Below are 143,780 nucleotides of genomic sequence, written 5' to 3'. Positions count from 1 at the left end.
GGGGCTGCACAGGTGTTCCTTCAGATAGATGTTCCCCTTAGATGTTCCTGGTGCATGTTGTCTCTCTCCTCCTTTATAGTCCTCTTCCGCCAATCCCAACTCTGCTACCCACACGCCAAGTACGCTGCTCTCCTCCAATCAGGAGCAGGTCCTGCTGCTTATTGGTTGAACTGGAGGCAGCTGCGTAGAAGCTCTTTACTCCTCTCCCAGCGCCATATTGTGGGAGAGCAGATGCATAGAATAAGTCTTAATTCCAGTAACTTAGTCTAGTCCGAGTTGCTCCCCACAGATCCCCCTTTCTTTTTATTTTTTGGCGTTGATACGCGCCTGTCTTCGGTGCCCCGCGGCACACACTCTGCTCTGCTTGCTAGAGTTGCCCACAGGTGCTTACAAGCCCTATCAATCAGGCAAACTGAATCCGGGTCCTCTCTTCGCCATGTTGTGAGGAGGTTTTTAGGTGCTGATGCGTGCCTGTGTTCGGTGCCCTGCAGCGCATGCTCTACTCTGCTAGAACTGCCTGCAGGTGCTTACAAGCCCTAGCAATCAGGCAAACCGAATCCAAGCCCTCTCATTGCCGTCTTGTGGGGAGACTTATTAGTGTTGGTTCGTGCCTATCTTCGGTGACCTGCAGCTCATACTCTGGTCGAGCTGCCTGCTGGTGCTTACCGCCTTACTAATCAGGCAGACCGAATCCAAGCCTTCTCATTGTGGTATTGTGGGGAGACTTATTGATGTTAATTCGTGCCTGTCTTCGGTGACCTGCGGCGCATAAGCTGCTAGCCGCCCGCAGGTGCTCACCACCTCCCTAATCAGGCAGACCGAATCCAAGCTCTCTCATTGCCGTGCGTGTTGTGGGGAGGCCTTGTTTTTCTCTATTTCTCTATCTCCGGGCATTCCTATTTCTCCTATTTTACTTCTATCTACCAGCATTCCTATTTCTCTCATTTTACTTCTAAACTTCTGTTTCTCTTATCCCTGCGGCTTCCGGGCGCCCGCCCCGAGGCTGCTTCTCGGCGGCTTCCCGGCTCTGAGCCGCTTCAGCCCACGCTTCTCTCATCTGCGCGGCTTCCCGGCGCCCGCCCTGCAGCGGGCTCCCGGCTCTGCGCGGCTCGGCTTCGTGCGCACACTCCGCGGTCTCCACGCCCTTCGCACCCGCACCACGGCCTCGCGCCAGCCCTGCGTTCCCTATCTATTCACGCCCCGTGCTCTCTCTGCACGCGGCGGCTTCCGCGAATCACACAGCGTAGCTCACGTTTCCGCCACCACCGGCATTCAGTCCAAGTTCCCGGGACTAACCTGGCGAATTCCAACCTGGCAGCCCACGTCTCTGCCTCTGGTTCCAGATCTTCGCCTTTTGCTCCCTGGGCTGACTTGAAGAATTCCAAGCTGGCTTACGTCTCCGCCTCGGCCTGCACTCGCAACTTCATCCTCCCTAACATTTTTCTCTACCCGGTATGTTTCCCTAAGTTTTCTTCCAACAATATTCCTCCCTCATTTCTCCTGGCCTCTCCCCACAGTCCATATCCAAGTCTAAGTTTCTTATAGGTTTCACTTTCACTTTCAACCTGCAGTCCGTATCTGAGTCTAAGTTTCTTCTTGCTTTCACTTTAAATCCTAACTTCTTTCCCACAGTCCGTATCCGAGTCTATGCCTAGGCTTTCAATAGCTTCTTCCGGCACCTTTTCTGTCCGGCTTTTCCCTAGGCTCTTTGCTAGTCTCTCTCTCCGGTATTTTCCACTTCTTCCCGTTTCTTCCCTCCTAAGTTTCCTATCTGAGTCACGGCACCATAATGTCGCTCCCCGTCTTTGTGGAGGAACGACACAGGACCCTGCGCTGTTCTTTTGTCTGCTTGGCCCTTCCCGGGTTTGCTGCTGGTTCTTCCCGGGTTGGCTGCCGTCCCTTCTACCTCCGTGGAAGGGCGGTTCCCCCTGGCCACTTTCCCCACTTCCGCAGGGGAGCGGCACACCGCCGGCCGGCTCTCTCGGGGGCTGCACAGGTGTTCCTTCAGATAGATGTTCCCTTAAATGTTCCTGGTGCATGTTGTCTCTCTCCTCCTTTATAGTCCTCTTCCGCCAATCCCAACTCTGCTACCCACACGCCGAGTACGCTGCTCTCCTCCAATCAGGAGCAGGTCCTGCAGCTTGTCAAGTTGGTGAGAGGCAGCTGGGTAGAAGCTGTTGCCTCCTCTCCCAGCAGCATATTGTGGGAGAGCAGATGCATAGAATAAGTCTTAATTCCAGTAACTTAGTCTAGTCCGAGTTGCTCCCCACAAGCGTGGAGAAACAGCAGGGCACAGGACGGACAGGACCCGGGGGCCGACGGGACGTGCAGAGAACAAGGGCATTCGAGGACACTCAAGAAGCCTTTGGTGGTGTGTTTGTTTTTTGTTTTTTATTTGACAGAGTTACAGACAGTGAGAGGGAGAGACAGAGAGAGAGGTCTTCCATCTGCTGGCTCACTCTCTAAATGGCCGGAGCTTCACCAATCCGAAGCCAGGAGCCAGGAGCTTCTTCCAGGTCTCCCATGCAGGTGCAGGGATCCAAGCACTTGGGCCATCTTCCACTGCTTTCCCAGGCCATAGCAGAGAGCTGGATCAGAAGTGGAGCAGCTGGGACTCGAACCAGCGCCCATATGGGATGCAGGCGGAGGATTAATCCACTGCACCACAGCACTGGTCCCAACTTTGGTGTTTTTAACATGAAATACGAACGCACACGAGCCTACATCCCCCTAGTTCTCAGCTCCCGGAGGCTTCCGACGGCTCCAGACAATGTTAATAATGATGTATTTTATAGTATATGAATTTTGCCATCTGGGGTGCAGCCATCAGGAAGTCAATATGAGTAAATTGACAGGCTTGTCAATGAGTGAAATTAATTTTCCTTTTCTGCTACATCACTACGTATAATTTTCAGAAAGCCGCGGTGATGGGCGCTGTCCATTACCACGGCCGAGTTAAATATGGATGGGAGCACTCGGGACCGGCAGCTGACGCCGGGGCACACCGTGCCTGCTGGAAGAGGCATTTGTTCCTGTGGGGCCGCAGCCCCCGGGAGCTTCTCAGAACGCGCCGGATTTGCAGCGAGACACCTCTGCCCTTTGAACGTGAGAAAGTGGATTTCAACACGCCGCCCTGTTTCAACCCACACCCGAGTGCTGTCTAACGGAACAGATGGTCAGGCCCAGACGAAGCCTTCGGGGCCAGAAAGTCCTGCCTCTCTGGGGACCACCAAGCGGAGCCAAGATTCGCACCTGAGTCTGGGATGCAGCCCTTGCAGTGCAGAGGTGAGGGGAGAGCGGCCCGTGGCACGCGCAGCCTCTGCGGCATGGAAAGAACCCTGGGGTGCTGGACGCATCCGGAGGGGTGGGCCGTGGGCAAGGTGTGGGGTATGCGTCCTCCCTCAGCCGCAGATCAGAGGGGTGGACGCCCTGGCTCAAGCCTTGGGGACGCAGCGGAGAAGCAAGCCACGGAGTCCTGCCCCCACAAAGCGTACCCGGTGGGGGACGGACCAAGAGTGCGTGCGGCACGAAGAAACCTACAGGAAGGGCGCAGAGCAGGATGGGTGCCCTGGTGAGAGGCAGCCGCGGGGCTCTCCCAGGGCGTGGGGCTCGGGAGAGCCGGGTGTAGCCGCTGTGTCTGTGGATTAGGGGCGAGTTCAGAGCGCACGGGAGCCCAGCGACCAGCATCTGGCCAGCCCCGTGCTTCGCACAGCAGCTGAGGCTCCGAGAAAGAACACAGCAGCGCAAGGCCAGAGGCCACCAAGGAGGTGGCTCCCGGACCCCCACCTGTCAGCCTGGCCTACAGCCTCGTCCTTGACCCCACCTCACAGGCAATCTCTTTTTTTATTTTTATTTTTTGCTTTAAAAATAGTTATTAATTTTTGAAAAAGAGAGACTTCCATCCACTGGTTCACTCCTCACATGTCCATTACGGCAGGGGCTGGGCCAGGCCAAAGCCAGGAAGGAGGAGCCTAGTCCAGGTCTCACACCGGTGGCAGAGGCCACGTGCTCCGGCCATCACCAGCAGGAAGCTGGATCAGGGTGGAGCCAGGACTCAAGCCCAGGCCTTCCAATATGGGCTGTGGGCTCCCCAAGCTGCGTCTGAACTGCTGAACCCGACACCCACCCCCTCACAGGCCACTGTGCGGCTGAGAGCCACAGCTCCTGGTTGGGTTCCTCTCTCCTCTCAGTGTGCGCACGCATGTGCATGTGTGTGTGTGACGCACCTGCCGTGTGCCCAGTGCTTTGGAGCAGCCACGTCTTATTCTCGCATGGGCACGAGGGGATGCAGAACGGCTCACTGATCTGCCTGCCCGGAAGTCAGCGCTCGGCACTGAACCCTCCGGAAGTGGACGCCGGAGCTTTGCCGCCGTGGGGAGAAACGTCTTCATCCTTGGCCGAGGAAGAGCCCTGTTGCCACCACGGTGCCGTGTGGAACCCACAGACGTCACACTTTGTTCCCAAGCTGGAATCCCACAGCCTCCCACGCCCGCTCGCGGAGTCACCCAGGCCTGGCCACACCCACCTCCCTTCCTTCCTTGAAGCAGAGGGGTTGCTTGGAGGGGATTTTTGTCCTCCGATTGACCACGTGGGTGACCAAGATGGCCTCTGAGCAAACGCTGGTGCTGCCTGTGAGCCGTGTGCGCAGGGGCAGCAGCAGCCGGGGAGGGGCCCCGGGGGAGGGGAGCCGAGGGCCCTGTTTCCCTGCACCTTGCTCCTCCTAGGCCACACCGCTAATTGGAACTCACTGTCCCCTTAATGAGTTTTCTCTCCAGAGAGTCACGTGACCATTTCCACTCTGGAGCAAGACAGCCACACGGCTTTGTCTGCACCACACACCGGTCCCCAATTAACCCCGGGCTTAAAACACAGAGGCCAGGAGACGCTCCGGCGAGCCCCTGCTGAGGGCCCGTGCTGCTATGATGTCACTTCCCTCCCTCGCTGGAAAAGGCCAGCGTGGCCACCAGCTGAGCAGGGGACGCCCGGCTCCTCCGTGGCCAAGAATCAATTTCCACCCTCAGGACACTGTGGCTCCATTCCCAGCCGTTCGGAGCCTGAGCTGGACCCCGGCGGCTGAGGCTCTCGGGGCCGGAGTGTGCAGTCAGATGGGGTCAGCAGAAAGGTGGGACCCCAGGGGTGCTCAAAGGGAGACACAGGCCAGCCAGCCCCTCCCAGCTGGAGCAAGGTGTGGGTGCTTTGTCCAGAACCTACTGGTCTCACCTCGAGTACGGCCTGCACCGACCATTACACCTCCCAGTCCGGCTGGAACGTGAATCTGGCCCTGGCTCTTCCTTGCTGACAACCCTTCAGTGGCTCCCAGTGACCAGTGAGTCAAATCAACTTCCTCAGGTCCAACATAGGCTTCGGCCTGCATCCCCAGCCCCACCACACTTGTGCCTAAAATCTCAGGCTCCTCAAGGGGTCCAGGGACCCCTGCCACCTGGCCCCCTTCTGAGACACTCTTCTGCCCACTCCCTTCCACACTGCACTGTCACAGCAGTCACCCCCTTGAAGAAAACCCCGCTGAGCCCCCCAAACCCTCAGGTTCAAGTCCCCCACCCCATTCCCACCAGAGCCTCTACTGACCATGAACTGCATACGTACTAACCGCAGAGACCAGGAGTCACCTGTCGGGACCAGGGCTTCCCAAGCTCAGCCCCGCTGACGCTTTTGGGGCCTCGGAGTTTTTTGTTGGCTGAGAGGAGACTTCACGTCCATCATGACAACCAAAAATGTCCTCAGGTGCTCCCAGATGTCCCCCAGGATGACCACTAGCTCAGATGGGACACTCGGGGGGGGGCACACAGAGCAAGAGCACGCAGGGCAGCGTCGTCTGGGTAAGCGCTGAGTAGGTCCACGTGCACGCTCCTCTCCTTCGCCTCATCTGTCAAATGGGGCTCAGGGGCGTGGCCAGCCCGTGGGGCTGCTGGGCTTACCTGCGCGGGTTAGTGCTGACGGTCGGTACCTGTTGCTCTACTGCGTGACTGCACGCTGTGCTTTAACTGCGGTCTCAGTGTCAGAGTTCCCGTCACTGACTCTGCCAGCACCCGGCTGCTCCACGCGTGCCACCCCATGTAGCTGTCACCACCGTGACTGTCAGCGTCGCCCAGAGGAGACGGAGGCCCCGGCTCGGCCAGCAGTCACCTGGGGAGCTCAGGCTGGGGCCCCTTTCCGCTCCAGACCACAGCAGTGTCTGCTCTGCTGTCCACTTGCAACCCGCCCTGTCTGGGGAGCCCTGTCCACGCGCAGGCCTCAGCCCCACACTGATCCAGCCCCCAGCACCGATGCGTCTCATCACCACCCTAGCCCCCCACATCCTTACCAAGCCCCAGCTCCAGCAGGGCTGAGAGAGAGAAACTGAGCACCCAACACTCGGTCGGCACTGGGCGCACTTCACCGCTCACTACGTGCTGAAAGCCAGTCCGAGGGCTGAACAAAGCAGGACGGAGCTCAGCCAGGTCCATGGCAGCAGCGGGCCGGCGAGAGGCCTGAGCTCTCGAAGGGAAGCCAGGCAGGTGTCTCCAGCGTCTTCCAGAGACTCCACCCAGACGGAGCCGACCCTTTGGGGAGCACGTCGGAGCCTGTGTTTGCTCACAAGTGTGGCCCGTGCCCATCAATGTAGACTCAGACGGAAGCGAGGCCTCCCCCCAGCCACCCTGTGGTCAGCTCCACCAGCAAAGCCTCCCCCCAGCGCACGGGATGAGTTCTGCCCAACGCCTCGTCCCTCCAGCTCCTTGGGCTCCTTCAGGCCCGCTGGGTTCTCTCAGCACCAAGCCTCGTCCCCTCCTGTCCCAGCTTCCCCCAAAGGCCAGGCCCTGACTGCTGCTTTGAAATCACCCATGCTTGGTGCCTCTGCCCAGATGGGACTCCCCGGAAAAGCCATCCTCCTCCGGCCCTGCGTGGCTCCCCGCAAACCCCCAAGCCCCGGCATTTGTCTCCTTCGCCCGCCCGCCTGCACTGCAATTCGTGACCCCGACCCCATTCGACTCTCAGCTCATTCGCTGCAGCACCCCGTGCCTGGCACAGAGCAGGCGCTCAGGGAGGGCGAGGCGGGGGCACGAGCACCTGCTGCAGGGGAGCTCACAGCGGGGCCACGCTGCTGGCTGCCTATGGACGCTAGATTCCCCGCTGCTGGCTGCCTATGGACGTTAGATTCCCCACAGCCACCAGGCACCCTCGGACGGCGACTCTGTCTCCTGCAGAGACCTCCCCAGGGGGAGAACACGGCCGCCCAGGAATTCTGATCAACGCAGCTGCCAACAAACACAAACCGAGGACGAGGACAAGGACGCCTCCCTGCAGGGCGCTGTGTGCCGAGCTGGCCAGGGACCACTCCCCCGGGGACAACCGAAAGCACCCCCCTTCTTCTCTTCTCATCCCTAAGGAAGCCAAGAGGGCCAGAGACCAGAGCGAATCCACGTGCGGCTGACATCTCAGTCCCATCTCTGCAAAAGGAGACCAGTGTTCACAGGAAAATATCATACAAAAGAATCTTTTCACAGAAGTAATAAAAAAGTAGTCATCGTCTTTTCAATAAATATATATTTTTCCTTAAAAACACACCAGACCCTGTTCAAATGCATTTTACTACAACTTACACCTCTTACAGAATGCTACATAAACAATCCCATTTTCGTGGAAGAGGCTGGAATCTTTCTCAGCGCAGCCAGTGAAAACTCACTCCTCAGTGGTTTATGAAACTTGAGTACGCAGATTCGACAGCACGCAATTAATGTCAGGCCGTATGGATTTCAATCTGGCTTGAAATATATTTAAACAAATGAAGTAGATACAAATGTGGGCTCTTTGGCCAGCCAGAGCTAAAAATCCATTTTCCATCCCATTCATAATAAGAACTAATTTGAATGCAATTTATCTAAAGCACAATGTTTCCGAATTTTTCCACACGGCCATTACTTATGGTTTAAGTAATAGTTATATCCATGGATCTTACTGCACTTAATTGAAAATGCATGTTATTAAAATGCAAGACTTAATCCTTCAGAAATAAAAGCATTATCCTAAAGAATAATTGAATATTCAGACTCAGAACAAGAGACAACGGGAAAAAGGGGGGCGGGAGGGCTTTTAAAAAAACCCTCCCGTTCAATCCAGCACTTCTCTCTCTTTACGTGGTATCAGAATTATGTCAGAGTGAAATTAGCCACTCTCAACCCGTTCCTTCAATTCAGATTACCACCGCCTCTCATCCGAGTGTCAGACCTGGCACCAGAGTCAAATCCGTCTGCCGAGGAGTGACATGTCAAGGGTGACAGTGACAAATTGTCACTAAGTGAGGAATAACACATGACAGGGCATGTGTCCTTAATGAGGCACACGCGTGCCAGCCCGCCTCGGGTCGCGCCAGGCTGAGGGCGCAGTGCTGGAAGCGCTCCTGGTGCTGCGGGCCCTCATTAGGGCTGCGCCTCCTCGGATGGGGTCTCCGCATGCAAATAAATAAGTAATACATGCGCGCCAAGTGAACGCCACACGTGCAGCGCCCCGTGTGGGGGTGGGGGGGTGGGTGTCTGTGTGTGTGGGGGTGTGGGAAGGTGTGGGGTGTGTGTGTGTGTGTGGGTGTGTGGGAGGGTGTGTGGAGGGTGTGTGGGTGTGGGGTGTGGGTGTGGGTGTGGGGTGTGGGTGTGTGTGGGTGTGTGGGTGTGGGCATGGGGTGTGTGTATGGGTGTGTGGGGGTGCATGGGTGTGCGTATGTGTGTGTGTGGGGGTGTGTGTGGATTTGTGTGGGGGGGTGTGGGGTGTGTATGTGTGTGTGTGCATGTGTGTGTGAGGGGTGTGTGTGTGTGTGTGGAAGGGTGAATGTGGATGTGGGTGTGGATATATGTGTGTGTGGGGTATGGGTGTGTGTGAAGGGGGAGGGTGTGTGTGTATGTGTTGGTGTGTGGTGTGTGGGGGGGGTGTGTGGATGTGGGTGTGGATATATGTGTGTGTAGTGTGTGTGTGTGTGGGTATGGGTGTGTGTGTGCGTGCGTGGGTATGTGTGTGTATATGGGGGTATGGGTATATGTGGAGGGGGTATGGGTGTGAGTGTATATGGATGTGTGTGGGGTGTGGGGGGTATGGGTATAGGTGTGGGGGGTGGGAGGGTGTGTGTGGATGTGGGTGTGGATATGTGTGTGCGGGGTATGGGTGTGTGTGTGAGTGTGGGAGAGTATGTATGTGTGGGGGTATGGGTATAAGTGTGTGTGTGTGTGGTGTGTGTGTGGTGTGTGGTGTGTGTGTGTGGGAGGGTGTGTGTGGACGTGGGCGTGGATATGTACGTGCGTGTGTGTGTGTGTGAGAAATCTGAATACTTGAGGATTTTTTCAGGGCTTTTCTTTGTAACATTTTCTTCCACCTTCACGATTTATTTCCTCATTTCCTCCTTTCACTTCCCCAAGAGCCAGGAAAGGCAAACAGCAGAACAGGAGGCTTCGTCCTCCTTGTGTCTGTGCGGATTTTCCAGGAGCACTTGGAGAGAGAGAGTCCGATTTGCGGAACCGGGGGCCAGCCTACAGACACTTCACAAAGACACCCAAAGAGCAGGTTTCTTACTGGGCTCCGATGCAAATCACCGCACTTTTACCCCGGAGCAAGACAAGCGCTGGAGGTGGGGTGGGGAGCAGACAGGTAGGAGATGTCATTATGAGAAATTAACTTGAGGCCACGAAAGTGCGAAGCGTTAGGAGCGGGAGCTGGAACCCCATTGTTTTTGTTTGTTTCGTCTCGTTCTGCTGTCTTTGATTTCCCATATGGGATCTCTGGAACTGCTGATTGTCCCAACGAGCAGTGGCTTTTTTTTTTTTTTAATACCCAAGACACACGGAGACATAAAGAAATGCTATTGGGCTTTATCAGGTGAATGGAGAAACGGATGGGGTAGGGAGGGAGGAGGGGACAGATGGGTGGATGGGTGGGTGGGCACCGAGGCAGGTCAGGCAGGACCGGGGCAGTCCTGCGGGGATCGGCCATCATACGAGGAGTGTAGACCAGGGCCACGGCAGAGGGTGCGACGTCAGGAGCGGCGTGGCCAGGTCTGCGTGGTCAGCAGAGGGGCCTCAGGGTGTACATGGGTCAGGGCAGATGCGAACAGTGTGGCAACCTGCTGCTAACTGCCGCACAGAAACAAGGCCCGAGAGAAAGTGCTGGAAGAGTCGGGGCAGACGGGAGGGGTGTGCGAGAGGTCCTGGGCGTCCCCGGATTTCCGGCAGCCTGCTGTGCCTCCTGGCTGAGACGGCACAGAGGGAGCGGCAGACCGACCCGAGGAAAACGTTGAGCTCTCCGGAGCCCTGGGCACGGGGGCGGCTACAGGGGAACTCTGTAATCAAAGACTGTTTCAGCAAAACTGGACTCGCGGGCCACACTCGCGCACCGCTCCGATTGGTGCGCATTTCCCCACGCACACCTCTGGTTCTGTGAGTGGGATCTAAGCACTTGCTTGCAACCTGCATTTCTGTGCCGAATAAAAATATCACGGCCATTCTTTCATCCTTCTTCTTTGATATCGTAAGGCTGTTTTGCTGTATGAATATGTTATAACTCATGGAATCTACCCTCTAATGTTGGACATTTTGACTGCTGTTAATAGCGCTTTCACTATTGCGTACCCCTTCCTGTGATTTTGTTTTTTAAGATTTATTTGAAAGGCGGAGATACAGAGAGAGAAGAAGAGAGGTCTTCCATCGGCTGGTTCACTCTCCAAATGGCTGCAACAGCCAAGGCTGGGCCAGGCCAAAGCCAGGAGCCAGGAGCTTCTTCCAGGTCTCCCACGTGGGTGCAGGGGCCCAAGCACTTGGGCCATCTTCCCAGGCACATTAGCAGGGAGCTGGATCAGAAGTGGAGCAGCCAGGACTTGAACCGGCGCCCAAACAGAATGCAGGTGCATCCTACAGCCCAGCGCCGGCCCCTCCCGTGAGTCTTACTCTAAGGCATCTGATTGGCTCTGCAAGGGCTCCCCGAGCTCCTGGGAAATCAGAGGAGGATGAGAAGCGGCCAGATGCACGGAGCCTGCCCTTGGCGGGGCCAGTGCTCCGGAGACAGCAGGGCTGGTGGTGCTAACACACGGGCCCCGCACCACCTGGCCGGAGAAGGCGGAGACACCCAGGCTGCCTCTCCTAAGAATTCCTGTCTGCACCTGCAGCTCCACAACTTTCATGGAGCCTGTCCAGGAAATTTCTTACTAAATAATTCACTGAAAAGCCCGCGACCGGAGCAGGCCCGCGTTCCACTCAGCAGCGCCCAGTCTGCCGCCGGCTCCGGCTCCTGCGGGTCCTGGGGAGCAGTGGTGACGGCCCGGCTGCCTGGAGCCTCCCACCTGGGGGGGGCCCAGACTGAGCGCCTGGCGCCTGGCTCGCATCTGAGGCCTGAACCAGCCGATGGAAAATCACCCTCCTCTCTCTCTCTCTCTCTCTCTCTCCCTCTCTCTCTCTCTGCCCTTCAGGCAGATGAAAATCAACAGAAGCGAACACTGATTCAGCCTCCCACACGCCCGCACGTTGACTGCACATCCGACAGCGGAAGGAGGCAGCCGAGGCGCCCCGCGGCTTCGAGCACTGGCGGCCGCACGTGCAGCCGGGCCACCTTCCTGTGACTTCCGGAACATTCCACCTCGCCAGCCGCCGCGGTGGAGAGGGGCAGAGCAAGAGGGGCGGGGAACTCCGGGCTTTCCCCTGCCCCCACCCGGAAGTCTCGGACGTGACTGTCCCTGCCCCCACCCGGAAGCCTCGGACGTGACTGTCCCTGCCCCCACCCGGAAGCCTCGGACGTGACTGTCCCTGCCCCCACCCGGAAGTCTCGGACGTGACTGTCCCTGCCCCCACCCGGAAGTCTCGGACGTGACTGTCCCTGCCCCCACCCGGAAGTCTCGGACGTGACTGTCCCTGCCCCCACCCGGAAGTCTCGGATGTGACTGTCCCTGCCCCTACCCGGAAGTCTCGGACGTGACTGTCCCTGCCCCCACCCGGAAGTCTCGGATGTGACTGTCCCTGCCCCCACCCGGAAGTCTCGGACGTGACTGTCCCTGCCCCCACCCGGAAGTCTCGGACGTGACTGTCCACCGTGCAGGGCCACAACGAGGCCAGGGCCCCGTCCAACCGCAAGGGGTGGGAGGTCCCCCATGCACCCCCAGCCGAGGCCCGGCTCTGGGCTCTCTCAGTCCGTCGGGCAGGCCTCCAGCACAACGAAGCAAATCCAACATCTGCTTCCGCCAGGGAACCCCGGAGCCCTGCTCCCACGCCACGGCCCCCACAGCCCTCCCAGCCTGGGGCCCAGGGCGCCACAGACAGGAAGTGGGGTGAGGAAAGCCCGCCTCCCAGGCCGCACTTCCTGTCCCGGTAGGATGACTGACAGCGGCGACAGCCAGTCTCAGCAGGGCCAGGCCTGGCCGTGGGACCGCGTTCCGCAGGTGTGCACGCGCGCGGCCTCCCCTGGACCCTGGGACCGAGGGTGCGCCAGGCTCAGGCCCGGCGAGGGGGAGGTTCCTGCCGAGGGAGGCTCTCCTTGGCGCCGGTCCGCCTAATTAATTTCAAGTGTTTGGGGAAATCAGAGAAAGCCTGCCACAGACGGATCCCACCCTGCAGTTGGACAGCTGCTCGTCCCGTCACTTCCCCCTGATGTCCAGTTGTCCCGCAGATGTGTCCCCAGCCGGCGCGGCCGAGGCCCATCTCGGGGGCACCAGGCGAAGATCAGCCATGTCCAGCCCCTGTCCTGGGAGCAGCGGAGGGAGCCGACCGGGCAGGAATGCCCATGACCGCGGGGTCACACCAGGGGCCCATCAGAGGCCGTGGGCACAGCCTGGGCTCCCTGGACAAGGTGTCGAGGGCACAGGGCGAGGAGAAGGAGGAGGCGGGCTGGGGGAGCCGGTGCCGGCGCCCAGGCAGGGCGGGGACTCAAGGGCAGCCGCACAGCCTGCTTCCGATCGCCGCAAAGTCAGACACAGCCTGGGTGGGAGAGCGCGCGAGAGGGAGAGTCAGGGCGTACAGGAAACATCTCCAAATCCATGAGAAAGAGCGAAAAACACCGACCCCAAGACTCGGAGCAGGCCCCTCGCAGAACCACCAGGTGCCCGCGCGCACGTCTGCTTCCAGACGCCCGGGAGACGCAGGTGTGTCCGTGGGCCCAGCAGGTGCACAGGGCCCGTAGGAAGCCTTGCAGTTCCTGGAGAATACAGCGAGAGTATTTACTCTGATTATCTGTGTGCTGCCTCTCAAATGGCTGCACAGTTACCAGGACCCGAGTATGTATGTAGCAGGGATTCTTGGGAGCTGACACCAACAGAACTGCGGGCGTTTCTCGGGGGGGGGGGGGGGGCGTGGGAAGCTCCCCGAGGTGCTAAGGGTTGCCAGACTGGAGGCAGTGTGGGGACCTGTGGGTTACAGGAGACGGGGCAGGCCTGGCACAGCCCGGAAGCTGCCCCCTGAGCCGCGCGTGCTGAGAAGGCAGAGCAGGGAAGATCGGGGACCCCGAAGCATCCTCTGAGTGGTTACGGCCGAGTCCCCAGACTCCCGCCGCCAGGGGCGAGGCTCAGTGTGGCTGGAGGGCCGGCGGGCCCAGGGGAGTGCAGCAAGAATGAAGTGGGCGGGCTGAACGTGTGCCCGGAGTAGCGCCACGGCCTGATCCCTGACACCCGCAAACAGGAGCTGATCGAGAACCGGGGAGCTTTGAGACTGAACTGGGAGTCCTGGTATGTGACCGCCTGACCGTCGAGGATTTGGGCCAGGCCCTGCAACCAGGGCAGTGTTCTTCTCCGAGAAAGGCAGAGGAGCTGGGGTGCAGGGTCACAGAGAGGAGACCACGTGTGCAGACAAGGGGGAGGCTGGAGCGCCGCAGACCCCCTCCTGTGGCCTCCGGAGGGAGGGAGCCGGCCCCACCCACGCCCTGGTTCTGGACTTTGGCCCCCAGCGGTGTGACAGGAGAAGTGGTCAGTTTGTGGTCAAAGCATTGTGGCGACCCCAGGAATTAGGCTACAGTGCCAGCCGGCAGGCCGATACACCTGCCGCCAGGACGCAGGGCCTGGGCCTCGCTCAACGTTCAGGATGGAGCAGTCACCGCAGGGCACAGAAACCCAGCAGCCGAGTCCGGCCGTGTCTCGGGCCTTGGCCTGGTACGCTCCTGACACCAGCTGTCTCACTGTCTCCACGGTCAACGGCTTACTTGGTTGGAGGCCAGGAGAGGCAGTGGGGAAGCCCTGTGCTGGGTTCTGGTCCTCGTGCCCCTGTTCTGCACTGTGTGGTGGTGGGCCTGTCATTCTCCCTCTCTGGGCAGCCGAGGGCCCCTGTGCAATGCCACATGCTCCCCACACTCTAGTCTGCGGGGCGGCCGGGACGTCTGGGAGGCCGCCCAGCTCCGGGCCAGGTGTCTGAAACCAGGGCGTGGGCCGGGGCAGGGCCTCCTCTGGCCCTGGGAGGCCTCGGCCTGCTGCCCTCCTGTCTCCAGTTTCCGGCAGCCTCTGCTGGTCCCCACCTGTTTCCACCCGCCCTCCCTGCGCGAGCCATGAGCAGGTGCCCACTTGCCTTGAGGCACGCGCTGCGCCCTGCAGGGCCCACCCTGCTGTATCAGATAAGTGGTGTTCCGAGGCATGGAGGACCTCAGCATAACTTGGAGGGGACCCAGTTCTGCCCTGGGGCGCCGTGGGGCCCCCGCTCCCCTCCCTGGGCGTACACTGCTTGGGGAGGTGGAGTGAGGGGAGACACGAGGGCCACACGTGCTGAGACCTCACGGCAAAGCCTCAAGTTCATGGTCACACTCCTGGGTCTGAATCCCCACCTCATTCTTGGCTACTGTGACCCCGCCGCCTGTCCACCTCTGTTCCTCCTCCTGTGTCAGGACACGTGATGTCTGTCCCAAGGGCACATGGCATCACGAGGTACATGACACCATGGGCATGAACGAACGGTGCCCATCCAACAGGGGACGGCGAGAGTGCAGCAGGAGGCTGCGTGGGGAAGCTGGCACAGTGCCGGGTACAGAGTACTCCCTCCATACACGGCAGCCATGGCCACAGCCCGTGCGCCCCCAGTTTCTGGCCCATCGTGGGTGTTTTAATTCACGTGCGGTGAGAAAGTGGGAAATGAGAAAGGACAGAAATACCAGGCCACGGGTGGTGGAGTCTCGCAACGAGCACTCGCCGTGCCCTTGGAGGACCGGCATCCCTGGATGAGCTGGAAGAGCGGCCGGTGCCGTGGGGGCTCCCACCAGCCAGCCCTCCGCGGGAGAAGGCAGGTTCCCGGGTGCCCCCACTGTCAACAGGCAAATGTTTTATACTTGCTTACAAGGCAGAGCAATTATGTCTAATTATTCTATGATGCAAACACATTATGAATACTTAGAGCACCGTTCTTCCCCCTCCTCCCAAGGAACCTGAACTCCGTGGTGAAGACGGTTTGTGTAACTGGAATTGGGAGCAGGTGTAGGAAGGAGACCAGCGCCTTCCTGAGGCCCAGGAACCCACAGGGAGCTGTCTTGGTAAAACAGGAAGCTATTCCAGGAAGAACCGAGAGGGGCGCTGTTGTGCCAGAGCCCACCTAACGTGTGACACACAGCGGCACTGACCAATCAGGAGCCCCGAGGAGGAGGTCGTCTCTGGCCCCGCCCCTGGAACATGCCACTCTGTCCTGCCTACATGGTTCTTTCGACTCTTTTTTTTTTAAGATTTATTTATTTATTTGAAAGAGTCACAGAGAGGGAGAGAGAGAGGGAGAGAGACAGAGGTCTTCCATCCGCTGGTTCACTCCCCAACTGGCCACAACGGCTGGAGCTGAACGGATCCAAAGCCAAGAGCCAGGAGCTTCTTCTGGGTCTCCCACGTGGGTGCAGGGGCCCAAGGACTTGGGCTATCCTCCACTGCTTTCCCAGGCCACAGCAGAGAGCTGGATGAGAAGTGGAGCAGCCGGACTCGAACCAGCGCCCATATGGGATGCCGGCACTGCAGGCAATGTCTTTACCCACTACACCACAGTGCCGGCCCCTCTTCCTGCTCCTGAAATGGCCTTTATTTGTCCCGTCCCGCGGGACAGCAACTGGGGCCGAGCACCTAGAAGGAGAAATGAAAGGGACAGGAGACACAAGGATGGCAGCAAGACAGGTGCCGATCAAGCTGCGACTTTATTTTTCAACCACACACTTATATATCATCGAGGCAGGGTATCGGGAGGGGGAAGGAGGGGGGGCTTATCTTGTAGCTGCAATGCTAATGCAAGTAGGGGAAAGGTTACAAGGCCTTAAGGCACAAGGTCACACAAGATTGTGTTATCAGTACTATCAGGTCTGGCCTGTCCAGCCCTGTCTCTCAACTAAGAGGTCACATGCTGCGTGGTCCCCGACATTTATTCATTCAGGGTTCGAGACTTGCCTCCCCCCACTTCAAGGGGACAACAGTGAGTTCAGGTCACCAGGGTGTCCTTGTCCCCACGGCACCCAGGAGTGTTGAACATACAACAGGCACTCGTAAACACCTGTTGGACAATCGAGTAAACAGGTGCACCGGTCACCCCTGCGGGAAGGTAGGGAAGGAAGCAGCATTAAATGAGCAGTATCTGTGCAGGTCCCATGATCCTGCAGTCCCCAGGGCCACTCCTGGCGTTTACCCCCGATGCGTGAGGCTCAGGAAGGTGACCCGACTGACCCAGCATCACACAGGTGCTCGGGCCCTGGCCTCCCCTGCCTTGTCTTCTGTCGCAGACATTGACTGTGCTGGTACCGGAGCCTTCGCGGGGCCACCGTGGGAAAGGACTGGCCAGGTGACAAAAGCTGTTGTCCGAGAGGAATGAGGATCCGGGCGGCCGGGGAGCCATTCATCCAGGGAGCTCATCTTCCTGACCGCTGAGTGGAAACTCGAGCTGTAGCCCCCCGAGCTGAACTCCCACTTGGCCTAATTCCCTATCGAGTGACAGCAGCTTGCCATCTGTCCTGGGTCTGGCTGTCCGAGGACCTCGGGGGCAGATCCAATCTCCCAGTGCCGCCTGGCCACGCTCGCCCTCTCTCTCCTTAGCTCAGTAAGACAGTAGCCGCCTTTCTCCCAGCGCCTGGCCCTGCCCGCTGCTGCGCCTGAGACGGCTGGGGCGGGGGCCGGTGGCGAGAGTGTGCACCTTGGGCTGTGACAGGTGAAACGCCCTCACCCTGGCCCTCCAGGGGTCAGACTGTAGGCTGGCTCACACACTAGCTGTGTGACCTTGGGCAAGGCGCTCTCCTCCTCTGCTCAGATGTCTTAGCTGCAAAAATATCTCCTTCCCCGTGGGTTTATGGCAAAGATTTAATTTAACGGGATAATGTCTGCAAATCACCTGAGGTCTGACATTGAGAAGGAGCTCCTTACGCAGTAGGTGCATCGTGATTAGATTAGGAAGCCCGTCAGCAACTGTCTCGGAAGCCCACCTGTCTCCAGGAAATCAGCTGCAAGTCTGTGCTGAGCTAGGCTCTTCCCAGAACTCGTCCGGAAGGCCCGTGCGACGCGGAGCTGCGAGAGACCTCAGCAGTCAGCTGACCTGCCCATATGACAGAGGGGGACCACTGAGACCCAGACAGGGGAGAAGAGTAGGACAGGCCCGCCCTGTGAGGCAGTGGCAGAGCCCGGGGTGAGCCCCAGATCCCTGAGTGTTTCCTCTTGGCGTCCCTTGCTCCATGCACCCTGCGGCAGTCACCAATGCACACAACCAACATTCCCAGCATGCAACGCATGAGAACAGTACAGTCATCTTGGGAACTGTGCCCGTCTGCCGGGGTAGCCACAGCAACAGGACCCAAGCTGCCGGCGTGTCTGTGCTCACCGTGCTGGAGGCCGCACACCCAGGGTGGCGGTGGCGGTGGCCGCAGCGACAGGGCTGGCTTGGCGGGAGGCCTCTCTCCCTCTGGCCGGGTCCTCACGGGCCTGTCCGCCCTGGGCTTCCACCCTGGGGACTCTGCCTCTTGCAGTAAGGACGCCACTCCCGGTGGTTCAGGCCCACTCCTGTGGCCTCACTTCATCTGAAAGTCCCAGCTCCAAAAAGAGTCTCGCTCCAGGCCCCTGGGGCCAAGAATGTGCATTTGTTGGTTGTGGGGGGACACATGGCCGCCCAGTACGCATCTCGGGGCTTCCGTGGCTCGGGGGCGCCAGGAGGCTCAGCTGCGTGGGCCAGGCGACAGGGTTCTCACACCATCGACGATGGGGAGTGGCAGGGGCTGCAGCACCCGGGGAGTGGCCTGGGGCTGCTCCCTGCCGAAGCCGTGCCCTTGCTGTGGCAGTCCCTCTGGGCCGCTGTCACCAAATGCCACCTGCCGGGGGCTCGTGAACAGGGCTCCCTGCTCACCGCTGCAGGAGCTGAGATGAACACGCCCACAGATTCGCATCTGCTGGGGGAGGAGGTCAGTTCCTGGTCTGGTCCCGGGCTTCTCACCTTAGCCTCCCACGGCAGGCGGGGGCCAACGGGGTCTCTCCAGCCAGGACACCGACCCTCCGGGCGAGAGCTCGCGACCCAAGCCCTTCTCCCACCCCCCGCCAGCAGCCCAGCAAACGCACACTCACACGAGGCTTACTTCTCACCACAGCAAGCCCAGGGCAGCGTCCACACTGGCAGGTGTCGCCTCTCCAAGGGCCGAGCCCGGGACCCAGACTCCGTCCACCTCCAACACGAGGCTTCACTGTGTCACCTTTGCAGACAGCAGAGCTGTCTGGGGAGGGGGCAGGAAGGGCACGGCAAGGACTGGGGGCCCCCGCCTCCCCAGCACAGCCTGGAGCCCAGCCACGTGCCTGCACCTCACCACCCAGGGCGGCTGGGAAGCGTGCGCAGGAGCAAGGGAAGGGGCCTGGGGCGGAGCCGGCCCGAGTGGCCTTCAGCAGGGCAGGGCTGCGACTGCCCGGCGGCACCAGGCTCTCCCCGTTCTCTCCTCTGCCCACCGGAGCCACCTCCACCCTGCAAGCTGACGTCCCACAGTGCGAGCTCAGCGGGCAGCATCCGCTGACCTTAGCCATCCTCCCAACCCCCACCCGCGGCCCGGGCTAAGTGCCCATCATCACGAGGCCGTCACCGCTCCCCCCTCCAACCCCGGGTGCCCCAGCAGCCCCAGTGAGCCTTTCGAACAGAAGTCGGAGATCTGTTCTGCTCCAGAACATTCCCGGGCTCCACGTCGTGCCCAGAGCCACCCAGAGGCTGGCTGTGGCCTGGGAGGGCAGCGGAGGATGGCCAAAGTCCTTGGGCCCCTGCATCCACATGGGAGACCTGGAGGAAGCTCCTGGCTCCTGCCTTCGGATCAATGCAGCTCCAGCCATTGCAGCCATCTGGGGAGTGAACCATCGGATGGAAGACCTCTCTCTCTCTCTGTATGTCTCTCTGTAACTCTTTCAAATAAATAAAAAATAAATCTTTACCAAAAAAATTTTAAAAGCTATCCACCCCAGCAAAGCCACCCGCTGATTCGATGTTCTCCTTGGTCCCATCACCATCCAGCAAGCTACAGTCTTGCCTAGTTCCTGTCTGCCTTACAAAAAGTCAGCCCCACGTGGGGACAGAGCTGTGTCTGCTTCACTCTCTAGTCTGTCACCACCAATGGCATGAACAGTGCCTGAAGCCTTGCAGACCCTCAGTCAGTCTTGGCTGGATGAATGAATAAGCTTATCCCTCCTGGTTGCAGGATGGCTGCAAGAGCCCCCAGCATCACACCACCCTGGTACATCTGCAGCCAGAAGCAAGAAATGAGACTCCAGCAGAAGGAGCCGCCCCTGTCCAAGTCTTCCTTCCTGTCTGACAGGAAAAGAGTTCCCAGAAGGTGCATCTCATGGTCACAGACTAGAAGCCCCAGCCGCAAGGGAGCCTGGCGAAGGCAGTAGCAGGCTCTGAGTCCCCGGCGCTGAAGGTGGGTGAGGCTGTGTCTGCAGCAGGTGCAGTGAGGTCCGCCCGCGGCCGCCTCCCTCAATGCTTCCGGGACTGCAGGGCACCACAGAACCTGCTTGGGGCACGTGTCCAGGCCAGCATGGTCACCACGTGCCCAAGTTCCACCCATGAAGCAGGCCCGAGACACAACCCACACTGCCGTCACCCACAGCCCAGCCCCACCCATCCAGCTCTGTGAAGTCCCAGTGCCGTGGAAGCAGGAGAGTTCTGGAAACAGCCCAGGTGCCCAGGGCCGACCCCAGCCTTGGCCCTGACACGGCACCCAGCTGCCAGGGCCGCACGTCCTCCAGCCGTTTGCTCTGTGCCTCCACGGATCCCTGCATGACCTCCCCGCAGGGAGCCACGTACTCATTCCACTGGGGCTGCCATTGCTCCAGCCTCCTCTGCGCCCTTCCTCTGGGAACTGCCGCTGGAGCCCATTTGTAAGCTGCGTAATGATTTGTTTTCGTAGCAATGCGATGTTTTTGAGCCCAAGTGCTACAGTCTTTAGTGCAACTATCCACTTTGTTGCTACATTTGGCTCCAAAGAATCTGGATTGATTTCCAAAAGTTCAACCTCCCCGTCAAAGGGTGGCGACGGCTGCTGCCCCGAGCCTGCCCAAAGAGATGGGCTCTGTGGGCCAGGACAGGGGTCAGAGTGCCACCTTCTCATCCCCACGCAGGGCAAGAGCCTCCACGTGCCTGTGCAGGCGCCTGGACCGTCCACAGGTGCCATTTGCCCTCCGCCCGGGAGGACTAAGCTGGCCCTGTCTCCACCGCACACGGGGGGCTCAGCCAAGCTGTCCACTCTCAGGGCAATTCGCTGGTCTCCAATCCGATTCTTACGGCACGAGGACAGAGAGGGCTGAGACCCCACTTCTGGACGCGGGGTAAGGGTGTAGAAGGAGACTCTGCCATGACAGACAGCATACCGCCTTGAGAAAGTCTGCTCACTTGATGAAAAGCCACACCCTGCGTGCACAGCCGGAGTCTGGGAGGGTGACAAGGTGGCTCCAGACCCCTTCTCAAGAAAGGAGGTGTTTCTGAAGGCAGAGGGCTGGCAGGGACAAGGAGCCCACTCCTAGGCCAGCTGACCGTCGCAGGGCTCCCCTCTGCCCATACGCCGGGCCCCTCGGACGCCTCCCTCAATCCCACCCACCCCTGCACATCAGCCCCCAGAACCATCAGCTCAAGGAGGAGACGGGGTTGCCCAGCCCCCTCCCTCGGCTCCCAGAATTACACGCTGTGAACTACCAGAAACAAAACCCCAGAACTGCACTGGGCTGGCCCCAGGAGGACTGGCATTTCGGGGCTGCAAAAGGCAGATGGAGGCACCCGGGGGCAGGTCCGCGGGTCCCGCTCCCAAGGGCGACCAGGGCGGCCGGCTGCCCCGCTTTCCACGGGAGCTAGCGAGCGGTGTGACACTGTCACTCAGCAAGAAAAGTCACTTCCCAAAATACCACGGCTTCAGGTGAACGGCAGAAAGGTCAGAGTGATGTAGGTGTGCGTGCTATAAACCGTCTCGTACATAAAGATTGCCTAATTACGGGGAGATGTGCAGGAGCCCGGGCTGCTCCTGCCTGCGCCGACCCCCCGGGGGTGGGCCGCAGGGGACGTGGCTGGGGCGGCTCCAACCCAAGAGACCTCCGGCTCGCCCCAGCTGAACAGGAAATGCCAGCGCGCCCCAGGCCCCCACCCCCGCACAAACCCCTGGAAAGACAGCATGAGAGCGTCTTGTGTGTTACAATCTTTGTCTTCCGTTCATACTACGATCACTGCTTTTGACCCCTTGGCCTTGAATCTCCACAACGCAGACTCCAAAGCTGTCAGTGTCCCCGTCAGGTTCCGGAGCACACACGGGATATTACTGGAATGGACTCGATTTTGTTGACTTCTGTCTGTTAACACCACATCCCCCATCCAATGTTTCTGTTGTGCTTGGCATCTAATCTCGGGGACCCTGTCTTTGCCCATCGGCGTTCGCTGTCACCCACAGACCAAAGCCTTGGCAAGGGCTACAGTTCTTCTTTGGAAATCGTAACTCGTCGATGGGATTCCCTGGACAAGCCACCCGTTGCCCAGACCAGTGATGGCATCCGCGTGGCCCAGGAAGAAGCTGCTGACACAGGGACTGCAGAGCGCAGACGGATGCTGGGCCTGCGATCCCGCGGGCGAGTCTCCGACCGCCGCTGAGGCAACGCCTTTGACCTTATGAGGTCCTGCGGAGATGTGGCTGCTTCACGGCCCCTGGCCGCACGCTGTGCAAGTATCACCGGCACTTTCCATTCGCTGCAATGCCTTCAGCTTGCAGCAACTCTGTTTTCTTAACTTCAGTATTCCTATTCCCCACCCCCAAAGACAAGGGAAATACAACTGGAGCTCTTCCAAAACACATTACCCCAGAAGAGCTCCGTATCAGACGCTCAGCTTAAACAGGTGCACTCGCTCCCCAGCCAGCCGAGGAGAGAAGGCTACCTGTCCCATAATTCCGGAAGACATGGAGACCAGGGCCCAGGTGGGGAGACGAGATTTCACACAAACAACGACAGCACGGAACCAAACCAAGAGCCTGACACGTGCGCTCAGGGCCGACACCACGGCATGGCGGGCAAACCCCCACTTGCAATGCCAAGCCGGCATCTCACATTGGAGCGCTGGTTCGAGTCCCGGCTGTTCCGCTTCTGATCCCGCTCCCTGCTAATGCACCTGGGAAGGCAGCAGAAGGTGGCCCACGTGTGGGAGACCTGGATGGAGTTCCAGGCTCCCGGCCCAGCCCTAGTTGTTGTGGCCATTTGGGAAATGAAGTGGCAAATGGAAGATTGTCGAAAGCCAGTTGTCTTCACTGTGTGGAGAGGGGGCTCCAATGTAGGAAGCCCCACAGGAACCCAAGCACATGCGGCGACCTCCGCTTCACGTCTCGGGGAGTGACAAACCAGCCCCCCGCCCCGACCTCTCCCCTGAATTCCCACCACGGCGGCCCTGGCTCTGTCTTCTCCAGGGACCACTGAGAGGCTGGCTGGCCTTGTCCTCTCCTGGCCTCCCCACAGCCACCCCTGTCCTCCTCTGGACCGGAGGGGTCCCAGCTTCCGCTTCCTGGGGTAATGGCGCCTGAACCACGGCCTGCAGTTCTCACGGGAGAACACCTCCCTTTCTCCAGGTCCACGCAAAGGGGGCCGCGTCGTGGTGCTGTGGCTGCCGAGCGCGGCCTCCCCGCCCGACCCTGGAGGGGGCCCCGCCAAGCTGCTCTTCTCACGGGGAGCCTGCTCTCGGGGAGTTGGTTCCGCTGGATTACAAATGCTTGGTGGGTTCATTTCTTCATCTTGCATGCAAACGCATTCCCCACACCAGCCCTGCACCAGACACCACATCGGGCCCGCACACCGGAGATCAGGGCAGCGAGAGGATCACGGGCTGCTGGGGGAGGCTGGGATAGGGCGTGGTGCAGGCGCTGGGACTCCTCTCTGCACGGACACACGGCTGAGACGTGGGAAGAAAAACTGAGCACCACGGCAGGGTGGCAGCGCCTCCTGGGGCGAGGAGGACCAACAGCCGCCCGGGCACTGGGCGCCTCCTCCACTCTTGAGACCCCTTTGCCTCCTGAGTTCCAGCAGAGTAAAGGCAGGCGGGGCAGGGAGGGGAGAAGGGAGCGGAGCAGGAACTCCGTGGAAGTGCAGAATCAGACTGAGCTGGCCGCTATCTACTGAGATGAGGAGGGGGGGTGGGCCTGTGTGTGCGCGCTCCATGCTTCCGGCACATTCTGCGTGCTTGGACCCCTGGATGGGTCTGAAGCATCTGCCTCTTCCTCTCCTGAGCTTCGAGCACCCGTAGGCGAGTGTTGGTGAGCCAACAGGTCGACCGGCGACTATCCATTTGCTCTGCCGGCAGCAGCCCAGTGCCGGGCAGAGTGGGGACGCAGCTGAGTGTTAGTAAGTGAGGCTGGTGGGAGTGAGGCTGGTGGGAGCGACGGACGCGCAGGGCCCTGCAGGGCCCCTGTGGCCACACGTGCCCAGGCTTCCTTGGTGAGCTGCGGAGAGGCAGCAGGGCTGACAGCAGCGGGGAGGGGCCCCTCTGCACCCAGGGTTCCTCCACCGCTCAACATGACCTAACAGCCCCAAACCTCTTAGCAATCTGTGAGAAATGTTGGAGAATACAGTGAGAGAAACCTCCCCAAAATCAGAAAGGGGAAAAAAATAGAGAAAACGGGAGAGGCACCCAACAAACAGCTGAGGAGAGAGCCAGGGGCATGAAGCCAAGAAAGCAGAGAGGAAATAAGCAAGCAACGCGGTAACACGTCCAGAACCAAAAGGCACCAGTCTGTGGTCTGAAGCTGGGTCAAGGCCACGCCACCTGCTCCCTGCCCACCCCTGGAAAGAGAAAAGCAGAGCCAATCCCGCCTCTGGGCATCGCCTCCAGAGAACAGAGTCCAAAAGAAAATGGTTTTCCATGCTGGCTTCTATACCCAGCCAAACTACCAATCAGATGTGAAAGTAGACCACAGATACGCTATTTGCAAACAGGTACAAACTTACAAAACCATAACCTGGTGCCGGTGTTGTGGCATGGTGGTTTAAGCCACTGCCTGCAACACCAGCATCCCATATGGGTGCTGGTTCATGTCCTGGCTGCTCTGCTTCTGATCCAGCTCCCTGCTAATGGCCTGGAAAAGCAGAAGATGGCCCAAATCCTTGGGCCCCTGCACCCACGTGGGAGACCTGGATGGAGTTCCAGGCTCCCGGCTTCGGCGTGGTCCAGCCCCAGCCATTGAGGCCATCTGGGGAGTGAACCAGATGAAAGACTGAAAAATCTCTCTCTTCCTCTCTCTCTCTCCATCTCTCTGTAACTCTGCCTTTCAAATAAATTTTTAAAATCTTTTTAACAAGATGAGTGAGGCAATTTTCAATTCCAAAGGGGAAAATATTTTATTAGCAATCAAAAAAAAAAAAAAAAAAAAAGAAAATGATATCACAGTATGTGGGGAAAACAAGCCATCACAGAAGATGGCACCAGCAGCCACATGCGACGTGTGACCCAGCGACCAGGAAATGGCGGCAGGGAGGAGCCACAGAAGTATTCTGCCCAGCAACCAGCACCTATAGGCTGACTAAAGAAACGCCCTGAGCTGATTAGCTAGAACCCCTATATAAGCTGCTGCACTGACTGAAATAAACGAGTTTGCGAGCTGCTGGCCACTAGCTTGCTTCTGCCCAACTCCTGGTGTCTGTGTCGTGACTCCTTGCCATCTTACCCCCAAGCCACCCAAACAAGAACCCAAACAAGAACCCAAATGAGGTAACAGTACACTGAAATAAGCAGTATCTACCTGGTCAAAATAATGTAAACACTGCTACCAACTTATCAAAAATACATGGGAGGACTTTAAAAAGTTCATGGAAAATGAAATTTTAAAAGTTTATTTTGGTGAAAAAAAATTTAAAACCCATGCACTTACGAGGTCTTCAGAAAGCTTGTGGAAAATGCATAATATGAAAAAAACATGCATGGATCTCAACACTTTTACACAAAAATAAACCCTTTTAATTCCATTTTTCCATTAACTTTTTGAAGTATTCTCACTGAAAGAATGGGGAAAGAAAAAGAGTGCAAGAAAACTAAGATCTTATTCCCCATGGTGTACTTGAGTTTGAAAACTGACAAATAGTGAATTCAGCAGTGTCACGATGCAAACTCAATTGCATTTCTTTATGCTAACAATGAAACTTTGGCAACTGAAATTTAAAAATACAATACTATTTACAATTGTTTCAGAGAAAATGAAATACTCAGGTGTTCACAGAAAATAACTACAGGACTGATGTACTGAGATTTACAAAATATTCATGGGAAAAAAAAAAAAAAAACCCAAGACCTAAACAAATGGACATAGCATGCTTGTTTAGATTGGAAAACTCGACATGATAAAGTTGTCAATTCTCCCCAAAACTGACCTGTAATTTTAATGCCATTTCTAACAAAACCCCAGCCAGGTTTTTGTAGACATGAACACATTTATTCTAAATGTACACAGAAGGGCAGAGGTTCTAGAATAACAGGACAAGCCCTGCTCTGTAGCTACAGAGATGACCAGTGTGACACCAGCGGAGGATGGGCAGGTCACTCAACAGAACAGAAACCCCAGGAACAGCCCCACCGACCCGTCGGAGTCCCTTCAGCAGAGGGGCAGAATCAGGTCGGCAAACAGCCTCGTCAGAAGGCGGTCCTGGAGCAAGGAAGGCCCACAGGCAAGGTGCTGGACGTCAGCTTGGCCAAGGATGGGACATCTTCCCCAGGGCAACTGACCCAAGCGAGGGGAGACCCCAAAGTAGATGCAGGGAGCGAGCGAGCAAGTAGTGTTTTGTGCGCTGTCTCCAGTCCGCTCTCATCTCAGCCTGAGTGGCCATGACCGCAGCCTCCTGCCAGCTCCCTGGGTGCAGCCTGGTGGCCTCTCACCCTTCCCTCTCTGGCTGCCTGCTGGGAACATGGGGCTTGGCTCACACCCAGCTCAGGAATGTGGGCAGCCGGCATCCACAGACAGGACGTGACAGCCGCTTGCTCTGGACTGTGGCTGGCTGGACCACGCACGCTGGTCGGTGCCCCCTTCTCCCCTCCCCACCCCCACTTCTCCCAGGAGCCCATCACAGGCTCAGCTCTCTGAAGACCCCAGGCTGAGGGCTGCCGTTCTGGAAATGGCCCACGAGAGAAGCGCAAACAGGACGAAGCCCCCGTCACCGTCTGAGCAGCTCCCTCTCATCTGGGAACAGGCAGCAGACCCCCGAGGAAGCCCACCTAACGTGAGACAAGTGCATCCCGGAGGAGTCAGGATGCCCAGGGTGCAGGGACACGGAGTCAAACGCCAGCACTGGAACCCTTGGACACAGACCCAGTACTCAGAACCAAGGGCCAGGGTGGGAAAAATTTAAAAAGAGGGGAACATTAAGAGAACAAAGAGCCACCGGAAATTAAAAGCATGATGGTAGCAGAAACTTCTGCTCGAATCACAAGAGCCATTGGGGAAATCGCACAGGGAGCTGGGCAAACAGGACGAAAAAGTAAAGCACCTGGAACAGACGTTCCAGAAAGAGGGGGCAGAGGGGGCCGGCGCTGCGGCGTAGTGGGTAATGTCACCGCCTGAAGCCCCCGCGTCCCACACACGCCCGGGTTCGTGTCCCGGCTGCTCCACTTCCAATCCAGCTCCCTACTAATGCACCTGGGAAAGCAGTGGAAGATGATCCCAGTGTTGGGGTCCCTGTACCCACACTGTGGCCACCTGGGGAGTGAACCAAGGATGACAACGTGCTCTCACTCTCTCTAACTCTGCCTTTCAAAATAAATCTTTTTTTAAAAAAAAAAAGAGCAAAGGGAAAAAGTCAACAAATCAATCCAAGAATCCCCAGGACGTGTTTCGTGACTTCTTATGTGTTTTGTGACTTAAAGGATGTACAAGAACACACGGCCACATCAGCCCTGTGAAATGTAGGACTTTAGGGACAGGAAAGTCCCCTCCGCAGGCAGGGGCAAAGGGCCACATTCAGAGGGAGCCGCAGTCAGGACGGGGACCGCGAGGTGCCCAGGGACGCCTTCCGCACCCTGCAGGAACACTATCCCCAGGTCTACCGCTGCCTGAGTCAGGAGTCGGGAGGAAAAGCAGAACAAAGGGGACTTCCGCAGGCAGCTACCGAGCTTCCCAGGCCGGATGGGTGCGCCGAGAGCGAGGCAGGCACCCGGGCAGCCCACAGCTGAGCCAGCGCAGGAGGGAGGCAGAACCGCGCCAAGGGCGAGGGAGAGAGGGGGTCCCGAGGCCCCCGTGCAGGCGTGTGCAGGGAGGGGGCTTGGAAAACCTGCGCCAATGACTGCTTTGAGTGCAAACAACACAGGTGAAACTAAAGTCTCTGCTGTTAACAGAAAGAGCTGAGATCTTCGGGATGACGAAACACAGACTGGGTGGTGAGATCGACTTATCACTCAACACCACGGACACTCAAACCCCCACGCTCGGCTCGGCTCGGCTCGGCTCGGCTTCCACGCCGACGCCGCACCAGAGGAACGGCAGCTTCCTCTCGCTCGCTCTCAGTGAACACGCACATGGTGCAGGTCCCAGAAGCCTCTGCGGCTGTCACTTCTGCTGGGGAGAAACGGGGCTGGAGGAGAGGAAAGGAAAGGTTTTTTTTGTTTTTGTTTTTGTTTTTTGTTTTTTTTTGAGAGGCAGTGGGGCACAGGGGGCAGAGAAACTCGTATCTGCTGGTTCACTCCCTAGATGGTAGTGAAGGCTGGGCCAGGCAAAGCCAGGAGCCAGGAACTGTCTCCCTCATGGGTGGCAGGGACTTCATGATTTGAGCCATCCACCACTGCTTTGCAGGAAGCTGAAGTCAGGCACCAGGAATTAAACCCAGGCCCTTAACTGCTAGGTCAAACGCCACCTCCTCCTTCAGTTATTAATGCAACAAATAAAACAGATTGTTCTCTATTCCGACTCCCCAACATACGAGACTTTCCACTCTTGTATTTCTTTGCATTTTTATGGCATGTATTATGTACACCTATTACCTAAAAAGAGTATTTCCTAAGTCAGTTTAAAATGGAGGTGTGGGTGAGGTCTCGCGCGGCTGCATTTGCTCCAAGCCCACAAGAGCCATCACTCAGCAAGTGCAGGGTTGCCACGGCGGGAACGAGGCTGGCTCGGCTCCGGGGCACGCAGACATTCCAGCAGACACTGGGGTGTTTAGGGGCTCATGGGGTGGGAGGGTGGGCCCCGGGCCTCGACTCCTGCACCAGGGCTGGTGAGAAAAGGCGGCGGTGGAGCCCGGCCGCACTCCCAGCCTCCTGGCTCAGCACACGCCGCCTTCCAAGACCACACAACCAGTGGGGCCCACAGGGAACATCCCTGCCTCAGCAGGGCCAGCGATGGGCGTCTGGTGACAAAGCCGGCCAGCCCAGGAGCGCGAGGGGAGCTTCAGAGCCAGGTCTGTGTTCACCGAAGGCCCGCTGGCCACGTGCGCTAACTCCACTGCCTACAGCCCAAGCTGGCACACATAGCCACCAGCAGAGACACACACACAGCCAGGACCCCCGGCCCCTCTCACGGAGCTCACACGTCCAGGGACGGCACCTCGGCCACCCGGGACCCCCGGCCCCTCTCACGGAGCACACACGTCCAGGGACGGCGCCTCGGCCACCCGGGACCCCCGGCCCCTCTCACGGAGCTCACACATCCAGGGACGTCGCCTCGGCCACCCGGGACCCCCGGCCCCTCTCACGGAGCTCACACGTCCAGGGACGGCGCCTCGGCCACCCGGGACCCCCGGCCCCTCTCACGGAGCTCACACATCCAGGGACGGCGCCTGGGCCACCCGGGACCCCCGGCCCCTCTCACGGAGCTCACGCGTCCAGCCGCAGGCAGCAGAGCCCATCTGTTTGAGCACCGTGAGTCCCAGGGCGATCGCCTCCTCCCAGCTCTGCTCCGCGGGGGCTATGCACGGCAGGGAGGGTGGCGCCATGACAGTGGTCCTGGGGGAGTCAGGGGAAGTGACCCCCTGAGAATGGCCACGTAACGGGGAGCCAAGAAGCATTCCTGTTGCTTTAAGAGATTGAGGTACAATTCCTGACACCTTCTGAACGAGGCACCAGCTTCTAGATGTCTGTGCATTTCTGAAGCAGGAACGCCGTTCATTTTAAACCAGGACCTGGAACCAAGACGGCGTGGTGGGGACCGACACGGGGCCAGGCCCAGGCTGCTCCCAGCTCCTCTCCACAGCCACAACCCCAGCGTTCCCACGACTCAGAGACAAGAAGGGAACTGAACGCACCCCGTCCCTGGCTGCTGCCTTTCGATGGCCTGCACCACAAACTATACACGTTAGAAGATGGGAAAGCCTCCCCATGCCTCGGCTTGCAGGAGGGGACCGGGCCAGCATCGGAGATCTGGGCTGATCAGCAGCATCCCCGCTCCCCGGGAAAACAAAGGGGACCACCCGTCCATCAGGCACCGAGAGCCTCTGTGCTGGCTCGGCTACAGTTTTTTTTTTTTTAAATGTCTGGCAGAATGTTTTACAAACTAAACCCAGCAAGACTACAATTCGACCAGAAGGTGCCTCAGATGGTTTTGCTAATAATTTTGATCAGCTGAAATAGAGAAAAACATCATTTCAATTATTCACTTTTCAAAAGCCGTCAATTTTAATTTGGAATATTAAACGCCTTCTCTCTTCCTCCCTCCATCACCACCGGCCCAGCAAAAACCAAACCTGGCAAGAACTCTCCCAACTAGGGCGAGCGGGGGTCTGGTGTGTCAGGCCACCTGCCGTGTCACCGGGAAGCCACGCGCGTCCGCCTCACGTGTCCCCCTGCTCCAGGGGACCGAGTTCCTCTAGAAAACTCGGGGAGCCTGGCGCTGCGGCTGCTGCAACCATCTAAAGTGCGAACCACCATATATTGGCTTTTGCGGTAATAGCCTTTTAACCAACTTTGTTAATGGACTGAATGCAATTTAGATATGGAACTTGGCTAAAACGTAGCTTCAATTGGCTATTAAAATTTAAGAGCCAACTAAGATAGCTAATTACAAAAAAAAAAAAAAAGCTCCAGTGATAATGCTAAGCAGAATTAGTAATAGCAAATGACAGTCTGTCTAGTCTTATTCCCACAGGGAGAGAGACTCTTAACTGAGAAGTCAACCGACAACGTGCAGCAAACCTAATTGCATTACTGGTATTATGGCGTACAAATCTGGCAGCTCACTGGGACAAAACAGGGAGCGAAGTCTGTCAGGCTCACGTCAGAAAGCAAGTGACCCTGTTTCGCACGGCAGAGCCGCGGGTTCCAGATTTTACTTTCATTGAGAGTCGTTGGGAAGAGGCGCCCTTCCCGGGGAGGCCGCCCGCGCCGCCCGAGCAGGGGCTGGCCGGGCGGGTGGGAGGAGACTCTCCCTGCAGATCTGTAGGTCTAAACAAGGCAACAATCAATATCTGACTGCTAAAAAGTTGGCCGCGGAGGGGGAGACCTCATCACAGACACCCTCATTAGGGCCTCAGCCGAAGTGCAGACTCGCTCTCCTATGAAGATTTATCTTGTGCGCTGGCCACTTTGAATCCCAGGGACTGGGGTCTTGAACATTCCCTCGTCAAGTGGCCCCCCGCCGGGCCTGAAAATGTCAGTGCGGTTTTTTCACGGCTGTGCGCACAGATTAGAAACAGCAGGGGAGCTGGGAGTGTGACTGCAGCGCCGGTGAGGACACTCGTCTGTGTGGCACTGCTCAAGTGGCTCCCGGAACGCAGGGCCCTGCTGTTTTCCAATATTTACACACAACTGGAGTCAGCAAGAGCAGTAAATGCAGGCTCGAGGCAGCTTCTTTTGTGTTCGGGACGTCACATGCAAATGGGGATATCAACAATAACACCGAAAAAAATGAAAACCCTCCATCGGTACCAGTTCCGCGTTTCCTCTGCATTCTGCCACTGGGCGATCAGGCATTCGCACCGCTGCTCCTCCCACCCACCTTCTGTGTGTGCGGCACAGTTCACCGGGAACAGCAGGTGTCTGGATTCTTGACCGCCAATTGTGCGTTTGCAGGCGGCTTCTCTGACCTCCGCGGGGGCAGACAAGGCCCTGGAAACCATTTCTGATGTAATTTCAGCCACCTCTGCTACCTGAACACTTGCATGACACAGCAGACTCATTTGGGGACTGTACCACCTGGAATACGGTTTCTTTCAAAAGCCTGCTTGGGAACATTAAAAATGCAAGGAAGAAACCACTGCAACCATATGCACGTCCTAAGAAAGGTCTAAAGGACCTTTGTTAACCATACACGGTGGGGTAAATTAACATATTTTTAAAATATCTGCCAAGGATTTTTGGGCCAGAAGACTGAGATGGGAGGGGACGCACTCTGGGCCCAGGTCACGTTCCTTTGCAAGGACAGTTTTCAGCGGACTGGGATATGCACCAACCGTGTTCTCCAACAGCTAACGAAGACAAGAAAACAAGGTTTGGGCACCGGCCGAGGAGCCCCTGAACGGATGACTCTGCCCTCTTCCCCGCTCAGGTGACTTCCCACCCGGGACTGCAGCCCCTCCAGTCGCTCTCCCCCCACACGGGAGTTCTCCCACAAGCTGGTCTTACGGTGGGAGGAGTTGGAGAGCCTGCACGGGCCACGCTAGGACCACGATGCATTTCGTACTCTGGATTTCTGCATCAGGGTCGGAGCGTATTAGCCATGGCAAGGTGCTGTGTGTAAGCAGTCGGCCAGGTGCTGTGAGGTGCTCACTTGACACAGCGCATCCTCCAGAAAGGAGGGACTGTCAGACTGTGGCGCCGCCCCATTCCCCGGTCATTCCTGCAGCCCCAGCCTCCGCACCCAGACCGCCACAGGCCACCCCCCACACTTCTGACGCTTCCCCAGCTTCAAACAGGAAAGGCTTTTTGAAGCTCTTTTGCAGCGGTTCATAAATAAAACCCGAGTTTGTTCACCAAATGACTTTTATAGGCCACTTCAAGACAAACCAAAGGACTGAAACTCGGGAATGCTGTTCTTGCAAAACACTACTACCACCTCAAAAGCAAACTCTGTATAAACATATCCTTTATAGCGGAAGCTATAGCTATATAAAGAGTTGTCTAGGGTCAAGGGTCAAGGGCATGCCCTACAGAATGAGTGACAGAGTGTACGGGGCTAGACTTCCATAGGAAAACCTTCTCTCTGTGGAGTGTCTTGCATTTCTGTATCAGCAGAGCTTAATAAATGAGAGGCTGAAGGAATAATTCATGGAACTTGAAAAATACTATAAACTTTTATCCATGCAGCTGTCAGAACTATGAAGAATTACGTACACATGAAAGCAAGACTCAAAATAACACAGCCAAAGGACAGGAGTTTCGTTTTTGTAGTGGTGATATCACAAGTGAATTTTTTCTTTCATTTTGATTTGTTAGTGTGGATTGGGCAACAAGGAACTAATAACTAAAATGGCATGAATTTAATCAGTATGGTGCTACCAAAGAACACACTGATGGCATCAAATGACAGTGCAGAGACCACAGTCTAAGAACATGTGGAATAAAGGAGGGTGGGAGAGGTGTTTTATGTAACAAATGGTATTGGAGCCACTGAGTAGCTGTCTGGGGAAATGCCCTGTGATCCTTACCTCGTGGGAGAGTGCAGACAGACACCAAAGCCAATTCCACATGGATTGCAAATTTAGAACCATTAAAACAAAAGGCCAGGGCTGGCACTGTGACGCAGTGGGTTAAAGCCCTGGCCTGAAGCACCGGCATCCCATGTGGGCGCCAGTTCGAGTCCCGGCTGCTCCTCTTCCGATCCAGCTCTCTGCTGTGGCCTGGGAAAGCAGAAGATGGCCCAAGTCCTTGGGCCCCTGCACCCACGTGGGAGACCTGGAGGAAGCTCCCAGCTCCTGGCTTTGGATCAGCTCAGCTCCGGCCATTGCGGCCATTTGGGGAGTGAACCAGTGGATGGAAGATCACTCTGTCTACCTTTCTCTGTAACTCTTTCAAATAAATAAAAAAAGGCCCTGATAAAGTCATCAATATTTGATTTCTGTATAGACAGTATTTTAAACCAGCAGAAAAAAGTGAAAAACATCAGTAGATTGAAACCATAAAAACTAAATTTTATAAAAATTAAAAAATAGATCTCCATTAAAAAATCAAGTCAGAAACAAACATAACAAAGGAGGGGGCAGGCCTAACTATACAAACAGCACAGAGATCCACCATGGGAATGGCTGATGCAGAAGTCACTCAGGGTCCCACCACACAAACAGCACAGATGCACCCAGGGAACGGCCTATTAGAACTCATCATCCAGGCCCACCGGCAGTGGAAACACCGCCCCCTGCAGCAGGGTGATGATGCTGGTGAGAACACCCGTGTCCCGTGTCAGAGTTCCTGGGCTGATCTGAAGCCAGGAGCCTCCTCCAGGTCTCCCATGCGGGTGCAGGGGCCCAAGCACTTGGGCCATCCTCCACTGCTTTCCCAGGCCACAGCAGAGAGCTGGATCGGAAGTGGAGCAGCCGGGACTCGAACTGGCGCCCACATGGGATGCCGGTGCTTCAGGCCAGGGCTTTAACCCGCTGCACCACAGAGTTCCATTCCCAGCTCTGGCTCCGGCTTCCTGCTAACGTGGATCCTGGGAGGCAGCGGCGACAGCTCAAGTAATCAGGTCCCTGACGGCCACGTGGGCACCTGCAGTGAGTTCCCAGATCCTGGCTCCCCCCCCCACCCCCTTCAATGATGATTTACCCCTCCAAAGTATAAAGACATCACTTAACGTCTCATTTCAGGCTGCAGTAACAGGCGGGCGGCTTCACCAGGTTCTTTCCCACAGCTCTGGAGGCTGGAAACCCAAGATCAAGCCCTGGCAGATGCTCCAGGTGTGCAGGGCTAATCCCCTTCACCTGGGCTCCGCCCCATGCCCTAACTAGCTCCCAGAGGCCCCGCCTCCAAACGCCACCCCCCTGGACTTTGCAGGGACACATCCAGCCCACGGCCTGCAGGATGAGAATGTGGAAGACAGGCACCCCGGCGTATGCACTGGGCACGGCGTCAACTAACGGATTTCCGCAAAGTAACCTGACCTTCTGCACTACTGACTTCCCATCTCAGTCTCTGGCCCAACAGAGGCTCCCTCAGACTCCAGGGAAATGCTCCTCCCATCTCGCTCGCAGCGCCGTGACATCCCTGTGCCGGACACAGCGATATCAGAGAAGTGATCGCAAAAGGATCACAGAGGCCCAGAGCTGTGGCGTAGCGGGGAAAGCTACCGCCTGTGGTGCTGGCTTCCCATACGGCGTTGGTTCACGTCCTGGCTGCTCTTCTTCAGATCCACTCGCTGCCAATATGCCTGGGAACACAGTGGAAGACGGCCCAAGCCCTTGGGCCCCGGCACCCGTGTGGGAGACCCAGAAGAAGCTCCTGGCTTCACTGCCCCAGCTCCAGCCATTACAGTCATTTGCAGAGTGAACCAGCAGATAGAAGACCTTTCTCTCTGTCTCTCCCCCTCTCTCTGTAACTCTACCTCTCAAATAAATAAAATCTTAAAAAAATAAGTATCATAGAGCCATTAGAAAAAACATTAAAAACATAAAAATTATATTAGTGAAGGATCTGTAATTAACATGTTAAGTATTTAATGCTAGCTTTTAAATGCAAAATATAAAGCTTCATATAAAATTCAACAATGTAAAGATCAAAATACACACAAAACAGAGGAAGACAAAGGGTGGAGACCATATTCCTGCGGCTGCCAGTATTATGGCTGGTTTGTCTTCTGATGCGTCTCTGTAGGATCTAAATTTGCTACAATTATCAAGCATTACTATTATACCTTGATAATCCAAAGAAGAAAGCCCACTAAAAATGGGATTTTATTAAAAAATTTATTTAATCGAAAGAGTTAGAGAGAGAGAGAGAATCTTCCATCTGATAGTTCACTTCCCAGATGGTCACAACAGCTTGGGCTAGGCCAGGCCAAAGCCAGAGCTTATTCCTGGTCTCTCGTGTGGGTGTCAAGGGCCCAAGCACTTGGGCCATCTTCTACTGCTTTTCCTAGGCCATAGCAGGAAGCTGGATCGGAGTGGAGCAGCCGGGACATATGGGATGCTGGCATTACAAGTGGTAGCTTTACCTGCTATGCCACAGCACCAGTGCCTAAAAATGAGATTTTAAAGAGTCGGTATAGGAGCCGCTGCCTACAGTGCTGGCATCCATGAGTGCCAGTTCAAGTCCTGGCTGCTCCACTTCTGATCCAGCTCTCTTACGGCCTGGGAAAGCAATGGAAGATGGCCCAAGTCCTGCACCCACATGGGAGATCCGGAAGAAGCCCCAGGCTCCTGGCTTCAGATAGGCCCAGCCCTGGCCATTGCAGCCATTTGGGGAGTAAATCAGCAGATGGAAGACCCCTATCTTTCTCTCTCTACCACTCTAATAAATAAATAAATCTTTAAAAAAAAAAAAAAAAGAGTAGGCATAGAATGATTAATTATGTATGTGCAGTTACACACAAGCACACATAAATTATTCTATTTCCATCACTCATTTACTGCTTTGCAATGGGCTCTTTATACAACCTGATGATTTACTAATTAAAAAAAATCTGGCTTTATAACTGACTGTGTATTGTTTGTAGAGGCCACCGTCAACACCAGAAGTTACCATTTTTACTTCAGGGCTTAGTTAGCTCCCAAAGATTTCTCGCTTGCTTTCTAGACAACGCAGAGCCTGCGTAAGCCTGGCTGTGTTAAGGACACGAGCCTGCACGGGTGCGGATGCTCAACCAACTGCTCCTCCGCTCCCAGGAGACCGACGTGAACAGCGGGGGGCAGGAGGAAAGGGAACCCAAGCCGGGCTGTGAGGCCTACACGACGCATGGAACACCCAACCCACTCAGGGGCTGGAAGGAAAATAAAAGCCACACAGAACCGAAAAGGGCAAGGGGAAAAAAGCATAACCGGATGACAAGGCAGCGGCTCTCCCTGGACTTCAAGAACCCAGGTGCGAGCTGAGACTACAAGCAGAGCAGAAGAGGGACACAGCTGAGACCCACTGGCTACCGCGGCCAGTAGTTCTCATTAATTCCTGCAGCCCTGCCAATGCAGTAACATTCAAGAAAATGCCAGCACTTGTTTCAAACAATATGTGAGGGAATATTTGTTTTCTTAATATTTAACCAACAGGTTTTGCTATGTTTTTGTGTTTTGAAAAATAAAAAAGGCTAAGGCATATACACAAAGATACAGCACACACATTTTGTCCTATTTTAAGCATCACTGTGTTTAAAACAGAACTTGTGAGTTGACTGAGGTGTTACAAATAAACTTGGGACCACAGCACTGAGGAGCACTGAAACCCAACACTCCATGGGAAGCCAGCATCTCTGTCCAAAACCTCACTCGCTGTCCACGGAGACACGAGCCCTGGCACCCGAGGCGGCGGAAGCCCAACCTTCAGAGCCAAGTGTGCAGGTCTGCGTTGTATCTCTTAGTATCTGCCCAACACAGTGGTGAGAGCGCTGCGTGACAGCTACATATCTGCATCAGAGCCCCCGCCCCTCTCAGCACAGCCTCGTCAATTCTGGCTATGTCCACATTCTACCTGTGCATTTTATGAAAATACTTAATATTTTCTTTAAGTCAACTTTTGCTTTTTAATAACCCATTTAGGCTAAGCAGTAATAGTTTAGTCCTAAGCAGTAGTTACATCATTAGTTCAAGGTGCTCACTATATTTTAAACACTTAACTGAAATGGTGTCCATATCCCACATAAAAACATGGTGCGTATTGCAAATAGTACAGGGTATCACCCATTAGGAAACACAGCCCAATCTCTCTAACAAAGTTTTGAGGAACATTACCTTGAAACTCGATGAATATACTAAAATTCCAAGTTTTTGTTCCTAAGTCAACTAAAAAGAATTCCACAATTTAAAATTTCTCATTTCTAAGACTTTAGAAGTGCTGCTTTCCTGTACAAACACTGCACACCAGAGGTGCTTAATAAATGCTAAAATCAGTACAAACCACACTTTGAGGTCACAATAAATTGTCTATCTGTATCAACCAAGAGACCTTTATTTTAAGTCTTGCACTTCCTTAAGGCTGAAGATTCTTTCAAGCATTTTATGCACTCTGGGAAGTGCACAATGACCAGAAAAGCACAGATCACAGTAATCTCTCCCCATGTACTCCCAGCTCCCAAACACGCAAGCATGGGACCGCCGAGAGCAGACCTGAGGATCTTCAGACTGCACAAATTAGCCTTTAATAAATTTCACATTCATTTTAATAAAAAAGTTTATGTTTTTCAAAGACAATACCATGTAACTATCACTCTCACAAGACTCACATGAAAACAAAACACTTAAAACAGAAGAGGAGAAACAAGCACAGGGAAAGGAAGCAACGCTGGTTCACGCGTCTGAGTTACTGCTGCACTCGCCTCCTCCTTGAACCTTGAAGAGAAAGCAGAGAAATGTAAACCGTTAGTCACTAACTTATAAAGGCAAAAGAGTAGAAGCAAACGTCTCTAGATACAGTTATCAACATCTAAAAGTCAAATGGACTCTGACATATTTGCAGAGATGGAGTTTACTCACAGAAGTACAACTATTAGTTCCCAGCAAAATCTTAGGAAACTGTGTCAATTTTTAAATATATCAGCAAATATGTTAGAGCCTACCTCCCAGTCTAAGCCCATGTAAGAACTCTTCATTGGTAAGAACATACCCAGCTCACACTGGTACTGAACTATTTCTCTCCAAAATGTCTACTGTAAAATGTAATGCATGACACCCCCACCCCCCACCCCGTGTAAGTGACAGCAAATAGACAACAGAGAAGGCTGCACTCAGTGGAGGAAGCTATGAAATTCTACATGCATACGAAAGCTACGTGCTTCTACACACTGAAGGCCAGGAGGTGCCTCCCAAGTGAGCTGCTTCTGAAAGCCCGTTACCCCTCACAGGTTAGAGAGCACCGGGCTGCGCATGTAACATGGAAAGTCTTTATCATTCAACATTACACAGGTCCTGGGAGCCTCTTTAAAAGGCATCACCCCGATGCTGGCACCCCACGTGACATGGTTTTTCACTCATTCGTTTACTCTACCAATATTTATTTATTGAAAATTTACCATGTGCATTTTTCTAGGCACTTGCTATATATCATAAAACAAAACGAATGTCCAGGTTTTGGACATTTATATTCTAGCAGAAAGAGACTGATAAAAACAAACACAACAGGTGAATTCCTGAGGCCAAGGCTCCGCCTGCAGGGTCAGAATCCCATATTGGCGCCAATGTCCCAACTGCTCCTCTTCCGATCCAGCTCCCTGCTAGTGCTCCTGGGAAAGCAGCAGAGGATGGCCCAAGTCCTGAGGGCCCTGCACCCATGTGGGAGACCTGGAAAGCTCTGGGCTCCTGGCTTCAGCTTGGCCCGGCCCGGCCCCAGCTGACGTGGCCATTTGGAGAGTGAACCAGCAGATGGAAGACCTTTCTCTCTGTCTGTCTGTCTCTGTAACTCTTTCAAAACAAATTAAAAAACTTAAAAAAAAAAAAAAAAGGCACCACTCTGGGTTGGCCTCTGTCAGTGATCTCCACTGGGAGTGGAAGCTCGACCTGACGAAGGACGTTTCTCCCACCAGCTACCCTCTGTGTCTCCAACAGAACAGCGGCGTCAGCCGTGACCACCTCAGCCTGATCAGGTCACCTGGCGCTGGCTGAGAAGCGTGGCCATTTCCTACCGCCTCCTGCGTCACTTGGCCAGGTCAGCACCGGCCCCTAATGGACTGAGATGCACCAAGCAACAGAGGTCAACACTTCTCTCCTAAAAAGTGCAAAAGCTTCTTTGAATTTACTACAAAATTTCCACCACACATGTGTAGTAATAAAGAGATTTTAAGGGCTTTCTGATAATGGGTTTAGTTAGTTACTTAACTGGAAGAGCATTTTAAAACTAACCCTTTTTATTTCTTCAAGTTACGGTCCCAATTCAATCGCCACACAGTTCAGTTAAGGCGAAGTTTACACTTACATGACTATCTTTCTCCCCCTGCCACTTACAAGACTATACACTAAGGCTGATTTAAAATTCTCAGTTTTTTCCTCAGTTTTTGGAAGATAATTTTATATTTAGAACATCATGCAGATTTTTAGGTTTAAACGTCAAGAGTTTTACAATTGATTCTGCAGAGAAAACTGACTATGCTCTGATCCTGAGATCAGCATCATGAGATATCAGAAAAAGTCAATTATCAGTACTATACAACAGGGGGCCAGCGCTGTGGCACAGCAGGTTAACGCCCCAGCCTGCAGCGCCAGCATCCCATACGGGCGCCGGTTCTAGTCCCGGCTGCTCCTCTTCCGATCCAGCTCTCTGCTATGGCCTGGGAAAGCAGAAGATGGCCCAAGTCTTTGAATCCCTGCACCTGCGTGGGAGACCTGGAAGAAGCTCCTGGCTCCTGACTTCAGATCAGCTCAGGTCTGGCTATTGTGGTCATTTGGGGAGTGAACCAACGGAATGGAAGACCTCTCTCCCTCTAGCTCTACCTCTCTCTGTAACTCTTTCAAATAAATAAAAATAAATCCTAAAAAAATACTACACAACAGCTCCCTTTAAACAGTTACTGAATCTAAAGCCACATTATAAGGATTCTACTCTAAAATGATAGAGCTACATTAAAATGGTACTGTCCTCACTGATACCCTAATTCGACATTTTACTTGAATTAGTAATGTAAATTATCACTTTCCATCAAGAGTCAAAGTCTCTCCTGCACCTGTGCCGTGGGATGTGTCACACAACCAGGACTGAGCCCCTGCAGACTCTGCTCTACGTATCCACTCACTGTCTTCAATTATGGTTGTTGAAGACAAAAAAACCCATCTTCTTTTCTCTTTAATTTAAAACATAACCATGTTCATAATATACTACTATTAGTCCAATCATAAGACTAACGTGTAAAATCTGATGCTTCAAAAATAATGCATTTAAGTTTGAAATACTTTTCTACAATTTTATAATGCAGAAGGAAAAACACAGGGGAGAAATTCCTCTTCAGGGCATCCTTTAAAGTAACCGTTTCATGGCCAGTCATGCTTTCCCTGGGAACCCTCGGAACGGTCCCAAACCCAACATACCCCACAAGTACCACCAGTAAGAGCAGCCTCCACTCGTGAGCAGGAGACAAAGCACACTCAGCCATAAATATCATGGCCACATTAACTAATTTTTAGTGTGATTCTGAAATATTGCATGGTTTTGAAATGCCAGAATATGCATTTTTTAAAGGCTTATCATTTTGTGAGGGGAAAAATTACTTGCAGCAAATAACCAAATTTTCTCAATTGGTAAAAATTATGCCTTGCATAAAAATAAAAGGATTAGAGGCCTCTGTTCTTCTTGAAAACCACCCCATCACCCCTCTCCTTCTTTGAGAAAACCTACACAATACACATTTTGAAAGCTTTCAGAATGTGTTCTTACACAATAGACCCCCAACTATTCAAAATGAGTTTAGGTGTATCAAGAAAATTATACACGTTTTTAAAATGGTCTAAATAGATATTAAAGGAAAGCTGCTCCCATTTTGCTCGGCACAGCATTCTGAAAGATCACACAGTGAGAAAAATCTCTTACCATATTGTAAACCATAAATTGTGTTTGAAAATAAAATTGTTAATGAAGAAACTGACATTTCTAAAGCTGCTGTTAGAGGTAACCATTCTTGAAACACATTTATGACATAAAATCTCAAAGCCCTAAAACACAGAATTCACGGGATTATATATTTCTTAAAAATTAAAAAAATCAAATTCAATAACATGCCTTCTCCTGTAAGTTAAACTGACGAATATAAATAGTTACATCTACCTGCATCTACGTGAACCCTTTCCTTTTTTGCTAGAAGAAGTCACATTTTACCACCTCGTGCAATCTCTCATTTATGAATATTTTGATAACATAATATCTTAATTAGGCTTGTACTGCGGAGAAAAAAAATGAACTGCAATGGGAAAATAAAAAGCATTTAAGAAATCTGATTAGGAGTTTATGTGAATAAAGGAAAATTCGATTATTCTTTCTCTTCTAAAACAGTTATGTCAAAAAACCCCTTACTTGTCCAGCTTAGGTTATCTATGACCTGGGGCAGGCGTCATGAGGCAGGGGGTCAAATCCCACGTGGGCACCCACGCTTCCCGTACTGCATCCTGGAAGGCAGCACTGATGGCTTAGACCCTGGGCCCTGCTACCCATGGCAGAGCCCCAGCTGGCGCCCCGGGCTCCCGGCTTTGCCCTGCCCCCGCTGGGAGGTTGTGGGCATCTGCAAAGCATATCAGTGGATGGAAGACCTTCTTCCCTAACCGCATTGCTCCGCCTTTCAAACAGATGCAGATAAACTTTTTTTTTTTAAATTATGAGCCTATTCTCATTAACAGAATAATGAAAATATGAATATATATTTTTTATGGGAAAAACCATCAGTGTGAGGACTTCACATTAAAACTTCAGGGTAGGGGCAGGAGCTGCGGCGCAGGGGGTAAAGCTGCCACTCTCAGTGCTGGCGTCCCATATGGGCACCAGTTCAAGTCTGAGTGCCACTTCGATCCAGCTCTCTTCTTTGACCTGGGAAAGCACTAGAAAATGGCCCAGAAGAAGCTCCTGGCTCCTGGCTTCGGATTGGCCCAGCTCTGGCCATTGCAGTCATTCGGGGAGTGAACCAGTGGATGAAAGCTCTCTCTCTCTGCCGCTGCCTCTTAGTAACTCTGCCTTTCAAATAAATAAATAAATCTTTAAAAAAAAAAAAAAAACTTTAGGGTATAAAAAGCATTTCAAACCACATGAATTTAAAATCATTTATCTATCTAAACAAACGTGCCTGGTGCTCACGAGGCGAAGAACGGTAAAGGGCCTTCTCATCTACCCGGGGGCCACCCTGGACTGACAGGTGTCAGTGTAACCAGAACACAGCAGGGCCCTTCCTGAAGTCAAAGCGCCTGTTGTACAATGTAAGGAATTTCTTTTTCAAAGTAAGACTATTACTGTCTTTAAAAATGCCCCTTGATTTTGTTCCCACTCACTGTCATGGCTGCTGCTGCCAGCCTCTGGCTGAGACATGCTTCCATACGCTGCTCCTGGGGGCTCCTCACTTCCTAATAACAGAATGAACAAGACAGGGGAGAGGGGGAGAACAGGGGAGAACGGAGGACCACGGGGAAAAAAGAGGGGCCACTTCCAAACCTCTGGCCTCCAGAGTGACGCCACGCACCCTGCTCACACACTTCAACTCTCCTGGGTGCACGCACACAAACCCAGGGATGCCCTACACATCATCTAAATGAAGAAAACGTTCACAAAATCTCAGTGAAGACGATGCCCTCTGAGAATCAAACACTCTTCTTTCCGCGGACTTCCACCCAGTGCCACCATCAGAGGGAGGGGAACCCATCACTGGCCTGACTCGACAGGACACTGCGGTTACAATCAAAGTTTTACCAAAGAAACTTTTTCATCAGAAATTAAGTATGTCAGGACCAGTGAAATAATAAGCACACACAAAAGGCAGAGAGAGAGGAGAAATCTCTTTTTGTAATGGTATTGTGGGCAGAACTGAATCTCCCTCCACTGAGTCAAGTAAACCATCTGCAGCGAAACCCAGAACGTTAACTGGTCGTTTACTGACATACTGGACCAAAGGCTGACCCCGTCTTGCCCTCTGCAGTTGCTTCTGCCTGTAACGTCTCGGAACGACTCCGTTACCGGAAGTTTCTTCAGCATCAGTTTACCAGCCAAGAAGAAATTAACTGCACACTTTGCTTTTTGTGTCAAGTGCTTTGCAAAGTGATGATCTGACACTTTAATTCCTTGCTGCCTACCTTGCTGGGAGAAAAGAAGAGCGGGCAGACTTTATGGGACCACCAGGCAACCAGGGGAGTAGAGCATGGCACGGCAGGTGCACCAGCACACGGGAAGCCACCTGACTCCTGACTTTCCCTGGCGTTCCCAGAGCTGTGGCATCAGGCTCCAGCTCTAACCCTTCCAAAACAGCGCAGTGCTGCAGGCTCCAGATCTGCACATGAGCGTAGCTGCTTAGTCCCAACTCCACGATGACCTGGAAAGGCCAAGGGCAGCGACGTGTGTGTGAGACACTGCGACACACCCTGTACAGGTGGAAAACCTTGTAGGACGTTCTACAAAGAAAGCACCATGCTGTGGTGTCAACGACCAACCCCTCCCCCAGTGGGAGGAAGTGAAGTCCCTGTCCACCATGAAGGAAGCTAACCGACTTACGGGTTTGTATGGTCTCCTCCGTCTGCGCGCTTGAGCATTCCATATCTTCAACACTAGAGGCTGTGCTTTCTTCCTTTTCTTTCTTTCTCTTCTTACACATAAAATCGAAAAGAGAAAGATGGTCAGACAGTCAGATAAACAAATATACAAATTCATCGTATATTAGTATACACACAAGAATCTCAAAACACGGGACAAGCACTGTGGCACAGTGGGCTAAGCCTCTAGCTATGGCACCGGCATCCTCTATGGGCACAGGTTCATGTCCCAGCTGCTCCTCTTCCAATCCAGCTCTGTTATGGCCTGGGAAAGCAGCAGAAGATGGTACAGTGTTCGGGCCCCTACACTCATGTGGGAACCCGGAAGCTCCTGGTGGCGGATTGGCCAAGCTCCAGCCATTCACTGGGGAGTGCCCTAGAGGATGGATTTCCTTTCTCTCTCTCTCCCTCTCTGTCTGTAACTCTACATCCAAGTAAATAAACAAAATCTTTTAAAAAAAAATCTCAAAACATTTGTGGAAAAATGGATCTACAAGGTGATTGATTCAAATTTTCTTTGAATCCGGGAGTAGTGTTTTTCACAACAGGCACCTCCCACTCTGTGTGAAGCAGCCCTGGACATGAACGCGAGGACGTGGTGTGCCAAAATCCAGGGCACTCACAGGTCAGGACAGTGGTTCCCCCGGGAGGGAGGGAGCGGACAGACAGCACACGCCTGACCTGGATGGCAGGGAGGCCTGCTCCCCGGCTCGAGCCCACTACCCAAGGCTCTGCTCGTTCTCAAGGCTGATTTTTCAAAAACTCCTTGAAAACCACGTTTTACAAACATGCTGTCACCACTCACTCGGGCCAATGATCCGTACTCCCTCCATTTCACAAGGAGGGAGGCTGAGAGCGTGCAGGGAGGGCAGCTACTCAGTAAACGGAAAAACACAAGCTCACTTCATACATTATTACATCAATGGGCAGACCATGTAACACTGGTGGTAAAATTCTACTCTTGAGTCAGAATGGCAAATTGCTAATAATGTTTCTCTTTCGAGATAGTTTTTATTAAAAGTTTAAATAAATCTTATTGGAAACGAGTACTATGAAACTCTCCTAAAATAGTTTGGAACTCCCACCATTCTCTCAGACCTTTCCTAGTTTCTATTTTTCTTAATAACTTTACCTCATATACCTTCAAACTTAAGTGTGCTAAAATCCAAATCCTAATTCGAAGCTCCTGCAGGTCACCTACACTAAGTCTGCATTGTATAGGAAGCATCTGCTACTCCCGAAGGCCAGACGCACTGCCACAGAAGGCCCCGGGCTGTATTTCCTCACAATTGGTGGTGACCGAAATTTCCACCCGAGAGAGTTCTCTGCTGCAGGCCACTTTGTGTGCAGCTGCTAGGACACTGTTCTTTGTCCTAATGGCAACCATGGGTTGGTTCTGTTCCAAAGAGCTGCCTAGGAGAGCTGAACTCTATTCAAGCCATGTTACCTCAAAAACACAGTGGTCAGAACTGTTATCACCTATGTGTTACAAGTAATCCCACTGCTTCCAAACACGCTTACGGCAGGAATGGAAAGACCAGAATTCCGAGACAGCCTCGTGTTCCTAAAGAAAAGGCTTCCCCTATGTAAAAATAGCACCTTGAGGACACCTCACAAAGCTTCAAAAGGCATCCGTCTAGCAGATTTGCACAAGGAGGCACTGCTCCTCAAAATGGCTGTGGCTTCACACGGCTGAGGAGAGAGGGGAGAGTGCCTCACATCTTTCTTCTCCAAAGTGTCGCTTCATGATTACCATCTAAACCCTGCTGGGCTGAACAGATTGGCTCGATAATTACATACAATAACTGCAGTGGGCAGGTAACCCTCAGCTGGCACAGGGCAGCTCCCCTGTGAGAACTCCCATATGCAAACTGCTCCGACGCAGCGCATTAGGTCCATCTCTCCTGCCGGTGCACGGGCCTGATGCACGCCAGCCAGGACTCCGAGGTTAGCACGTCAGCAGATTTGTGATGCATTAGGCAGGAATAAACACAGACACTTGTGTTCGTTCAGACCAAAATTAAGGAGGAATATTTCAGTACTATATTGCTTTTCATACAGGAGAGAATGCATTTTCCAGTTTTTGGAGGGCAGATTTTTAAATGCTCATTATAAAGGGAGCTATGCAATGCATTCTACCCAAAGAACCCAGTGCAGTCATCTTGTTTGCAAGCTTATTTAATAAAAAAGAGCTTTCTTAATCTCCGTGCGGGTAAATTACACAGAAATGAAAATCAGACAGTATTCAACCAAGAAAAGAAACACCTGTGCTTTAGGCAGCACGCACTAGGTAAAGCACTGAATTGTTATTAATCCACACTTCAGCTTCAGCACAACTTGGCTAATACACGCATTCTGGACAGAAACGGCCAACAGTCAACAGACCACCAATTAAAAGATGAAACAAAACAGAACCTTCAGACTTCACACTGTGAGACTGTTATCCATCCTGTAAGGCAATGAGTGCAGTTTCAAACACTGGCCACCAGCGTCTTCTCCAAGTCTCCATACACGGCACTCAGCCATGGCCCACACCCCGAGGCTTCCCAGAGTGCTCACGCTGCCTCCCCGGGAACACTGACTAATCCAGTCTCTGGTTCTGTCACACCTACACGGGGTCTCACAGGTGACTCTGTGTTTACAAGTGAAACCAAAACACTGTACAACACACACAAGAATAACATAAAATAAACAGAGAGTGTGGTTTCCTTTTAATTCAGCACAGCTAAAACATCTTCAAAAGACTACTTTATTTCAAAGGGCATCAACATACACATTGCACGTGGTATTTCTGAAGTACGAAGACACGCCACTCTGAAACTCAGCTAATTAGCAGCTTCTCACCCCCAGTGTAGAAACAGGAAGACAAACTGGCCAGAAGCATTTGGGCTGATAATTTAACTAATAGTCTAAAGACTGAAGACCAGTTACAGACTTATGGCTCTTTCAGTAGAAAAGAGAATAAAACTTTTCAGAGGTAAAAAAAAAAAAAAAAAAAAAGAAGATCGATGCTTCCCTAGTCAAGCATGGAAAAATGGTCTCTAGATGGGGCCAAGGGCATCGCAGAAAAGCCAGGCCAACTCACTCACGGCCACAGGAGATGGGTCTTCAGCCAATGCTGCTCTGCCCCCATCCCCTCTCCACCAAAGCTCACAGATTTACTCTAAACTCAGAACGCACAGCCTAAATGTTCAATGCTTGGTCCTGTGCCTGTGCCCAAGAATAAAGAGTTCTAGCTAGAAAGACTTGTACGGGCCTAATCGATCAATCTTGTTTTATTTATCTGATGAAGGCCACTGGCAGTCACTGTGCCAATGTATAGTTCACAAATTACTATCGCACTCCTTAAAAAGAGCTACTAGTAAGACATCAAAAACAGACAAGACGCATCTATGAAGGCAAAGAAACAAATATGCTCTCCTCAACATGCACAAAACTAGACTTGGTTAAAACTCCACTCTCTGGACAGAAAAACTGAAGCTGGGGACAGAACAACGCCAAAGAAGATGAGCTCGGTGCTCCTCTCGGACGATGGCACAAAGCCAGACCTCAGCTCTGGGCCCGCGGCGCTCCCTCCACCGAACCACCCTGCCTCCCCGTGCGCTCCTCCGGATGCAACAGCAAGCCCAACTGTTCCCCTGCCCTGTAATACGGGCTTTGTGTAGACCATCTCTAACTCCTAGTTCTCTCCTACTACGAGGAGCTTTTAAAAATTCATAGAAAAATGGAATTAAAGATATTTTTATTTTGGTGCAAACAATTTTGAAATCCATGCCTACTTATAGGCTCTCTGACAGCAAGGACCATGGTTTTCCTCCTTTTCCTGATCCTTGCTGAGCTCAGCATGGTGTCTTACCCAAAAATATCTAGGGATAAACAGATGGTTTAGTGTCTTACCTTAAGTTCCTAAAAAATTGCAATGTTTGAGTGGGCATCAAGCAATTACAGATCTATTTTAAGAAAAGATCAGACATAATTAGAAGGAAAAGACGGGCAGTGGATTAGGAAATGAGTAAGTGACTTAGAGGGAAAGATGAATCTGAGGAAGATTCTGAAAATATCCTGCTGGAACGCACAGAACGGCGGGGGATGAGGACTACGGTGAGGAGAAGGAACACGATGCCCTTCCACAGCAGCACCGACCTCCGTCACGCGTGCTCACGAAGCTCTGCCGCGGACGTGCACTGTCCCAGACTGGGTTCTCAAGGTGAGCACGTGCGCTGTAAAATAAAGCACGCGCAATCTAGGCTGTTATAAAACACTCCACACACAGACAGGTTCAGGTCCTGCAAGTGTCAGTCCGTAGGTAAACCCCTTTTGTGTTCCCTAAATGACTACCTTGGACACGTATTTAAGGGAATTTCATTCTATGAAGTATTAATCCATACGTACACGTGGTGTGCGCGCAGCTTCTCCGTTAACCATAGTTAATGGTTGACTTTGGTTTTGCTGTGGTTATGTTACCTGTTATCTTTCTCCTGTCAATACTTTTAGTTGCCTACTCTGCAGGCAGGAAGATAAAGTACAACTCAAGTAATCCTATATGCATGTAAGAAAGAGTTTTTGCAAAAGAAAATATTTAAACACATGGTTAGGAGTGGGAGTTGTGGCACAGCAGGCTAAACCGCTGCTTGGGACATTCGCATCCCAGCATCTGGAATGCTGGTTCAAGTCCTCGTTGCTCCACTTCCAATCCAGCTTCCTACTAATGGGCCTGGGAAGTCAGCAGGTGATAGCCCAGTGCCTGATTCCCTGCCACCTACGTGGGAGCTCAGGATGGAGTTCTGGCTCCCGGCTTCAGGCTGCTGCAGGCATCTGGGGAGTGAACCAGCAGATGGAAGCTCTCCTACTCCCCTCCTTTTCCAGCCCTCTCTCTCTGCCACTCTTCCCTTCAAATAAAAATAAAAAAATCTTAAAGAGTACACAGTTTGGAATATCTATGTCCTTTATTAGTTCAAGTTATTTCACTTTGAAAATAGCACGAAGAATTAAGAATTTACTGTAATCATCTGAAAATGAGGCACTTAAAATCACTGTTAACTCATAAATAAGCCAAAAAATAACGTTGCATTTATAGGCTCTATCAGAATAAATAAATGTAAAAAAATTTATCTGCTTGGCTATCAGAATTGATTGGCGGCTCCACAGACAATACATTTGTTAGCAAAAACACTGCTTTCACAAGGCAGGCACGGTGTGTCCGCCTGCTCATTCTGCAGCACCTTGCTGTGCCCACCAGTCTGGCCTGCTGAGGAACTAGAGAAAGCCGCTGAGCAGCCCAATCACCATTCATTCTAGAAGAGACTCTCGGCTGACGAGCAGGTGCGCTGAGAAACAAGCGGAACTTTGAGCACATGATCTGCAAGGGCACTACAGGCAGGGCAGTGGGTTCAGTCACCACTTGTGATGTTGGCATCCCATATCACAGTGCCAGTTCAAGCTCCCGCTACACAGCTCCCCGCCATGAGCCTGGAAGGCAATGGAGGATGGTCCTAGTGCTTAGGCTCCTTCCACCCATACAGGAGACCAGGATGCAGTCCTGACTCCCGGCTTCAGCCGGACTCAGATCAGGCTGTTGCAGCCATTTGGGGAGGGAACTGGCAGATGGAAGCCCTCTCTTCTTCTCTCTCTTCCTCTCCCCTAGTGCCACTCTTCCTGGAACTTCAACTTGCAGTTACTTAACAAGCTGAAAGATGTCTCTAAAGATTTGATGAACTAAGACCTAACGGACTAACATATCAGTGTGTTCTCTCCGATGTTAGGGACCATATGACATCTATTCATTCATGAACTCCTCAACACTTCATTAATGTCAAAAATTGGGGCCGGTGCTGTGGCGCAGCGGGTTAAAGCCGTAGCCTACAGTGCCATATGCATGTCAGTTAAGAGTCCTGGCTGCTCCACTTCCAATCCAGCTCTCTGCTGTGGCCTGGGAAAGCAGCAGAAGATGGCCCAAATCCTTGAGCCCCTGCACCCATGTGGGAAACCCCGAAGAAGCTCCCGGCTCCTGGCTTCAGTCAGTCCCAGCCCCAGCCATTATGGCCACTGGGAAGTGAAGCAGAGGATGGAAGATCGCTCTCTGCCTTTCAAATAAAATAAATTAAAAAAAAAAGGAAAGAAAGCTAATACTTTTAAATACTTCAGTTGTGGTGGGGATTCAACTGATCTCAAGCCACGTACAAACAAGTTTGTTACAAAACAAATCAAATTATATATCTGAATTACCATTAAAGACAGACTGCCCAGGGGTGCTGTATGGCACTGCACTGGAGACGCCAGCCGTCCTACCACAGTGCCGGAGACGCCAGCTGACCCTATCACAGCGCTGGAGACGCCAGCCGTCCTATCACAGTGCCTAAGATGCCAGCTGTCCTATCACAGTGCCTGAGATGCCAGCCTTTCTACCACAGTGCCGGAGACGCCAGCCGACCCTATGACAGTGCCTGAGATGCCAGCTGTCCTACCACAGTGCCGGAGATGCCAGCCGTCCTATCACAGTGCCTGAGTCACCAGCCATCCTGTCATAGTGCCTAGGTCTGAGTCCCGGCTTCGCTTCTCACTCCTTCTTCCTACTCATGTGCACCCTGGGAAGCAGCAGTGACTGACAAGTCAAGCAGCTGGGTCCCTGTCACCCACACGAGAGACCCGGATTGAGTTTTGGGCTCCTGGATTCAGCCTGGTGCAGGACTGGCCATTGCAGGTATTTGGGGGGTTGAACCAATGTCTCTATACCTTTCAAATAAAATGAAAATAAATAAATAAACAGGCTGATTTTCCCCTAAATAAATCCATGACCACAAATTCCTAATTCCTGAACACTCAGCAAAAACTAGCAGACACAGCACTTGGTGGAGAGGAGTCCTCTGCTCTCCATCCACTACCCACGCTTCATTAGCATCACTCAGCAGCTTCCTGGGTGAAAGCTAACTACGAACTAATTAACTTGATATATATATGCTTTTGATATAAATAAATTAGGGAACTACATCTTTATTTCACAGTAATTACCATCTTGTCTTTCATTTAAAAATGAACTTTTACCAATTCATGATCATTTATTCAAAACAGTCTATTTTATAATGCACTCATCAAGCAAAAAAAGCCTCTCTCTATATGACTATAACAGAATACTGGTATCTGCCTAGCCTAATACCCTATTTCATACACTGAACTCTCAAGAATGTGTATTAGGTCAAAGATGGTATTAACAGACCAAATGAAAACATTCCACGTTATTCTCTTGGGAACAAAAAACAAAAAAGATGAGAAGTTCACAGTGAGTGAAGTAACAGCACCGCAACAGCTCTTCAGTTACGTCCACGGTCACTGGCTGTGCGCCTGCCACTACACGGAGCACTTTACGCCTTTTAAATCCATACAACAGTGTTAAATGCAAGATGGGTGACATTATTTCCATACAAGTATTTTTCAAAATGTGTCCTTTATTAAAAAGAAAGGCACAGGGGCCAGCATGGTGGCGCAGCGGGTTAAAGCCCTGGCTTGCAGTGCTAGCATCCCATATGGGCACCGGTTCTAGTCCTGGCTGCTCCACTTCCAATCCAGCTCTCTGCTATGGCCTGGGAAAGCAGTGAAAGATGCCCCAAGTCCTGGGGGCCCTGCAGCCACGCTGGGGACCCGGAGGAAGCTCCTGGCTCCTGACTTCAGTCTGGTGCAGCTCCAGCCATTGGGGCCATCTGGGGAGTGAACCAGTGGATGGAAGACCTCTCTCTACCTCTCTCTGTAACTCTTTCAAATAAATAAAATAAATCTTAAAAAAAAAAAAAAAAAAAAAAGGACACAGAAATGTTTAACATTCCCTAAGACCTAGTCATGATGCCATCAGAGAAAAATGGCCCCTTGATCTAACACTGTCCTTTTTGCTCTGCATCCTGAGCGCATCTTGCCAACCACGTCCTTTTGTGACTTCAACAAAAGTTTCCTGGGCACAACCCAAGGCATTTACATGATTTCAAGTTTCCCTCTGTATCTCTTACTACAAGGTACTTGCGTATACAAACATCAAAACAGGGCACAAGCATATCACTGTCTACAGATCAAAACGAGGCACCGAGCAGGCAGCTGGCACAGTGCGAAGACACTGAGTGAGATGCCCATATCCTTCAGCGGTGTCACGTGGATTCAACGCCTGGCTCCAGCTTCCTGATAACTGGACTCTGGGAAGCAGCAACCATGGCTCCAGTAACTGGGTTCATGCCACCCACACGGAAGAACTGGACTGAAGCCTTAGCTCCCGGCTTCTGCCTGGCCCTGGCCCAGCCCCAACCCCAGCCACATGGGCACTCACAGTGCCGACCAGTGAATGGGAATGCATGCATGCTGTTTGTTGTACACACTCACTTGCTCTCTGCCTTTCAAACATTAAAAAAAAAAAAAAAAAAAAAAAAAAGCCCCCAAACTGGGCATAGGGCTGATTAATTGTATTCAAGGTCTAGAAGTTCCCAATATCTGCTATGCCTTTTTGCAAAAGGGCGATTTTCTATGTGTAAGCTAGAATCTAGACACTCAAATTTTGATTTGCAGAGGCTCTCAACTATGCCTGCACAATGAAATCACCTAGGAAGCTTTATAAAAATCCTGTGGCCTGGGTTCCATGCCATAGCTTTTAATTTAATTTGTCTGGGGTGCAGCCCAAGCAGTGAGATGGTTAAAAGATCCCAGGTGATCACGCTACTACACAACCCAGTTGGAATGTCCTTCCAGACTACACAAAGGAACTAAAAGATAGCAGTCTGAGACGCAGCAGGCTGGCATGTGCATTCCATACCAGAGTGCTGGTCAGAGCACCGGATACTCCATTTCTGATCACCTCCCTGCTAATGCTCCTGCTCACATATGTGGGCCCCTGTCACCTATGTGGGAGACCAGGATCAAGGTTCTTGGCTCCTGGCTTCAGCCTGGCACAGACCCAGCTGTTGCAGGCATTTGAGGAGTGAACTAGTAGATGGAAGACTGAGCTCCATCGTGGTCTCTCTCTCCTTCCTACCTCTGATATTCTGTTTTTAAATAAATAAATACATTTTTTTTAACAGGACCTGGAGAAGAAGTCCCAATACTCAGAAAAGAAGCTCTCTGGCCACAAGTCTCGCTCATCCCCTGAAATCACTAGAAGTAAACCTCTGTAGTGAACACTATATTAAACTAACAAACAGGTATATAAGCATTCCCACTAAGGATGCAAAAACATAAACAGATAATGGAGGCTGGCAAAAATCTAAGGAAAATCACAGAAGCACAAAGACACTAAGCTCAAACAGGCATAATTCCTATTCCAAAAGAGTTAATGTTAAAAAATTATCATAATCGACTATTTTCAGAGAGACTTAAGAGACCATAGCACCAATAAAACAAGAATAAGATGCATTACAAAGAGGGTCTGCTGAGGACAAGGAAGAATAAAAGGAAAAACAAAACAACACACATACCACAATGAAATGCAGAACGCCAGAACAAAACAAAAAACCAAGACGCTTCAAGCGTGGAGAAATCAGAGCTCCAACAAGATACAAAAATCCACAGAATTATCTAGTACCAAAGCAGTGTCTTCAAATTGAGAAATCACCAACAGCACAATAGGGCTCAACGCCGGCACAACACAGACATTTTTTGACTTTCCAGCTTCAACAAGTTTACCAATCAAGTTCTCTAAAAAATCATTTGAGCATATCCTCTTGAAAATTAATCCAAGCAAAAAAAAAACAGTAACAAAAATATCAGGTGATGACTAACTCTAAATAACAACACATAGCACACAATGAACAAGAAAACTACAAAATCTCAGGTGACTACAACACAGGACACGGGCAGGGTTTATTCAGGCAGGAAAAAGACACAGATTCTAATTAATCCACATGTTTACACATACAAATAGCTAAAATGTGTTTTAAAAAATAAGACTGGAAACATTTTGGGGATAATAGAAACAAAGTACTCAGCTCTGGCAAAACAAAAAGATGCTGACAACCCCATTTTTTAATGGACAAAAGAACACTGACATGCATGTCACAAAAAATGATAATCAAGGCCAGTGGACATAGAAAAGCTGTTCCAACTCAACACCTATCAAAGAGATTAAATTAAAACCATAAAAAAAAAAAAAAGAAATCCGTAAACATCCACCAAAACAGGTAAAACTAAAAATCATGCGATGGCTAGTGTCAGCGAGTAAAAGGAACTGTCCTAAGCTGCTGACGAGAATAAATTAAGACAGCAGCTCTGGCAAACCGCTTGGCTAAAGCTAAACACATGTAACCCCTGGGCTCCACCAACTCCACTGCGATCCACTCAACCTGGAAAAAACGCTTCCCAGAAGAAACTGTAGGAATGTCTTTAAATAGCATTATTGTAATTGTCAAAATTTAGAAACAATTCAAGTGTCCATCACTATGGTAAATAATGGAGACCACACAGCAATTGGAGTACCGTAATGGAGTACCATACACCAATGAAAAACATGAACATTTTCAACAGCCTGTAAACCTAGAGACATACAACTGAATAAAATATACAAAATTATATAACATATGACAACATTCCTATAAATTAAAAAAAGAAATGAAAAAAAAACTACTGCGAGTGCCTGGGCCCAAGCCCTGGCTCCACTTTCAAGCCCAGCTTCCCACTGCTGCTTGGGTCCCTGACAACTGTGTTCTAGACTCCCAGCTTCAGCCTGGCCCAGCCTGGGTTGTTGTGAGCACCTGGGAGAGTGAATCAGCGAATGGACGATCGCTGTCTGTCTCTGTCTCTCAAATAAATAAATTAAAATTTATAAAAGAAAAAATAAAGAAATGGCAAAATCAATTCTGGTAACAATCCATATCTTGCTGTAGGTACTATTTAAATTCATATGTTCACTTTGTAAAGTTCACACCCACACTGTTCTGTATATATGTAATACTATCACTTAAAGTTGACAAAATTCAGTCAAAGAGGTTCAAAATAAGTAACTCAATAATGGAACTAATGAAAAAAATTGCCAGTAAACACTGAATCCACTTCAATGCAGAAATGGTCAACCCTTTAGAAACCAAAAATGTTTCAACGTCAACAATCTAAATTTATATAATTAAAATAGCTTATTACTACTGTGTGATGCTGAAACACATTTCCACCGAATGTGGAGGGTACGTGGGGGCAGGACTTGAACCACAGGCAAGCAGACGCGATCAGCTCAGAGAGGAGGAAGCTGTCTGCTGGGGCAGCGAGCGGCAGGCAGCTCATCGGCAGTGCTGCCTCAGCTCCTGGTATCCCGCACCGGGCTAAGGGCCAGCAAGGATTTATTCAACAATGGTTAGTGATTTTCCAAAGAAACTCTGCAAAAGCCAACTAACATAGCTAAAGAGGAACACATAAAAATTAGGCAGTAACAAGGGGAGAAGGAACAAAGGGTATGTGTACATCACTCAGAGGGAGCCACAGTCTACTGTCTAAAGGCAACACAAGTGGCAGGACCAAGCTACAGACCTACCCCAGGAACAAGACCCGGGAGACTCCAATCAACAGTGCTTTTTGTTGACTTGGGCAGGCAACTCTAGAGAAAAATAGCCAACGGAAGTATTAATGTCCTTTTAACTTGGCAAAGCTCTTTCCAGTGAATGAAGCTGTTCTCAACCCTGAAGGGACAGGGAGGAATTCTTTCAGGACACACCTACATGTTATTGATCTCTGTAGCCCCAGAGATCAAGGTTAGATCAGGCACATAAATCAGACCTTATTTATACATAACTGTTGAAAGTTAATGTAACAAAATGCACGGAATCCAACAGCTACTGCACTGTACTGCCGGATTCAAGCAAAAGTGTTCAGTTTCAATCAACAAGGAAAACGTTCAGCTCTGTACTTTTTAAGGGCAGATGTACACTTGGCCTCTTTGCTAGCTAACCTTATAATACACCAACATTCCGTGCTTCCGACGAAACTCCGGCCGCTGGACTGTAGACATTTCCATGTAGGTAAATTCCTATCTTACCTTCCTTTCCAAATATACTACACCATAGTCAAGCATGGCTACCAAAAATTAACAGTAACCTTCTTCATTTCATGGCTGATCAATTTCTTTCAATCATAAAAGCTATCTCTTAGGAATATAAGGAGAAATATACACTGAACTGATTAAGCCTATCCATTTCCAAAAGAGAGTTGAGCTTGATAAATACAAAACACATACACTTCATAGTTTAAAAAACTGGAACAAAGGGAAAGAGAACAAATATGATAATCATAAGCATTAACAGAATTTCCAAGATTAAGCATCACATTTAGAAGCCTCATATTTTGTCCTAAGCTTCTTGGTAACCACAGCAAAAAAAAGGAGGGGAGGGGGCACATGAATTTACACATTGCTAAAAACCAAACAGCTCTATGTCAGAAATGAGTACACAAAACACAGTGAGCTCACGAAGCAAATCTCCTACTAGTTCATTCAGTCCCACCCCAAATGAAGCTTTCTGCCTGCAGGGGAGGATCCAACAGGGCTCTCCAGTCCTCTGAAGTTCCCAAGGAGTACCTGGGTATGTACCTGGGTACTGGGGCCGCAGACGGGAGCTCTGCAGCAGACCGGCCTGCTCGGCCGTCGAGCCAGCCAGGCTGCAGGGAGCACACCCCCCAGCAGACCCGTCATCGAGCCAGCCAGGCTGCAGGGAGCACACCCTCCAGCAGATGGCCGTCGAGCCAGCCAGGCTGCAGGGCGCACACCCCCCAGCAGACCGGCACCAACAACAGGGACGTGCAAAGGAAGGAACTGCTCTGGACAAGTTCTGGCTGCAGAAGAGACCTCACCTCTCAAGCAGTAAAATGTTAGACAACAACACTAAGGCAGCCAGCTGCAGACCCCAACACAGGGACTCTGTCCTGAGCAGTACGAAACATGCTCTGTATTTAAGCATGTATGCAAACAGGAAGTTTGCTACTTTTCTGAAAAGTCCCCCTCAGTCTTCCACGTCACTGTCTTCATTTCAAACCTGACGTGGTTTTCAGCATACCTGCAGGCCACAGAGATGCAGCACATGCAAGTCACACAGACCTGCGACTTCAGATTCTACAAAGGAAGTTCAAGCCATCATCTGATTTTGAAATCCCTATCTCCTCTGTAAGTTAAAGACTTTAGAAAATCATTTAGTATGCCTCTGATTTCAAAGAGAGAAAAACACTTTTTAGTTATTTTTCTTATGGCTTGGAATATGAGATTTCCAAAGAAATTTACTGGAATTTAGAGTTAATGACAGTAGAAATGGTAATATAAAAATATTTTTCTTCAGAAAGTAGCCTTCCCCTCCCATATAAAAACAGCTAATATATTTTATTAAATAATTTCAGATAACAGAGGAAATCAGAAAGCTTATCAATAAGTTAATTATTAAAAGCAACCAAAAGTAAATCAATAAGGTAATGCATACCTGCAAAATCTAAATTTAAATGGTATCAGGGGTCTTTACATGTTTACAAAGTATTTCTACCTTAAGTTTATTATTTCTTAACATTTCCCTCCAAATAATGAATCCCCTTGTATGCAGATACTTTCTATGGAACATTTTGTATGTTAAAATGGTAAGTACATCACACAACAAGGCCGTTCTCTAATGGTGAGACACTTTGGCCACAGCACAAACAAGGAAAAACCAAGGAACACGTAAAACCCAAAGGGGCAACCTGGGAATAAAAGAACATATAAATCACTAACTCAGTGCCCCATCAAAACCCTCCTGCCAGATACCAGCATTCCAAATTAAAGTCACTCAGGAACGTGGTAACTTGCTGCTGGACTCAAGACACACGTCAACACTCACTTTCCTGCAAGCCCTCCACACGCTCTGTTCTCACACAGGAAGCACCAGCAGTCTGTCACTCACTTCACTGATACTGCTCAGCGACCTAAAATCAGGAGCTGTGGCGATTATAATCACAATAAGCCAAAAGGATAACTTAGAAACAAAATTCACCTTCGTCACTGTCTTCGCTTTCAAATCTCCGTTCTCCACAACACTGAGGTCCAGTTTGCCATCATCCTTACTTCCTATAGCTTTTAGTCCTTGCAGAAGAATATCTCGTAAATTTTGATAAAGAGGTTTTTCAGTATAGCCCAGTAATTTCACTGTTTCCAAGTATTTAGCAATTTCACCTAAAAGAATAAATCATTTTATTATAAATTTTAATCACAAATCCAAAATATTTATTTTCTTCTCCTAAGAAAATTATTCACAGATATAATCAGATTAGAATGGAAATGTACATCTTGTTGAGACATAATTTTTTTAAATCATTTCAATGAAAAATATGCTTTTGAATTCAGGAATTATCAAAGTCAAAAAAATTATTTTGAGATAACATGTAAAAACATTTTTGTAATTCTGAGCAACAATGAGAAATACATAATTAAAATTTAAATATGCATTAAAAATAATCATTTAAAACCATAAAAAATAAAAAGGGCCTAGAATAATTATGAAAGTAAATCCTTTTTTTTTTTTTTTTTGCTATAGAAGCCACTAGTTGTATGGCACATGGCTAGATTCTTTGTGTAAATGAGAAATAAAACACACCCAAAACAGGTTAACAAAGAAAAAAGAAAGCAAGACAAACAAGGTCTTCCCATGAAGAAAAACCGGCTTCTGAATGCTAACAGGTTTATTGCACACTGAGACAGAACCACACCATAAAAAGCCTGGTAGCCAAAGTCAACACCTGTCAACATCAACAAATCCCCTTCCACTTCCTCAGCCCTAGACTTGGACCCACTGCCTCGTACACAGGTCCTGGAGGTGTGAGTGCCATCCGCTCCAATCCCAACAAAGCCTAACCCTCTAGCTCCTCAACCTAAAATCTTAAGAGCAGTCATCCTTAAATCTTTGCTTCCCACACATCAAAAGATTTGGTCAGTCCTACATATACACAGTCACTAATTCAAATACTATGAATCAGGCACTGTTCTGGATTCTTAGAACTTATCAGGAAAAACAGAGACAAAAACCCCAAACGTCCACTTTCCTCCTCTGATGGAGACCCACAAGAACCATAACATGAACACCGCCATGTCTGGCTGAACACTGAGACCGTTCCCAGGGAGGAGGAGACGTGACAAAGACACCACTCTACCACTGCAATTCAGTGTGACAGAGCAGGCCGGGTGATTTCAACCAGTGTAAGATGGTAAGAAAAGAAACAGAAGGCAGAAAGAATGGAACAGGAAATGTAAAACAGTCTTCAGTCACAAACAACACAATCATACACATAGAAAATCCCACACAATCTACAAAACTACTAGAACCAACAACAGGCACATCTAGCAAGGTTACAGGATGCAAAATAAATAAATAGAAACCTAACTTATTTCTATACACCAGCAAAAAGCAATTTGGAAAATGAAACTGTTAAAAGCTACCACCAAAAAGCTTCAAATATCTAACAACAAATGCAATAAAATATGGGTGAGATTTTTTCAGATTATAAACAGTTAAGAGAAATTTCAAGACCAAATTTAATGCCATTCTATTGTACTAAAAAATTCAACAGTATATAAAGATGTCAGGGCTCCCCCAAATTAGTCTGCAGAGCTAATTCAGTCCCAAAGTTCCAGCAAACTGAGGGGCGCGTGTGTATGCGTTTATGTGTATGTGTGCGTGCGTGTGTGTGCGTATGTGCACGCGAGTGTGCGTGTTGGTATATGTGATTCGAAAGGTGAGTCTAAGCAGAAATGCAAACAACCCAGAAGAGCAAAACAGCACAGTCAAGTTAAAGAAAAACAGTGATAGAGGACAAACCACCAGGTGTCACGACATAAGATAAAGCTATAAGACAGTATAGCTCAACAGACCAAAAGAAAAGTGCATGCATTTGGCATAGTGGTTAAGATGCCACTCCCGGGCTGGTGATGTGCTGTAGAAGGTTAAGCCCCTGCCTGTAGCATCAGCATCCGATATGGGCACCGGTTCAAGTCCCGGCTGCTCCACTTTCGGTCCAGCTCCCTGCTAATGCACCTGGGAAAAGCAGCAGAAGACAGCCCAAGGGCATGGCCCCCGCACCCACCTGGGCAACCCAGAAAGAGCTCCTGGCTTCAGCCTGGCCCAGCCCTGGCTGTTGCTGCCATCTGGGGAGTGAACCAGCAGATGGAAGATCTGTCTGTCTCCTTCTCTCTGCATCTCTGCCCTTCAAATAAATAAATCTTCTTAAAAGTCAATAAACCTTAAAAACAAAAAAAGACAGGATTCCCTTCGGGTTGCCTGCATTCCACACTGGAGTGCCTGTGTTAGTCCCAGCTCCACTCCCAAGTCCAGCTCCCTGCGAACACAGACTGGGAGGCAGCACCTGACGGCTCAGTAGCTGGGTGCCTGCCACCTGCACTGAGACCTGGACTAAGCTCTCTGGTTCCTGGCTTCAGCCAGGCTCAGGCCCGTTTGCTGCAGACATTTGGGGAGTGAACCAGCAGATGAGGGCATTAATTAAATATTTTTTAAAACCTGACAAAAAAGAACAGTTTAAAGAGTCCAGAAACAGATCCACAGATCCACACTTGTTTTATGCCAAAGGTGTCACCGGTGGAAAAGAATGGTCTTTTCTTTCAAGAAAAGTTGTGGGGGTCAAATGGATATAAACAGGGAATGAAGAAGAAAATGACCCCTCCTTGGAGCTGGCGTGGTAGAGTGGGCTGATACACTGCAATGCAGGTCTCCCACACTGAAGTGCTAGTTCAAGTCCCGCTGCTCCACTTACTAATGTGCCTGGGAAAGCCTTCTCTCTCTCTCTCTCTCTCTCTCTCTCTCTGCCTCTCCTTCTCTAACTCTGACTTTCAAATAAATAAATAAATCTTTTTTTTTAAAAAAAAAAAAAAAGGGTTTGTTTTTTGTTTTACTTATTTAAAAGAGTCACAGACAGAAAGAGAGGACAGACAGACAGACAGAATCTTCCATCCACTGGTTCACTCCCCAAATGGTCACAACGGCCAGAGCTGGGCCAATCCAAAGCCAGGAGCCAGGAGCTTCTTCAGGGTCTCCCACATGGGTGCAGGGTCTTGGGCCATCTTCCACTGCTTTCCAAGGCACATTAGCAGGTAGCTGGATCGGAAGTGGAGCAGCCAGGTGTCAAACCGGCACCCAATATGAGATGCAGGCGTTGCAGTCAGCAGCTTTACCTGCTATGCTACAATGCCAGCCCCTTGGCAGGGATTTTCAATTAATGTATTCAATGATGTATAACCAATGTCTAGAATAGCTGTTGGCGCACAATAAAGTCTCAATAAATACTAGGTGAATAAATGAATTAAATTTGCTTTATTTCCTGAAAACAATGAACAATGATTGAACAGGACTCAACTATTCAACAACTCACCTTTGGGAAGGGATGTGCTTTTCTCATGAAGCAGCCTCAATACAGTGATTAAACACCCAGAACTGAGATATATATAGACAGACAGATACAGACATAGACACAGACATAGATATCATGCCTTTTTTCTCCCACAAAAACCAAAATCTCTATGAACGTTTAAGAAATTTTCCTACCTGGCTTGTTTTTCTCAGGAAAACATTTATCCATCAAACCTGCAATATCTTCTCTGTACCTGTTACAGAATGAATCATGGTTTGAAGCTTCATGTCACGCACAGGACATTATTAACATCTAATAACAATGACGGGCACATAAGCAGCATCGTGTCACATCCTACACATGCTGACAGACTCTCCTAAGATAAACGGACAGGCACCAGCACTTGGTGTACTGGGTTAAGCCAGCATCCCTACAGGAGCACAAGTTCCAGGCCTAGGTGCCCAGACGCAGACCCAGCTTCCTGCTCATGTACCTGGGAAGGCAGGGAAGACGGTCCAAGTACTTGGGCCCTTCCACCCATGTGGGAAACCAGGATGGTCCCAGCTTTCTGGCTTCAACCTGACCATTGCCGGGAAGTACATCAACAGATGGAAGATCTCCTTCTCTTTCATTCCCTCTTTCAAGTACATAAATCTTTTTAAAAAATAACATAAATTGAACAAAAAACCAACGAACTTTATTGTTTTACAAGTACTTTCTTATTTCTACAATAAGATCAGGTGAAACTATAATTCTTGACAGAAATTCTGACTAAAACACTTTCTTTATCCTGATTTTGTCCAGAACAATTTATTTTAGGTTCTCCTTTACCTAATTTTGGAATCTCTAACATAGTTAGGGTCTTTCAAATTATCCTCCCAAGGAAGATGGCCACTGAGCCACTGGACCATGCAGTAACCAAGGATTTCCAAATCACCACGTCTCGATGGGGCTGCAAAGACAAAAGATAAAGTATATTGAAATACCTCCCACGGTGCAAGTTCAAGTATCCACAAAGCGACAAAATAAAACAGTCCAATTCCAAGTCTAGTTTTCATCATAAAATTTTCAGAATCATTTTTTTAACAGAATCAATTTCTTATTTGACAGATAGAGTTAGACAGTGAGAGAGAGAGACAGAGAAAAAGGTCTTCCTTCCATTGGTTCACCCCCTAAATGGCCGTTACGGCCAGAGCTACGCCAGTCTGAAGCCAGGAGCCAGGTGCTTCTCCTGGTCTCCCATGGGGTGCAGGGCCCAAGCACTTGGGCCATCCTCCACTGCCCTCCCGGGCCACAGCAGAGAGCTGGACTGGAAGAGGGGCAACCGGGACAGAATTAGGCACCCCACATGGGATGCCAGCGCTGCAGGCGGAGGATTAACAGAATGAGCCACAGTGCCAGCCCCCAAAACATTCTAATTAAGCAAAATAAAGCCACAAAGAAGCCCTCCTTGCAGCTGAGTGAATCACCTCACTGCCAGAACCTTCTTGGTTGTCTGAGGGAGGGAGGAGGGAGGAGGGAGGAAACACAAGATGGCTGGCGACACACTGCAGGGCCTGTGCCATCTGTCCTCTGACCTACTGCTGCCTCTCAACTCTTATTTACTAACTTATCCATTTATTTGGCCCTAATTAAGACCTGGGCAGAGCCTGGTCAAAAACATTAGCAATTTATTTCTCATTCAGGTACCTCCTGACATACCCACGCCATTGTGTGCATCGATACTGGTGAATTCAAGGGTGCCGTCGTGACACCTCTTGGGGTCTTCTTTGTATTCTTTATGAACTCCTTCTGGGCAGTATCGATAAGCAAGGCCATAGTCCACCAAGTACACCTATAAATTTCCAAGTACCAAGACAAATTAAAGCCAAAATCATTAAAGCACAGAAATAAAATACTGTCGTGGGGGTGGAGTAACTGACAGGACTATACCAAAACACTCTAAAAAGTCAAATCCAAAATGCAAACAGCAGCAAATATTGAATTCTGAGGGACTTTTTTAAAAATAAAAATGTTAACTAACCATGTAGCTACAGTTCAGATAATACCACATGACTTTATGTACTTCGTCGACAACTATGTGCTACACTTGTAATTACTCATCTGCTCAACTGGAGCAAGGAGTGTAACTCTTACGCTTTTTCTTACAAAAATGTTCAAAACAAAATTGAACAGTCACACTGATTCAACACAACTGCCACTTTCTGCATAAAAGAGCACAGCACCCCACACAGGGCCAGCGATGCCCCTGACGGAGGGCACGTCAGTCGCAGTCTCGTCCTGTTGCTTCACTTAAAAATAATCAAATACTAATTTACTCCATAAAACATTTCACAGTAAAATCACGATCTGAAGAACTTTTAGATGAGACCCTTACCTACATTTAAATACTATATATTAATAAGTCAAGTCTTCATAATTAAAACTGAATTTAATATCATATCCACACACATTTCCGGGCAATTACAACTGGTCTTATTAGCACACAAAGCTAATAAATTTGGCTTTCTTTTATTCCATCGCCACATATTACATCTTTAATTCTGGTAACTGTGACACAGGAATGCATGTGTGCACAAAGAGAAACTGAAAGTAAAAATATGGAGATGGATCCGGCACACACATAAAATGTTAGAAGAACAATCCCATCCAAAGCGCATGCCTAAAGGGTGACCAAGCTGAAAAATCTTTCGATAAAATAAAAAATGTAGCCTGTTGTAGTCAACCGCAAACTGATATATATATAAGTGATACAAGTATTTCTGCTTATTACATTGTACAAATCCAGTCTACTTCAATTAACAATGTCCTCCTTGTTCAGGTTCTCAGCTAACAGAGAAACAGCTAGAACAAGAGGGCTAAAAAGAACTGGATAACTGCCTCCGGCGGTTCCCCATCAGCACACAAGCACAGCATCTTCCTTTTGTTCCATCTGCCGGGACTGACTTTGGGAGAGGAGAAGCAAACCCATGAGATGGTCCGAAAACAACGAGAGTCAAAGGAAAAACCAGACATAAAGACAGGTTTGAGAAAGAAGGATGAAATAGAGAACGCTGAAAAATAATTACATAAAGTGCCCAACACATTTAAAATGTGTAAATCTCCCTTTTATACACGAGATCAAGAGAAAAGGCAGACTTCCCGTGAATTCGCAGGCCCAACTGCGAGTGTCAGCTAAAGCCTCCTTTACCAGGCTCACAGGACAGCTGCACGGAATCACAGGTCCCTCTACTCCAGCTAACGGACCCAGACACAGGCAGGGTACTACTAGCATCTTTTCTTTCCTTAGAAAGTAAATTACAAAGAAAATGTAATAAACTTTAAAAAATGCACGCTGGAATTCTAAACACCAAGCGTATACAAATTTAGACAGCTAAGGTATTTCTGTAAACCAATTGATTTGAACAATCAACATGTTAAAGACCAAATTTTCCAAGTAACAGAACACTTACATTTGATGGATTTCTTGAACAAAGGAAATAAAAAAAGTGACAAAGCAGACAGGCAAACATAATTCATTGGTGTACTATATAATTTTAAGCTTCCACTCCCAAATAGCTATTTGAAATTCATTTTGTATCACAAGTACTTCTTCTGAATATTATTTAGGGCAAAATAGCCAACTTGATAAAGTGCCAACAAACTGCATCGAAACGGAGAATGTTAACTAGATAAAAGTGTCAAGAAGAAATATTATTATCACCATATCTACTTCAAAAAGTAAAACTTCTGCGTGGGTTCAAAAGTTCAAAGCGACCATACTTGTTTCCAAACAACACATTTTAAATAGTAGAAATTAAAGATACACAACTACCTGGTCAGGATTCTTGTAGCTCAGGAGGAGATTCGAGGCCTTGATATCTCCATGTACATACTCATGCTCGTGAATATATTCCAGAATATCCAGCTAGGAAAGCATCACACAGGAGAAATTAATGTAATACCTAACGCCAACCAGCAGAGGACCGAGCTCCAACATGCTAGCCTTTATTAAAAAGAATTCTTTGAAAACAAAAATGTAGCTCACATACAATTCTTAAGCTTAGCTGCAAGACAGTTTTCCGAGAAAACCTTCTGGCATTTGCTTCGTATATTTTCTGAAGGTCACTCCCAAAGCGATCCATTATCATAAACCTGTAACTGAAGACAAACAAGAAAAGTCAATGAACAAAATATAACTCAGGAAAATCTACTTTGCAATGACTAATACCCTTTCAGAGTAATTTGTTCCAAGGCAAAGTTTAGTAAGACAGTATTCTAAAGAAATAACCCAAGAGAAATATAAACGTTTGGAACAATTTCCCCCACTAGAAAGCTCAAGCCCAGCCTACTGCTCTGTCCTCTGTCCCCAGAGGGTCTCCGCTCTCTGCTGGTCACTGCACACAAGACCTGAAGATACCGCTCACAGAAAGAACCCAGCAGATCCATCCACAGGAAAGATAAAGCACTCTGAATAAGAATGAAGGCACCGATTTTTCTCATTAAGTTCATTTATTTTTCTGGATATTAGCTTCCTTCCTGTGATGATTTTTCTCTAATTTTTAAAGTACATTCCAGCAGTATCAACATTCTGTTAAAATAAAGACTGCCAAGGGACGCTGCTGACAACAGCTAAATTCAATCAAAATCACTTAAATGGTAAGAAGGCATAGTATGTTTGACATTCAGTGGGTGAGACTGGAGGGAGAACAAACATGCAGGAAAAAAATGAAGACTTTTGGTTCTGCCAAAAACCAGCTACATCACCTTGGTTAAGTCCCACTAACCCCTGAGCCTCCTGTCCATGGGAGTAAAACGACAGTGAAGACCCACCGTTTCCAAAGTCTTTTCGGTGACTGGGTGCTACAGTTCACAAAGTACTGAAAACATCACTGATGAGCAGTGACCCTGTCCACTGAAAACATCACTGATGAGCAGTGACCCTGTCCACTGAAAACATCACTGATGAGCAGTGACCCTGTCCAGGTTTTGCTCTGAGGACTTCCTTTGTCTTCAACAGTTTTCCAGGTTCCAACTTGTCTGGCTAAATCATTCAATAAACCAACAAAAAACAAGAACACACCCAAAATGTATCAAGGTGCCTCTGGTGGGGAGGAGAGGAAGACGTCCTCACCACTACGGACAGCGCTTACGGAACGCCTGGCCCGAGCAGTACCCTGAGCAACGTGACAGAGGAACGTCCAGCACAGGAAAGTAAGTAATGTGTCCTCGAGTATGCAATGAAGCCAAACTTTGGACCACTGAACCACCAATACTTAAGTAAACATCAGTTGGAAAACAAAATTCCCGCTTGTATGCCTTTATAATAAAAATATAGTATGACAAGTGGAATAGAGAAGGAGAGCTGATTAACACTGAGAGCTAACAAGCCAGTGAATGGGCGTTCAGTCTCGCAGTCAAGGCGCCATGTCCCACACTGCAGTATCCGGGTACAACTCCCAGCTCTGGCTCCTGACTCCAGCTTCCTACTAACCCAGACCCTGGGAAGCAGCAGTGGTGGCTCAGTTAATCAGCTTCCTGCCCACCCTTGGGTGAGATCTGCACTGCATCCCTGGCTCCCAGCTTTAGCCCCAGCCCAGCCCTGGCCATTGTGGGAATTTGGGGAGAAAACCAGCAAATGGGAGCCATTTCTCTGCTGTGCGTGTGTGTGTGTGTGTGTGTGTGTGTGTGGGTGGGTCTCCATCTCCCAAGTAAATAAATGACGACATGCCAAATAAAAAAACTCAGGATTCTACCCCATAAAAATGTACAATTATTATATGTAATTACAAATAAAAAATTTTTAAATTCAGAATTTTATCTGATTTTGAACTAGAGGAGATTTGGAGATCATCTTGTCTACACATCTTTTAATAAATAAAATAATGTTTATGGAGGCAAAATGATTTGTCCAAAGTCAGACAATTAATCAGTGGTAAAATGTGTTAATTCATGTAACATTTCCCAATACCTCTAAGATAATAAAGAGAGAACAATAATTTTGATTTCCTGATTTCCTTTGATATCAGGTTTTGAAAGTTTGAGAGATGACATCAGAACCTATGTTGGCCGGCGCCATGGCTCACTAGGCTAATCCTCCGCCTTGTGGCGCCCGCACATTGGGTTCTAGTCCCGGTTGGGGCGCCGGATTCTGTCCCGGTTGCCCCTCTTCCAGGCCAGCTCTCTGCTGTGGCCAGGGAGTGCAGTGGAGGATGGCCCAAGTGCTTGGGCCCTGCACCCCATGGGAGACCAAGAGAAGCACCTGGCTCCTGCCATCAGATCAGCGCGGTACGCCGGCCACAGCAGCCATTGGAAGGTGAACCAACGGCAAAAGGAAGACCTTTCTCTGTCTCTCTCTCTCACTGTCCACTCTGCCTGTCAAAAAAAAAAAAAAAAAAAAAAAAGAACCTATGTTCTTGTTTTCTTCTACATATAAATGACATCTGCAATTTTAATAATAGAGGTAACAAAAATACAACCTCTGCTGACAGCCTGAACGAAGACTAAAACGCAACTGCTTAATCTGATATGGAATCTAATAACACACCACATTAAGTAGACCTTTGCTTTCGTTCGCATAGCACCCACCACTACTCTAAACAACCCCTTAATCTCATATTTCTAAATTATAAACATCAACTGAAGCAGGATCCATGAATTGCATGGAAGCTGTCACCACATGCTAGTCAAAGACGGCTCCACCGCTGAGCAGCCAAACTGAAGTCATCTCTGAACAACCGCTAAAGCAAGACCCGTGAAGTACACATCTTCTGGGGACTTGGATAAAATGACACAAGAAACGGGAAAATATTAAATGAGAATAAAATAATCTGATGATGATAGCTAACATTTTTACTATCTTAACACTGTGTGTATTAATTTAAATGAGTCAGAGACAAGTGAAGATTTCTGATGGGGAGGAAGACAGAAGAGTGATCTTACTTTCTGTTTCTCTACTCTTTATAAAGACTTATAGCCGGCGCCGGCACCCCGGGTTCTAGTCCCGGTTGGGGTGCCGGATTCTGTCCCGGTTGCCCCTCTTCCAGGCCAGCTCTCTGCTGTGGCCCAGGAGTGCAGTGGAGGATGGCCCAAGTGCTTGGGCCCTGCACCCCATGGGAGACCAGGAGAAGCACCTGGCTCCTGCCATCGGATCAGCACGGTGCACCGGCCGCAGCGGCCATTGGAAGGTGAACCAACGGCAAAAGGAAGACCTTTCTCTCTGTCTCTCTCTCACTGTCCACTCTGCCTGTCAAAAAAAAAAAAAAAAAAAGACTTATGAATACTTTTAAGAGCTTCCACTGAAAAAGTAAATCGATGCCTTACACATTGTTTCTGAAGAAGATTTTTTTTTTTTAAAGATTTATTTGAAAAGCAGAGTAACAGACCGGCAGAAGCAGAGAGAAATCTTCCATCCACTGGTTCACGCCCTAAATGGCCACAATGGCCAGAGCTGAGCCAGTCCCAAGCCAGGAGCCTCTTCAGGGTCTCCCTTACTGGTGTGGGCCCAAGCACTTGAGCTATCTTCTACTACTTTCCCAGGCCACAGCAGAAAGCTAGATGGAAAGTGGAGCAGCCAGGACTCGAACCAGCGCCCATATGGGATGCCAACGCCATAGGCAGAGCCTAGCCCACTACGCCACAGCACCGGCCCCAGAAGACATTTCTAACAACCTCATTTTATAAAAGAAATGAGCTGAGTGGTAAGGTCACCACTAGTAACAATGAGGTAAGACGTGGACTGAGTATGTCTGGTTCTAGCCAGGGAGGTTAACTTTGAAAGCATCCTCATCAGGCACCTTAAAGTCAGCCATCAACCCACCACCACCAGGCCCCTCCCCCACACAAGCCCTGTTTAGACAAGATCTGAGTTTTATCATAAAGCAAGTAGTAAGAACGTACATGATGGGGCTGGCACTGCAGCGCATGCAGCCTTGCAATGCTGGCATCCCATTATCCCTCTGCTGGTTTGAGCCCAGACTGCTCCGCTTCCCATCCAAGCTCCCTACTAAAACAGCTGGGAAGGCAGAGGAAGATGGCCCAAGTGCTTGAGCCCCTGCCACCCGGGAGGGAGACCAGGATGGAGTTCCTGACTCCTGGCTTCAGACTGGCCCAGCCCTGGTAATTGCAGCCATTTGGGGAGTGAACTAGTGGATGGAAGATCTCCCTCTCCCTCTCTCCCTCTCCCTGTTACTCTAACCTTCAAATAAATAAACATATGTTTTTTTAAAGAAAAGAATGTACATGTAAAATGTGCTGGCACAGTGTAGGCAGCTTTAAGAAAAGCCACTATTCTCAAGCAAAATACCACTGTTCCCAAATAGAAATAAACAAAACCACTCATAACCACGAAGGGAACTGAGGCAGAATGAAATAACTTACCCAAAGTCACAAACCTTGTAATGGGCAAAGCACAGATTTGAAACTAGGTTGTCTGTTTTAAATTCTTACCCTTGACTAATCTTCAGTCTATAGAATTTCACCAGGAAACTCTCATTAAAACTTTGGAAACGTCTTCCAACAAAATCTTATGTAACAAAACATTACATGTGATTTCAGGGACCCCTCCACGCCCTAAGAGAAGTACAAATCCCAAGTAAGCATCACTGCCTACCCGATCACCCACTCTGTTCTAACAGAGAATTGACCTGGTTCAGGCACCCATCCTCCTCCAGGTCCACGCTGCACCAAGTCCATCTCTGGGATGACTGCGCCTTGCCAACGACTGCTTCAAGAAACAGAACTTGGGGCTGGCGCCGCGGCACAGCAGGCTGAGCCTTCACCTGGGAAGCTGCCATCCAACGTCTGTGCTGATTTAAGTCCTAGTTGCTCCACCTCCAATCCAGCTCCCTGCTAACGCACCCGGGAAAGCAGCAGCAGATGACCCAAGTGCCTGGGCCCCTACGCCCATGGGAGACCTGGATGAAGCTCCTGGCTCTTGGTTTCAGCCCTACGCCCATGGGAGACCTGGATGAAGCTCCTGGCTCTTGGTTTCAGCCTGGCCCAGCCCCAGCCATTATAGCCATTTGGGGAGTGAACAAGCAGATGGAAGATATCTCCCTTTCTCTCTCAATATTTCAAATAAATACTCTTTAAAAAAAATAAAAATAGCTTTGATAAAATTCTAACCATGAAAACATGAGAAGTCTGCCACAGGATCCTTGGGGTTTCCTTGCCAGCAAAATGAAGCTCATAAAAGGCGGTCCCATTTTCTGCCTTTGGATACGATGGTCACATGTGATGCCCAGAGGGGGGCAAAAGCACACGAGCAGGTGGCAAGGTGACGACTGAATGACTCTTGAAGGGCTCCTGTTTGCATAAAAGATGTGTGTGTGCGCGTGTGCGTGTGTAAAGGAAGATGAAGATGGGTGTGTGTGTGCGCGCGTGTGTGTGTGAACGCAGGGCCTACTGGGCTCTGCTCCTACTTGTCACCCGGGGTGTGTGTGTGTGTGTGTGTGTGTGTGGGTGTGTGGGTGTGTGTGTGTGAACGCAGGGCCTACTGGGCTCTGCTCCTACTTGTCACTGGGTGTGTGTGTGTGTGTGTGTGTGTGCACGTGCATGTGAATGTGAAAGCAGGGCCTACTGGGCTCTGCTCCTACTTGTCACCAGGTGTGTGTGTGTGTGTGTGTGTGCACGCGCGCATGTGTGTGTGTGAATGCAGGGCCTACTGGGCTCTGCTCCTAGGGAAACTGCTCTCAGAAGTCCTCCAGGCAGGCCCTACGCTAACGGGCTTCACGGTCTGCTGCGAGGGAACGCAGAGGCCACAGAAACGCCTCATTATCTGGGTCGCATATACTGCACGCAGGCCTGGCAAAGGCCTAGCAATATTCTGAGCTTTCAATAGGTAACTCTTGACTAAACCAACTGGACGGAGAATACTCAAGAGAGAAGAAAAACTATTTAATTTTTACCTTTTTCCATTTTTATCATGCAGACCAGACCCCCAATACTTAGGAACACCCAGGTACTTCAGTTTATGGGTACGAATCCATTTCTGAACTACAAATCAAAACAGATGCTGGTGATCTCAGCTGTTATGCACAAATGATACTTGGTTAAACATCACTAAGAGCAGAATATACTTCTACATGCAACAAGATTTCACTTTTATAATGTACAATATAAAAAGTACTTTACAGTGCAAGCATATTTTAACCTTCTAAATTCCGTTATCTTTCCTTCAACACTGTCTTAAAAAATGAAAAAACTACTAAAAGCATTTTCAAAAAATCAAAACCACACAACTGCGGTTGCAGTTAATCTGATTATACTAATGTTACATGCTTCCCCAGGAAAATTTGTTTTTTACCATACTCTGTAAGGGGACCCTCCCCAAAAGTCTTCCACCAGGGAACCCACCATAGAAGAGAAGGACAGTGGCCCCGAGATTCTCAGAGGCAAGCGGGCGGGCAGCAGCCAGGGCAGTCTGCCGTCTACAGGGGTACCTCTGCTCTACCCAGCGGTTATGGCATCCCCTGGGGTGACATTCTCCAGAATTCAGAAAAATCCTCAAGGTTTGAACATCCTTGAGCCATACACATGGATTAGGGTAAATTCTCAATTATATATTTTTTTAGTTATATATCATTTATTAGCTTTATCTATGTATTAATTCAGGTGAAATCTTGTCATAATAAACCCATTAAGAGATCAAAATTCTTTCATACAACTCTTTAAAACAGAATTTATTTATAAAGCAGAAAATAACGAGGGGTCATAAGATGTGACGCTTATTAGCCTTGGCTTAAACAAACAAGACAAAACACACTTGTCATTTTACAACTATAAACGTACACATACTGAAGCTCTTACTTTGCTCTGGTTTAGCAGCTCGTTGGTAGAACTTTAATTCAGTAAAAAGAGGTCCATTGTCACTCGGTTCCTTAAAATATAAGAGTTAATTAGTACTAGCAGTACTGAGTTATTTTCAGTGAACCTCCAAAATAGACTAACAAATCAACTTTTCTTTCCAAACAACATAATTCTGGTACTTAATTTCATAACTGTGTTAAAGATTAAGTCAGACTCCTTAGAAATGTTTTAGACATTCTCAGAATAGTCCATAAGTCTTATATTTCTCTCAAGTTCTATTTCTATAAGTGATAAATTATACAAAAATCAGATATACAGCTCAGTCTTTGCAGAAGTTTAAGAAAAACCTTTAAACTAATTTTCATCTTTATTAAGCTTTCCCTTAAGCAAAGATCAGCAACCATGTTAACTGTATCACCGAGGGGCTACATGGTATTTCTGAGATTTAATAAAATTTCCATACCTGACTTAACCAATTAGTGGCAAAACCTGCTCCTCTCCTGTCTCTCCTGACGGCTCTGTCTCGTTCCTCAGGACCACAGAGGAGGGCGCGCGGGCACATGCGGCCCTTCCACGCACGCTTTCCTGACACACTTCCCATGGTTTCCAAACCACAGCCCGATGACTTACTTCCCACGTGGTAACTCAAAGTCAAGAAGAAACCAGAGCTGCCTAACAACTGCTTCCCACTAACTTTACTTGTCTATTTTCATCTCATATTTTAAGAGATATTAATAAAATGTTTTTATAAACAAGCATACATTCACAACAAGGTACTTGCATAACCAAAAAACAATAGCTTATTAGGAGTTCTGCTTTGTTAAGTAAATACAGAAGGGCAGGGAAGATCTTGAAATTCTGTTGACTTTTTAAACAGTAAATTTTTCTAATTAATATTATTAGTATTTAATGTTTGATATTTTGTGTTGGTTATTATCTTGTTTATTGGGAATCAGAAAAAAATTATAAGCAGTTAAAAACTTCAAATGAAGAAGCTGACATATCTGAACTGATTTTAGAGTTGCTTTTCTTTAAGGAGACTTGGGGAAATTGTTCTGGACAGAAGCGATGTAGCTGGAGTCCAGGGTTCAGCAGCACTCCTGGGGAACGGGCGGCGGGGCTCGGCAGCCCCAGCAAGAGAACGCTGGGAAGTCCCGGCCTTCCGCTACTGAGGAGGCCTCCTGCAAACGCTTGTAAAATATGTTCACTTTTCTCATGCCACACGCTCTCGACTCTCACAGAAGTTAGTTCTTCTTGAAGGTTAGACAAAATTACTTCCATCATCTCAGACTAAATCCAGTCCAACACGTAGGGCCCCCGTGACTGTCCACAGAAGATGGCCAGGGAGGGGCCACGCAGCTGTGAGCAAGCACCAGACAGAACACGGACGGCACACAGCCTGGAAAGCCTGCCTCGCTCACTCCAGGCGAGTGCACAGAAGAGAGTACATGCAGCGTGGCCACACCTCAAGAAGCAGGAACCAACCAGCACACCGAGTCCCAGCAGTGGACTGCTCGCCTCCAGGCCCTCACAACCTGCAGCTCCCCTAGCAGCAGTGGTACCTAGAGAGACACTGCATGCTCCCACCAGGGGCTTCCCGGAACAGGCCCCCTGCAGGACTCACAGGACCCACGTAAGAATGGAAGAAAGGGAAACCGGAGAGGAAAGAATTCTGGTAGTTCTTTTCAAAGACTAACTTTCAGAAGAGCTCATCAATACACTTCAGGTTTGAAAAGGTATGCCTAAGACAAATTCTGCCTTATTCAGCTTCAACCTATGTCATATCAACTTTAATTTTCAAGTTTTCCTTCAGGCAATAATTTATTAAACTTATAATAATGAGAATCAACTATATAAATCAGACTATTATAATGAAAGCCTCACTACAATGAAGGCTCTTTGAGCTCATTTCATACTTCTTCTAATCCAATAAGCTTCCATTATAACAAAATAAAGGAGCTACTTGCTTGGCATTGCACTCTAGTCAGAGCTAGCTATTTCTGTTGAAGAGAAATACCTTAACTCGTAACTAAAATTTTATTAACATATTTCAAATCTAAAATACTTTGCCAACTCTATAATAGCCAAGATTTAGAAAAGAAATTGGGACTGACATTTTAACTAGAATATCACTAAACGTTTCTTTAAGACTTCTAAGTGTCAAAATGAAGATGACAACAGAAAAAATTAAAATGTGATATATTCCAACGGCACCATCTAAAAGCAACTGGCTGCCATTTAAAAATGAAGCTGTACAAAGTTTCTCCTTCCTACTGAAAAAATTGTGATATATGAGTTGAAAATTCAGGTAACTTCTTAAAACAACAGGGAGGAAAATCAAATGTTAGTCTACAGAGTTCTTCCCAGCAAACTCTGAAATACACAGTCGGTAACAGTTCACACGGGAAACAGACCACGAGACACGAACAGTAAGGATACACAACCCCAAACAGCTGACTTCTGCTCCCACTGCTGCTGACACCACTCAAAGGGTGACTCCTCACTGTCTGTTAGCAGACAGCACAGGATAGCTGTTCTCCACGCATTACCCCACCAATCGTCAATTTACTGTTTCTTTCTGTTCATTTACTTTCCTGTAATAAAACACAGGAGGTGTCTCTCCGTCATCCAGAGGCAGAGTGTGAGTGTACCATCCCTGGTGGACCAGCACCACAATTCCACGGCGGCTACGGGAGTCAAGAACTATGGCCCCAGACCAAACCAGAGACCACTGTTTGGCAGGAAGGGGAACATTGTTAGTGTGTGCCCAAATATCTATGCTGAATAGGGATGTCTTAACATCACCTGAGTGCCAAATACAAGAAATCTGTGGTTAACTATCTGGAGCTCTTTCACAGATACCTATGGCACCAGCAACAGCCAGACTTTTCGACAAGTCTTGCACACTGAGGCGGAAATCCAGACAGGTACCTACACACCCGGCCTGAAGAGAAGAGCCACAAAATGAGGACACGGATGTGAACGCCACATTTAACATAATGAAGGAGCTGCGTGTGCCAGCTCAGTGCTTCTCAGCCCCAAGGCACAGGCGCATCACCTGGGAGCTCTCCTGAAAACACCAGCACCCAGCACCCAGCCCTAGCCTCAGACACTGACAGCACTGCACAACCACTGATGCATTATCACATTAGTAAGTCTAACTGCACTTAAAAACCAATTTGCCTGTATCTATTATTATTTGAAAGTTTTTCTCCATTATTTGCAAGTATTTTTCTCTAAAGATTATAAAATAGATACTCGTTCCAGAGAATCTGGAAACATTGGTGTATTTTCTTCACTGACAGCCCTTCTAGAAAACTATCGCCATGCTGTATAGTTTTGTCTCCTCTGTTTGTTAGTCATTAATTATGGGATATCCCCAAATAACAGGACGTGCTCTTGGAAAACATGACCTTCAAGGGCCCCTAATGTTTTGAACGACACATGAACGAGCCTACACTCAACAGCGCAGGCAACAGGATAGTGAAAGGCATCAAGAAGTTGTGTGTAATAAATAACAGAAAGGTTTTAAAACATGGTGGAAAATTATGGTTAAAAAATATTCAAGGGGCCGGCACTGTGGCACAGCACATAAAGCTGCCGCCTACAGTGCCCACATCCCATATGGGCACTGGTTCAAGTCCCGGCTGCTCCACTTACGATCTAGCTAGGGCCTGGAAAAGCAGAAGATGGCCCAAGTCCTTGGGTCCCCACACCCGCTTGGGAGACCCCGAAGAAGCTCCTGGCTCCTGGCGTTGGATCGGCGCAGCTCCGGCCGTTGCGGCCATCTGGGGAGTGAACCATCGGATGCGAGACCTCTCTCTCTCTCTTTCTCTGCCCCTCCTTCTCTGTGTAATTCTTTCAAATAAATAAACCAATCTTTTTAAAAAAAGTATTCAAAAGAATAAATAAAATAAGCATTTAAGGAGTGCAAGGAAAACAGTTTTAAATAAGGTCCTTATTATCAAATAACTTAAAATCTAGTTAGGGAGATAAACTAAACACATAAAAAAGTAACTAGTGGTATGAGAAGAATATTAGCATGTGGGATTGTAAAGCACATGTTAACCAATGTGTGCTACAGGAGTTTGAAGGACTCCAGGAAGGAGATATCAGGGAGGAAGAAGTAAATACAGCTACCAAACTCCCCCTTCAAGGGGAGAGAGAAAGTGAATAATATTGTTTTGTTTGTGGCATTCTTCCAGGATCACAAACTACAATGCTGAAAAAATTATTGAAATATCAAATGCAAAAGATATTTATCACTGTCCTGATAACAAAGAGGAAGAGTAATAAAGGAAAATGAACAGAACTAAATTAGGAGACAGGAGACACAGAGGACTGAGGTAGGCTGGGAACAAATGGTCCATAACTCAGAAATGAAATTCACTACCTCACACATCTGGGAAATACCCGTGCCTACCCATTTTTTCCTGTTGAATGTCCACGTAAAAAAGGCAGTAAAAGTGAAGTTACACTGTATTAAAGCTGAAATAGTTCTAATTATAATGAAGAATACCAGCAAACAGGTCAGCTTAAAGATGCGATTATACACCAGTTCCAGCTGTAAGACACAGCACTGGCACACTTTCCTTCCAAGATATGGAACAGCTATGCAAATTAACCAAGTGCCAAGGGGTCACAGGGAACCTCAATATTCTAAGAAGTCTTAGGGAGGCTCTTTCCTCTCCGAACAGAAATCTTTTGAAGATCTAAAGAAACTAATCTTACCCAGAGATTTCCATCTGTCCTACCAAAGACAAATGCAGAGGCAAGCATCTGGCCTAGCAGTTAAGATGCTCAAACCCCATACGGGAGTACCTGGGTTCAACACCCAGCTCCAGCTCCTGACTCTGGCTTCTTCCTACAGCAAACCACAGGAGGCTCAAGTAAGCGGGTCCTACCACCCCTGTGAGAGATCTGAAGTATCAGTCCGCAGCCTCAGCCCAGCCCCAGCTACTGCAGGCAGCCGGAGGGGCACTCGTTCTCACATTTGCTCACCCCTCCCTCTCCACCTCTCAACTGAATATATATGTCAGCAAATCGGGGCCGGCATTTCACCTAGCACCCACATCCCACATCCGAGTACCTGGATTTGATCACAGACCCTAAGGGACAGGGGTGACGGCTCCAGTGACTGGGTTCCCGCCACCCAGACGGAGAGCTCTGGCCACTGTGCATTTGGGAGTGAACCCGAGATTGGAGTTTTCTCAAGTAAACAAAAAAATTTTTTTAATTTCTTAGCAAATCAATTCCAGCATTATATAAAACAACAGAATATACCATGACTAAGTGGGATGTATGTTAAGATTACCAAGTTAACTGAACACTCAAATAGCAATCAATGTAATGACATATTAATATGTCAGAATAAAGGAGAAAAATTTTATGATCCATCTCAAAAGATGCAGAAAAAACAATCTGAAATCAACAGGCAAACTACAAACTGGGAGAAAATATTTACAACACAGATACCTGAAAAAGAATCTGTACCCAAATAACTCTTTTACTCATCAATTATGAGAAGTAAAACAAACTAGTTATTTAAAAGGGGAAAAAAAAAGGAAGAGAGGGGCAAAAGACCTAGCAGACCTGCCACATGGGTAAAACCTACATGAACAACCAGGAAACAAAGAAAACGTGCTCAAACGCACCAGTCATCAAGCAACGCACATGGAAACCGTGGGGCCACCGCCTGCCTGATGGCAGCGGAGGCCACAGAGGCCGCGGAGCACCAGCGTTCTCACGCGATGCTGGCGGAGGTGTAGAATGGCAACCACTGTGGGATCTGTCTTAAACATGCACCGTCCCTATAAACCACAATTCAGCTTCTGGGTATTTAGACAAGAGAAATGATATTTATATCCATAAAAATACTTGTACACGAATGTTTATAGATGCCTTAGTCACAACAGCCCAAAACTGGAAGCAACTCACATGTTATCAACAAAGCAATAAAACTGAACAAATGACTGATAAACATACAACACAGATGAATCTTCGAAACACTATGCTGAACATAAAGTCAGAGAAAAAGGAGCACATCTGTATGATACCACTTATTTAACATTCTAGAACAGAAGTAACTAATCCACAGCAAAAAATAAAAGATAAAAATTCAAACAAGCAGTGCCTGCAGGAGTGTAGGGAAGTAAGGCCTGAAGGGAAACAGAAGGTGATGGAAATGGTGTGTATTTTAGTATTTATACCTCACACAGGGATATGCACTGATCTAAAGTCTTCAAACTGTTCATTTAATATCTGAGTCCATCCTTGTAAAAAGTATGCCTCACTAAAAGAAGTTTAAAAAATTCAGGTCCAAAAAAAATTTTTCCTCAGAGGTCAAATATGTTTCTTTTTGAAAAGAGTAAAACAAAAGAAACAATTTTGGGCAAATTCTAGTTTATGAGTTATGTAGCCTTCAGTAAAAAACAAGGGGGGGGGTGGCAGCTAATTGTCCAAATAACAGCTCTTATAAGCTCATCTATTAAACAACAACATGCGCTCCACACGCATCAAAGAACTGAGGAGGAGGAATGTTTCAAATGCTGGAGAATAAAAGACCCAAAATCGACGAACAAAAAGCTAAAATGTCTTTTAGTTTGCCAGTACATGAACTGAGCTCACTATCAAAGTATGCTGCATAATCACAACATCAGTAGAGCAAAGAAGGCACAATAATAAAAACGGAAAATTTAATTTTCTAAATTGGGAAGGGATACAAAGAAAATTAAAAATAAGCAAAATGAAAAATCTGACTAAGTGAAAATCCAGAAGCAAACACAAAACAAAATACAATAAAATTACATTGTTGGTCTGGTCTTGTAGGACAGAAATATAAAAGGCATCGCATCTGCTGTAAATAGCTAAAAATATAAAGGAGCTAAATATTCCACATCTGTACACCTCTATACTCTCATTCACTTATCCTCAAATGCCAGTGCCATTCTAATTCTAAAGAAGAAGGATTTTATTAACTCAAGTTATTTAAAACTTCTATAGCTATTTGTGTGTCTCATTAAATATTTATGACATTATTAAAAATGTAATGCCTACGGTTTAATTAATTCTAGGTATCAAAAACGATGTTTTACAAAATAAATATGAAATACCAGCATAACTTGAGAAAAGAAAATGATTAGCTAAAATATTTTCTTACCACTTTCACAACGCAAGGTGCATCACTGCCAACGGACTTTGAAGAATTTGTATCAGCTGTTTAAAAAAAGTGAAATTATTATCAGAAAAAGTAGCACTAATAAAAACACTATGTTGCTATTAAGAAGTGTACTTCTAGAACGCCTTAACAGAGTTTAGTTCTCAAACGCATGTTTTAGGTACCACAACACACTGCATCACACTTAAGACCTTCCTGTCAAGCTTTAACACAACTGAGATTCAAATACATCTCACAATTTCTAGTGTCTTCAATGTGACCATCAAGTAAGCACAACAAATTCTGAGTTTAAAAAGTTAAAGATTTCTTTAATCCAAAAGTACTCAGTCTTTGATATGCTAATACATATTATGGTTTCTCCAGAGGATGATAATTTCTTAAATTTAACAAACTACACAATCCTTTTAAGAAGGAACATCTAGAGGGTAGAAAAAAGACAGCAGTCAAGGAGGTGATAAGTGTTAGGAAACTGGCGCAGTTGTAGCCAGGTGGCCGCATGGCCCACTACCTGAGCCAGCCTCCACCCCCATCCTACTGGGATTCCTGCTCCTGCTTCCCTGCCCGCCCTCCGGCCTGTTCCTGCACACGTGCTCTCTTGGCTCTTCCCTCCTGCGCTCTCTTGGTTCTCTCTCTAGCCTCCTCCTCTCGTCTCTTGGCTCTCTCTCTCTCGGCTCCTCTCTGCTCTCTCCTCTCCTTGCTAGCTCCTCTCCTCTCTGCTTCTCTCTTATACTCTCTTTTTCTCTCTTTCCCTTCGCCGCCCCTTCACCCCGGTCTGTGGGGTGTTCCCCAATAAAACCCTTCCCTTACTCCGGCGTTCGGTGTGTTTTGCGACGGCTAACATTAATATATAACAATAAGTGTTCAGAATGAGGACATACATTCAAAGAAAAGTCAACAGGATTTGCTGATGGGTTGGATGCAGAAGGTAAAATCTAACAATGATGGGGCCAGCGTTGTGGCATAGCAGGTAAAGCCACCACCTGCAACGCTGGCGTCCCATATGGGCACCAGCTCCTGTCCCAGCTGCCCCACTTCCGGTCCAGCTCCCCATTAATCACCTGGAGAAAGCAACGGAAGATGGCCCGGGGTTGATGCTACAGCACAGCGGATTAAAGCCCTGGCCTGCAGCACTCCACTTCTCCACTTCCAACCCCACTCTCTTACAGCCTGGGAAACGAGCGGAGGATGGCCCAAGCCTTTGGGCCCCTGCACCCAAGTGGGAGACCTGGAAGAAGCTCCTGGCTCCTGGCTTTGAACTGGCTTGGCTACAGCCGTTGTAGCCATTTGGAGAGAAACCAGCGGATGGAAGACCCCCCCCCCCCCTTGTCTCTCTCTACCTCTCTCTGTAACTCTTTCAAATACATAAAATAAATGCTTATAAACAAACAAAAAAAAGAGTATGGCCCAAGTGTTTGGGACCCTGCCACCCACATGGGAGACCCAGATGAAGCTCCTGGCTCCCGGCTCCTGGCGTTGTCTGGTCCTGTCCTGGCTGTTGCAGCCATCTAGGAAGTGAAGCAGCAGACGAAAAACCTCTTTCTCGGTCTCTCCCTCTCTATATATAACTTTAACTTTCAATATAAATAAATAAATCTTAAATTTAAAAAAAGTCTAGGGATGCCTCCAGGATTTAGGCCTGAGCGGGTTACTAATGTAGAGAGAACTGCAGGATTAGCTCCTGATCTGAAGTTTGAGATGTTTATTAAACACCCAAGTTCAGACGTTAAGAGGCAACATTAGTTAGACAAGTCTTGAGCTCGGAGAGTGGTATAAGTTAGAGAAATAAATGTGAGTCATCAATACAGAAATGCTACCAATTTAAAGCCATGATACGGGAAGAGATCCCCCAGGGAATGAGAGTCCACAGAGAAAAGAAGCCATCCTAGGACTGAGCCTTAAGGCGTTCTCACATTAGAAGCTGAAGAGATGAAGGGGGACAGGCTGTGGAAACCAAGAAACCACCAATCAGCTGAGAAGCAGCAGTATTGGGGAAGGGCTGCAGCTAAAATGCTTCAGACTAAAGAAGAAACATTAACTCATAAAAACGGCCAATCTGGGCAGATGAAGGGGTCTGAGCTCCTTGCAGACTGCCCCAGGGAAAGTCACTTAGACAGTGAATTAGTAATAAAGCAAGTTCAAAATGAAGATAGTATCCCAATGATACTGCACAATTCAAATGAGGAAAGGAGGGGGAAGAGTCTCAATAATTCATTCAAACAATATGTACTGCAACATAAGCCAGGCGCCAGGAAAACAGCAGGACCGGTCCCATCATCAAGAAGATTTATTCTGGAAGAAAGAGAAGTAATTCTGATGCAGTGCAGAAACTATACTGAAAGGGTAAACCCAGGACTATAAACTCCCAAAACTAGAAGTATCTCCACCATTTTATCTAGCAAGCACATTACTGGATATATCCAAAGCAAACAGAGCCATCGGACACCTACACTCCCACATTTATCACAGACCTACTCACCACAGTCAACCTGTGCTATCACTCTAGCGTCTACTGAAGGGGGAACGGGTGAAGGAGCGTGCTATGTACACACACTGGACATTAGCCATGTTGTCATCGGCAACAACATGGAACTAGAGGACCTGAGTGAACTACGTCAGCACAGAAAGACAAATACCTCACAGTCTCGCACAAGTCTATCTCACAAGTAGAACAGAAGAATGGTTCTCAGAACCTTGGAAGGGTGTGGAGAGGAGGGATGGAGAGAGGATGGTTAATGAGCACGGGAGCACAACTGGGTAGGGGAGTAACTGCTAACGTTCTGCAGCCCAGGAGGACCACCATGAGTGACAATTCATGTATTCAACACAGCCAGAACACGGGAGTTTGAATGTCCCTGTTACAAAGAATGACAAATGTCTGAGGTGATAGATATGCCAGCTACCCTGGTGTGATCACCGCACATTATACACAAGTACTGAAATGTCATACCATATCCCCTAAATATGTGTGTCAACTAAAAGACCCGTTCTAGGTGTGGGCGTGGTGGTGCAGGGGGCTGAGCCGTCTCCTGGGACACCAGCGTCCTGCCCCAGAGGGCCCTTCATGTCCCAGCTAGTCTACTTCTTCTTTTTATTTTTTTTTTTTTAGAGAAAGAGATCTGACGCCAGGAGCCAGGTGCTTCCTCTGGTCTCCCATGCAGGTGCAGGGCCCGAGCACTGGGCCATCCTCCACTGCCCTCCCGGGCCACAGCAGAGAGCTACTCTACTTCTGATCCCACTTCTTCCTAATGTGCCAAGAAGGCAGCAGATGATGGTCCAAGTACTTGGGTTCCTGGCACCCACGTGGGAGACGCAGTGCAGCTCTGGTTCCTGGCTTCAGCCTGACCCAGCCCCAGTTACTGTGACCACTTGGAGAATGAAGCAGAAGAAAAAATTTCACTCTAGCCCCGTCACTCTGCCTTTCAAATAATCTTCAAACACACACACACACACACACATTTCTAAGAGATACCTGCGCTCCCATATTCACCAAAACATTATCCATAATAGCCGAGATATGGAAACAACTTGAATGTCTATAAAGGGATGAATGGTTGAAGAAAATATGGTCTACACAAACAAGAAAATCACACAGCTTAAAAGACAAGGAAATCATGCATTTGGCATGGATAAACAAGGAAAACATTATGCCGCATGGAATAAGGCAGTCACAGAAGGACGAGCTATCTAAAACAGTCAGACACGTAGAAGGCAAAGAAAAGAACAATGGTTGCCAGGGCTGAGGGGAGAAGACAGGGTCTTGCTAGCCATCAGGTAAGATGTTCACTTACACAAGACGGTGAGTTCTAGAGATCTCCCATTCAACATCAGGCCTGCAATTTACATACTGTACTGTGCACTTAGAAATTCCTTAAGAAGGTGGGCAAGTGCTCTCACCACCCCTCCACCCTCGACAAAAAGAAAAGAGCAAGAGAACACCTCTGGAATGACAGAGCTGGTTATCCCCCTGATCACAGCAACGGCTCACAGGTGCTGGCTCAGGTCTACACTCATCAAGTAGAGCTTTCTATATAGCAATAATATCTCAATAAAGCTGCTAAACAATTTTTACAAAAGTTCAACACAACATAAAATATTCTATTAACTATTTTAACTATATGTTGAAGCAATTTATGTTTGACACACTAGATTAAGTAATATTCTATTAAATTCTTTTAAAAAGAAGCATCATACACAAAGATCCCAAAGGCAGCCTGACAGCCAGGCAAAGATTTTGAGACAGTACAAGGGATGGAAATAAAATTGCCCAAGAAAGGACTGGTATGCCATTCTTTAGCACTTCATTCTAAGGGCACTGGGAAACCATTACAGAGGCTTTCACTGGATGGTTATGTGCCTCACTCAGGCCCACTGTGAATGACAGGATACGAGAGAACAAGACTGGACAGAGAAGGCCCACTGCTACCACCAGAGTCCAGACAAGACATAAGGGCCTGACCTCGGGTGTGGCAACAAAGATGGAGAGAAATGAATGGATCTGAGAAGTCTATCCTAGCGATAAGACTAGACGAGGCATTAGGGATATCAGTGAAGGGATCCTGAAGAACATCTTCCTGGTTTCTCTCTTGAGAGATGCCATTCATTCAGATAATCCTCTTCTGATCGTGAGAGGATCAGGAAATGAAAATCACAGAAACTTTAGACGTGCCTACAGGACATCCAGGTTGCAGGCTACTAGCCATGGTCTGGACTCGAGAACAAATTCCAGGCTATGGACAAACAATATCTAAATCAACAGAAAGGAGCCGTGAGGTCCAACGATGTCACTTGGAGAGAATACACAGAATGAAAAGTCAGCCACGAAAGGAAAGCTGGAAGACACAGAAGTACCCACAAAGCCAACCGAGCACAGCCAGGGAGCAGGAATGTTATCATGGAAGACCAGGGAAGCCAGCTTTACGAGAAAGGTGAACAGCACCAACTGCTGCAGGGAGAAAAAAATCTAAGGAAATTTAAACCCAATCTTCTTAATTTGTTAACAGAATGGCTGTTTCAGTGTTACCAGTAGGCACAGAGAGAGAAACTGCAGGATAAATACTTCCCAAAAGCAGAGGCCACTGGCCTGCAGGGGTCACGTGCAGGATGGAGTACAGCACTAATGTTTAAGCAGCGTTCCATAGACACAGCCCCAGGAGCTGCACCTGAACAACTGACCACCGCTCTGTGATCCGTGCCAGCAGCTCTCAAACTTCACTCTCAGGAGGGCTGCGTCAAACACACTGCTGGGCCCAACCCCTCCAGTGCGATCTTAGGTCTACAACAGGACCCGAGAACTTGCAGTTCTAACAAACTTTCCAGATGATGCTAACCTATGTTACTATAGTAAATATTCTGAGTAAGATGTTTGCTTGAAATAAGAATTCCAGTACCAAAAATAAATTTTTTAAAGTTAAATAAGTAATTTAACAAAATCAAGATTAGAGGTAGAGTAAGGATACAGAATGGAAAAGTTGGAGAGCGGTATCAAAAGGAAACAGGAAATGCAGTCCATCATGACAAATACTCTTGGCTAAGCAGACAGCTTTAGAAGCAGTCTGTTGAAATATTTTTTAATAATTCAGTTAACCTATAGAACTTCAGGGCTGCAAAATGGATCTCCAAAAATCTCAAGATATGTGTGCCAGTGAACAGTACGTGTGACTAGACCTAACATGCAGTTTCTAGGTTGTTCTAGCTCATTCTCCTAATCCCACTATGATGACTATTAGGTTTCTATAGGAAGAAAAAGAAAACCTGTACCTGTAAAAGATCTGAAAAGCCCCAAATCAGGCTGACACAAAGGGAATAAACTCTAACTGCAGGGAGGTGGGGAGGGAAGATGGACGCTGTTTGCTTTGGGCCTCGAGAGATTAAGAGCTCATGGAATGTCTTAAAAACCTAACGCTGCAGTGCTCAGGAACGACATCCCAGATCTGTCTCTTCTGCTGTGAGTAAACCACAACCTTCTACTCTTGGGTCAGAGATGCACTCTGGCTGACTGCAGGTGACCAGGAACGCCCTGCAGCAGCTCACAGCGCTGTGGTAGGACGGCACGGGGACCTCTGTAAGGACAAAGAGAACAGTCTTATACTCACCGAGATAGATACAACCAAAGCCGCCTTGGCCAATGGGCAACCCCAGCTTCCATTCCTTCTTTGACAAGTCAGTCACTATCTCCCCAGCGGCAAACTGCTCCGCGAGACGCCGTTTTGCTGGGCCCTGTCTCCCAGCTTGAGCTGCTTTTACACGAGGCATTTTCACTGTAACAACAAAAAAAAGGAATACTCATCACCTTAAAAGTACGCAAAATACTCTTCTCTATGGAAAGCCCTGTGCAAATGGCTATCTATCCCTTAAAAGAGAAAGCTGGTTCGAATCTTGTCTGATTCTATCTTTACGTTGAAGAGGAGACATTAAATAAATGATCTATGCAATTATCTCCAAGAAAAAAACTGTTTTTAAGTTCCAGTGGCATATCATTTGTACTAAAAATGCTACTTAAAAACAACAAATGAATTGTTCTACGAAGTTGAGGGGAAAACGTATGTTCAATTAGAATGCACACTTTATAGAATGGAATACACAGAATGCGTGTGTGTGTAAAGGTCCATACTGATAAAACCAATAAGCACATAGTGCAGAGACAATGAAACCCCAGGAAAAAGGGCTAGGGTTCCTAGGGCATGACGGGAGATGGTGTCCACGGGTTCCCGCCCACCCTCATGACAGAGAAGACGACACTATCAGCCCATTTTAACACATGAGGAACGTACGGCTCCACAAACCAGTAAGCCTGCTTGGCTCCCAGGCTCACAAACAGGTGTGCTGCACAGTTCCCGAAGTCACTATCACAAACAGCACCTCTCTCAAGGGCTGACAAGGAGGAATCATGACTGCAGTCATTGGGTGTACAGCAAAGGAAAACCCAGTAGAACCCAGCATTCCTGTCCCCTTCTCACTATCACTTAGGACATGAACCTCGACTAACCTATCTCACTAACCTAAAGGGTGAGCCTCACATTCGGGGAGCAGTGCTTCACTGCGAGGAGAGCACTGGGCTGGAATCAGACCTGAACGCCAGGTACTTCGCGTGCCTTCAGTGCCTCAGGTGGAACTCACTTCACTGAGGGAGAAGCTTAACGCGTATTCCACGTGCATACACGTGGCTGCACACGTGTTATATGATTTCATTAACTGAAAAGGAGTCAAAACAAATACTGGTTATGATTCCACAGTTCCCTAAAAAGGTACTCAAGACACATCAAAGACGTGTGGTAAGATCTGTTCAGATTGTCTACAATACGTGAAACGGTTATTCAGCTGAAAGAAACTGTTCAGACCTGACAATTTACACTCCATGAACAGTCCAGTCTTGAGCCTAGATGTGCCACACACAGGTGCACGACACTGGACTGAACATGCTCGGCTAACGCCGTCACTCCACCACACGGCTTCCCCAGATGCAAATGCCTTTCTTCATCAGAGATTGTTAGTGTTTTCCTAGAGAATACGGCTCCATCTTTGTTGTCTAAATCTTCAGTAGGTTAAAAAACACGTTCAAAGTAAATAAATGTACTTCTCTTATTTCATGTCAGTTCTCTTCATTTGTTTTTAATCATGTTAAAATCTTGAATAGAATTCAGTGCCAACCATGACAGCCCAGATTCAAAGCAACAAGAAAAGGTGATTTTTAACACCTATGGTAGATCTAGTAAAAGAAATAACTAAAAGAGCACTGAACTTCACATACTCAAATGGATTCCTTCTAGACTTTATCCAACTTTATCAAATCACCAGAGGAATCTCCTATTTATTTCCTTACAGTAGCCAAACAGTTTAAAATTAAAAATTCTTTCAAAAGATGCATTCTATTTATTTGAAAGGCAGAGCCACGGGGTGGGGGTGGGGAGGAGGACAGAATGTTCTTTCACCCGCTGGTTCACTCCTCAGATGGCTGCAACACCCAGGGCTGGGCCAAGCCAAGGCCAGGAGCCAGGAGCTTCATCTGGGTCTCACATGGGTGACAGGAGCCCAAGCACTTGGACCATCTTCTGCTGCATTTCCAGGCACATTAGCAGGGAGCTGGATCAGAAATGGAACAGCTGGGACTGTCCCCAACCAGCGCCCACATGGGATGCCAGCGTTGCAGGCAGCAGCTTAACACATTATGCCACAACACCAACCCCTAAAGTTAAAATTTTTATATATATTTCTGTAACCCAAAATAGTTACTAGACAATCTTTTGTGTTTTTCTGTAATTCCTTTCCAGAAAAAACCAAAAAACAAACATATTTTAAGTGAAATAGTCTGGCCCACTATAAATTGTGGTCAATACAAAGTGTTTTTCCTCCAAATAAAGCTGTTGGCTTTTATTTTTAGTTTTATTCCTGTAGCCAAGTAATTGAAACTAATTGTAATAATTAATTAAGACTTGGACTGACTTCTTTCTTTCCTACAAACAGTTCCACAGAGCGGCCTCATCACTATCAGTCTACTGAACGCTTCTCAAAGCCATCCAGGGCCACACCGCCCTGACAGCACCCAACCCCATCCGAATGCCCGACAAGCCCTGTCCACGTGGTGCAGGCAGCAGCACAGCTGTGCACGACCCTGGACCCCATCCCATAAAACCAGACAGGACAACCGCACAGCAAACCTCAAAACCCGTGGGTAACACCTAAAACCACAACCCCAAAATCTGAGTGGCTGAGGACAGGCCGCAGAGAGCAACAAGATCTGTGTGGTGTCAGCAGCTGCCACGAAGGGAGCAGAAGGAACTTCGCTGCCTCTGATGAACCTGAGACTCCCAAAACTACAAAGAGGAACTTCTTAGGAAGCACAAGACAAGAGGACGGTCGTTAGAACTAGGAGGAGCCCACACAGCCCACGGCAGGCGAGGACAGGGGTTTGGGCCGAGTCTGAAGATGCTGGAGCAAGCGGGACTCCGAAAACCAACCCGAGTCCCATCCAGGCCATCTCCTGCTGAAGAGAAACACAAAATGAGCCATCAGGAGGATCCGACAAATAAAGGACAAGCTCAGATAAAAGTGCGGCGTTGAGTCAGTCTCCAGACTGTGCAACACCACACAGAAACAAAGAGAGAGGCGGCCCTGGAGGACGAGCCACGGTACACCTGATCCACACCAGCTAAAGTTAACTTAAATGAAGGAAAACGAACTGCATATAAAACCCATCCACAGAAAGGAACAGGGCCTGGTCCCACACTAAGTTCACGCTAGAAAAAGAAAACAAAAGGAGAAAACATCCCTTCAGCAAAGCAAGTAAGAAAAACATGCCTCCCAAAAATTTGACAGCTACTTGTATCAATATTTCAAATTAAGCTAAAAAAAAGAAAAGTCTATACAAAAACTAAACTATCAGGTAGTAGTAGAAAAAAGAAAATGTTAAGACAAAATCATTTCAGAAATGGAGACTAAATTAGAAGGAACACAACTGAATAAAGTTTTGAAATGACTTAACAGAAACAGAAAGCAAAAAGGAAAAATGGAAAAATTAAAAAGGGCAAAATGATAAAAACAATTCCAATGCAATCGTAAGGACCAGCACAGCAGCTCAGGCCGCCACCTGAGCCATTCAAGAATACTAGTTCAAATCCCAGCTGCCCTGCTTCCAATGTGGCTCTCTGCTAATATACCCGCAAAGACAGTGGACGATAACCCCAAGTGCTCGGGCCCCTGCCACAGACGTGGGTGACCCAGATGGGGTTTTGGGCTCTTGGCTTGGCTCTGGCACAGGTTCAGCCATCACAGCTACCTAGGGGTGTGAACCAGCAGAAGGAAGATCTCTCTCCCTCTCTGTCACTCGGGTTTTCAAATAAATACTTTTTTTTTTTTTTTGGACAGGCAGAGTGGACAGTGAGAGAGAGAGACAGAGAGAAAGGTCTTCCTTTGCCGTTGGTTCACCCTCCAATGGCCGCCGCAGCCGGCGCACCACGCTGATCCGATGGCAGGAGCCAGGTACTCAGCCTGGTCTCCCATGGGGTGCAGGGCCCAAGCACTTGGGCCATCCTCCACTGCACTCCCGGGCCACAGCAGAGAGCTGGCCTGGAAGAGGGGCAACCGGGACAGAATCCGGCGCCCCAACCGGGACTAGAACCCAGTGTGCTGGCGCCGCAAGGCGGAGGATTAACCTAGTGAGCCGCGGCACCAGCCCAAATAAATACATCTTTAAAGAAAGGGGAAAAAATTCACAAATTTAGAATACAGGAGGAAAAAAGCTAAATATACATGTAACAAAGAAATCAAAGCAAGGCAACAGATTACTAAAAAATACTTCTTCAACAAAACTTTTTACACTTAAAAATAAAAATGGACCCAGAAAAGCCATCACTAATATACAGTCCAGCAACATCACTCAGCTAAGTACACAGAATACATTCTTTGAGCCCCAAGCCCCCACCGTCTCAGGGGGCCTCTGGGGGCTGACCAATGGCTGTGCCAAGGCACAGAAGCTGCTGCGGCTGGGTGTCAAGCGCGGTGAATCCATAAACAGCCCCTCAGTAACTGCTCTCATGAAGTCGACGTCACACACTTCACTGAAGGCGGCCAGTGCACCACACACTCACATGGGGCAAGCTAACATGATAAACCATTCCTGGGAGGAAAAAGTTATATATATATATGGCATGTAATAGTTCTTTAGTATGTTAATAGATTCTGTTAATATTTTATTTAGGAACAAAACTGATAAATTCACAAGACTGAGCCGCAGTTTATAATCTGTGGTACATGTTTCAATATCAATATTATGTCCACTTCACAAAAAGCCTAGACGCTCTTCGTTTAGCACAATCTGAAGTATTTAATGGCAGTTGAGTGGCCCAGTCCTTAAAGATTTTAAAGACCTCAACTGTGAAAGTCTGACAATGTTAAGTGTGATAAGGATTTGAAACTACTAGGACTCTCACGCACAACACACTGCTTGAACCATTTAGAAAATGCCTTGACAGTAGCTGCTAACCGACCTAGCAGTGCTAACTGTTTGTACACCTAAGTCCAGTGAAAGCATGCCCGCCAAAAGCCACGAAAGCAAGATCGGAGCAGCAGCTTAATTCACGACAGTCACAAACTGGAAACCTGTGTGTCTATCACAGGAAAATGAACCTCCCCAACACTACTGTAAGAAAACCAAGTCGGACTCAGGAAGACATACTCCATGATTCCACTTATAAGAATGTCAATAATAAACAATTACTCAATGACGACAGAAATGCAAGAGCAGATCCATTTTGGGGAGGAAACGACTAAGACTGGAAGACAGCAGGAGGGATACGGCAGTGCTCTGCGTCTCAACTGGACATTTGCTTTGCAAAAATTCATCACATTGTACACTTATGACGTATTTCAATCTGTTTTGTTTATGTAAAATTAACATAGTAAATTACCTAAAATGCCAGTCAGGGTCCATGCAGGAAATAGAAAACATGTAAGTAATTTAAACAGACGAATCTTTTATTTTTTCAAGATGTATTTACTTATTCGAAAGACAGGGTTACAGAGAGAGGGAGACAGAGATCTTCCATTTGCTGGTTCACTCCCCAAATGGCTGCAACAACCAGAGCTGGGCTGATCCAAATTCAAGAGCCAGGAGTTTCTTCCAGGGTCTCCCACATGGGTGCAGGGGCCCAAGCACTTGGGCCATCTTCCACTGCTTTCCCAGGCCCTTTAGCAGGGAGCTGGATCAGAAGTAGAGCATCCGGGATTTGAACCGGTGCCCATGTGGGATGCCAGCACTGCAGCTGGCAGCTTCACCTGCTACCTGTTTTGCCACTGCGCCACCTTCCCCTAGTTTTTTTGTAAATTGCAGAGCTTGCGGCCAGTGATTTGGTGTAGTGGGTAAAACCACCACCTGCAGTGACAGCATCCCACATGAGCACTGGTTTCTGTCCTGGCTGCTCCAATTCCTATCCAGCTCCCTGCTGATGCACCTGGGAAAGCAGTGGAAAATGGTCCAAGTCCTTGGGCCCTTGCACCCATGTGGGAGACCCAAAAGAAGCTCCTGGCTTCAGAACAGCCCAGCACCAGCCATTGTGGCCATCTGGGGAGTGAACTAGTGGTTGGAAGACCTCTCTCTCTGCCTCTGCCTCTCTCACTCCACCTTTCAAATGAACAAATAAATCTGTAAAAAATTTAAAAAATAATAAATTGCAGAGCTATAGAGGGAAATCTTCCACCCACTGTGTCACCACACAAATGGCCACAACAGCCAGGACTAAGCCAGGGTGAAGGCAGGAGCCAGCAACTCAGGTCTTCTACGTGGAAGTAACGGGCCCAAGTACTTGGGGTCATTTCCCCTGCCTTCCCAGGCACAGAGCAGGGAGCAGGACTGGACACACAGCAGCTAGGACTCAAACCAGCACTCCAATATGGGACACCAGCAACACAAGCAGCACCTTAACCCACTGTACCACAATGCCAGCCCCAAACAGAAGAATTTAATATGAAAAACATTCGTTTATAAACAGGGGTCAACTACTAACAGAGGAAAGAGACAACTCTAAAGAATGCACGACTAGCACATGCAGGGAGCAGCTGCTGCCTCCAAGGCCAAGGGCGAGTACCCACAAAAGGACACTCCGCAGGCCGGGCAGCGAAGTCTCCGCACTGCAGGTGGGCAGGAGCTCGACACCAGGAACCTGCCACTGGAGACAGCGGGGAGTGCTCAAGAAATGCACAGGGAGTACCACAGCTGGCAGCCACATAGAGAGACAGAACTCCCAAACAAGCACGCTGCAACAGCAGGAGAAATCCCTTCCCGTGCTGTGTCTGCAGGACCCCTTCACCCCTTCACCGCTGACAAACCCCAAAGTATCCTGAAGAGGAAAAAACATTTACAGAGTCCAGTTCAAGCATCAGAACCAGAGCATCAAAGGCAACAGTGATCAAGTGTACGAGCGTGAGACCCATCAACCTCCTGCCAACACCTAGTCACATTTTCCCAGACAAAGGTGCTGTGGTTTGAATATGGTCTGCATTCCCCCGTAAAGGGAGGACTTGGGTCATTGCTGGTGGAGGGGCTCTTGAGGGGTCATTCTCTTAAGACCCCTGGAGTGCTCCTGAGAGGGCTGTTATGAAAGGAGCCTGCCAGCCCCTCGCATTCTCTCTCTGCTCCTGGTTTGAAATGCAACTGCCTGCTCCGCCACACACTCCCGCCACTGCTATCAGGACCATAAGGTGATGCAGCCAAGCGGTGGCCTCATGGAGCCTGGACCGGGGCATCTGGACTTCCTGCCGCCCAAACAGGAGCGAGCTCAGTCTTCAGGAGCAGCCTGTATCGGGTGTTTCATTACAGTGGCCAGAAGCTGCTGATAGCAAAGGGTCACTGGACCGCTCCTAGGGAGACCACCACGGACCCAGCCCCGAGTGTCCCTTTCAGCAACCCCCACCGTGACCCTCCCAGCACTGGCAGCCCCCCCCTTTTCTCAGGGTTACAGAAGTCTCCCACTCGTGAACCATCAGATAGAAGACTCCCCCCCCCGTCTCTCTCTCTCTCTGCCTCTCCTCTCTCGATGTAACTCTTTCAAATAAAAATTTAAAAAAAAAAAAAAAAAGGAGCCTCCCACTTTCCGAGAATATGAAATCTGTGTTTCGCAATCTCTTTGTTGCCTTTCAGGCAATTTCTGACAGAAGAAAGAATTATTTTAAACCGTTAAGTTCCTGCTCGAAAACACAACAGCGTAACCGCAAGCAACCGCCTCAGTAAGTCAGTGAGTGTTCTAGAGCACTCAAAACCCCAACTTACACACTTGCTCAGTCCACTATAGGTTTCTTCTAATAATGAAACCAATACTGCATTAAGGTTTCTATTAAAGAATGCACTGGAGGGCACAAACCTTACGAATCTAAATCTTTCTGCATAATTTGAGCCCACTTGGCTCAAACCTACTATGATAGTAGCCAATGCAACAGAGAGGTTTCAAAGAAAAGTTTATCTCACATAAACCATTACATAATCTGACCACTTCCTTTTCCCTTTGATACTAAATGAAATGCAGATGCAATTGAAAAGCACATCAAGATGCAAATCAATACTGCCCTTTGCTGAAATCACTCACTGGTATATTCCGTATTAGCATATTCACCAAAATTTAATTGTAAACAGAGTAATTATGGTACTAAAGTTATTAAATACACAAAGCAAGCTTCAAACTATACATATTCAAATAGAATTTCAGTGGCAGATCAACTTTTATATCTGAAACAATACCCTAATTAATAGTCAGCTCTGATGATAAAATGTTCCTCTGTTTTTCAGATAACATTCCAAAAAAGTTCTGCTATGAATATTAAAACAAAGTTTTGTGAATGGATTTTTAAATATCAATAGCTATATTTATCACAATATGGTACTGTATTTAGACAACTGGCATTTTTCAAGTCCTGGATTCAAATTTGGAATTTTTTTTCTAATCATCCACTGAAAAGAGGGGAAAAAAGCCTGAATGAGTCACAACAATGACACTTGCGCTTGATGAGCTCCATGAATTCATCCTCCCAAACGGGGAAATCACAATGTAGAAAGCTTGTTATACACTGGGTGACTACCCATAAATTCTCCCTAAAATAGGCACACGCTTAAGCTCCATCGGGGGTCACAGAGTTACATAGAGTTTTCTTTAAAGTCATAAAGTTTCCTGGAATTCTTTATACTAGAGAAACACACTGACTTAAGGATAATCCTGGATAAACCGGACCACTGGCCAGTCCATCAGCATCGTACCAACACACCTCCACCGTCTGCCACCCACGGCCTGCACGCTCACGTGGCGTCTGTCCCACATCCAGAGCTCGCTCTCGTCTTCCGTCAAATGAGGCTCTGAAGTTTCGGCACCGCTCATCTCTCTCACTGTAGGTGATAAATGCTCCCCACATGCTTACCAGCTCCCTGGATACCAGAGCTGTCACAGTTCATTGTGCCTGGCAGATAATCAATGTGCACAATTTAACAAAAAGTTTTTTAATCCAAGTACCTGATGTCTAACCTGAGAGGAATCTCTCTTCCCAAGACCCAAACCTAGCAGCCACCTATACCCACTGCAAGCCCCTAACATCCAATCTTATTTCCTTTCTCCCATCTCAAGTGAAGAATCTCACACCGTCCGTCCTTCTCTCACAGTCCACAGCTCCCTCAACTGCCTCCTTCCATCAGCCTTCAAATATGCCCCACCCACTGCCATTCTTTCTTTTTTCAATGCTGTCTGAACAAGTGCCAACAGTCACTGCCACGGCCTTCTCACTTCCTCAGGTCACTCTGTCTGGACTCCGCCACCAGGACCCCACTCTCAACTCCTGCTAAAGCCACCAGCGGCCTCCCTCCATCACACCCAGCAGGCATCTTCAATCACCTCTCGCCTGTTCAGCAGCACTCGGCATCGCTGTTCACTCCAGCTGTCTTGAAATATTCCTTTTGTTTTGCTTTCACAATGCACTACTACTTGGATTTCGGTTTTCATTCTACCACTTAGCCCACTCACGGTTCTTGATAATCTGAAGATACAAAAATGAGTCACAGCTCACTCTTTCAAGAAGCTTGTTCCCCTCTGATGGGCAGTTTTCCAGGGTTGACGTGCTTAAAAAGCAAACTACCTACACTTCCACCTCTTACACCAAAATATGAGTTTTATTCTATAACAAATCACGTAAAATAAAAACATGCTGTTAAAATAAAGTTAATATTTTTGGAAATTAGGACTGAAGTATTACTAAGAATACAAACGACTGACATGTTTTGTTCCTTTACAAGGGTGGGCAACATCCTGCCCACAGGCCACATCAGCCCTGCAGTCATTTGGTCTGGCCCTGCCAAGGCAACCACAGGTGGGACTCAAGATTCAATAGATCTATAGCAGGCTTTTTTAAGATTCATTTATTTTCAAGGCAGAATTGGTGTGTGTGGGGGGGGGGGGGGGGCACAGAGATCTTTCATCCACTGGTTCACTACCCAAATGCCCACAGAAGTTGGGGCTAAGCCATGCAGAAGCCAGGAGCCTGGACTCCATCCTGGTCTCCCACTTGGGCCATCTTCTACTGCCTCCCCAGGTACATGAGCAGAGAGCGGGATTACAAGTGAAGCAGCTGGGACTTCAACTTCACTATGTTTTTGCTGATCATGGAGTCACCCATCCCAACAAACAGAGAATGTGCTGTAAGTAAGTACTTTTCAATGGTGGTTGTTCTTTTAGATGCTAATTATAAATCTACTAATTATCACAGTAATAAACATGAAGTGAACTTATGAAGAATGACATGGTTTTTCACTCATTCGTTTACTCTACAAATATTTATTTATTGAAAATCTACCATGTGCATTTTGCTAGGCACTTGCTATATGTCATAAAACAAAACAAATGTCCAGGCTTTGGACGTTTATATTCTAGCAGAAAGAGACTGATAATAAAAACAAACACAACAGGTGAATTCCTAAGACCAGGGCTCTGGAGTAGCAGGTTAAGCCTCCACCTGCAGGGTCAGCATCCCAACTGCTCCTCTCCTGTTCCAGCTCTCTGCTACGCTCCTGGGAAAGCAGCACAGGATGGCCCAAATCCTTGGGCCCCTGCACCCATGTGGGAGACCTGGATAAAGCTCCTGGCTTCGGCCTGGTCCAGCCCCAGCCATTGCAGCAACTTGGGGAGTGAACGAGCGGATTCACTTTCAACAGGGAAATTCCTAACTTGGAAAACGTAGCCACTAGAAAAGCGAAGCACACACAGGGAAAGGAGGACAGAGTGGCCCGGGGCAGAGGGCCTCCATCGACTCAGAGCGGTCAAGGCCAGCTCCACTCAGAAGGACCTGGTTCAGCTGAGCACATCTGAAGGTGAGAGGGTCGGCCACGTGAGGATGTGGGACAGTCTAGCAGGACAGGCAACTGTGCAAGATCCTCAGGGAGGAGCACACTTGGCAACCGAAACAGACTGAGGGCACCAGCCTGGCTCGGGTGAGTGAGCCTGGGAGATGACGTCAGAGAGGCTAACACCACAGCAACACGTCAAGCAGAGCCTTGTAGGCCTCCATTAGGATGCTGACTTTTGCAAAATGGTAAACATAATTCCACAGGTTTTGGGATAGGAAGGATTTCATCTCACAACATTCAGTCGAAATAAAAATTGTAATTGAACATCTGAGTCAAGAATTCTCCCACCAATCTATTTCTCACCAAAGCTTTTACATATATTTTTTGCTGACACATATAAGCATTAGTCCATTTTCAAAACATATTCCATCTATAAACTATATAAACTTGACGGAAATCCAAAATTTCAAGTGCCTCTGGCGTATCTTTGTACAAAAATCACCTCAAGGCAGAAATGGGTTTATCATGGGCCAAACTGTATCCCTAAAAGTAGACAGCTGACTAAGTCCTGTTCTTCCTTTAACATAGATATTAGTTACTCAGTAGTGCTATCAGAATGAGTGGCTCGCGACTGTGTGGCAAGAAATATGAAGACGTTTGGGCCGGTGCCGTGGCTCACTTGGTTAATCCTCCGCCTGCAGCGCCGGCATCCCATATGGGTGCCGGGTTCTAGTCCCGGTTTCTCCTCTTCCAGTCCAGATCTCTGCTGTGGCCCAGGAAGGCAGTGGAGGATGGCCCAAGTGCTCGGGCCCTGCATCTGCATGGGAGACCAGGAGAAGCACCTGGCTCCTGACTTCGGATCGGCGCAGCACCGGCCGTGGCGGCCATTTGGGGGTGAACCAATGGAAGGAAGACCTTTCTCTCTGTCTCTCTCACTGTCTATAACTCTGTCAAAAAAAAAAAAAAAAGAAAAGAAAAGAAATATGAAGACGTTTACCACCATGCCCACCTTCTACATTTAAAATAAAAAGAATGAGCCCGTGGAATTCTATTACAATGTACACTGTCTGCTTCGTTAATTCATTTGCTCTATAAGTGTTGACCAACACTGCTCCAGGAACTGTTCTAGAAGACAGGGATAAGGCAGCAAACAAGGCAGACAGAAAGCCTTGCCCTTATGCAGCTTGTGTTTTATTCAGAAGAGACTGACAACCTAAACACTGAAACGTACCTCCCACGGTGATAAGTGCTAAGGCAAGAAAAGGAGGGGGTGAGGGGGCGGTTTAAAAGATGGTCTGGGAAACCTCACTAGGCCTGGAGATAAAGCGAGGAGGCAGCCATGCAGAGAAGGAGCCGGTGCAAAGGAACCAAAGCAAGAACAAGCTCAGCTCATTCTAGGAACACCGAGGAGGCGGGTGCAGCCGGAAAGGAGCTGGCAGGGAGAACCCCGCTGAGGTCAGACATCAGTGAGCACAGGGAAGGAAAACAGGTCCACTGCACAGGCCCCCCGAGGGAGACGGGAATCACTGGAACGTCTGAGGCAGAGACGAGACATGCTCTGACGTGCTGATGCAATAAAAAAGGACTGGGAGGGGGCAAGGCAGAACAGCCCCCACGTTCACAGTGGTTCTGCCAGTGGAGTAAACAACGGGGACATCCATCTTGGTGGACTAAGAACGGTAGGCAGGCGCCGCGGCTCACTAGGCTAATCCTCCGCCTTGCGGCACCAGCACACCGGGTGCTAGTCCCGGTCGGGGCGCCGGATTCTGTCCCGGTTGCCCCTCTTCCAGGCCAGCCCTCTGCTGTGGCCCGGGAGTGCAGTGGAGGATGGCCCAAGTGCTTGGGCCCTGCACCCCATGGGAGACCAGGATGAGTACCTGGCTCCTGCCATCGGATCAGCGCGGTGCGCCGGCCACAGCGGCCATTGGAGGGTGAACTAATGGCAAAAGGAAGACCTTTCTCTCTCTCTCTCTCTCACTGTCCACTCTGCCTGTCAAAAAAAAAAAAAAAATGATGAATACTGTTAAAACCACACTGACTTTCAGTCACCCGACAGAGGAGTACAGAATACCTTGAGTTTTTTCAACTTTACACAAGTTCCCCCCGCCCCCACATATGCAGTGCCAAGCAGAAACAATTGGTATTAGTGACAGATGGTCTGGGAGCCTGCTAATCGTTTCTTACTCTGGGTTTTTTAAGCTCTCTCTTCATAGCAATTACATGGCACCAGGAAATTAAACATATGAACTCATTTACTCCAAAGGCATTTATAGAACACCTACAAATACGTGCAGGCCACCGTGCTAGGGCTGGAAATTCAAAGCTGAGTCACACGCAACCACACAGCTCAGGTAACATCACAGCACCAGTTTCAAACAAGGACCAGTAAAAACGCCGTCCAGGTAAAGACTGCTTCTGAACCCCTTGATAAAACTATTTGTTAAAGACAGTGATCTACAGAATCAAACCCTGTCAGGTTCATGGCGGAGGAAAAGTGTCTCTCACAACGCAAGCCATCAAGAGCTAGGGAAGCTCTGTTTCCTCTTTTGCAGCCAATGCCAGGAAGTTTAAAGCAAACTTAAACAAGCCAACTACACAGCCCCCCACATGGCAGGCGGCGACTGTGCACGCCACAATCATGGGTGGGACTCTGGAATGCTGCGGCCCGTCCTCCACAACGGCTCCTTCTAATGCCATGCTGGGACTGTCTCCACAGACGGCACCCTGGTCCAGACATCCTGGCTCATCTTCCTTTCTTCACTAAGTCATCATCTTTGGTGTAACTGCTCTCTTCCCTGCAAGTCTACTGTATCTGAAGATCGTGAGACAAGTCCCACCAGTTCATTTTAGAGGCTCTGGGCAAAAAAAATCTAAATTAGCAAACAACTGAGGAGATTTTCTCCCATCCCATGGTATCCTTAGGCCAAAAATAACTCAAACTTGTTTCAAATTTATTTGGGATTAAGAAGCAATTACGGCCGGCGCCGCGGCTCACTAGGCTAATCCTCCGCCTTGCGGCGCCGGCACACCGGGTTCTAGTCCCGGTCGGGGCGCCGGATTCTGTCCCGGTTGCCCCTCTTCCAGGCCAGCTCTCTGCTGTGGCCAGGGAGTGCAGTGGAGGATGGCCCAGGTGCTTGAGCCCTGCACCCCATGGGAGACCAGGAGAAGCACCTGGCTCCTGCCTTCGGATCAGCGCGGTGCGCCGGCCGCAGTGCGCTGGCCGCGGGGGCCATTGGAGAGTGAACCAACGGCAAAGGAAGACCTTTCTCTCTGTCTCTCTTTCTCACCGTCTACTCTGCCTGTCAAAAAAAAAGAGAAGCAATTACATGTTTTGGTATGAATGGCTTCCTGCCACACCACAGCGAGTCAAAGAACAGAACCACGCGAGAGACAACCAGGCACAAATAACTTCAGCACCGCTTTTGCTAAACTGCATCAGGAACAACTGGAAAGCAACGCATCTAAAGACAACCCTCTCACAGAGAGCCAGCCAGCTAGAGGCTGACGGGTGCGTTTCCTCAGTGTTTAGAAATCACCTGGGAAGTCAAATGCAGAACGCTGGCTTCCCACAGCCACTTCCCAAATACACAGAAGGTCTGCCTTCATTTTCTCCATTTTGCCCCACAGATCTTTCAACTGAGACAGAATGGCAAGGGTGTCCACACGGCATGAGAACAGGCTGTGACCAGGATCACTCAACAGAGAAACCTGAGGCACAGGAGACCGAGCAGCCTCCAGGTTCCGGATAGGGAAACCCAGCCGTTCCCTGGGCGTCACTCGGAGAACCACGCATATCCATAAAAACATGACAAACATGCACAGCTGTATGATCCCTTCAGGAATAGTAACCAAATAAATGTCAAAATGGGAGACAACAGTGACCGGCACTGTGGCACAGGGGTGTCAGTCAGAATTCCACATGCTCCGATTCCAATCCATCACCCTAGAAAGGCAACAGGAAATGACCCAAGGACTTGGGGTCCTGCCACCCTTGTGGGAGACCCGGACGTATTTCCTGGCTCCTGGCTTCAGCCTGGCCCAGCCCCGGCTGTTGCAGCCATTTGGGGAGTGAAACAGAGAATGGAAGCTCTTTCAATTCTCTCCCTCTGATGCTCTGCCTTTCAAATAAATAAATATATGTCTTTAAAATATATATACATATACAAATAACACAGTAAACCATGAGAATACAGAAGTGAACCTCTAGAGATAATGATCCCATAAATTCATAGATTTATTCCTGAGAAACACTAAGCGAACTCAAACTGTGACACAATCTTTAGCGGCAATTGTCACGCTCCTCGTGTTTTCACACCCAAGCTGGAAAGAACGAGGTGAAGACTAACGCTTCTAACTCTGAAAAAGAAAGTGGGTATCTTCAGGGAAGAAATTACTTCTTCCACGCCAATTTTTCTAACTTGTATTAGGAAAGTGATTAACATTAGATTATAAAACTTTTTGGTAAAGTGAGTAAAACGTTTAAAACACAGTTATCAGACGACTTCCTCGACTTTACTTCTTCAACAGTGTCTGCAAGCTCTAGAAGAGAGAGCACTAACTGCAGTCCCTCCTCACTGAGAACACACGGCGTCATTGCCAGCACAAGCCCAAACCACCTCCGCTACCACTTCCTCCCGAAAGGAAGGCTCTGTGAAGGCCCGGCTGCGTGCCTGCTTTCTGACGTGGCTCCGACGGCGGAGTCCCAGCGGGTCTCTCAGAACTCAGTAGACTCGTCTGCTCTCCAGAGATCACAAACGAGAAATTCAACTGCTCTGCCCAGGCGAGAGTCAGACTGAGGGAGGAGCACGCCTGAAGACGCTGACTTTCAAGGGTGCCAATTCCTGGCTCCTGACCCCAACTCCAAGGAAAAGAGGTAAAAGGAATGCTCATGTATTAGGAAATTCAAACCATACTGTGAATATTTTCATAATACATGTTATTTATAACATTTACATATTTTTAAAAACTCCATAAATGATAGATTATCACTGATTCTATTTGGGAGGCAAAATTATCCAGCAAACTGTTATCGTTTAATTCTCCAGATGTTCACTTTTTTTTAAGATTTATTTGGGGTCAACGCCGTGGTGTAGCAGGTGAAGCTGCTGCTGGTATCCCACATGAGTGCCAGTTCAAGTCCTGGCTGCTCCACTTCTGATCCAGCTCCCTGTTAATGCACCTGGGAAAGCAGCAGAGGATGGCCCAAGCCCTTGGGCCCCTGCACCCACGTGGGAGACCTGGAAGAAGCTCTTGGCTTCCAACGGGCCCAGCTCTGGCCATTGCGGTCATCTGGCGAGTGAACCAGCAGATGGAACATTTCTCTGTCTCTCCACCTCTCTAACTCTGCCTTTCAAATAACGGCTCACTAGGCTAATCCTCTGCCTGCGGCGCTGACACACCGGGTTCTAGTCCCGGTTGGGGCGCCGGATTCTGTCCCGGTTGCTCCTCTTCCAGTCCAGCTCTCTGCTGTGGCCCAGAAAGGCAGTGGAGGATGGCCCAAGTACTTGGGCCCTGCACCCGCATGGAAGACCAGGAGGAAGCACCTGGCTCCTGGCTTTGGATCGGTGCAGCCACGGCCATAGCGGCCACTTGGGGGGGTGAACCAATGGAAGGAAGACCTTTCTCTCTCTCTCTAACTCTGCCTGTCAAAAAGAGTTACCGAGTAAGACAGAGAGAGAGATCTTGCATCTGCTGGTCAATCCCCAGATGGCAACAATGGCCAGGGCTGAGCCAGGAGCTTTCATCTGGCCGCTCATTAGGCTGCAGGGGCCTGAACATTCGGGCCATTTTCTACCACTTTTCATGGGCCATTTGCAGGGAGGTGGATCAGAAGTGGAACAGCCGGGAGGGACAGGAACCAGTGCTCATATGGGATGCTGGTGTTGTGTCATCGCTTCACCGACCACGCCAGGCCCCGTGTGCTCACTATTAAATGGATCAATACACTATACAGGTTAGCTACAGAACATTTCTCCTTATAGATTCTTAGGACAGAGGCCTATGGGAGACCACTTCCAAATACTCTAAAAAGAAATTAGGATTGGGCCAGCGCTGTGGTGTTGCAAAATAAGAAGAAAAAAAAAAAAAAAACTAGCTGTCTTAGTATTCAAGGAATCCTTTACACTATAAGAAAAAAAGGTACAAGTGCAACCGGAAAAAAGGGAGAAATGACAGACAGGCAAATTCACAGGAAAAGAAATTACAGGAATTTTCAGATCCATAGAGATGTGTGCCCATGTACACATCAGCCAGTTTCAACATCTATCAACACATCGTCAATTCATTTCCTTTATAGGTTCCAATCCACCAGCCCCTCCCATTTTAAAGCAAGCCCCAAACATATCACTGCCATGTAAATAATTCTAACGAGGCCGAAGACAGCCACCACACACCATTACCACACCTCGCAAAATTAACCACAACTCCTTAAAACCACCTAGTAAGTGCTCAAATCTCTCTATCTCAGTAAGAGAGCTTTCTAAGACTGATTTTGGTTCTCACGACCCAAAAATTGATGCACCTGCTGGTCAGTCTCTCAATCACTCTGATTTGCGGGTGTCCCCCTCTCCCTCATCATGTGTCCCAGTTTCCTACATTCTGAACTCTGACTATGACCCTGCACTGTCACTCACTCTGTTCTGTACTGGTTACTGACGTTGCTACCAGATCATACCGGTACTTGATAAACAAGGTGAGTGTTATCACTCGTTGCAGCAAAGGAGAAACGGCACCAGGAACCGTGGGGCACGCGGGGCAGCCTGGGAAGAGGATGTTGTGATCTATCCATCCCGGGACTTGGCTCCGGCTAGCACCTGCAGAAGCAGCAGTCTCTCTACACTGGGGCAGTTCTACCACTGGGAACTCAATGAACCCCATTTGAGGGAGGAGACGCAGCTGCAGCAGCCACTCAGCTTGGCTGAGTGTCTGGGAGGCGCACAGTGATCCTGGTTTTCTTGGCTCTGCCTCATTTCCCACAGTCTTAGAAGCCTGTCTGAGGTATGGTGAGATTGTGCTGTTTATCAGATAACAGCCTTGCTGTCCACGCAGGTCAGTTATGAACCTCAGGGGCTGCTCTTCCCCTTCTTTTACCCAAACAATGGATGCCGCCTTGAGTTAGCACTGAGCCCTCTGACGCCACTCCAACAGTCTGGAAGAATCTCCTTGCTTCCTAGAGCAACACGTCCCAGGTGCCTCCTGTAAATCTGCTTGTCCCCAACCTAAAACAAGGCACTGCTACAACGGCCCTTGTCTCCTTCTGGTTGAAAATGGTACTTGGAGACCAAAATCCTTCCAAAGATTAAAACTTAGGGACTTCACAATGATGTTTCCCATTCAGATTTAGGATTACACACTTTTTGCATTTTATTAGTGAATGAAGCAAATTAAAATGACTATGATACGCAATTTACAATTAAAATGACATTTTTCAGCTACCAGATTAGCCAAATTCAAGGAGTAAGATTATACACAGGGTTAGAAGAGGATGAAAAATGTCACATCAATTTGGCACAACTACCAAAACTTTAAATCCACAGCCATTTATCCCATAGGTACACTCATGTATCATCGAATGTACGCGGTATTTACTACACTACTGTACATAAAAACAAAAGACTAGAAATATCCCTAATTTACTCTAGGAGAGGACTTATTAAATAAATGGCAGCAGATAGCCAATAGAATGGAATATTGTTCAGTTCTGAAAATGAGGTAGAGGTCTACACAGACCAGTCTCCAAGAAAGTGCGTTCAGGGAAAAGTACAAGCACCATGATGAGAATTAGGATTTTCCTAAATATTCCTATTCCTGTGAACTAAAGGGACCCTGCTACATGTGCTGCAGGCACCGCCCCCAGGAGGCCCACAGGCTCTGTGTGTGGACAGACAGCACATTCCTAGGAGGCTGTGGAATCAATTCGTAGCAGAAAAATGCCTTAGGAGTGGGAGGCTTACTTTTCATATGCTTAGATTTATCACTGTGTGCATGCATTAACTTTTCTATTAAGATTTTTCAAGAAATTCTTCATGAATAATAAAAGAACTTCATTAAATAAACTACCAAGCAACTCTTTCAATGTTGTTAGTCCGGAACTTGCCAGGGCTTCTGTGACATCAGGATCCACCTAAGCCAGACCTACTAACTGCCTCAAACTAAGAACACGGCAGTCAATGCTGTAGAGAAACAACTCTCAATACTTGATTTGTGATGGGATCATTCCTTCACGTGTTGGTAACAGGTCAGTCTTCACAATGCACTATGGTCTCTAGCCTCTTAAAAAGTAATGCAGGGAGCCGCCGCCCACTCCAGCTCTCTGCTGTGGCCTGAGAAAGCAGTGGAAGATGGCACAAGTCCTTGGGCCCCTGCACCTGTGTGGGAGACCTGGAAGAAGCTCCTGGCTTCGGATAGACCCAGCTCCAGCCATTGCAGCCAACTGGGGAGTGAACCAGCGGATGGAAGACCTCTCTCTGCCTCTCCTTCTCTCTCTGTGTAACTGTGTTTCAAATAAATAAATAAACATTTAAAAAAAAAAAAAAAGTAATGCAGTCTCTGAAAGACCAGGAACTGAAAAGAATACTGACAAGATGTTCTTACATCCATTTTTGCATAAGTAATGCTGAATGAGTAAAAGCATGAATGACTGAAGCTATACCACAAAAATCAATTAACCATTAATTATACTCTACAGCTCCTCCATACAAATGATCTATTACAATGAATATCTCCACAATTAGGTTTCCATATAAGCAACGGTCCACACTGGGTGAGTTAAACACAGTACATGTTAATTCTTACAATAACCACGAAACAAAGTATTATTTTACTGACATAATGGAAATTAATTTTTCCATGATCTCACAACCAGTAAGTAGTAATAAGGCTATACAAGGTTCAAAAGACATGTAGGAAAGTGTAATTTTTGCAAAAAAAAATATTTTTGTTAATTAAAACAGAGTACATATAGAATAACTAAGTTTTAAAACAAGAATCTTAAAGTGGTCAGATATTTGCTTTAATGACTAATACTACAGCCATAAATAGAAATGCCATAAAAATAGTATAAAAATTAACCAGAAATACACTGCTATTGCTATAAACACATTTAGGATGACTTCCAAAGAGCAAAAGAAATGAAACAATCACTCACAGAAACAAGTTCTTATTTGGTTTTCTAAACATAATATGTTGACACCAATTCAAATGAAGAAACTTCATGTGATAAACTACTGTAGAACTGGGGGGAGGGGGAGGATTAAAATAATATAATACAAAAAAAGTGGATTTCATGAGACTCTTCCAGGGTCTAGCACAAAACCCTGGAGATTCCGAAGCCGACACTGTCATCGCAGCATCTGAATGACGGCACTTTTGCGATCATTTCTCAGGAAAGCGTTCAGACCAAATCAGTGCTCCAGGATCCGATTCTGCAGCAGGGATCTGGCCTAGAAGCCTGCGTCCCACGTAGGAGAGCCTGGGCTGGATTTCCGGCTCTTGCTCCCAGTCCCAGCCTCCTGCTAATGCAAACCCTGCCACACAGTGGTGATGGCTCAAGTACCTGGGTCTCTGACACACACGGGAGACCTGTGTGGTCTTTAGCAGTGGCCCAGGCCCAGCCACTGCAGGCATTTGGGGAATAAACCAGCAGACAGAAGTGCCTCACCCCCCTCTCTGACTTTCTACATCTCATTCTAAGTGCAGAAGAAAGGAAGGTGAAAATCTCAGCGCTACACATCCCTGCACACATGTAACACGTGTGTGGCACTGTGTCACCACTAACTGCCAGTTCACGCCAGGCTCTGGACGTTCTGTGAGGATCTGGAAGTCGGGGAGCCCGTCCTACTCTAACATACCTGCCACTTGACGAGAAACCAACAGGCATTTCTCAAGAATGGGCTGAATTAGGGCCATGGTCCAGGTACACCTCCCATGAACTCAGATAAGACCCAATTTCTCAGGTCTTCTTTCCTCACCTGAAAAATGAGAAGCTCGAATTAAAGTCCAAGCCAGGCACTTCACCTACTGGTTTGTAGGGAAAACAGCACAGTGCACCTCGGAGCCAGTATGAACCCCGGAGGACCTCTTCCCACACCCCACAGATGCACACTCCGGTCTCAGGCAGTCCACAGTTACGGATGCCAACAACAAAAGTTGTTGCTGTGAGAGCTCCCCCAACCCACCTGCTTACCAGACAGAACAGTCCCTGAACAAAATGGAAGAGAAACAAAGGGAAAAATGTTTCAAGTCAAAAATAAATCGAAGTGAACATTAAAAGGCTAATAAATTCAGTAATAAAAAGACAAATAACCCCACTTAAATGAGCCAAAGGACTTGGATAGATATTTCTCCAAAAAGGATTAGTAAGCAGCCAATAACCATACAAAAAATATCCAACATGATCAGTCATTAGAGAAATCAAAATCAAACTCACAGTGAGATACCGCTTCACATTCACTGGGATGGCAGAAACAAAGACAGACAATAACAAGTATTAGTGGGTTTGGAGAGATCTGAACCCTTACCCGTTGCTAGTGAGAAGGTAAAAGCTGGCAATCTTAGAAAACGGTAGTTCCTTAAGAGGTTAAACGTAGGGTTACCTTTGTGTGTGTGTGTATGTACACACACTCAAGAGAAATAACATTTACCCACAATTTGTACACAATTCCTCATAGCAAGCAGCATTGTTCATAATAGCCAAAATGTGAAAGCAACTCAAAGTCCTTCAAATGATGAATGGATAAATAATTGTGGTATATCCATACAATGAAACACAGCAATAAAAAAAAATATGAAGTGGGGCAGGCACTGTGGCACAGTGGGTAAGGCTGTTGCCTGCAGTGCTGGCATCCCATACAGGTGCCAGTTCAAGTCCCGGCTATTCCACTTCTGATCCAGCTCTCAGATTATTTATTTATTTATAACCAAATCTTTAAAAAAAAAAATAAAAGTGAAGTACTAATACATGTTACAATACAGATAACGATGAAACAGGGTACGTGACAGAAGCCGGTACAAAAGAGCACCCATTACATGATTCCAATTATGTAAAATTTGCAGAATCGATAAATTTATAGACAAAGAGCAGACTTGTATCTTAGGCACGGGTAGTGACTACTAATTGGTGAGTTTCTTTCAGCCCTGATGAGAACTCTCTAAAATCAGGTTGCAATGGTCTGACGTTTGCAGGCCCCAAAGCAGGCCACTGAGAGCAGAAAGCAAGCAGCAGCGGTGGGTTTCCTGTTGTAATGTCCAGGCTGCTCTCCAGCCTCCTGCTCTCGGGGGCACAGCACCGCGCAATGCACGTCTCCTTCCAGAGGCACAATCTGTGAAGACTAAAGCTCACTGATCTGGAATGACTTCGACTGAATTACAAAACTCTATAAACTCTACCTGTGATTCCTGGAGTTCAAAGTAGGACACTGAAGGAGGGGACAAGTGAAAAAACAGAGACTTTCAAAAACGGAGTCGGGATCCTGACCCACAACTTCCTAAAACAGAGGGAAGATCTCCTGGCAAGGGGTAGAGTGTGCACACCACACACTCAGAACACGCGTGGGCAGAGACCCAGCACCAGGATGGAGGAAGCTGCCTTTATCATGAATACATCAAGTAACAGAATCCAGATACAAGATTCTAGTAAGCCTCAAAAACAAAACAAAAAACCCTAATGATCAAGGAAAACAGAGCCGGAATGAATACCAGAAGATAATCCATTCGAGTCGTTACAGATGAAGTTTCAGGCCAGGGGGGTGATGACAGATCCAAGACCAGAAGCCTCATTAAAGGTAACTTAAGGGTGAGCACACAATCCCAACTCCCGGTGTGACCACTTGACCCAACGCTACCTACCACCACTGGTGCGTTCAAGTGCACAGAAGAAAAGGAAACTTGGCCTCCCCCTACCAGAACACACAAAAAAGTCCTGGAGACTCAAACCGAAATGTGAAAGGCCAAACAGTAAAGCTTCTAACAGATAACACAGGAGAACGACCCCATAATCACGCGGCAGCAAGAAAGTCTTAAATAGGATGCAAAAAGCACAAACCATAAAGGAAAAGATGATAAACAGAAACTGAAAAGGTGCTCAAACCATCAGCCCTCAGGGCCATGCCAATGAACCCCACACTGAGACCTTACACAGAACCACTAAAACAGATGAAATAATAAGTTTAACTGACAGTATCAAAAGGAATAAAGACTAAAAAGCCACCAGAACTGTCACATGCTGGCAGGAATATGAATCATCTATTAAAGCCAAAGATACATACATATATATATATATATACACATACCCTATGACCAACAATTCTACTCCCAGATATATACCCTACTAAAACGAATTATGTGGATGCCTGTGTGTATACCCCAAAAGATAAGAACAAGAATGACTTTTGCAGTCTTATTCATTATTGCCCCAGAGTAGAAACTATTCTAATATTCATCCACTTTACTAATTTTTATATATAATTTGCGAAGACTTTTAAAAAAATGGCCACGAATTCTTCGACATACCTTCCACAAGGACATGCAGTCTCAGGGCTGGCGCTGCGGCATAGCATCCCATATGGGCACCGGTTCGAGTCCCGGTTGATCCACTACTGTGTTATTCATACAACATGGGTGAATCTCAGAAAGTTGAATAGAAGAGGCCTGGGGAAAAGGTGGTGTACAGCGTATCACTCCAGTGACGTGAGTGCAGAACTAACCTACAGTGACAGATACCAGAAAAGCAGTTACCCTGGTAGAGCAGTCACTGGAAAGGGGCCCACGTCAGAGACGTCAGGAGTGCTAGGATAGTGTGGCCATTCTAGGGCGTTCACTATGTACAAAAACAAAGTCACCGTAGAGAGGATCTGTATACCTTTTATTAGAATTCCAAAAAAGACTGCTCTTAATCAGAATGAGCCACGGAAAGCATCAGCATGCCCTATGCACTCTACCACCAGCCCCGGTACTTAACACACAGTCACCCCAGCTTCCAAGACAGTCCGCTCCTTTTCATCCTGCCTCTCTGGTTCCCCTTCTTGGTATCTTCTGTTGCCTCCTTTCTGCTCAGCTCTTTCTTACTTTTGGGATTCCCCAGGTTTCCACCCTCAATCCTCTTCATTCTACATGCTACAATTCTTTGTCCTGCTTTTCCAATCTCAGTTGATGGCATCACCATACCCTGTTCTCTTACAAACTTCTAATCTGGCAGAGAATTAGGAATCCAAAATATCTTGAAAAACTGCAGTTGGCTAAATCCATTAACACGGAAGTTAACAGGGTGAGCACAAAGCTCCATGGACCACAAAACGAACGCACAGATCAGGATAAGCAATGACGTAGACAGGTCTGGGATTTTATTCAACTCTAGGTTCAATGTATGATGCGGCCATGAAAAGGATAAACCTAATATTAGTAAAAATACAGTATGCAAAAAGAGGAAGATAATAATCTTCCCTACATTAAGAGTGTTATACCTAGAACAAGAAATCCAACTCTATTTCTTCACTTATCTAGCCATGCCTGAAGTATTGCATTCAATTTTTTTTTTTTTTGACAGGCAGAGTGGATAGTGAGAAAGAGAGACAGAGAGAAAGGTCTTCCTTTTTCCGTTGGCTCACCCCCCCCAAATGGCCGCTACAGCCGGCGCACCATGGCCAGCACTGTGCAGATCCGAAGTCAGGAGCCAGGTGCTTCTCCTGGTCTCCCATGCAGGTGCAGGGCCTAAGCACTTGGGCCATCCTCCACTGCCTTCCCGGGCCACAACAGAGAGCTGGTCTGGAAGAGGAGCAACCGCAACAGAATTTGGCGCCCCAACCGGGACTAGAACCTGGGGTGCCAGCGCCGCAGGTGGAAGATTAGCCAAGTGAGCCGCGGCACCGGCCTGCATTCAATTCTAAGGATTACAATTTTAAAATATAATTTTTTTGACAGGCAGAGTGGACAGTGAGAGAGACAGAGAGAAAAGTTTTCCTTTGTCCGTTGGTTCACCCTCCAATGGCCACTGTGGCCGGCGCACCACGCTGATCCGAAGCCAGGAGCCAGGTGCTTCTCCTGGTCTCCCATGCAGGTGCAGGGCCCAAGCACTTGGGCCATCCTCCACTGTACTCCCTGGCCACAGCAGAGAGCTGGACTGAAAGAGGAGCAACCGGGACAGAATCCAGCACCCCAACCAGGACTAGAACCCGGGGTGCCGGCGCCGCAGGCGGAAGATTAGCCTAGTGAGCCGCGGCACTGGCCTAAAATATAATTTTTTAAAAAGGAAAGCCATCAGCATGATGAACTGACATGAAACCGTGCCATGTGAAGAGCAGCTAATAAGCTGGAGATGTTTCAACTCCAAGAATGAATTTTTACTTATTTTTCATTTTTATTTGAAAGGCAGAGAGTCAAAAAGAAGAAAGACAAAGAGTGGTCTTCCATTTGCTGGTTCACTCTCCAAATACTTTTAACAGTCAAGGCCTGGGCAGGCCAAAGCCAGGCGCCCAGAACTCGATCCATTAAGTCTCCTAAATGGGAGGTAAGGACCCGGGCATCTAAGAATCTGAAAGCATGTTAAGAGGAAGAGGAATTCAGTCTGTTCAGTCTGTCTCCACGACAGGACTGAGTATCGACTTCCCAGCCACACAAGGATTTCCAGCAGTCAAATTTTAATAAAAAACAGGCAGGCGATCTCAGCTGAGGCTAATCTTATCCCGCAGTGCAAAGAGCAGCCCCTGCAACACAGAATGACCCATCTAAGATGTCAACAATCCCACGGTTGAGAAACCATGCAATGAGCTCCTTGTCAGTGGACAATGTGATTATGGCCAACAAATGACTCAAGGATGGTGGGAAAGGAGTTTAAAAAGATTTTCTGTTTTAGATAATTATCCAGGGAAAAATATCTTCAGATAAGTTAAAGTGATGATGATGATGGTGAGCATGACAAAAACGTACTCAACAATTACAGTGGCCCAGACCTTACACTAAGAGATTCATGTCCACAGTCGACAGTGAATTCTCACAAGAACCTTCTGTTAGGTATTATTGCACCTGATCTAGGTAAACAAGGTTGCCCTAATGTCACTCAACAGTCAACATCTGAATCTACCTGAATCCAATTACATACATCACAATATTAAGTGGTCAAAGCTTTGCCACTCTAAAAAATAAGTGAGGGGCACATGTACCATGTGTAACACAAGCCGCGCTGGCTGAGAAGAAGAAGAGAGGATTATCTGAAGTGGTCCTGTGATGGAGGAAAGAACAATTATCTTGACGATCCCCGACTGCCTACTTCTTTAAGAGCCAAGACGCTCTTACAAACCCACGGAATCTCGGTCAGAAGCGGGGAGTAATGATGACATCCCTTTATCCACAGGCGTGAAAGCTCAGGGTGGACAGACGTTTGAACATCCCCGACTGGGAATCCTGCCCTTAACACACACACGAGATGCAGATACATGGTTTCTTGGCTGCCTATCCTCACACCCATCTGTCGGGATGGCAGTGTGCCTGCTCACATGTTGGTCAAACTGTCACTAGGGCAGAGGTGCCAAGCAATGATCGTTTTAAATGGGCAGCTTGCTCTTCTCTTCTGCAGAGAAAAAATATTCTCTGGTAACACGGAAGGGCTGCAATCTAAGTGAAATATTCTTGACCAATCTCACCATTTCAGCCGGAGAAAGATCTAGACTAGTAGATGAGACTGAGGCTAAGGAAGTTAAATCAAACAGAAAGGTACTCTGAAGACAAGCTGCAGCACAGCTCTTCACACTGCTCGTCATGGTGACCTCTTGCACGGTGACACCTTTGCTCAACAAGTCACTGCTGGTTTTTTTAATGGGATGAAACATTTTCCCATGTTCTAAATAAAAGAGTAGAAATGCATTAATATCTAGTAGTTTGACATTATGTAAGTGCTACTTGTTGGCTGGGTATTTCATAAATGATAGAAATCTAATCTACAGCCAAGATCTTCTAATTGCAAAAACGTGGAAAACAAATGAGACTCCCAAAGATGAACAGGGCAAAAAAAAAAAGTATAATTTCAATGGGGGGGGGGATGGAAGGGGGGCTAAAAAAAAATAAGAAACTGAGTATTTTCATTCACAAATCTAAAATTTAAGTCTCTGGGGCAAAATCCCAGGCCAGTTACCTGTCCCGCTCTCTCGAATGTAAGCAAAATGTCCCCAAACTCAAGGTGGCTTCCTGGCGTCAAGTCTCTACCAGCTCCCGCATCTGGAAAGCCCTCCCTGGGACTGCACCCCGAGTGCGGCCGCCTCAGCGACTCTGCAGACGGCTGGTCCCCACCACTCTCCACACGTGCTCCACACAGAAGGGGCAGGACAGCCTAAGCAGCAGTCCCTCACTGTTTCCATCTTCTCAGCTGGCCAGCTCCTGGACCCTTTCAGGCCTGAGAAGAAAGGTCACCCACATCAACAAGGAGCAATGACCCTCCTGCTCTTCTGCATACGACCTCCTGAGACTGGCATCAAGACGCAGCAGTGCCGGAGTCCAGCAGAGCCTGCAGGCTCCAACCCGACAGTGGTGAAGCCTGGCATTTACCATAACCTTCGGAGAAATACCAGGACTCCCCCACTGGGAAATGACGCCCGTGAGGCCTTCTCTTACACCTGTACAACACGAGTGCTGAGAGTCATGGTTACAGCCTGTTCTTCCAACCAACCTGTTGCTGTCTCACACAGGGCCCTAAAATGACTCCTCCCCAATACCTTGTATACCTTGTGATTTTCCTGTGAACACCGAGAAGTAGTGCCTTCTAGAATCCAGTGAGACTCATCACAGGCTCGTCAACCCAGCCAGCAGTTTCTGGACTCGGGAACCAGGTACCCCGCCTCCACCTCCTTCTGCACCGTCGCCTGCGTGACTCCCCCGAAACGGCCAGTCCATTCTTACCTTCTCTAGGACACGTCTCTGCGCCTACTCTTCTCCCAGACACTGTCCCACCTTTTAGCCATGTCTCCCCTTGGTAAGTCTGCACTCATGTCCATTTAACTGCTCGCTCACTTCCTCCGTCTTCATCTGAGTACTGAGTTTTCAGTGCATAACCAACTGACTTCGGATAAAAGTTCTGAAAACTGCTCAGTGGAGAAGGTTTAAACAAATGGCTTTGGAACAGTTGGACATCCACAGACAAAAAAAAAAAAAAGAAAAAAGAAGAAGAACCAAGATCTAAGCCTCACCTTCTACGCAAAAATCAACTCAAAACAGATCATAGGTCTAAATACAGGATGTGAAATTATAAAACACTGGGGGCCGGCGCCGCGGCTCACTAGGCTAATCCTCCGCCTTGCGGAGCCGGCACACCGGGTTCTAGTCCCGGTCGGGGCGCCGGATTCTGTCCCGGTTGCCCCTCTTCCAGGCCAGCTCTCTGCTGTGGCCAGGGAGTGCAGTGGAGGATGGCCCAGGTGCTTGGGCCCTGCACCCCATGGGTGACCAGGAAAAGCACCTGGCTCCTGGCTCCTGCCATCGGATCAGCGCGGTGCGCCGGCCACAGCGCGCCGGCCGCGCCGGCCATTGGAGGGTGAACCAACGGCAAAAGAAGACCTTTCTCTCTGTCTCTCTCACTGTCCACTCTGCCTGTCAAAAAAAAAAAAAAAAAAGAAATTATAAAACACTTAGAAGACGACATAAATCTGATCTCAGGTTACGAGGAGCTCTGAGACACACGTGACACAAAAACAATCCACACACTGATAAATCAGACTCCATAAAAGTTAAAAAATGTTGTGCTGTGAAAGATACCATACGAGAAGGAAAAGCCAGACTGAGAAAATGTGTTTATAATTTAGATTATGGGTGAAGAACTTGTATCCAGTGCATAAAGAACATTCTACACTCAGCAATAAGAACAGGGTTCAAATACAAAATGAGTGAAAGACTTGAACAGACAAGTCCTCAAAGAAGCTATGAATGGCAAAGAAGCACAGGAGAGGTTAGCTATCAGGAAGAGGGAGCCACCAGGGAAATGCAGATTAAAGCCACCCAGACACATCTATCACTACACACACGAAACACCACCGATACCAACGGTGGTGAGGATGCAGACACTGGACCCCTCATCGCGTGAGGACAGGACTGTTCACAAGTTCTTAGCTAAACACACACTTAGCATATGACCCCACAATTGCACTCCTGGGCATTCATCCTAGAAAAATGAAAACTTATATTCACAAGAAAAGCCAAAAATGACACACAATCCACATGGCCTTCAGCAGGTAAATGGTTAAATAAAGTGTGGTACAGCCATAAAATGGACAAACACAGCACAGTTACCAGAACCAGGAAAGTAACACTGATTCGAAGTTCAACGTTCCGGTTCTTCGGTGTAGGTACAGCTCCGGGACATCTGATCGCATGTACAGATCCACAGAACCATCACCACAATCAGGACCCACAACTGGGCCTTCATCCTCAAGAAACCCAACCTTAACCCAGCAAAAACTGGTCATCTCTGGGGCCAGTGCTGTGACACAGGGGCAAAGCCACCGCCTGCCATGCCGGCATCCCATTTGTGAACGGCCTTCCTGGCTGCTCCACTTCTGATCCAGTTTCCTGTGAATAGTCTAGGAAAGGCAGCAGAAGATGGCCCAAGTGTTTGGGCTCCTGCCACCCACATGGGAGACCAGGATAAAGCTCCTGGCTTCGGCCTGGCCCACAGCTCAACCTTGCAGCCACCTGGGGAGTGAACCAGCAGATGGAAGATCTCTCTCTTTCAAAATAAATAAATCTCAAAAATGGCGAACTCCATTCACTTCTGTAATGTTGTCATTTCAAGAATCCTGAATAAATAGAATTACATCACCTTTAGAGACTGGCTTTTTTTTTTTTTTTTTTTTTTAAACTCAGAACTATGCTCCATACAAGCTGCTGCATGTACCAACTATTCTCCCTCTCTGGTGACGAGTGATGTTCCACTGTGTGCTAGACCGTATTTTATTTAGCCATTCATCCTTTGAAGGACCGGTGGGCTGTTCTCGGTTTGGGCTATGATGAACAACTGCTGTGAACCTTCCTGCCCAGGTTTTTGGTGAGTGTGTAGGTTCCATCTCTCTAGGACAAATGCCCAGGAGCACAATTCTGGGCTGCAGGGTACCTGAGTGTTTAACTTCCTGAGAAATGGCAAAACTGACTCCTAGGTGGCCACCCATCCTACTCTCCCAGGAGCAACAGGAGAGGGGAGAGAACCTGAAAGTCATCATTTCTACAGTGCTTTCTACAAGCCTGAAAAAGCAGCAAGAGGAACCCTCTTAAATGTTGTAACCCGAACTTCACTTTCTTAAAAATTATTTTTTAAAGCTTCTTTTTCCTCTTTCCCAAATAATGGACAACTTTTTTATCTCTAGCAAAGAATGTATAGTTATAGGTATGTTGGTAGCGGATGCCATATTGTATACCAAACTGCAAGTGGGGAGGGAAAAAACCCTGAAACCTACAGTAGAAACAGACAAAGCTTCTGTTTCTACGCCTTCCAGTCCACCAAGACTAAAGGCTCAAGAGAACTTGCAAAGACTCAGGTATGCTGTGAAATGTGACTGCAACGCATTAACACACAGCACCATCGAGTGGTATCTGTTCAGCTGTTACTCCGCACAACGATTTAAGAAAAGCAACTAATCTGAAACAGAACTGCAGCTTCCTCAGCTGTAAGGCTTCCAACTTTATAGCTTTTTAATTTAGATCTGACACGCTGATAAAGACAATGCTGTCTCTTTTGGGGTCTTGAAACAAGAAGCTAAGTCCACAGCAGACGTATCTGTCCACCCGGAGAAAATGAACGAACAGAAATTATAAATTCCAAAGACAACACTGGGACCTGACGTCCCTGTTACCAATGGCTTCCAGTTCTGAGTCCCTCGCGGGATCGGCGCGATTGTTCCTGGCGCTGACCTCCTCCCACTGTTACTAGGATGCTTACCCCGAGATTTAATTATATGACTCCTTCTAGGGCACTGTCCCACTTACTGCACAGGGCTGACTGCTAAACATGTGTTTAACATTTGCCAGTGCAAACAGTGTCTATTCTAAGATGCAGTTTAAACCCTACAGCACTGGCTCCCATCAGAGAGAGAAGTTATGGCAAAGAATCGTCAAATCCACACACTTACCTGAAGATTAAACAGAAAGCATGGTTCGCAGGCATGAGTTTTTCTAGGCTGACAAGGATGCTCTGGTTAACAAAATTCTCAGTAAATGCACTGAGAATGTTTAGCTAAAGTCGTTTCGTATTAGCATGTGGGACCGATACTAAAAGTCTACCTCCCTGACAGGAGGGGAGGGGCACACCTCCAGCCCCTCCAGGCTCCCTGGAGAGCTTGTCTGTAAGGGTCGCCCGTGGGCTCCTGGAGCAAGAGTGGCAGGCAATGCCCGAGTTCCTGCCAAGGTCTGAGCCAACACTGGGGACGACGGAGCAGGAGTAACGGGGAGTGCACGAATCCACTTCAAAACAGCTTCCTCAGAACACAGCGTGCTTGTCTCACGCGGAGCCAAGGGGGAAACCCACCAGCACGGCCCTCTGCTCTCCGGCAAGGGCTCCCACAGGCAGGGGAATGGGGTCAGCAGGGCCAGACACACCCCCGGCTCACATCCCCTCGGATAGCCTCCTAGCGAAGTGCCGAGCCAGGATGCTATCGCTTTTCCGGATTAATTTTGCATTCTTGTTGAAAACTCTTTGTTTTCTATATTCCATCATAAATAGCCTTATACATTCACCGACCTGTGCTGGATCCTAAACAAAGTCCAAAAGAACCTGCATTAAGTGAAGACGAGGAACACTTGCTTCAGGGAGACCGGGGGACAGCAAGAACAGACGCAGCACCGTAGCCCAGTGCCCACCTGCTCTCCCTCTGAGCACGCAGAGCGCCCACCAGGCTAACCCGCTGCAGGGGCTCTCAGCTGCCGTCCACCCTCACCCTGTTAGCAGTGTTCACAGGCCGCACTCACACCCACGCAGCACTAACTCCCTTAGGCTCCTGCCTGCCACACATCTGCAGGAATCAGGGGCCCTCCTTCTCCTGTGACACAAGGCAAACCTCAAAGCTCTGCTTCATCTCCAAGTAAGTTTCAATTTTCCAAGTCAAAATCCTGTTCACAGTATGTTGTCTGATTAGGGATGCCTTTACAGAAAGCAGTCGCCAAAATTAACATCTTGTTTTTGCCTTTTCTAGACATCTGGGACATTCATTTACGTATTATTTAGAAGAAGAAAAAGCTGGCCTATTTCCTTTAAGAAACTGAATGTTAGGGTCTGTCGACGTGGTGAGCGCCTTCCGGTTACTTTCAAGCACAGCCTTGCATCCTGCAGTAGAGTTCGCGAAGCTTCCCACAGACCCACTTGCGGGGCACGCACTCCCCTGCTCTGTGCCAGGCTCACGCTCAGCGCGTCACCCCAGAACCTCGTGAACAAACACCCTCCCGTGACGCCTGCAGCTCGGAGCACTACAAGCAGCCATCACATGCGAAACTGCCACCTGCCCGGGACCGGGCCCCGACCTGGGCGCGCCGGCAGCCTGCAGGGCAGACGAGCGACGCTGAGACGCGCGGGCGCGGGCGTGCTGGGGCCGCCGGAGGAAGCCACTACCGCTTCGGCCGCGCTCCCCAGCCCAGCCCAGCCTCTCACCCGCCCAGAAACTAAAACTCCCGGCGCGGCCCCGCGGGCGCCACCTGCGCCCAGTGCCGGCCCCAGGCGCGCTGCTCGCTCACAAGCCGCTGTGCACCTGCGCACCGACCTCTCCAAACCACCCCGCTCGGCCTGGCCTAAAACCCTCCTTCTCAACTCCTACACACGAACGCGGCCCTTTTTATTTTTACTCCATGAATTTCAGACTCAACAGATGAGCGATTCCAGTTTAAAAGAACAGCTAATGAGGCTCTTCGACTGAGATTCGCAAGCTATCCCGGGAGATGCAGAAGGAAACCGACCGACCACGGCGGGCTGGTCCGTGTCGCTCGGGGGCTCGCGGCCACTTCACGGAACCTGACTAAACCCACGCGGGCGTGGGCGCCGACCCGCGGGAAGCGGACGCCCCGGCCGGCTAGCCAAGGGGCGCCCCCAGGCCCCTCCGGCAGGTCTGGCCCCCGGGACTCCGGCCCGCAACCGCCGGTCCTCGCCGGGACGCTGCCCCGACCCCGCACGGCTCGGCCCCCGCCCCGCGCCCTCGGAAGCCAAGCCGAGTGCCCGCCGCGCCGGCCAGGCCGCGCGAAGCCGCCAGCGCCTGGAGCTGAGGCTGCGGAGCCGGCGCGCTGGCGCAGGAACAGGAAGCCGCGCGCGCCCCGGCGACGCCGCGCCGCGCGGCCCCGCGCCCGCTCCCGGCCGGCCCCGCGTCCCCGGCTCGGGCCCCGCTGCCTGCGGCCTCCCTACCCCAAGCCGCAGGCCCGTCGCCTCCTGCCCAGTACGAACTTCCCGCCGCTTTCGCCGACTCGCAACTCGGCGGCGGCGCCGGCCCCTCCGCACCCGGCAGTATGGAGCCTTCCCATTGGCTCTGGCGCCGGGGGAGGCGGGGCGAGCGTAGGTACGGGCCGCGCTCCTTCCGCCGCCTCCCCAGGGCTGCCGGGATCGGTGGTGGGCGCTCCCACTGCATGCTGGGAGTTGTAGTCTTTGGGCGACCCAGGGAGACCCAGGGTCCCCTGCTCCCTGGGGATTCTGGGAAATGTGGTTTACACGCTCAGCTTGCGTGTTTCTGACCAACTAAGGTATTCGTCGATGAGCTGGGAGCCGAAGAAGTCAGTATTGCCAGTGCTTGGAGTAGCTTCATCCATTAATATTGAAAAAGGGCCTTGTGAGTGCCTCCTGTCGCCCTCCACCCCCCGCCCGGAGGCCTTGTCCAGCGCTTGGCCCCAGGTCTAGCCCTTCCGCGTGATGGACATTGCACCTGAGGTAGGTGGTAGACCTCCGCGACGCTCCGGTGTCTGCCAGGATGAAAGGAGACGGTCGGGGTAGCGCTGCGTGTTCCGTGAGTGGTAGGAGGGGCTGGTGTCGTCTGGCCACCCCTGGTCACGTGGCTGAATCCTGCCTGTTGGTCAAGGCCTCGTGTCGCGGTCACGCAGCCCTCTGGGACCCTCACTCTGCAGTGTGCTCGGCCGGTGAAGCCGGCTAAGGCTGCTGCTCCCGGGGGGCCGTGAGCTATGGCAGGTGGGACCCCCGTTCTACATCAAACGGACCCGAGTCAGAGGCCGAGGAGACCCCAGGCGGCTGGCGAAGCCGGCTTCAGGGACCTTGGCAGGGCGTTTGCGCGGCTTTGGAGGGGCTGGTTTTTATTTGCCAAGCTGAGGAATTTATATATGATTTTCTCAAAGTGACTCCGCCAAAATCGGGCGAGCTTTGGTCCCACAAACCTGGATTCCCTCGGTCCTTGAACGGTGCAGTGATGTAGCTAACGTCTGCACCTACCCTGCCAGGTACCCTCACCAGCTCCCGGTGATGACCTCACAGCCCACTGAAAGGACCCCGTGCCCCCTGGCGGGGTGGGAAGGGAGGAGACAGGCTCCTTGGGCAGGTGTCCCCCACCCCATCCTTGCTGGCCGAGTCCCTTTAGCTGAGGGTCACTGCTCCCTGGGCCTCCCTGCAGTTTGCGGTGCCAGCCCCTCTGTGCCTCAGCCCCAGAGATGACCATGTCCGCCCGCTGCTGAGCCCAAGCTACGGCTCCAGCCCTCATGGTGCCCCCTCCCCGCCAGACACACAAACACACACGCATATCTTTTTATATAGGAGTCTCGTCGCAAATAAGCCCTCTTACATGATCTTATTTCAAATGTGTCATCTGCTTGCTGTCAAGACCTTGACGGGAACACACGCACAAGGTGAGCGCTTGATGTCTGTTTGTCAGCAAAGAGGCTGCAGGATTCACACCTCTCAGGGGTGTGGAATTCCTCAGCAAGGCTCTGTCGCCAGAACCCATTGAGAGAACGACATTCTGCACACACGCGCACGCGCACGGACTTGCACACACTCCAAGAACTGGACAGGACTCATCTGTGGCAGCGCGACCTCACCGGAGACTTGTGGGAGGAATGTCCCTGCTTCCATGCTCGGCTGGCAATTGGCTGACCTTAAAGCGCAATTAAATCAGCAGCGGAGCAGGGAGCCCTCCAGGGTGAGGAGAGAATGGATTTACACTGGCGCTCGTGGCGCTGGCACCCGCAGTTGGATGGCTGACTGTTCGCACTGCTGACATGCGGCTGTGTTCCTCAGGAGTTGCCAACACCTCCAACACCACCCACACGTGCTGAGACGTCCTAGCAGCGCCGAGCACGCCAGGCCAGCAGCCCAAGCTGCCGCCACGGAGGGACTGCATGTCTGAGACGCCGTGGGTGGGGCCGTGACTGGACACGGGAGACCTGGGAGAGCCGTTTATGAGTTGACAGCTTGGCATGAAGATCATGGCTGTGCGAAAAGGTTGACCGGCGAGGATTTGCTAGTCCTAGGCTTTCAGCGTTGAGCACTGAGGTACCAGCATTGTGGCCCAGTGGGTCAAGTCGCCACCTGCCACTCCAGCGTCCCGTCTCAGAGCCGCGGCTCCCGGGCCCGGCTGCTCTGCTTCCCAGCTGGCTCCCACGTGCTTAGGCCCCTGCCCCCCAAGTCGGAGACTCGGCTGGAGCCCCAGCCATGACTTGGGCCTGACCCACCCTCAGCTGTATGTGGCCATTTGGGGAGGAAACCAGTAGATGGAAGACCTCTGTTCTCCCCCAACCCCGCCATGTCGCTCTGCCTTTCAAATAAATAAATAACTCTTTAAAAAAAAAAAAAAGAAATTGAGAATTGATGGGAGGCAGTGTTCATGAACATAACCCTGCCGTATGCACAACGTACCTGTATGGTCCAAACAATGTTTACTGGGTACTTCCAGTGAACCTGACTGAGCTGGACTCCAGAAATTCTACCGTAACACCAGGAGGCCCTCCAGTTTGACAGGCACAGGGGTTTTTCACATACATTATCTCCCCAGTGCTCTGAGGGAGAAGTATCTCCAAGAAAGTAAATCCTTACAGCTCTCCTTGTGAACTTTTGTCATCCTGGTCCTTTGTGCACAGCCTCAGTACGTGAGGACAATTCTCAGAAAGACAGAATTTCTGCCCGGGGTGGAGCCTCTTACAGAGTGCAGCCTCGCCAAGCAGCAAGGGGCTTTGTGGTAAGGGTTCTGTGGATAACCCAGGGTGACCCATGAGCAGGTGCGGCTCAGTGACTACGTTTTGCACCTTCCCAGCAAGGAAAAACCAACTAAAAATCAATTTGTGAGATCTGAATTGGTTTACCGTATAGTCAGCTCCCCGAGGACGCTTCTCTTACTTCTGGGAGTCCTTCCAACCCTGGTAGCTCTAAAGCAGAGGCCTGCAGAAATGGAGATTGTTCGGGACACTTTGAGAAAGAGGGAGGAGGCTGTGGCGTTGGCTCCACCATGACAGAAACTCAGCCTGTGAAGTTCAAATAAACATGATAGTCATTAGAAGGCAGCACTGCCCGGGCAGGTGGCCCAGCAGATGCTGGAGCAACCCCTGAGTCAGTCCCTAAGTCTTTGTCCCTGTTCTTTCATCTGCAGAATGGGAACAATCTTGCTGAGGCAGCACAGCCTCCTCTGGCTAATGGGAGGCAGATGAGGTCATGTCTGAGAATGGCTTTGATCTCCTTGGAACCAAGCCACTGGGGGTCATTAGCGCAAGCCGCCGGACAACAGCACAGGGAAATCCCATCTCCTGGCGGGGGAGAAAGGAGAGGGGCAGCAGGAGCAGCGTGTATTCAGGGGTCTTCTGAGCCCCCCCGCCACTTTGGATGCTTCATTTCATCCCAGCAGTATGAGGGAGCTACGTAGGGAGTTAGGTAGGAATGAGTGAAGCTGGAAGCATTTTTTTTCATAATTTCTGTACAGCCCTGCCTTGTAACTCCACCCCTTTACCTGTCGATCCAGTAGACCCACTTTCCCATGATGCACCTGTGTCTCATCTGGGACCAGGAAGAAGGAACACCATGATGGCCACGCGGGAGTTAAGCTGCATGTGGAGGCACCATGAAACTCCCAGAAATGCTCACGGTGCTAAACTCAGCGCTGTTTGTGTATTCAGTTCGGGCACCACCTCCAACCTCACAAAAGGAACTGGTGCACGGAGAGGCAGCCCCTTTTGCTTTTTGGCTTCCGGATCTTGCTTTTCTGCTCCTCTCTGGCCTCCTCCCACGCTCCAGCCTCCTGGGCGGCTTTCTGGTCCATTCATGACAGGTATCTCTCCACGGGAGGCTGCCCACACTCGGGCGCTAGTGTGTATTCACTTCCCTCTTTTAAATAAGTCCTCTCTCAGTTGTGCACTCAATTTATGCCTCTGCTTTTTTTTTTAATTTTGTTTAATAAATATAAATTTCGAAAGTACAACTTTTGGATTATAGCAGTTCTTCCTTCCATAACCTCTCTCCCACCCACAGACCATCCCATCTCCCACTTCCTCTCCCATCCCATTCTTCATTAAGATTCATTTTTAATTATCTTTATATGCAGAAGATCAACTTAGTATATACTAGGTAAAAATTTCAACATTTTGCACCCACACAGATACACAAAGTATAAACCACTGTTTGATGACTAGTTTTACCATTAATTCTCATAGTGCAACACATTAAGGACAGAGATCCTACATGGGGAGTAAGTGCACAGTGACTCCCGTTGTTGATTTAACAATTGACACTCTTGTTTATGACATCAGTAATCACCCGAGGCTCTTGTCATGAGCTGCCAAGGCTATGGAAGCCTCTTGAGTTCACAGACTACGACCTTATTTAGACAAGGCCATAATCAAAGTGGAAGTTCTCCCTTCAGAGAAAGGTACCTCCTTCTTTGAGAACCCCTTCTTTCCACTGAGATCTCACTCACAGATGTCTTTCGTTTAGGTCATTTTTTTTGCCATAGTGTCTTGGCTTTCCATGCCTGAGAAACTCTCATGGGCTTTTTAGCCAGATCTGAATGCCTTGAGGGCTGATTCTGAGGCCAGAGTGCTGTTTAAGGCATCTGCCATTCTATGTATGCCTCTGCTTTTAGTTCTTACTTCTGTGGGATCAAGAATGTAGAATAAAAAAGGAGATACTTATGCCCGTAACACCACGACTCTTTTTTAAACTTTTATTTTATTTTATTTTATTTGAAAGAGTTACAGAGAGAGGTAGAGACAGAGAGAGAGGTCTTCCATCTGCTAGTTCACTCCCCAGATGGCTGCAATGTCCAGAGCTGCACTGATCCGAAGCCAGGAGCCAGGAGCATCTTCTGGGTCTCCCACATGGGTGCAGGGGCCCAAGGACTTGGGCCATCTTCCACTGCTATCCCAGGCCATAGCAGAGAGCTGAATTGGAAGAGGAGCAGCCGGGACTCAAACCAGCACCCATATGGGATGCCAGCACTTCAGGCCAGGGCTTTAACCCACTGTGCCACAGCGCCAGCTTTGACACCAAGACTTTTGAGCATCTACGAAGCCTTGGGCACAATGTGCTATAAACACATTGTAACCCACTGGGGACGTCATGTGTGTCCACCAGTTCTATGAGCTGTGTTTTGTATGAAGACCTATTACATGCTGAGGGAACAGTCTAACGTGGCCCTGTGAGGTGGGTGAGATGACCCCAGTGCCCAGATGAAGACACCAAGCCCCAGAGAAGTGACCTGATTGCTCAGGATGACAGTGCTGGTAACCAGTAGAGCCGGCTGTCTCCAAATCCCAGTATCAATCACAGCTGCTGATGTTGGAAAAGATCACGAGGCCAAAGCTAGCAGGAGCCACATAGACTGCGTGTGGTTCTGCAGTACCCAGCCAGCACCTGCTAGCCAGCCCTTCTGGGGGTTTTAAGTACTTTACTCCCTACAGCAAAGACCTCTGTACTTACAATGCCTAGGGTGGTCGCCGTGTCCTGTGTGAACCTTTGACTGATACCGGAGAGAAGCTGGCCCTGATGAATGCGGTCTCTCATCGATTCTGGGTTGCAAGCATCTCACATCCTAATATCTGTGAAAATGGAGATGTGTCACAATCAACACCGATTGTAATTGGCAGTGGTTTTATTTTTTTCTTTATTAGGCAGCTCATCCTACAGTGGGGCTTCTTACACCGGCTGGGGGCTTAGAATTGACAAATTCTGGGACACCTGGTGCATGTTCCCCCAGAACTTCTCCCTCTCCTCTTCATCCCATTTCCCACAGCGGACGTTGGACCCGTCGCTCCCAGTCCCCAAGGGTGTCAATCTTCTCTTGCACTCCCACTTCCCACTCTTTGAGGGTGAACATCCTTAGAGGAGGAAGGAAGCGGGACACGGGATCTGTGGACGTGGCAGATCTGCGTCTGGAGCCTCTCTGCTGGTTAATTGCTGTGTGACCTTACACAAGTTAGCAACGTTGCTGAGCCCGTCTCCTCACCTGCAAATGACGGCAGCTGTCAGGGCTAAACGAGATGGCGTCTGTGAAGTTCCTGGTTCCTAGTAAGCGCTCGGTGGGGGTTGTTTCCTTCTCCTCTGCTCGCTGCTGCTTCTGGACACCGCGAGTTTGCCTCTCCCATCATTCCATCTCCAGGAGCCGAGCAGCAAGCAGCTGTCATCATTTATTGTCAGAGGCGAGACGTAGACTCAGGTCGAATCTACATACATGCTCACATCCAGCTGCCAAGCTGCAGGCTGGGGAAGGAGGGAGAGCTGTTTCAAAAACAAAGGCAAATCGTTGCTTTTATGTTTGCAGCCATCCAACTCTTGTCATGTTTTGATTTCAGGGCTGCTCCAAGATTCTGGGACAAAAGACACTATATATAAGCATTATTATGAGATTCAAAGGGGCTCTGAGCAAAACAAAATCCTTTTATTGCAAAGAGAATTGGAGAGACTTGTTGCCAGATATAGTTACTGCATGGAAAAATGCACTTTTCCTTTTTTCCACACATCATCACCATTGCCACCACCAGGCTGTAGCTAAACCCATACCCTACAAAATACAGCTATCTGCAAGGAACCTTAAGTGATAATAACTGAAACCAGTTGGCAGCACCATATGCCGGCAGGCGTGGTCCTAAGGACTTGACTCCCAGTACCTCTTTCGGGCTTCCCAGCCCACTCTGGGCAGTAGGTGACCATTCGTGGCCCATTTTACAGATGAGAAGACTGTCTTGGAGAACCCAAGCTACTTGATCAAATTGGTACAGCTAATAAGGGTGGAGGCAGGATTTGAACTCAGCCGAACAGGGTTCATGCGTGTGCTCTTCCTCTGTGTCCAGGGCAAAGTGGCGTTGCACAACAAAGCATGGCACATGGCCCCTGACTTCAGACGTCCACACCTGATCACGAAGGCGCGTGGCGAGTGCTTGGCACCCCAGCGACTGTCCTGGGAGCCCGGATGCAGGGAGCCACTTTGGGGGTCCCGGGCAGAAGCAGTACAATGCAGAGAAGAGCTTCTGAGTTCCAGGGCCTTGTGCTCTGGGGCATCCCGGGTCAAGGCCTCGGCAGAAAGGGCAGAGCAGAAGTTCCAGAAGACGCTTCCAGAAGACACCAGATGTTCCCCGAGAGCTGGAGGCGAGAAGAAAATTCACAGGAGGGGAGGACCGTATGGAGAGCTGAGGCTTTTAAAGAAGCAGTGAAGTTAAAACAAGGTCATCACTCTGGCGTCCTTTGTTCTTTATTAAAAAGATTTGTTTTATTGATTTGAAAGGCAGAATTGGAGAGAGAGGGAGAGACAGAGAGAGATCGTCCATCTGCTGGTTCACTCCCCCAAATGGCCACAGTAGCTGGGGCTGGGCCAGGTGCCTGGAACTCCATCCAGGTCTCCCATGCGCGTGCAGGGACCCAAGTCCTTGGGCATCTTCGTCTGCCTTCCCAGGCAACTTAACGAAGAGCTGGATCAGAAGTGGAGCAGCCGGGACTCAAACTGACATCCATGTGGGATGCTGGCGTCTGAGGCAGCGGTTTAATCCACTGTGCCACCGCACCGGCCTCTTGACTGATGTGCTTCGAAGAAGAAATTTGGGCACAAACACACAGAGGGAGGCCAGGTGAGGGCCCGGGCCACAGACAGAGGCCTCAGGAGAAACCACGCCTGCTGGCTCTGGATCTTGGATACCCAGCCTTACTTCTCCGGGAGAAAATAAGTTCTTGTGTGTGGCATGCTGCCACGGCAGCCCCTCGCACACTGAGGGACACAGTGACCAAAACGTGGCACTGCAGAGCCACCCCCACAGCCCCTCCAAGGCACTGGCTCTGGCTGGCACCACCAAGCTGCTCGTGAACCGAGTCAGGAGCCGCCTCTCCTCCTGTCATTCAGGCCAGAGGGAACCTGCTGTGAGGCCGGAAGTGTGATCTCAGACAAGGGGGCATGGGCGCAACTGCGGTGTAACAGGGCAAGTACAGCGACAGAATTCCTAGGACAACAGCCACAGAGCCAGGGAGGAAACCGGGCTGCTCGTCCGTGATGGGAGGGACACGGCAGCCTTATTTAGTCCTCAATTCCAGCCCCGAGAGGCAGCAGCGATTACTACGACCTGACAGACGAGAAATAGGGTCTTTACCTGTGGCTCTAGCCAGGTTAGTGACGCAGCACCAGGTAGTTGGTGTGAGCAGGGGTTTAGACCCAGGCCTGTATGACTGCAAAGCCGTGGTAACTCCACACTATCTACTGTATCTCAGTGTGCAACTCTCCCCTCCCCCGCCCCCCGCCCATGTCTCTGGCTAATACCTTGAGAGAGAACGACTACTCAGCAAGTTGGTAAATTATGCTCGCTGCCAGCCAAGAAGCCACGTGTCTTGCCTCTCACAGGTGTGGCTCGATTGCAGGCCATTACTGACCGTTCATGCAGGAAGCCCGGGCTGCAGTTCACCAGCATGTTGGGATTTCCCAGGACTTGCGTCTCACACCAGGGAGCTGAGCTCAGCCAGTATTTTCATAAGCGAACACCTGCAACGGGGGTGTAAAACACGACTTCACCGCGTAGCATTCGGTGGGAATTTGAGTATAAACCACAGGATAATTTGTGAGCTCGATCTTTCTTTCCCCCTGACTGTTAGCGGGCTCAGCTGAACACAGAGATAAGCCTCGAGTGTTGTTTGGAGAAATATGCTCTGCGGCTTCGAGAAGATTGAGGACACGCTGCAGAGTCTCGTGGTGCCTCCGCTGGTGCAACCTGCGTCTACCCATTTACTAGATCACAGGCATGGACGGTCATCCACTGTGGCCCAGGCTGTCTCAGGCTCTCGGGACAGGGCGAGCAAGACGCCACACTCCACTGGAGCAGACAGACACCAACCAGGTAAGCAGCACAGGACCAGCCATGGCTGTCCCCCAGAGTCTCCACACGGGCAAAGTCCACTCACGCCCCAGGCGGGCAGTGTTGGATGGGCCTTGCAGCCCCTCACCCTCACCCTTCCCCAGGCAGAGAAAGAACCCAGCACAGAGCTGAGGGCCCCCTTCTGTCTCTCTCTCCCTGGGATCATCCTGCCCCTCTCCCCAAGGGTGAGAGCTTGCTCAGGCCAGGGACCCGCTGCCTTGACTGAGGTAGGGACTCCTTGACTCCCACCACGAAGGGTCTGGGCCCAAAGGTCAAGCCAGGTCTGCCAGTCAAGCTCTCCCTAGAGTAAAGTTGACATTTTGATACCCTTCTGTTTGATTCTGTGTCTACATTTCTGTTTATTTCAAAACTCAGAGGCAAAAATGAGTGCCACTTAGCTGAGCTCCTAAACCCCCTTGGCTGTGTCAGGAGTAAGGGGAGGAGATGTGGGAACAGAGAGGAGGACCCAGGAAGTGAGCACCGGGAGGGGCTGGGCCCTGGGTGGCAGGTGTTCCTGCAGGGGAAGGGTGTGCACAAAGACTAGCGGTAAGAGAGGCTCGCAGTTGAGAAAGTGTAAACCGTCAGTGAGCCGCACCTGCTCAGTCTGCACACGTGTGTGTGTGTATGTCTTCCCCTCACCTGCTGCCAGCCCCTGACCCTGTCCAACATGGCACCTGCCCCCACCTCACCAACAGCATCGTTGCCGACTTCCGGCACCATTGCTCCACTGTCATCTCGGCCCGGCCCCCACCCCTGCCCCCACGCCCGGCAGACTCTTCTTCCAGATCCTTCCTCCCTGGGCCTCGGCAACACGTCCTGAACATCTCAAGAGAGAGGAAACTTGGGAACTGGGCCATGTCCCCGCATGGAGAACCCACAAGGGTCGCCCTAAAGCCTCCTTATAAACAGCCCTGGAGAGAGCGGGCGCTCAGCTCAGCCTGGCAGTTAAGATTCCCACAGCACACGTGAGAAGACCTCGGCGCCACTCTTGGCTCCAGCTCCGGCTCGGGCTTCCTGCCAGTGCAGCCCTGGGAGGCAGCACTGACGGCTCAAGGGATGGGGCTCCTGCCACCCACGTGGATTGAGTTCCCGGCTCCCAGCTCTGACCCAGCCTAACCCCGGCCAATCTGCGCACTTGGGGAGAGAAGAAGCAAATCTTTCTATCAACCCACCTCTATTCTCTCTCTGCCTCTCTTAAATAAAAATGAAAAATAAAACTCCTCCCCTAATCCTTGGCTGATCACTGAATTGCTCATACACGAGGAGGATGTCCAGGAGCCCAAAGAAGTAGACAGTCAGAAGGCTGAAAGAACAAGGGGGCCAGTGCTGTGGCACGGTGATCTAAGCCTCCACCTGCGGCACCGGCATCCCACATGGGCACCAGTTCTAGTCCCAGCTGTTCCTCTTCTGATCCAGCTCTCTGCTGTGGTCTGGAAAGCAGTAGAAGATGACCCAAGTCCTTGGGCCCCTGCACCCATGTGGGAGACCTGGAGGAAGCTCTTGGCTCCTGGCTTCAGCCCAGCTCCAGCCATCATGGCCATCCGGGGAGTGAACCAGTGAATAGAAGACCTCCCTCTCTGTCTCTCCTTCTGTCTGTAATTCTGCCTCTCAAATAAATACAATCTTTAGAAAGAAAAAAAAAAGAAATGAAGGGAGGAAGGAAGGAAGGAAGGAGGAACTGAGCACAGATTTCAACCCCTGCCCACCACGTCTGGAGTACGGGTGCTTATAAATGCTTCCGGTTGTCCATGAAGCCCACAACAAGACCATGACTTACGAGGAAAAGGCTACATCCAGATTATAAGGAAATGAGCAACAGAGACCGGACGATGTCGAGTGGTTTGTCCTCGGCACACAGCTAACAAGTGCAGGGTTGAGACTCAAACCCAGCCAGTCTGCCCTCACAGCTGGAGCCCTGTCGCCTCAGTCGCCGGCCTCCGCGTTGTCACCAGACATCCATCGTTAGAGCACTTGTCACCAATTCAAGATCCAAATGTAGCTGCGCATGACTTTGTTTGGCCTCTGCACTAGACTGGAGGTTGAGAGGGCAGAGAGACCTTCCACAGTGCCTGGCTGTACATATCCCTGAAATATTTGTTGAATAAACAAAGAGCAGTTTGGTATGGCTGACACGACATCCCAAAGGCTGAGCGTGTACAATGGACCAATATCTTTTCTATTAGCAAAAACCTATCATTAAAAACACTTTCCTGCCATGTGATGGCACCCCTCTTGTGATCCTGGAGTGAATGAAATCACCAATAATCACTCAGGTTTGTAGCTGGGTTTATTTGTACATATCTGTTACCAACTATTTCCAGGCACGATCAGGAATGTCTAAGTGCAACGTGAATGACTCTGTTTTGATTAATAAGCTCTGTAGGAAAAATTTCCACGGGTAATCAGACCGCACATCCAGATAGAGCACATGCTGAGAATGGAGGCAGGGAGAGGAGAGGGGCGGAGATGGAAGGAGATGATGATTCTCTCGCGGCCAGAGAGGCCGTCTGAGTGCATGCGACAGAGCTTGTCGGGTCTCCGTTACATCGTCAGGTCAGCCTGGCATCTCTGTCAGATTCCTGGGACTGCTGCGACACACGGCCACCTGCTTGGTGACCTGTAACAACAGAAGCTCTCTCACACGCCCAAAGTCAAGTTGCCAGCAGAGCTGGGCTGTCTCCAGAGGCTCTAGGGAAGAACCTTCGCACCTCTTCCAGCTCTGTGACGCCAGGTGTTTCTGGGCTCGTGGCCACACATCACTCCCATCTCCGTCCCCGTCTCTCCATGGCCGTCTTTCCTGTGTGTCTCCAACCTCCCCTTCCTTTCTCTTTTCTGGAGACCAACCACTGGATTTAAGGCCCACTCTAAGTCCAGGATGATCTCAACTCAAGAAAGATCCTTGACCTGATTACATCTGCTTCAGATCCCCAGAGTCAGAACTTGGACGACTCTTTTGGGGGAATCCAACTCATCCCACAGCAGCAGCTGTGGCTGTTCCACGGCGTTAAAGAGAGGGGACAGAACCGGCCGGCGCCGCAGCTCACTAGGCTAATCCTCCGCCTTGCGGCGCCGGCACACCGGGTTCTAGTCCCGGTCGGGGCGCCAGATTCTGTCCCGGTTGCCCCTCTTCCAGGCCAGCCCTCTGCTGTGGCCCGGGGGTGCAGTGGAGGATGGCCCAGGTGCTTGGGCCCTGCACCCCATGGGAGACCAGGAGAAGCACCTGGCTCCTGGCTCCTGCCATCGGATCAGCGCGGTGCGCCGGCCGCAGCGCGCCGGCCGCGGCGGCCATTGGAGGGTGAACCAACGGCAAAAGGAAGACCTTTCTCTCTGTCTCTCTCTCTCACTGTCCACTCTGCCTGTCAAAAAAAAAAAAAAAAAAAAAAAAGAGGGGACAGAACCGACTTCCCGCTGTCCCCAGGTGTTGTCCGCCATGTCTTCTGCTTGTTCCTGTTTCCCCCAAATCAGGTCCTGCTCTGGACCAAGCCCGGTGCGGATGTCCTTTTATCCTCACAACCACTTTGCAGGACGCCCACTCTCCTGAGAAGGAAACAGAGGCCCGAAAGGGTTAGATCAGCTGCTCAAGACTGCAGCCGTCTGGGTTTGAAAGCCAAGTAACAGGGCAGCCACCCCGCACTGCCTGCAGAGAGCCGCTGTCTCCTGCAAACCCATTTGTTAAAATACGAACACAACCGAGAGAGGTTACCCAGGTCCTTCCTGGAAACCCAGGGAGGTTCGCTGAGAACACGAGAGCCCTCCAGGTAACGCAGAGAGGGGGCCTTGGAATGAGGGCAGATTTACCACCTGAGAAGCTGTCTCTCAGACAGGGCAAGCGACTTGACCAAGAACACACAGCGAATCATTGGCATCAGCAGCAGTCAGAGCTGAGCGCTGGCTGGACGGGAGGAAACCTGCAAGGCCCAGCCTGCTTGCCGTGTCCTGAGTCAGCGTGCAAAGGTTCCTCTCAGCAGAGGCAGGTTTAGAAGCAGCAACGCTCCCACCCAACCTTGCCAAAGGACCCCCGTGGGCAGGCCCGGGGCCTCCGGGGCTGCTTGGTTCAAGGAGGGAATGAAAGCGCACGCAGTCGAGTGGCGCTGACAGACCTGCTGGGGACTCGAGTGGCCTTGACGTTGCTTCTCCCCTCGGGGCCTCAGTTCCTCAAGTTTGGGCTCGATCTTCTCAGAAGTGCCGCCAGCACTGAACATTTGCTCTTCATGGGCTTTGAGGCTTGGGCAAGCCTGGGGCCAACTCCAGCCGGACCAAGCCTGTCTGTTGTTCCCATCACTGGTGGCTCACCCCTTCCTCTGTCAGCCGCACCCCAGTGCTCCAAGGGCGAGCCATCGTCTGTAACTTTGACCTTTCAGTGGGAAGAACCGGCCCCTTCTGCTCTGGGGTGAGCAGGTGGCTGAGGCTTAGCCAGTTAGTGCAGTTGGCACCTTGCAGATGGTGATTGGTTTAGGGATAGTCGTGGGGTCCCATCTGAGCCAATGAGATTCGATCCAGGGGCTTTTATTGAAAATACCAGGAGAAGGAAGTCCTCTTTCTGCCGGCTTGCAAAGCGTGGTGTATTCTGCCGTGCAGATGGAGGGAGCCTGACTGACCACGAAATCAAGGGCCAGTAGGCAGACAAGTCCCGGTGACCCCGACATCGTCAGAGCAGCTGGATGCGGCCCTGCCTGATCTCGGCCGAGTTGTGCTCCTGAGATGTTCAGTCACCATGACTGGATAAACCACGAGCCAGGACAGTCTTTTGTTTTTTGTTTTTTTCTTAAGCCACTTTAAGTTACCACTTGTAGCTAAAAGTTTCCTGAAGGATACAAAAGCTCTCATTTCAAGGATGAAGAAATGGCAACCCAGAGTGGGAAAACAGCATTTTCATGTAGTCTAACAGCAGGAAGTGCCCGGAAGCCCACCAAGTCCCATCCTCACTAATTGCAGATAAAGAAACTGGTGCCCACAGCTGAGAAGTGACTTGTAACGTGTACACCACACACACACACACACACACACAGAGCAATGTGAGTTATCTTATTACTATACTCAGAAACTCTGTTTATCATCAAACATTTCATATACCCTATTACAGGTGAGAGAATTATTATCTAGCCTGTTGCCCGTGAAATGCTTTTTCCCATAATGGAATTTTACTCTGAAAGTGTATTTTGGTATTAAAAGGTTCCACTTTATAATGTCGATGGTTCACTCTGTGATCTAAAAAGCACTTAAACGCTTTGAACGAGAGGCATAAAAAGCTTTTATTGCAAAAGCCTTGCTGGACCTCCCAATTCTGCCATTGATCCTTCCCCTGAAAGGCGGTTCTGGAAGCAGCCGGTGCACAGCAGACCCCGTGGCAGGGCTGGGTCTCCAGCCAGTGAGCGAGGCGCGTTCCGAGGCTGCGCTCCCAGTGTGCCCGTTTGCAGGTACAGAAGCGTTCTGGATGGAGCGCAATGTCCCTCTAAGACAGGATCCTCGTGGAGCTACAGCCTAACTTTGCTCGCGACTCCCGGGCTTTCCCTTGGTTAGGTCACCTCACCTGTAAAAAGGGCTCAGGAATACCGGCCGCTAGTGCTCTTGGGAGCAGTCGGTTAATCACAGTGAATGCAGCTTCCCAGCTCCCCGCTGATGTGTTCCTTCAACAGCTGGGGGATTCAGGGCCCCTGACAGCAGGAGCGAGGAGGGGAGAACCCATGGCACTGGGCAGGTCACCCATTCCTCCAAGCCCCCATTTCCACGTTGTAAATGGACATGGATGATAGCAGCCCTGTCGCTGTCGCTCGTGTTGTCAAAGGGCCAGTGTCCTGCCTCCAGCCCTGACTCCACACAACGTCTCTGCTCAGCATCCCGCTACAGGCAGGAGGATAGGATCCACCCTTGGCCAACGTCTGGGGACCAGCGACATTTGGTCCGCTGCCTTGTCAGCCGGAGGTACGGGAAGGAGGACGCGTGGAAAGGGCTAGGGGCTGGGTGGCAGCGAGGAGCAGAGGGCAGGGCTGCACAGTAACACTGCATCCTGTGCTTCCTTCCAGTACCTCTCAACATCATTAATTCCTGCAAGGGAGAAAAACTGAGCATGCAAAACCTTAGACCTCCCAAACCTCTTTCCCCACAGAGCATCCTTGTCCCGAGCTGTCTGTCACCCTTCCACAGACACGGAGGGGAGCAAGACTCTAAGATTCCAGAGGCCCGGATGGGAGTTTGAGCTACTGCCACTTCTGATGTCCCTGCTGATGCTTCATGTGTTTCCACTTGGGTACAGTAGCCCCCCGACTCCTACCCTGCGCACAGGTTCATCTTACGCAGTTTCAGTAACCTGAAGTCAACCATGGTCCAAAAGCATTAAATGGAAGATTCCAGAAATAAATAGCTTATTCGTCTTCAAGTGCTCGTCCCTCCAAGCAGCATGAGTAAATCCTGCAACACCGCATTCCGTGCTGCCCAGGAGGGGCCCCCCTTGTCCTGCACAGCCACAGGCTGCATGCGCACTGGTCCATCAGTAAGCACCTCAGTGATGGTCAGCCGTGGAGGTGTTGCCGTCCTTGCATGCAAGGACTTCGTTTACTTAACAGCGGCCTCAAAGTCCAAGAGTAACCCACCCCCACCTCCTGTTCTCCAAGTCCCCCTAGTCGAGGCCCCGCCACTGGAGAGCAGCAACAAACTTGCTGCATATCCTGCCCCAATTTCCAACCTAACCCCAACATTGTGCAGATAACAAAACGGAGCTGTTTCGTGCCACTAGCCTGTGGGTGCCAGCCACACCCCGGGGGCACCGAGCACACAGGCGAGCTGGGGGCACCATGTCTAGTGAGGACGTGTGGCAGAAGGGATTTGGTGCTGCACGGCTACAGAGTGTTTGCTCGGGGAGGTGAGGTATTCTGGGATGGGCAGTGCTCATGGCTGCCCAGCAGTTATCACAGTCCTGAGGGCCCTTTCCTTTTTTTTTTAAAGATTTTACTTATTGACACAGTGGCTCACTTGGTTAATCCTCTGCCTGTGGTGCCGGCATCCTATATGGGCACTGGGTTCTAGACCCAGTTGCTCCCAGGAAGGCAGTGGAGGATGGCGCAAGTGTTTGGGCCCCTTCACCTGTGTGGGAGACCAGGAAGAAGTGCCTGGCTCCTGGCTTCAGATCAGCATAGCTCCAGCCATAGCGGCCATTTTGGGGGGGGTGAACCAATGGAAGGAAGACCATTCTCCCTGTCTCTGTCTCTGTCTCTCTCTCTCTCTCTCTCTCTAACTCTACCTGTCAAATAAATTAAAAAAAAAGATTTTATTTATTTGAGAGAGTTACAGACAGAAAGGGGGAAAGACAGAGAGAAAGGTCTTCCATCCGCTGGGTCACTTCCCAAGTGGCTGCAGTGGCCAGAGCTGAGCTGATCTGAAGCCAGGAGCCAGGGGCTTCTTCCGGGTCTCCCATGTGGGTGCAGGGGCCCAAACACTTGGGCCATCCTCCATTGCTTTCCCGGGCCATAGCAGAGAGCTAGATGGGAAGAGGAGCAGCCAGGACTCGAACCAGTGCCCATATGGGATGCCAGTGCTGTATGCAGAAGTTTAGCCCACTACTCCAATTGTCCTTTTCTTCATTTTGAATCAAACATTTCACAACAGTCAAGATAGTACATTTTATGTCGTGTCTGTTTGACATGGGCTTTTATTTTTTTTAATTTTTTAAAAAGATTTATTTATTTGAAAGTCACAGTTACACAAATATTTTTTTTTTAAAAAAAAAAGGATTTGTTTTTTGTTTTATTTATTTAAAAGAGTCACAGACAGAAAGAGAGGACAGACAGACAGAGAGAATCTTCCATCTGCTGGTTCACTCCCCAAATGGTCACAATGGCCAGAGCTGGGCCAATGCAAAGCCAGGAGCCAGGAGCTTCTTCTGGGTCTCCCATGTGGGTGCAGGGACCCAAGGACTTGGGCCATCTTCTACTGCTTTCCCAGGCCATAGCAGAGAGCTGAATTGGAAGTGGAACAGCTGAGACTCGAACCAACACCCATATGGGATGCCGGCACTACAGGCAGTAGCTTTACCCACTACACCACAGCGCCAGCCTCATGACGTGGGCTTTTAAATGCTTCAGTCCTGTGAAAAGGTAAGCAGTGTCGCATACACACCTCCCAGATGCATTTCCCATCTCATAGGCCATTGTCGTCCTGTCTTCTGCCCCAGCGTGTGGCATTTAACAGGCACAGGTCTGAGAGCTGGGGGGCAGTGCCCTCGAGAAAGAACCCAGCGTCGATTAGGAGAACATCATTAGCAGGCGGGCTTCATTCATGAACGAGAATTTCACAGAGTTCCAGGAGCCAAGCGGCAGCACTGTGTGGGTCGGCGTTGCATTCCCACGGCAAGACCATCCTCCGAGCCTTCCTCACGTTCCCGGGTTAAAGCCGAGCTCATTGCAAGGCTGGCTGGAACCTCCTGGCCAGCAAGGCATTTGTGGGGCCTTTAAACCGTTCATCTCCCCCAAGGCATGCAGCAGCCTAGAACAGCCACAGGCATCGCACAACGCGACCTTCACCTGCAGCGCTGAGAGAGGCCTTGGGAAGGGAGCCCATTCTGCAGGAAGTGGGGAGGGAATTGAGACGGGTCCCAGAGGGAGCTTCGCATGCTGGCCGCTGCCAGTGAGGCCTGGGTCCAGCTTGACTGTCCGCCTTACTGAGCCCACCTGCTCCTTCATATTTGGACGTGCACTTGCTCATCAAGTCGTCCACCTGCAGCCAATGCAATGACTCAGGGGAGGGAGGCAGGGGTGACACTGCAAAAATGGCAGCCAACTTGGTGTTGACCCAAGCTGAGCCAGTAGTTCCCCTCCACAAGGATATTGAACTGAAGGGATGGGGGGAAACTCTGAACAGGCTTTGTCCTAGTTGTTTGCAGCTGGCAAAATGCACCAGGCAGAGACAGGAGCAGGGGCTCCTCGTGTGCTTGCCTCCAACCCCACCCTCTAAGAAAGCGCACTAAAGATGTGGACCAGGGGCGCCAGGTGGTGCAGCAGTGTAAGCTTCCATTTGCAATGCCGGCATCCATACCGAGAGCTGCTGGGAGTCTGGGCTGCTCCTCTTCCACTCCAGCTCCCAGCTACCGTGCCTGGAAAGGCAGAGGGAGATGGCACAAGTACTGGGGTCCCTGCCACCAAGTGGGAGACCTGGGTGGAGTTCCAGGCTGCTGGCTTCAGTCTGGCCCAGCCCTGGCTGTTGTGGCCATCTGGGGAGTGAACCAGCAGATACAAGATCTGTCTCTGTCACTCTGCCCTTCAAATACGTAAATCTTCAAAAAATAAAGATTTACCACCAGGTGCCTGGTCGCGTTATTGTACAGTGACACAATGAAAAATAAGAGAAATCTTGGCAAAGTTTAAAGAAAATACAGTTAATTGCCCCTCACATTCTCGCTTTAGTTACACAAGCAAGCCCTGGGTTTAATCACATGCATTATTGTAATCAGCCTGCCAATCACATTTTGAAATATTTCATTTTTGACATAATTACAGTAGAATACCCACAACCCATCAATAATATGGATAAGGCAAGATGGATATTGTGTTTCCGAGTGGGACCTGACAAAGCCGCTGCGGCTTTTGTTCGGGGAAGAAAGGCGGAGGAAGAGCCCCTCTCGCGCCTCGGCTGGGTTTAGCCAGACTGTCTGGAATGTCACTCACCGGAGACTGCAGCACCGGCTCGCCCGCTCGCTCGCGGGACGCAGCGCGGGGAAGTTTCAATCATGCAAGCCCCGTGCGGGGCGCTGCGGTGGAGTAACGGTTCAGGAGGAGCGCCGGGACCCAGGCGTTTGCTGTGAAATGGGGGCCTATTGTGAGTCGCTCCTCTGTGTTAATTCGCCCTGTTTCACTTACGCCTTCCCTGCTGTAGTTCCGTTTATTCGTGTGAGCTTTGCTCAGCACCGAAATTCGCCTGTGAGGGTTCAGATCTGCTACTTCTTGCAGGTGGGTCGGCTGAGCTGTCCCCTCCCCGCACCTCCCGCGTGGCCATTTCTGGGGAGGTCTTCCCCTTACTCTCAATAGCCTCGGCCAGACTCACAGACAGGCTGTTCAAAAATGGCTTTATTATTATTATTATTATTATTATTTAAAGTTTATCTATTTGATAGGCAGCGAGACAAACAGGGAGAAAGAGTGAGAGAGGATTCTCCTCCCTCTGTTCACTCCCAAATGCCCGGCCACAGTGGCAGGGCAGCTGAAGCTGGGCCCTTGGAACACAATCCCGTGTAACAGCTGGCAGGAACCCGGACACCAGAGCCGTCCGCACTGCCTCCCGGAGTCTGCGTCCGCAGGAAGCTGGAGTCAGGCGCTGGGTGTAGACCCCAGGTTCGCCTTCACTGCCAGACCAAACGCGGCCCTGAGGATGTCTTTTGTAAACAGAGCAGAGAGCGCGTTCTGGGACTTGGGGAGAACCCCTTCTATCTACTTGATTGACACAGTGATATTGGGAGGAAGAGGAGAAAAGCTCAGATCGGAGGAGCGCATGTCCTTCCTTGAACTTTTTTTCTAGAAGCACCGCTTAGGGAGGACCTAGTGGGCGTGCTTGACCAACTTAAGAGAGCGCAGCTCCAGAGCAAAACCCTACAGCATAGGATGGAGGTGAGGCCGGGCCAGGGAGCTGGAAACATGTTCCGAAGCGATTGTACGTCAGAGACTTCCCATAGTGGAATCGTGCAGTATCTGTCCTTTTGTAGCTGGCTTATTTCAATTATCGCAGTATCCTCGAGGCTCATTCACATTGCAGCATGCATCGAATCTCTTCCCTTGGAAGGCTCAACAATATCCCATTATCTTTTCTCTATTCATCCACCGCTACTGCCACTATGAACGTGGGTATATAAATCACCGACTCTGTTTGAGTCCCTGCGTGCCATCCTTGTGGGTAGAGACCCGGAAGTGAACCGGCCTCTGGGATAACTCTGTCTTTAACTCTGGAGGAGCGGCTGTACTGTTTTTCCTTAGCAGCTATAGAACTTTTCATTCCCACCAACAGTAGGCCAAGCTTCCGATTCTCCCAGCCTGGTCAGCACGTGTTCATCTTGCTTCTGGCCTGGGGTTCTTGACAGAGGCTGTCCTGACGGCTGTGAGGGGGGACTTTCTCGATGTTTTGCATAGAAGATGGAGCTCAGGAGGGCAACAGTGCCCTGGGTTCCTGGGAGCCAGGGGGCAGTCGTGCTGGTCTCCAGCAGCCTCTTGGGGGCTCTGCGGGCCCCCCAGCCCCCTCACATCCCCACCCACACCACGGCCTGGCCTGGTGGCTTTGCTGTCCCCAAGTGGCTGTTTCATGCCTCTGCACTACATTCCTGAAGATGTCCTCATTGTCCAGAGAATGTCCTCATTTCCTGCTTCTGCGTCTGTCATTCGGAGTTAACCAAAAACACCAGGGCGCGGGCCTGGTACAGGGACAGCCCTCAGAAAACACTGGCTGTGTCCTTGGTGCAGCTGGTAAGACTCCACTTGGGGGCCTGGCGCTGTGGCATAGTGAGCTAAGCATCCACCTGTGGTGCTGGATCCCATATGAGTACCGATTCAAGTCCCGCTGCTCCTCTTCCGATCCAGCTCTCTGCCCTGGCCTGGGAAAGCAGTGGAAGATGGCCCAAGTGCTTGGGCCCTGCACCCACATGGGAGACCCAGAGGAAGCTCTAGCCGTTGCGGCCATCTGGGGGTGAACCAGCAGATGGAAGATCTCTGTGTGTGTGTGTGCATGTGTGTGTGTCTGTCTGTCTCTCCCTCTCTCTGTAACTCTACCTCTCAAGTAAATAAATAAAATCTTTAAAAAAAAAGACTCTGTGGGAACATCTGCACGCCACATTGGAGCGCCCGGGTTCAAGTCCCAGCTCTGCTTCCAGTGCAGCTTCCTGCTAATGTGCAACAGGTGGTGACCCAAGTACCTGGGTCCCTGCCTCCCACACCAGAGACCCAGACCGAGTTCCTGGCTCCTGGCTTTGACCTGGCTAATTCAGTTTCTTGAGGCATTAACTAGTGGCTGGGACACCTCTCTGTCTGTCTTATGTCTCTGGCTTTCAGGTAAATGAAAGTGAAAACACATATGCTCACACCTCGAGACGGCCAGCAGACAGTGCCTCCAGCGAGTGGAAGGAGGTCGGTGCTGCAGTCCACAGCGGCCCCGGGACACTGACGCATGTCTCCCAGCCCACAGCGGCCCCGGGACCCTGACGCGTGTCTCCCAGCCCACAGCAGCCCCGGGACCCTGACGCGTGTCTCCCAGCCCACAGCGGCCCCGGGACCCTGACGCGTGTCTCCCAGTCCACAGCGGCCCTGGGACACTGACGCGTGTCTCCCAGTCCACAGCGGCCCTGGGACACTGACGCGTGTCTCCCAGCCCCTGGAGGCTGCCTGATTTCCTGGCTGCTGTACCAGACACCAAACATGGGCAGCTTAAAGCAATGCAACCCATTTTCTGTTTTGGTGACTGAAGTCTTGAGGAGACCCTGATCTGTGCCTCTCCCACGTGGCTGCTGGCATTCCTGGACGTGGCCGCCTCCCTCTGGTCTCTCCTGGTCCCCTTTGTGTGTGCCGAGCCGTTGACATGGGGCCTGCCCAGATCATCCGGGACAACCCATTTCAAGAGACTTAACTTCATCACAACGGCAAAGACCCTTTTGTCTGAGTCAGGTGACATTGACAGGTGACAGGGGTTACCTTTCACAGTCCCCCAGACAGTCAGAGGTGAGCGGCTCTGAGCGGGAACGGTAACTGCTGTGTCAGGTGAGGTGCTGAGGTCACATCTCCCCATTAGGTCACGTGGCAAATGCACCTGCTTCCAGAGACTCAGCCCTTCACGGAGCTACAAACAGTAGAGGAAACTCGGCCCAGAGTCGCAAAACACGCAAGGCTGAACATGAACGTCGCCATTTCAGAGATGATCCGAAGGGCGCGATTTGGTGTTTTGCCTTCAATCTATTCCCCTCTTGTCATCTTCAGGACATATCACTGGCGCCTTGCCGATACATGTCTGTATTTGGAGAGCACGACTGGAATGACAGACAGCTGCAGTATCACCGAGCACTTACGTCAGCAGTGACACACAGACCCCGACGTGTGTCCCTCAGACGTGGCGATCCGAGCAGGTGGGGACTGCTGTCCGTCTCGTTTGTGGAGGAACACTCAACGCGCCGGCTTGCCCCAGTGTGCTCACTTCCCTTGTGGGGATCAGACACCATTAAAAGCCCTTGGCAGTCGAGATCTGCAGCGTCCGTGCCGTGTCTCTGGGTAGGTGCGCTCCGTGGGTCAGCAGGCTGTCTCTGTGCGGGCTCAGACACTGAGTGTTTCAGACTTGCGGTCCAGTTGTCTCTCAGCACCCACAGGGGCTTGGTTCCAGGACCACCCCCTGGGACCCCCAAATCCAGGGACGCGGAGCTCTTCTGCTGTTGCGTTGGGAGCACCGCTAGGATGGACGGGAATGGGCGTGGCTGCGTGCCAGTGAGAACTTATCAGCAAGAGCACGTCTCCAGGTCACAGGCTTGTCAACCCTTGCGCTATACTTTAGTTGATTGCTGCTGTTGGACACTCAGTCATCTCCTAATTTTTCACACGAAAATGTGAATTTTAATCAAGTTCAATCCAGTCATCACTTCTCCTGGCTTCGCTTTAAGACTTGGAAAACTTTCTCCGTTTCGCAGTTGGCTGCGGCATCTCTGTTTGTGCCTTTGAAGAGCCAATTCACTTTTTTGGCCATTGTGGATTTCCCCTGCTGCTCTCTCCCTCTAAGGGCAATATCAACCTTTAATAAATTGCATGGGACTGGAGCAAGATGGAGTAATAAGACCATGTCTTATATGGCTTTATTGGGCATTATTAATTTATGCCCATCCTGTCTGCCACCAACATCTCTAGGAATTAAATGAAAAAAAAAATAGTTTAATAAAGAAAAATGAAGGATTCTGTAAAGCTCTGAACGCGAGCGAGAGCGCATCACGGCCCTTCCCACGGCCTGAACACCCGAGCTCACCACAGCCACGTGTTGTTCTCATGCCGGGACGATGTGTTTGGAGGGGGGCCCTTGGGAGGGCATTAGGCCCCCAGGGTGGAGCTCTCATGAAAGGGGTTAATGCCCTCTAAAAGGGGTGACCGAGGGCTGCCGTGCCCCTTGTACGTGTGAGGACACAGCAGGAAGGCTCCAGCCGTGAGCCAGAAAGTGGGCGCTCACCAGACACCGAATCTGCTGGGAACTTGACCTTGGGCTTCCCAGCCTCTGCAACCACAAGGAATAAGTGTCTTGTTCATAAGCCACCCCGTTTATAGTAGTTTTTTTATAGTCCATTTATAGAATGGACTAAGACACTCCCTGTGTCCACACAGGTGTACCCACCCCCACACCGATAAGCTGTGGTCTAAGGCGTGCTAGCTCTCCACTGCTGAGGGCCCAGCAACCACAAACCCAGTGCCTCGAGACAACGCCCACGGCGATGCCAGAGCCCTGCAGGTCAGGTGTCGGGGATGCTGTGGCCGGGCGTGGGGTCTTGCCTGGCGGCAGTGGAGGCATCAGCGGGGTTCTCATTTGGAGCCCGGGGCCTCTTCCAAGCCACTCCAGTCACTGTCAGGATTCAGGGCCTTGTGGATGTGGGTCTGAGAGCCTGTTTCTTCTTGGATCCTGACTGTCAGCTCTGTGCATCTCTCCCTGGTCCTGGCCTGTGGTCCCTCCATCTGCAGAGCACGGCAGAGGCTCACAGCTCTCTCCTGCCTTGGATCACCCTGAATTTTCCTGCCTCCAACAGAAGCAAATGCTGTTGTAAAGGGCTCATGAGGGAGCAAGCACTGAGCCTAAGGGGTTAAGAAACCTGTATCCCATGGGCCCAGTGTGGTGCTATAGCAGGTAAAGTGGCCACCTGCAGTGCCGGCATCCCATGTGGGTGCCAGTTCTAGTCCTGGCTGCTCCACTTCCGATCCAGCTCTCTGTTATGGCCTGGGAAAGCAGTAGAAGATGGCCCAAGTCCTTGGGCCCCTGCACCCACGTGGGAGACCTGGAAGAGGCTCCTGGCTCCTGACTCCTGGCTTCAGATCAGCACAGCTCCAGCCGTTATGGCCATCTGGGGAGTGAACTGGCACATAGAAAATCTCTCTCTCTCTGTCTTGCTCTCTCGCGCTCTCTCTCACTCTCTCTCTCTCTCTCACCCTCTCTCACTCTCTCTGCCTCTGCCTCTCTGTAACTCTGCCTTTCAAATAAATAAATAATAAATCTTTAAAAAAAAAAATCCTGTATCCCAGGGTTGGTGGGCAGCACATATTAGTGCCAGTTCAAGTCCCGGCTGCTCCACTTCTGATCCAGGTCCTTGCTAATGGCCCGGGAAAGCAGTGGAGGATGGCCCAAGTCCCTGGGCCCCTGCGCCCACATGGGAGACCTGGAAAAACTCCTGGCTCCTGGCTGTTGCTGTCATTTGGGGAATGAACCAATGGATGGAAGATTCTCCTCTCTCTCTCTAACTCTGACTTCCAAATAAATAAATAAATCTTTAAAACTAATAAAATGAAATAAAAAACTGGAAAATGTCTTCAAAACAGATTCTCAAGGCACAAACTTATGTCAACGCTTCTCTGAAGAAAAGGGAAACAAGCACATGCCCATGTTGGACGCCTGCATTCAGTCCCCCCCACCCCTCCCCCGCCGCCTTTCAAATAAACAAATACCTAAAAAAGGGAAAGGGCAGAGCAGCAGAGAGAAAGGGAGAGACCGAGTGAAACACAAGAGCGAGAGAGAAGTCTTCCACGTACTGCTTCTCTCCCCAGACACCCAAGGCAGCCAGGGCAGGGCCAGGCATACGCCAGGAGCCAGGAGCTCCATCCGGGTCTCCAGTGTGGCTGGCAGGGCCGTCACTCACTGGTGCGTTAGCAGGACGCTGGATGGGAAGCGGAGCAGACAGACCTTAGCCCAGTGCTCTGATGCAGGGTTCTGGTGTCACCAGTGGTGGCTTAAACCCACTGCCCCCCAACCCTGCCCCCCGACACTCTGCCTTTCAAATAAAAAAAGAGATTTTTTTTTGATAGGCAGAGTGGACAGTGAGAGAGAGACAGAGAGAAAGGTCTTCTTTTGCCGTTGGTTCACCCTCCAATGGCTGCCGTGGCCAGCGCGCTGCAGCCGGCGCACCGCGCTGATCCGATGGCAGGAGCCAGGTGCTTCTCCTGGTCTCCCATGGGGTGCAGGGCTCAAGCACTTGGGCCATCCTCCACTGCACTCCCTGGCCACAGCAGAGAGCTGGCCTGGAAGAGGGACAACCGGGACAGAATCCGGCACCCCGACTAGAACTAGAACCCGGTGTGCCGGCGCCACAAGGCAGAGGATTAACCTAGTGAGCCGCGGCGCCGGCCAAAAAAAAAAGAGATCTTTAAAAATGGATAAAACTGCTGCTAATAACCAATCACACATAGTTTTTTTTTAATAAAATGCATTTCCATGAATTTTTTGAAGACCACTCATATGGAGTGTGTCGCTCCCCCTCTTCGTGGAGGAACGACACAGGACCCTGCGCTGTTCTTTCGTCTGCTCGGCCCTCCCCGGGTTTGCTGCTGGTTCTTCCCGGGTTGGCTACTATCCCTTCCACCTCCGTGGAAGGGCAGTTCCCCCTGGCCACATTCCCCACTTCCGCAGGGGAGCAGCACACCGCCGGCCGGCTCTTCTCGGGGGCTGCACAGGTGTTCCTTCAGCTAGATGTTCCCCATAGATGTTCCCCATAGATGTTCCCGGTGCATGCCGTCTCTCTCCTCCTTTATAGTCCTCCTCCGCCAATCCCAACTCGGCTGCCCACACGCCGAGTACGCTGCTCT

At 49.7% G+C, this 143,780-nt stretch overlaps 1 protein-coding gene and 1 long non-coding RNA gene across 25 annotated transcripts; one reads left to right on the top strand and one right to left on the bottom strand.

The window, feature by feature from the left end:
• Positions 1-37,608: 37,608 nt before the first annotated feature.
• Positions 37,609-118,248, bottom strand: VRK1 (VRK serine/threonine kinase 1). Of its 22 annotated transcripts, none has more exons than XR_011385045.1 (15): positions 118,103-118,248; positions 85,043-85,207; positions 78,933-78,988; positions 71,774-71,843; positions 70,873-70,960; positions 65,017-65,125; positions 64,800-64,892; positions 62,687-62,819; positions 61,817-61,937; positions 61,180-61,238; positions 57,625-57,803; positions 55,155-55,217; positions 43,632-43,722; positions 41,214-41,346; positions 37,609-37,795 (listed from the first exon to the last, which is right to left on the bottom strand). XR_011385045.1 is itself a non-coding variant. In XM_070065632.1 (15 exons), the coding sequence occupies exons 2-15, from the start codon at positions 105,661-105,663 to the stop codon at positions 37,767-37,769; spliced, it is 1,314 nt and encodes a 437-aa protein (XP_069921733.1). In that variant the 5' UTR covers positions 105,664-105,725; positions 118,103-118,207; the 3' UTR covers positions 37,609-37,766. The 22 variants fall into 22 exon arrangements, 18 of the variants coding, with proteins under 18 accessions (XP_069921733.1, XP_069921735.1, XP_051691901.1 ...); XR_007915593.2 differs by lacking the exon at positions 55,155-55,217 and adding an exon at positions 105,606-105,725 and having other exon boundaries at positions 43,632-43,719; positions 118,103-118,206; XR_007915592.2 differs by lacking the exon at positions 55,155-55,217 and adding an exon at positions 105,606-105,725 and having other exon boundaries at positions 118,103-118,205.
• An 11-nt stretch (positions 118,249-118,259) lies between these two features.
• Positions 118,260-141,237, top strand: LOC138847286 (uncharacterized). Of its 3 annotated transcripts, none has more exons than XR_011385048.1 (3): positions 118,260-118,618; positions 126,746-126,987; positions 139,944-141,237. It is a non-coding gene; the product is annotated as an uncharacterized lncRNA (long non-coding RNA). The 3 variants fall into 3 exon arrangements; XR_011385049.1 differs by lacking the exon at positions 139,944-141,237 and adding an exon at positions 133,112-134,161; XR_011385047.1 differs by lacking the exon at positions 139,944-141,237 and adding an exon at positions 133,029-133,097 and having other exon boundaries at positions 126,746-132,927.
• Positions 141,238-143,780: the final 2,543 nt, after the last annotated feature.

The sequence above is a fragment of the Oryctolagus cuniculus genome, chromosome 20 (genome assembly GCF_964237555.1).
Source record: "Oryctolagus cuniculus chromosome 20, mOryCun1.1, whole genome shotgun sequence".
Taxonomy (NCBI): Eukaryota; Metazoa; Chordata; class Mammalia; order Lagomorpha; family Leporidae; genus Oryctolagus; species Oryctolagus cuniculus.
Note: the sequence above shows the minus strand (reverse complement) of the source record. Positions and strands in the feature narration are given on the sequence as shown.

Coding starts and splice junctions, on each gene's coding strand:
- VRK1 (XM_070065627.1), bottom strand. CDS start 105,663: ATGGCCCTAATTCAGCCCATTCTTGAGAAATGCCTGTTGGTTTCTCGT. Junction 57,804..61,179: donor TCCTGAGAAAAACAAGCCAG/GTAGGAAAATTT, acceptor TTATTCTTTTAG/GTGAAATTGCTAAATACTTG. Junction 42,494..43,631: donor GGAGGAGACCATACAAACCC/GTAAGTCGGTTA, acceptor TTCTGTTATTAG/GAAGTGAGGAGCCCCCAGGA.